The 144179-nt window shown below is 36.5% G+C and overlaps 1 pseudogene; it reads left to right on the forward strand.

The window, feature by feature from the left end:
* The first annotated feature begins 58926 nt into the window (after positions 1-58926).
* Positions 58927-59025, forward strand: LOC132280388 (small nucleolar RNA R71; annotated as a pseudogene).
* The last annotated feature ends 85154 nt before the right edge of the window (positions 59026-144179 follow it).

Here is a 144179-nt window from a genome sequence, read left to right on the forward strand (position 1 = left end):
ATATATCAAAGTGTCAAAACATCAATTACAACACTAATCCCTCAATAATACACAAGATTAAGATATAGAAAGCATGCTTGGGGCTAACTCTAGCCCCAAGAGGATGTCTAGCCACTCATGGTGAGAATGCTCCAACCCTCAAGGGCTAACTCCATGGAAGAGGTTTGCTCCTTGTTGATGAAGATCTCCAATGGTGTCTCTAGCCTCCTCCTCCTCTAAACTTCCTCTCCAAGAGATGATATAAAAAATATATGTTTTTTTCTTTCAAAAAGCAATCCTTATCCTTATATATGTAGGTCAAAATGACACTTAAAATGAGCTGGGGTCGTGCACACAATATTCCCTAATGATTGGATAAAGGACAACTTTCAATAAAATGGAATTTTAACTTTTTTGCATTGGAGGAAGTTCGATCGATCAAAAGTAAGTGAGATCGATTGAAATTAGGTTGGATCGATCCAACTGGCTGAGCTTTTTGGAAAAAGACAAATCTGAGATATTTATAGGAAATATTTATGGGAAAAGGACAAAAGCGGTTAGTGGGTGATACAGCTGTGGATAGGATCAATCATTTGGATAAGGACAAAGGTGTTCGATCGATCGAAGAATGATGTTGGATCGATCGAACTTTTGGACTTAAGTGCTTTGGGTCAAGGCTTGGATCTATCTTGAAGTGCTGAGATCGATCAATGTTCGATCGATCAAACCTTGAACTTGGATTGATCGAACTTGCTGCTTTGCTTCATTTTGTTTCTTTCTTTCTCCACTTTGCTCCTTTCTTTGTTTAATCTCAGAATTGCTTCAATTAAGCTCTTATTTGGCAGAGTTAGCTTATTTTTGGGATAGGTGCCTGAAAATGGAAATAATACGAAATCAATCTAAAACGGCAAAGTAAGATAGATAAAGGTACTAGAATGCCTAAGCTTAAGGGGTTTAAATACGCACTTTTCAGTGCTTATCATCCCTCCTGAGTCTCTTTACGGAAGTCCGTAAGGGTGCCATCCATGGTTTCAACTTGCAACTGAATGGTATCAAGACGGGTGCTAAGAGAGTCGAACTTGGCACGGGACACAGCATGTGGTGGTGGCGCAACAGGTGCGGGAGCAGCCAGTGCAGGAGCAAAAGGGATGGCTGGACCTCCCCAATCAAACACACTGCCAATGCAGGCTTGACGAGAGGTCTTAAGCTGGACGGTGTTCGACCTCTAAGAACCAATGTCAAAAAGAAAAACCTCAGTGCTCTTTTCTTCTCCGCGGGGGACCTTGAACTGCTTATTCTTGATAAGCTTGGTGACCAAGTATGAAAAAGGAAGTGCCCAAGTGAGGGCATTATCCGACTGAGTCACAAAAAAATCATTGTAGACTTTGAGCAGCTGGTCCCAGATGAGCTGCGGGACGCAAAACCAATGCTCCTTCTCAGTGGCATAAAGGGTGTGCATAAAAACCCTTTACGCTCAGAATGTTTAGGCACGGGAAGGACATTTTTGGCAATGACGGAGTCCACGAACCAGAGCCAGCACGAAAGATAAGACTTATTCGTGCTTGCTTTTCGATTGCCGGTATAATGGTCGTGACAAATTTCCTCGACAATGTCTGACAATTGCAGACGAACTGGAGGATCAACGTACAGAGGCAGGCCCGCCTCATCCATCGGAGATGCCAATGGACAATCCAAAGCCGTGGCAAGGTCATAAATGTTGAATTCCAATTATGCGCCATTAATGGTGGTCTTAATGATGTCCGGGTCCGTAAATGAATAAAACATGTTGGAATAGAACTGGCGGACTATGCGAGGATAGAAATAGCTAGCGCAAGGCTTGAATAGAGATTTTAAGCCACGGTCCATCAATTCTTTGACCGCCCAAGCCTTTTCTGGATTTTCGTCAAAGCCGTCTTTGATGACAAAATTTATGCTTTTAGTATCTATTTTGCTTTTTTGTAGTACTATTTGGATTTATTTTGGGTCGCTGTTGGCGTTACTTTGGTTCTTATTTTGAACTCATAACTGCAATTGTGTTGCTATTTTGCATGAACACTTCATTTTTAGTTAAATAAATTGTAGTTGTTTAGTTTTATCTCTGTCAGGATTTATATAATGCTTGTTATGCATAGATGTGTTTTGACAGATTTTTAGAATTAAGTTTGGGGGCGTTACTTCTGGAATTCGCATGGTGGTCTGTTTACACCGCCACTGATTTTTCCTCCACTTGGTATTATTGCTTTTTGTACCCTCATTTTTCAATTCCAATTCCATTCTTCGTCTTCTCACATTGAGGACAATGTGACATTCAAGTTTGGGGGTACATTATTGCATTTTTGGTATTACATTATTATTGCATTTTTTTTTGCATGCCCTAATTGTTCATGTAAAGTAATAAAAATCATTTTTTTGGAAAGCAATGATAGAGTAATCTTGGAACTTGTTGGAGATTGAAGTATATGTTTAATACTTTGTGTATAGAGGCAAATGATAGTTTTGAAAATAAAGAAAAATCTGAAATGATCAGGTTGATTCAAATCGGTTTGTATAAATGCTTTAATTAGATTTTCGTCGGATTTCATACTCTTCTATGTTTCACACTGCACAGATGCACACCGGAAACTTAATGGTAAGGCATACAACCTGATATACCTTGACCATGACTCAATTAATTTGAATTAATGACCCCAATGAATGGATATCTTCGGCATTGTTTTTTTTTTTTTTTAAAATAATAATAAATAAATAAATAAATTTGAAAAAAATAAATAAAGATAATGACTATTTTAAGTTCGTAGCCTTGCTAACTCGAGTTGTTAAGCCCTTGGAGTGTCCTTACACTTAGCACCCTAAAGTCATCCGGTTTGGGAGTTGCTGGCCTAACACTTGCTACATGGGTTAGTTAGAAAGCTTAAGGGACTCAGGCATTGCACGGTCATTCACAAAAATAAAAATAAATAAATATGGTTTGTTGGAGTTTGTAGCCTTGCCAACTCGAGTTATTAAGCCCTTGGAATGTCTTTACACTTAGCACCCTAAAGCCATCCAATTTGGGTGTTACTGGCCTAACATTTGCTACATGGGTCGGTTAGAAAGCTTCAGGGACTTCGACATTGCACGACCATAATATGTATCTTAAAAAAAAAAAAAAGAAGAAGTGTATTTTGAATAAATTATGTCTTAGAGACCTCATTTAAAAGGGAAATTCAATGATTTGAAGACTTGTGTTTTGAAATTGGAAAAAGAAGGTAAAAGCCACATATTGGGAATCCGGTTCACTTTCATTGAAGTTAGAGTTGATTTTTATTAAAGAGATGACAATTGAAGTATTTATATAGACTATGATGTTAATGCATGAGAATTGAAATGTATTTCGCCATTGTGTTATATCAAGGCTTCATATACACAAGGTAGTCTGCAAAATGATTCCGTCTCCAATACTCCGTCTGTTCCAAGTTGCTAATGAGTTGTGTGTGTATTTTCTTGCACCATGATTGATGTATGTTGATAGCATTTCAAATGTTGTCATTTTGTTAAGATCCTCATTTTTGGTTTTGCTATGGGACTAGCAAAATGTAAGTTTGGGGGTGTGATAAGTGCCGAATATTGCATATTCAAGTACCCTTATTTGCATTAGTTAAGTCCATTAGTTGATCATATTGTATATTTTAGCTTTATTTGCGTGTTTTTGTTTACTTTCAGGTTGGTTCCCTAAAGATAGTTAAAAGTGCGTCTTTGTTGAGTTATTGAAGAATTAGAGAATGCCGTTGCCGGGGGCCTTCATTTTGGCCAAACTAGTGATCCATTCTATAAAGCACGGACACGGATACAGGACATGGGTACGACACGACACGGATACGGCGACACGGCAAATTTAAAAAAAATAGGACACGGACACGGCAGGGATAAGCCTATAAAATTATATATATATATATATATAATTATATATTCAAAATATAATTATTAGAATCTTGTACAGATAAATAAAACAACAACAAAGAACAAAATCAATTTCAATAATTTCATCTCAGTTATAAGAAAAATATGGACAAGACAAAACAGAAAATAAATGAAAAATAAAGTTGATCCAAATTCCAAACGAAGATGTGCAGAAGAGACATAGCTATAATGAACTAAATATGTATATGAATAAACATATATACTTTCTGTCTTTCACAAAGTTTTATTCATGTAACTTAAATATATATATATATATATCTTGTTCATGAAGAGATAATTGAAGAAGAGGAGAAACTGAGAGGAGTGAGAGAAAATAAATTTTGTCTCACAGAAGTGTCGGACCGTGTGTCCGAGCCTCGGACACGCGTGTCCAATAAAAAATAATATTTGAACACTTTACAGAAGTGTCGGATACGTGTCCGAGCCTCAGACACGGGTGTCGGTGTCCGAAAAGTATCCGACACGGGTACGGGGCCCCTGAGAGGAGTGTCCGTGCTTCATAGGATCCCTTGAATTCATGGTTACCCCTCCAAAAAGTGCTAAGAGCAATGATCATGTCATCGGGCCGTGCTGAATCCAATTCAAGAAGTATTTCAGGTCCAAGGTTGCAGCATTGCGGGCGTCTGCACGGAGCTGTATGCGGGCGTCCGCCGATTGAGGCAGAATGCTTTGATTTTCGCGGGGCCCCGCCGTGCCTCGCGGGCCCCCGCCAAGTGTCGCGGCTAGCCATCTTGACAATGCGTGGGCGCCAGCCTTGCGCTGCGGGCACCCGTCAATCTGCAGACAAGTGGGCGTGAGCTGCATTGTTTCATCCAATGCTATCCCCTTGAGCCAATGTCTGGTTCTGCATTCTTCTAGGGATGATAAGCCACGAAAATGGAGTGGTTGGATGGCTATGGTGGATAATTAGAGGCTTGATACATTGTATTGGGACATATCTCACATTGGAGGATATTTTTAGAGAGAGAAATATTGTTCTAGAGGGTTTTTGGGTTGGAGCTGGTCTTAGGTGCGAAAATAGAGGGTGAGTTCACTTCAACCTCCTCCTCCTTTGCATCCATGGGTAACTAACTCCCTTTCTAGGGAGGTGATGAAGCCCTTCTTTGTAAGCATGTTCTAGTTTTGATTTTATTTTGGGGAATGATGTATATATGTGGTAGTTTCACAATCTAGAGCACTCATCTTGATGTAATGAACCTAATTTTATATAAATGATCATGTTGAATCTATTATCTTGTCTTAGATTGTATGTTCTCGTGGTTGTATGGCTTACATTTTCATGGTGATAATGAAAATGAGATTGTGGAATGGTTTTAATGGCATGGTGTTTGAGAAACTTGATAGTCCATGGCTTAGGTCTTTCCTTTGATAGTCTATTCTTGATTTTTAACTTCATGTGCTTGTATCATTTGATTGAAGGCTTGATAATCTCTAGCTTAGTGAGTATGTCTAAGGCTACACCCTAGTTTATGTAGTTCAAGCATGTAAACCTTTGATAGGTTATTCTTGCCTCTTGATTTCATGAATTTCTTGAAGATAATGTAGCAACCATGTGTTGCTACATATCATGGCCACTTATATATGTTGTTTTCCCAAGTAAATCATATTCTAGCATGTTTATATGGTAGGTAGTGGATTCATTTCCCTAGTCCTTTCTACCTAAGTTTCACTCCTTTTAATCTCCTTCAATTTACTGTTTTATGCATTTTTAATTCCAAGTCACCTAGTGACAAATCAAACAAAAACTCTTTACCTCCTTCATCAAACTAAGTGATTTTAAAGACCTTAGTTGCCATAAACTAGCAATCCTTGTGGTTTGACTTACCCGAACAATAGCCCTATTTTACAATGATTTGTGCTATTGTAAATGGTTGATTGTTATTGAGATCATCGTTCGAACATCACTCTGCATGCTCAATGTAAATATTAGTCCGAGAACACTTTCAATGTTTTGTAATTATCAAAATCATTAGATGGTCTTTGAATGACCTTTAAGGTCAATAATTTTTCCCTTTTTGATGATGACAAAACATTGATGTGTTCATAAACAAGTGGGATAACCATTTAATATATCTTTAATGCAAATTTGGAATTTCTCCCCCTGTCATGATGCATAGAATGAATATAGCTTTAATATGCATATTTTATAATAAAGACACATCTGCATTGAAGATAATTCATGTTCATTTAAACAGTTTTGCACATAACACATCATTCATTTTTCTCCCCCTTTGACATCTCAAAAAGGTAAGGGGAGGCACAGAAAAAGAGAAATATCAACATAAAGTAACCTAACAACAAAAGGGATAAAACAACCAAATCAATCAATAATCTCCACAGCGGGGTCACGACCCTTAGGAGGTGGAGGTGGGGGAGGAAGTGTAGCATCGGACTTCTTGCGCTGTTCTGGAAACACAAACCCTGGAGGAATGATCTGAATGCACTCAGCTACCAATCTTAGAAAGTCCTTCATAATTTTAGCATTTGCATTGTGGATGGCCAGGCGGCGATCAATAAGATCATAAGTCTCCATAGCTCGCTGAATAACGACGTTTAAGTCAGACGATTGATCATATGAACGAGTGATGAGCGACATCCCAATGCTATCAGCTCTAGTCTCAGGAGCTGTGACTCGGTCAGCCAAGGATCGGATAGTTGCCATGGTCTCGGTGTGCTGGTCATGAAGGAACTGAGTGACATCAGGAGGAACAGAATGCAGATTTTGGGGCTCTACAGGGTCCTCGGGAAAGAAGTCATCGAGATGAGCAACGTCGAATGGATTATTCTGAAAGGGATTAACCTCTGGTGGAGGAGGAGCAACTGCAGGTGCAGGGGCTGCAGGAAGTCTTTCCCAAATGCCATTGACTTTGTGACAATCCATATTCTTCAAGATTTTCAGAGAGAGCTTGTCTTTTCTAGATAGATCCTTCTTGGTAAATTCTAAATCAAGAGGGATATGAAAGTGTTTGAAAATCCGAGTGAGGACCATCCCATAAGGCAGGGTGGCAAGTTTGACAGCTTTGTCAGGCACGGAAGGAGTGTCATCCAGATCAGCACGAAATTGGAGAATGTGCTTAAAAATGTTGTATCCTATATTTAGCTTCTTCCCAATTGTGATACACCAGATTAGGAAGAGATCAAGGTGAGACACATGAGTTTTGCCACTGCCCTGAGGAGTGATGCAATAGAACAAGACATTATGGATGAGTCTGGCTTCAAATGTAAAGTCAGAGGTGGTGAGGGGAAATGCCTTGATGCAAAAGAAATTCTGAATAAGATGCATAACTGCCATCATCTCACTGTACCAATCTACCTCAATTTCGGATCTGTGAGCATAGATTTTCTTGCCTTTATTTTCAAGACCCATAATTGAATTTAGGGTTTTGTAGTTGAATTTGATGTTCACCCATTTGACATTGGAGTGAAGATAGCCATTTCAGAAAGTGAGATGAGTGTAGAAAACTTGAATAAGAGTGGGGTAGTAAGGTTCCTCAATTCCGATGAAGGAATCCTATCCCATGGCTTGAAATTTTTCATAGAATGACAGGTTTTCCCTTCTGCAAAAATTGGCTTCAAAGATCCTACCTTGAGCAATGCCTCTATTGCGAAATTGATTGTTGAATAAGGATTCCATCTCCTTTGAGAGATAAAAAGCAGCGAGAACAGGAGCATTAGTTTGAGAAGTAACTTCTTGAGATCCAGTTCTCTTTCTCTTTCTTAGTTGAGTTACTGGAGAGGCTGGATTGTATTCTTCTCCTGATAAAGAAGATTCTTCGATGAAAAAGGAGGAGGAGGTTTGAGAAGTTCCTCTACCAGAACTGCTACGGCCACTGTGACCACCTCGGATGGGGGTATTCTTGGGACGAAGACTACCACCTCGAACACGAACTATGGTGGATAGATTGAGGCTTGAGGAAAAAGATGATGAAGTGATTGAGTAGAAAGAAGGATGTACTCGAGTAGGACACTTGAAAGTGACTTGGGTTTTTATAGAGAAAGAACAACTAACCGGTTAGGAGGTGAGAAGTACTCGAGTACTTCAGATCTAAATCTTAAGTAACCGGTTAGAACCCTCTTGGTAACCATTTAGATGAGTTAAAGGATTTAAGTTTTAAATGTATGTAATCGGTTTAAAAGTAGTATCTGATCGGTTAGTTCAGATTAACCGGTTAGATTGTGTTAACTAAACGGTTAGAAGATTTATTTCTTAGAAATTTATAAGGTCAAGTAACTGGTTAGAAGAGTTTAAGTAACTAGTTCGAAGAGCAACAATTTTAAGATGATGTTACTGGACTTAGTATATCCTACCGGTTAGGAAGAATTTGGTAACCGGTTAGAAGACTTACCACAGTGAGATCAGATTTCAGAGATGTTTGCCATTCCCAATTCTCTTCGAATTGCAAGAAAGCTATCTTTTTGAATAGGTTTAGTAAAGATGTCGGCTCATTGTTTATCAAAATTGACAAAAACGAGTTCAATATCTCCTTTTGAGATATGATCCCAAAGAAAATGGTAACGGATTTCTATATGCTTGGTTCGTGAATGCTGAATGGGATTTTTGGAAATGCAAATTGCACTTGTATTGTCGCATTTAATTGGAATGTGGTCAAAGAAAATACCATAGTCTTCAAGTTACTGTTTAATGTAAAGAACTTGAGCACAACTACTTTTAGCAGCAACATATTCGGCTTCTGCCATGGATAGAGCAATGGAGTTTTGTTTCTTACATGACCACGAGACAAAAGAATGACCAAGAAAATGACAAGTGCCACTAGTACTTTTTCTATCAATTTTGCACCCGGCAAAGTCGGCATCCGAATAGCTTATGAGATCGAAGGAGGTATGACTAGGAAACTATAGACCTAAATTAATAGTGCCACATAGATAACGAAAAATTCTTTTAACGGCACATAGGTATGATTCTTTAGGACAAGATTGGAATCTAGCACATAAGCATATGCTAAACATTATATCCAGTCTACTTGTAGTCAAATACAGAAGACTACCAATCATACCTCTATACTTTTTGATATCCACATCTTTGCCTTTCTCATCTTTATTAAGTTTTAAAGATGAACTCATGGGAGTTTTGGCATGTTTGACTTCCTCCAAGCCAAATTTCTTTAGCAAATTTTTAACATACTTGGATTGACAAATAAAAATGCCATCAAGAGCTCGTTTGATTTGCAACCCTAGAAAGAATGTAAGTTCACCCATCATGCTCATTTTTCAAACTCGTTTTGCATGCTAGAGGTGAACTTTTCACAAAGCACACTATTGGATGATCCAAAAATAATATCAACATATATTTGAATAATCAATAGGTTTCCATCAATGGTTTCAGTAAAAAGAGTGTCGTCAATTTTTCCTCTATTAAAACCATTTTCAAGTAGAAATCCACTTAGTCTTTCGTACCAAGCTCTTGGAGCTTGTTTTAGACCATACAGTGCTTTTGATAATCTGTAAACATGGTTAGGATAATCACGGCTTTCAAATCCCAGTGGTTGTTCCACATGCACTTCTTCCTCAATAAAACCATTTAAGAAAGCACTTTTTCCATCCATTTGATATAACTTAAAGTTTTTATGAGAAGCAAATGCAAGAAGCATTCTAATGGCTTCAAGCCTAGCTACGAGAGCAAAGGTTTCATCATAGTCAATTCCCTCTTCTTGATTATATCCTTGAGCAACAAGTCTAGCCTTGTTTCTCACGATTGTTCCCAATTCATCCTTTTTGTTCCTAAATACCCATTTTGTGCCAATGATAGGCTTATTTTTAGGTCTAGGGACCAATTACCAAACTTTATTTCTTTCAAATTGGTTAAGTTCTTCTTACATAGCCATAATCCGAGACTCATCATTTTCAGCTTCGTGAATATTTTTTGGTTCAAGTTGGGAAACAAAGGCCACATAATTGCATATGTTACTAATTTAAGATCTTGTACTTACTCCTTTGGATGGATCACCAATAATTTGATTTATTGAATGATTAGGCACTTGCTTCCAATCCTCAGGAAGCGTGTCTTTATGAGAATGACTTTCTTTTGAATCATATTTGGAGAGATCTTCAAAAGATGGATTGTTTATTTTAAGATTCTCAATGCTTTTTTCAATCTTTATTACATCCTCATGATCATCCAATGAACATCTAGGAGGGGGTAAAGATGATTCATCAAATACAACATGTATAGACTCGACAACCACAAGTGTTCTTTTGTTGAACACTCTAAATGCTTTATTACGAGAAGAATAACCTAGAAAAATTCCTTCATCTGATTTAGGTTCAAATTCCCCTAGATTATCTTTGTCATTTAGCACGAAACATTTACATCCGAAAACTTTAAAATAACCAATGTTTGGCTTCCTTTTGTTCAAAGTTCATAAGGAGTTTTGTTGAGGAGTTTTCTAATAATGACTCTATTTATGACATAGCATAAGGTGCTAACAGCTTCGGCCTAAAGAGATCTAGGAGAGACATATTCTTTTTTTCAACAACTCCATTTTGTTGAGGAGTTCTAGGAGCCGAAAGATTATGATTGTATCTATTTTCTTCATAAAATCTTTCAACATCTTGGTTTTCAAATTCTCTACCTCTATCGCTTCTAATGGTTTTAATTTTGCATTCCTTTTCGTTTTCAACTCTTTTACAAAATTTAGAGAAAATTGTATGAGTCTCATTTTTGTGTGAAAGGAAAAATACCTAAGTGAATCTAGAGTAATCATCAACAATGACAAATGCATAGAGTTTTCTACCAAGACTAGCTACTCTCTCCGGACCAAATAAGTCCATATGAATTAATTTAAGTGGTCTTGTCATCGTTATGTCCTTTTTCCTATTGAATGATGGCTTGATTTGCTTGCCTTTTTGACATGCACTACAAGTTTTATTTTTGGTGAAATTAGTCTTTAGGGAGCCTTTGACTAACTCATTCTTAGATAACTTTGAAATTAGATCCATGCTAGCATGACCCAACCTTCTATGCCACAACCAACTATTTTCATTTGAAGATACAAAGACACTTAACATCTTGATCATGTAATTCACATAAAAGCAAATTATAAACATTTCCATTTCTAAGAGCATGAAACACTTCACTATTATCCTTTTTAACAATGCATTTATCCGATTTAAAAAGCACATCATATCCTTTATCACATAGTTGGCTAATGCTAAGTAAGTTATGTTTTAAGCCTTTGACAAGTAACACATCATCAATAGATAGGGAAGAAGATATACCAATAGATCCAATGCTAATGACCTTGCCTTTTGAGTTGTCTCCAAACGTGACGCTTCCTCCTTTATGAGGCTTGATAGAAAGAAATTTTGATCGATCTCCCATCATATGTCTTGAGAATCCACTATCAAGGAACCATTTGTCCTTAGATGAAGATAAAGTCTTCAAGCAAACCTACAAAAAAAATTTAAGTAATCTTCTTTTGGTACCCACATTTTCTTGGGTCCATGGGAGTTAGGAAGAGGTATATATGTTCCTTTATTAGCCCAAATTTCTTTTGTCATGAATAGCCTAATAGGACAATGATTAATCTTATATCCTAGCCTTTTATAATAATTGCATTTTGGACATTGAGAGGAATTTTTAACAAAGTAGTCGTTCAAAGGTTTTCTCTTTTTCATCAAACAAGAATCTATGTTGTGAGGATCATAACCAAGCCCATCCTTAGCATAAGCATTTCTTTGCTTACCAAGCATAAGACTTAAATTCTTTCTACCTTTTGTGAACTTGGCTAAAGTCTTAATTTGATCTTCAATTTTGACTTTCAAGGGCTCATTTTCGGAGACTAAATGAATAGATACCAATTCTTTAGCTAACTTAAATTCTTTTTCCTTTTTTAATGCTTCATTTATTAGAAGAGATTTTTCAAGCTTTTGAGAGATAATATATTTTTCTCTTTTAAGACTAGCACACTTTTGAACCATCTTGCCTAATTCATCATGTAATTCTTTAAAAACGTCAAACAAGTAATTGTGAGCATCAACTAATTCATCATAAGTAGTTTCTAAATCAAATGAGTCATGGTTAGAGTTTACCACAACTTCATTGGCCATGAGACAAAGATTGATTAATTCATTTAGTTCATCATTACTTCCGGATTCATTTGAATCATCATCCTCCCATGTAGCACGCATGGCTTGGGCTTTCTTTTTTCGTTCCTTTTCATTTTTGTTTGCATAACAATCCAATTTTAAGTGCCCCGGCTTTCCACAATGAAAACAAGTAGGTGCTTCTCTTTTTCCTTGCTCACTTGTCAAACCATTTCTTTTGAGGTTGTTGCTCTTTTGGTACTTTTTCATTTAAAGGACTCTTTTCACGGTTTTGGTGATGAGTGCAATTTCTTCTCCTTCTTCATTATCAAGAGCTTTCTCAACTTCAACCTCTTTGGTAGTGGCTTGAAGAGCTAGATCTTTCTTGTGAGTTTCCTTGTTGTCATCTCCATCATTTATCTCTAGCTCATATGCCATCAAGGAACCAATGAGTTAATCAATAAGAAGTGTGTTGAGATTTTTAGCTTCTTGGATAACAGTCTTCTTTGTTTCCCAATTCTTAGGCAAAGACCTAAGAATTTTTCTCACATTTTCGGATGATGTATATGACTTTCCAAGAGCCTTCAAAGGATTGATAATTTTAATAAACCGAGAATATATTTCACTAATTGTTTCTTTGTTGTTAATGGTAAATAATTTATATTTATGGACGAGCATATTTATTTTAGATTCCTTAACATGACTAGTGCCAACATATGTAATTTCAAGTTTGTCCCAAATCTTTTTGGCCATTTCACAATCCGAAACTCTATTGAATTCGTTTTTGCTTAGAGCACAATAGAGATTTGTGATAGCTGTGACGTTACATTGAATAAGCTTACGCTCATTTTGGGTCCACTCATCATCGGTTTTTGGAACTTTTTCACCATCAACAACTTTGGTTGGAATATGATCACCTTGTTCGATGGCTTTCTAAGCATCAATATCTAGGCCTCTTAGAAATGCTCTCATTTTGATTTTCCAATAGTTATAATCATTTTCATCAAACCAAGGAGGTCTATTGTTAGATTGACCTTCTTGATGAAAGTTGGCTATGATCGTTCTTTAAGATGATTAGATCTTTAACTAGAGATTAGGAACTGATACCAATTATTAGACACTAGTTGACTCTAGAGCGGGGGTGAATAGAGTCAATGGCTAATTTTTCAAATTTTAACTACTAATTAACAATTATGTAATAATCAATTAAAGTAGATAAATAATTCAAAGCATAAATGTAAGAGAGATAGGGATAAGAAATTGCAAACAATGACTCAGAGATTTTAGTAAGGTTCGGAAACTCCTACTCCTCGGCTCAAGATCCCTCTTAAGACTTTCCAATCCACTAGAGCTTCTCCTTAATAGTAGAGATCAAACCTTCACATGAAGCAAGCCTTTACTTCTCTTTCTTGCTAGGAGAACACCCTTCCCCTAGGCTTCTTTTGGGTCACACCAACCCTTACAAGTTTGTAGTGAAGTTTGAAATTGAAATACAAGATTGAATCTCTCTTAAGATAGATATACAAATGTAAGCTCACAAGGCTAGAGTAATAAATGAATCAAATGAAGCTTAAGTCTAATATGATTGAATGAATAATTACTAGAGTAAATGCCCTTGAATAATATTTCAAATATTCTCTCAACCACACCCTTACCTTCTTCAACGCTTGATCTTATATATAGTGAAGAGGTAAATGAGATGCATTAATTGCTCAAATATGACTGTTGGAGTTGAGCAGCATTAAATGACTGAGTAACCGTTGGAACAATTTATACTGAGGTTCAGATCTATCTTAAGTCCTTTAAAGCACTCGAGAGAATGAGATTGGATCTGTTGACCTTAAAGATTTCATCCAATGATAATCTAGGTGTTTTGATGATAACAAACCATTAATAGTGTTTAAGGACTAATGTTTACATTGAGTGTTATATAGATTATTTATATTCAAAGAATGACCTCAATGAAACACTAAAGATTGTTCAAAGTATTCCATTATTCAAGATCATATCAAGGAAAGAAATGGATACAATGAAGACATGAAGTTGTAAGGAACCAAATGCAAAGTCCATCTAAAGATAACATGGATTACAATGAGGAAGAAAGCAACTCAAAGGAAGAAAGAAAGCAAGACTACCTCAAAGCTTAAATGATCATGGATAAAGCATGTAGAAAGGGTAAATAGGATGGTGAGTGTTTAGGATTCAATGTCAAAGTATTTATGAATCCATTTGAAGCTCATCTCTATAGGATCATGCATATCATTACATCATTCATAAGTTCCTATGACCATTAGTAATAGACTATGAACTTTATTACATATATTTGACATATGAAATCTTTGTTAAGAATGAGTTAGTTCAAGCTTGCATAAGCTTTAAAAGAACTTATCACTTAAGCTAGAAATGATAGAACCATGCATATAAATTATATGATTTATTTTTGTCTCTAGAAAGTAAAGGTAAAGGCATTGAACTTACTCTTTCATCTTTAAAGCCTTTGTTACCATGATTTGGTAAATGACTCTAGGACACAATGCACTTGAAATTTATCATCTTCATATGTCTTTAGACTCTTAGAAACAGGTCTTGAACTAAATTGAACCATTTATCAAAGTCCTAGGTGCTAAAAATGTTATAACTATTTTTTTAGTTGGAATTTTAAAGTAAGGCTAGTGGCATTGGAAAGCTGAATTCGATCCCTTGAGTTTAGACTTAAATTTCACCTAAAAAGGATTTAAATTGAGTGAGATATAACCATCACAAGATGCCTGATTCTGGTCTGTGAAATTTATGACCAGGTTGCACTAAAATGGCCATAACTATTTCTAAGGTTAGAATTTTTGAGCAAGGCTGATGGCATTAGAAAGTTGACTTCAAGTCAATGAATTTAGACTTAAATTTCACCTCATTTGGAGTTAAATGGATTGAGTTATTTCCATTTGAAGTTCTGCCTAGCAATAGAGCTGACTCCGTTCAAGTAGAGCCGGCTCTTGACATTCTAGTAGCCAATTTTTTCACGAAAAACACCAATTCCCAGGTAGAGAACAGGCTCCCAAGTTGGGGAGCAGGCTCTCAAAGGTAGGGAGCCGGCTCCATGCCATGGAGAGCCGGCTCTCAAAGCTAAGGGAGCTTGCTCCCTTCAAGACAGAGTAGGCTCTGCTCTTGTGATCTATGTCCAACGGCTCTTTTATTTAAAATTCTTGCTATCCACCTTTTAGATTATTATTCAACTCTTAAATCCTCTTTAAATAGCAAGGGAATGTCTAGAGAAAATGACACCATTTTGAGAGACATTATATTACATTGCAAAGAAAGCTTTTGTTCCCATCTTCTCTTCTTCTCTCTCATTTCATTTTTCTATAAATCTTGAGAGATTGATCTAAGGATTCAAAGGGCTTTTGCTCTAGCTCTAATCCTCAAAGAGCTTTTGCTCAATTCTACACTTGAGAGATCTTATTGAGTTCATAAGAGCCTTTGTTCTTCATTTAAATCATCTTCTCTCATTCATATATTTTATAGAGTATTGAGCTTCATTTATATTCAAATTTTCTCTAGTTGTGAGCCTTGATTTGCATATCGATCTTTGAGAGATATATTTTTATGCAACAAATTTGATATTCATTTGTAAGGGATGGTATAGACTAAGGAAGAAGAAGCAAGCTAGCTTCAGTTTTTAAGGGTTGGTGTGACCCAAAAGAAGACTAAGAGAGGTTGTTCTCTTAGCAAGGTGAAGCAAGGAGTTGCTTTTTATAAAAGTTTGCTCTCCACCCGTAAAGAGGTGCACTAGTGGATTGGAAAGTCTCAAGAGGAGTCTTGAGCCGAGGAGTAGGAGTTTCTAAACCTCGCTAAAATCGCCGAGTCATTTTTTGCAATTTCTCTTCTTTTATGTCTTTTATAATTGTGCTATTAATTGTTTACTTTAATTATTGCTTAATTGCTTAAGTTGTTGATTAGAAATTATAAATCTATAAATTGTGAAAATTGGCCATTGACTCTATTCACCCCCCCTCTAGAGTCAATTCTTGGGTAATAATTGGTATCAGAGCCTAAACTCTATTAAAGGACTTAACCATCTTGGAGTACGATCATGGCCAACCATGGTAGTATCACACACTTAGAAAGACATTCCAATGATAAACCTCCTTGTTTTGATGGAAATGATTATATTTATTGGAAAATTAGAATGAAGGCCTTCTTAAAAAGTATTGATATTGATTTATGGAAAATTGTAGAAAATGGTGGTCATATCCCAATCGAAGTTATTGAAGGGAATGAAATTCCTAAATTAAAAAGTGAATTGGATGAAAATGATTATAGATTAATTCAATGTAATGCTTTAGCCATATGTTATCTTTATTGTGTATTGAGTAAAAATGAGTTCAATAAAATTATCTTTTGTAAAACGGCTAAAGAAAATTGAGACTTACTTGAATTAGCCTATGTTGGGTCAATTTATGGTAACGAATTATATATGCATATGCTTATTGATAAAAATGTATCTTCTAATATAAATGAAAATGAATCAATTAGTAAGATGCACTTTAGTTCTACTAACATTACTAATCATTTGAATGTTATTGGTAGAACTAACTCATCGACTTATAGTGAAGAAAGTGATGCAATGCAAAAGAAGAATATAGCTCTCTAAACTTCTTGTAAAGAAGCAAGTAACATAAAAGAGTTGGTTAATCTTTATCTCATGGCTAATGAAGATGAGGTAAATTCTAATCATGAATCTTTTGATTTATAAACTTCCTATAATGAATTAGTTGATGAGCATAATGATTTGCATAATGCATTTTAATAGTTATATGGTGTGCTAGAAACAATGCTTGTGAAATGTGCTTCGTTTAAAAAGGAAAACCATGATCTCTCTCAAAGACATGAAAAAGTTCAAATGGAAAATGACTTTTTGAAAAAGGAAAATCATTATCTTGTGCAAGAATTAGAAAGATTCAAATTGAAAATGAATCATTGAAAAATGAAATGAAATGTGTATTTTCAAAAGAGTCGTCATCAATTGATCTTGTTTTCGAAAATGAGTCTCTAAAGAAAATCATTGATGATTAAAATGACATTTTAACAAAGTTTATTGAAGAAAAAGAGAACTTGAGTATTATGCTTGGTAATCAAAGAAGTGTCTTTTTCAAAAATGAGATAGGGTATGATCCTCATATTAAAGATGCATGCTTGTTGAGAAGAAGAAAGCCTTTGTATGATCACTTTGTCAACAGTGGTACCCAATCCTCTAAATGCCATTATTGTAAAATATTAGGACATGAGATTCATGATTGTCCATTCTGAAAGAAGTTGAGGTTAAAGAAGATTTGGGTTCTAAAAGGAACTTATGTTCCATTGCCTAACTCATATAGACCCAAGAAAATTAGGGTAACAAAAGGAGAATTTGTAACCTTTCCTTATAGGGTTACTTGATAGCATCTCCCTTATTCAAGGATTACGAAGGAAACAATATACCTTGATGCAACTCCAAGGGCAAGGTAATTGGTAAAACTCCATATAATCTTTCCATGTTATGAATTGCTTGATTATTTGTTTTATGGTTTGTTGAAATCATTCATATATTGTAGAAATTTTCTTTTATTGTAATGCAAGTATTCCTCAATTATGCAAATTGCTTTTAGTGCTTGATTTTCAAAGATTGCAAAATTATTTTTCATGCATTACATTCATATGAATTATATTAGGAATGATACATCTTAAAAAAGAAGAAATTTTTTTTTTTGAAAAAGGGACTTTACTTTCCAATAAGCTAACATTCCTTATAAATGTAAATTTGTCTATGGAAATAATTGCATCTTCTTCCAAATTGTTGAATCCGTAAGGATTTCTAAAAAGGGGCACTTTATTCATTTTTGCCCACCTTGGAGAAATCTCATTGTAAAATTTGATCATGGATAATGCACATGGAATTACACTATGATCCATATATGAAATTATGCTTTCCACTTAATTATTACTTATTTCATATTGGTTCATTGGGTTTAATGTAACCATAAGCATAGTTATTCCTTGAATTGACAAATGCACTAGCAAGATATATCCACTAAAATTGCAAATTTATTTTGAAGCATGTTAATTAAAAGGAGTACCACATTTGTACCTCGTATTGAATTTATGCTAACTTATATGGACCCTAAAAGAATTGGGTACTAAGAATGCCACTTGAGTATGCTTTATAGGTTTAAAATCCTCTTCACTCAAGAACAAGTGGATTCTTAAAAATGGATTATTAAAGCTTATAAAGAGAAATCAAGTCGTGATTTTCTCTTGCTAACAAAAGGATGAAGGATGCACTGCATTGAGAAACTATGCAAAAGCTAATGGAATTACTTGCTTCGGTAAATATTCCCTTCTTCGTCACAAATGTGCTTTTAATTGATAAGCTTAAATGTGACTTAATCATGCTATGTGATAAGGACTATATTATCATTTCTATATCTAGTCAATGTATAATTAATGGCGATCTTGACATGAATGCTACTTGTTGCTAAAAATGTCTAAGGTGTAAATTTTAATAATCTACATGAAAGTAATTTGTAAAGACATATTGTTGACACCTATTGCTACTAATTTAAAGTTAATCAAATCCATTAAAGTAGCTTCATCTAAGACAATCATTTATGTGCTTTTGTGATTTTAATTTTTATATCTACATTTTATTTGTATCACTTATTACATATATGAAATGAGGCTATTGAACTTGAAAGTGTTTTGTTGGACTTAACAAAATGAGAAATCAAATAAGTCCTTAATTGAAAATCTCAAGGAGTAAAACTCCATGAAAAGCCATCTCATGAAATCTAAGAGTGAGAGTTTATAATGTCTTCCTAAGAGTGGATGAATAGTTCACCTTCATTATTTTGATCCTTCATTGGTGAACATTCTCTATGTGCTTATTATTGGAACTAATTTTTTTTTATAGCTACAGTATTAACTAGGCTAGACAATTCTCAAGGGTTAATCCAAGAAGAAGAAATTAAATATATGACTTTGTGCACGTATGACTTGAATTAAAGCAATAAGAATGCTACATGTTTTTGCATGAAATAATTTTTATCAAGTGCATGACTTATTGACTTCATATCTAAAAAGTCTTTTAAGGAAAAATCACTCGGACTTGAAATGCATAAATTTAGAACTAGATGTTTAAAATTATCAATAGGCTTATGTTGTTAAAAATTAGTTCCTAGAGCTCTTTTTAAAAGGCTTTGTGATTTTCTCTTGAACAATGGTTTTTGACAAAATTAATTTATATATCTCTCATTAGTTTCAAAACCATCATTGACATTATGTTGATTGCACTTACATGGATGATCTTGTCTTTAAATCAACATTTAAGTTTTGTATAAAGAAGTTTACCTCAAGCATGCAAAATAAATTGAAATTAGCATGATAAGTAAACTTGATTTCTTCTAAGAATCAAAACACCTTAAGTGTTATGAAAGTTAAATTTATTATCTTTATTTGTCACTTTAGTCTAGGAAATATGTCATTCAAAGAACACTGTAATGACCTGGTCATTTTAATTTCTTTCCCTTTCTTCAAATTTTGCGGATAATTTTTTTTCATTATCTTTTCCTTTTCGGGTTTGATTTCCCTCCTCTTAGTGTCATCTCGATTGCTCGAAAATGGTTTATGAGACTCTTTCCTTTGGATTGACAACTTCCTTTAAGGACCGAGTCATTTCCATATTTTTTTGTTTTTTGACACTATTCATTTTTTCGACTTTTTATTATTTCGTCCTCTTCTCATTTTTCACTTTTACTTGCATAACCTCATTTTTTATGCTCGGATTTGATTCTGGTTTTGCATATGTCCATGATATTTAAATTCCATGACATCTACACTTTTACTTTTGTAGAAATGCATATTAAATGCTTACTTTCTTTGTAAAAACCATGAAAACAAGACTTTTTGTAATTATCCATAACTTGTGGGGTTTTTGGGTAATTAAGTAAAGTAATTATTTTTCGTCTTAGGGACCATTTTGCAAATTAATTTAGAAGATATTTTCAAAAAAGACCTTTTTGTAATTTTTAAAAAATGTGACAAGTGTCACATTCCTATGGTACCACTTGTTGATTTTGTGATGGAACCACTTGGAGGCTTAATCTCATGACATATGGAGGGTGGAGATTTATCCACTTGTTGACCTAGGATTGGACCACTAGTTGGCTTGGATGGTTGACAAGTGTAGGCTTAGGATTAATTATAGAAAGGAACCTTAGGATGATGACAAGTGTAGGCTCACAATTAGTCTTGCATTTTGTGTGTGTGTTGACCATGGTGTAGGTTCACCTAGTGAGTCGAGGACCTCTAAATCCTCCACTCACATTTCATCTTTTTCATTTTCACATTATCCTACACATAAGAACCCTAGACTTCATTGAAGAAAGCTTAAAACCTTAAGCTTTGACTTTAAATTTTGAGGCCCTTCCACTCACCTTAGATCATTGACCTTGGAATACTTTTTGTTTCTCTCCTCTTCTTCTACAAAACCCTTATTTGGTTTTCCAGTTTTAAGCTTGCTTCCCTTGGATTCAAGAGGAACAATCCTCTTGTGAGGTAGGGGCTGTTATCATTTATCTTCCAAGTGATTTTAGTTGTTCCTATAGTGATATCTAAGTTATATGCATGTCTTGTATTGAAATAAGAAATAAATGACTAATGCTAACTTGTATGAAATTCACTTTAGACTTGATAAATGGCATGACCATGACTTGATCTGTAATGACCCGGTCATTTTTCTTCCTTTTTTTTTTTTTTTTTCTCAGATTTTTACGGATATTTTTTTTCCGTTGTCCTTTCCTTTTTGTGTTCGGTTTTTCATCACTTGATGTCGTCTCGAGTGCTCTGGAATGATTTTCGAGACTCTTTTCCTTGGATTGACGACCTCCTTTGGGGATTGTGTCATTTCTATATTTTATTTTTTCGAACACTATTCACATTTTGTCTTTTTCTCGTTTATCCTTTTTCCTAGCACAACCTCACTTTTTGTGCTCGGATTTGATTTCAGTTTTGCATGCGTTCATGATATTTGATTTCCATGATAGTGGTATTTTTACTTTTCTAGAAAAGCACGTTAATTGCTTACTTCTTTCATAAAGGGACATTAATGCATACTTTAGTGTAATTATCCTTAACTTGTGGAGTTTTAGTGTAATTAAATAAAGTAATTATTTTTCATCTTGGGGACCATTTTGCAATTAAACTTGGAAGATATTTTCAAAAAGGACCTTTTTGCAATTTTTAAAAAGTGTGACAAGTGTCACACTCTCATTGGTCCACTTGTTGACATTTGTGTGGAAACACTTTGATGCATTGGATGATGACATTTGGAGGGTGAGGATTCACCCACTTGTTGGCCTAGGATTGATGCACTTGTTGGCTTGGATGGTTGACAAGTGTAGGTGTGGGATAAAGCCTAAGAAGGAGCCATAGATTGGTGACAAGTGTAGGGCCACAATTTAGTCTTGCAAATATCTTTGAGCCACTTTGGGATTATGGTTTTAAAGGAGGGTTTTTGTGCAATTGATCATGATGTGTGTGTTGACTATGGTGTAAGATCACATAGTGAGTGGAGGATTTCTATTTCCTCCACTCACACTTCATTCATTGTTTTCATTTCCTTTCTCACCAAAAACCCTAGCCTCCATGGATGGAGCTTGAAGCCTTAAGCCTTGATCTTGATTTTTGAGGGTCTTCCACTCACCTTAGATCATTAACCTTGGGAGACAAAAGTTTCCTCTCATCTTCCTATTCATAACCCTTGAAGGGTTTACCATTTTGTGTTGATTTGCCTTGGATTCAAGAGAAACAATCCTCTTGTGAGGTAGGGGATGTTTTAGGGTTATATTTTGTTTATTGCATGCTATTGATGCTAATATGAGTTGTATGCATGTCTTTTGCTAATTTGAGAAATTATGATTTATCATAGCTTGCATGTAACTCATTTTAAACTTATTAAATGGCATGGCCATGAGTTGATCTTTGATATATATTGACTTGGGATGATTTAGATGAGTTTTCAAATCTAGAGATTTAATGGATTTAATTTGATTTAAATTCTAGTAAATTGTATTTTACTTGTATTCCATTTTAGACTAGAGATATGGTATGACCATGATTTAGTTCTTGTTATATATTAATTTAGGATCATTTGAACAACTTTTAAAATCTAGAGATTTAATTAAAATTGAATTAATTAAAATCTACATGATGATGTCTTGTTTATTTTGCTCTTTTGATTTGATATATGTATTGAGCATGCTAGGTTGTTTAACATAGATTAATTTGAGGTTGTTTGGGATAGATTTGAAATTTAGAGACTTTCCATGATTAGGTTGAAAATCTCTTAAAATGCAGTGTTCTAATTACCTTGTGAGCATGCTACTAATTTGAAGTATATTTAGTACTTGTGGCCTCTTAAAATGGTATTTAGACTTAACATGATATAGAATATCATTGATTAGTAAAACTTGTTTAAATGTATCTTGTGTAGGTATATAGCTTATCTAGAATATTACAATTGTTTACCTTGGAAACTAGTTACTAAATTGAAGCTTATTTAGTATTTGTGGCTTAGGATGGTAATGTGACTCAATTGTTGTAAAATATTCTTCCTTTGTGTATAAATTTCATATTGAGGACTTGACATGTCATATGCTATTTAGACTTGAATTCTAGGACATGGTTTGTGTGGAATCAACCTTACTTGTGTATGCAATGTGGTAACTTGCATTTGATTTTGTATAAGTTTTGAACTTATTGGTTTTGGAAAGCTTGTGAGGACATATATTATGTGATGGCTAGGGTTTGGCTCTCTTACAGAGACAAATGTCTTCTAAGTCATAAGTGCGCACTAGGTAGTATCTTGTGGGTCGTAATTACCCGAAAATACTTACTTGGTCTAGCGACCGCATGTCCTAGTCTTTCCACTATTTGTTGTTTTTGCATTTAATTTCAAGTTGTTAATTATGGATTACTTGTAGCTTGAGAATTGATGCTTGTTTGGGACAATTGAATACTATTTAGTATACTTGAACTTGTATACTTGCTCCGTGACTTTGACTTTCATTTAGTATACTTGTGACATGTATACTTGTCTTATGTGCATTTTGTTGAGCTTAATATACTTATGTTCGTATACTTGATTTATGAGATTTTCATATAAAATGTATACTTGGGTAATATGCTTAGACATTGTGTGACTTGTCTTAACATGGTTAGTATACTTGGAAATGTATGCTTCTATATCGTGTATCATGTTTTAATACGGTTTAGTGTACTTGAGCATGTATACTTGGATGCCGTTGTTTGCTTTAACTTGCATGGGTAGCTTAGGATGCTCCCCGAGTCTCACTTGATATAGAGGTTAGGTGGCATGAGTCCCTTTAACATGTTTCACCATAAGGTGATATAATTGTAAAATGCCAGGTCGATGCATGCTCATTTCCTATGAGTAGCTTTATGTTACTCACTCCCACGATACTGGGGCATATTTCAGGTACAAGAATTAAAGTTGAGACTCCCATTATGCTTGGATGACTTGTGGACTTGAAGATTTCCATTTTGTGAAGATTGGCTTGAAATCCCTTTATAGCTTTATATGTCAAAATGTGTATATTTGATTCCATTAATGTAATGTGTATGTAAGTACACTCTTTACAATGTATTTGACATGTATGAGATGAGGCCAAGAGCCATTAACATGAAAAACTACAAGCATGTTCTCTTTAAAACTCAAGTATTGCCATTGTAGCTTATTTGTGAGAAATGGAGGCTTTGTATGCTAAAACTTGTTAATGGAATGTAAAGAGGCTTTAGGCCATGTTGGTGCATCTATTTTATCATATTGCATGCACTTGCATACTCACTTTGGCAAACAATACCTTCCTTGATGAAACAAAAACTCTAAGTAGCATTTTTAGGGAGTTTTACCCTATTCTGTTTCCGGGGCATTTCGGGTATTTTACAATGTGTTTTTTTCATTTTTCCTCACAATTCACGTAGAAAACCCAATTTTGAGGGGGGTTTCTTCTTTGTATTTTTCCAGAAAACATCATCTTGGCCCTCAAAAATCAATATTTTTCCGAAAAATCCTTACTGCCAGGTTTTGCAAAATTTTAGTACAAATGTAGTTGGTATTATTCATCGACTTTTTTTTGAAAATCATCATGACCGATCCGAAACTTCTGGAGGTCTTGTGGGTGTATTTTAAGATTGCATTTTCAATTTAGGCAATTTAAAAACCTCCCGAAGCCCTATTTCCAAAACTTGGGCAGTAGCTCGGATTATTTTTTTCCTCTTGACCTGATTTTTCTTGGGGGCATTCTGGGCATTTTAGAATGCATTTTATTTATTTATTTATTTCCGTCCGCAATCGGGGCAGGAAACTTCATTTTAGGGGGGGTTTTTTCTTTAAGTTTTTCTAGAAAAGTCCGTTTAGATGCCCGTTTTTACTCTCAGTTGCAGTAGTAGTGGGTTGACGGTACTATAGTTGTCACGGCCTTCGTCGGGTCGCCGCAACGTCGATTTTGTTTTTGACCTTTCTCCCTCATCTGGACTCCAAATCAAGTGAATTTTTTTTTAAAATTGATTAATTTTTCATTTTCTATCCAACGGTGTACTCGGTTGCACCCAGATATTTCTAAATAATTACCAGTTTACCCTTTTAGCTTTATTGCTCGTTTTTCTTTGTTTTGTCGTTTCTCCTTCGTCCGGAATCCGAATAAGGAAATTCTTGAGTCCTTCATGATTAGTTTTTCATTGTTTTCCCAGTGGTGTGCTCGATAGCACTTGAATCCATTTTTTTGTAAAATGACCATTTTGCCCCTAGGTTCCTTTTTGTCAGTTTTTGAAACGACACTTCCGCATTTGTTTTCCTTTGGGTTCCATGACCTCATTGAAGGTCACATTGGTGTCTTAGAGATGCATTCTATCTCTAGAGACCGTTGTTTCACCTTTCGCTTCCGCATTTCGGATCTGTTATTGGGTCATCTTTTGGTCATCACTGACGCACCGGGTTCACAAAACTTGGGCCGTCACATGATCTTTGTTGTGTATTAATTTGGCATGATTTAAATGAGCTTTTAAATCTAGAGGATTAATTGATTTATGTTGATTTAAATTCAAATTAATTATACCATGTTTGTAATTTATTTGTGACTTGATATAAAGCATGGCCATGAATTCTTCCTTATCATATATTAAATTTGGATCATTTGATTAAGGATTACAACTTTTATTTAATATTTTTCTTTAGTGAAAGTTTAATTCACATGGTTTTATCAAACATGACATCAAGTTGTAATGTGGTATTTAAATAGGCCTTGGCATATTCTCTAACATATGTTAATTTGAGGGCATTTGGAATTGTTTAAAAATTTAGAGGGAATTAATTAATTAGTTTGATTAATTTTGTTTTAAGTGTTTTAATCACTTAACTTGTCATTTGATGTTATATATGTGATGACCATTATATGTCCTTCAATATATATTAAATTGAGGTTATTTGGGATTAACTTGGAATTTAGAGAATTTAACTATTTATGTTTAATTAAATTCTATTTTATTACTCAATGGATTTAATTGCATTTTGAAAGTTGTTTTTATATTTAAATCATGGATTTGGATTTGGTGTAAGTTCACTTGATTACTTTTGAGCATTGGATAACATAGTTGTTACTTTTATATTCATGAGAATATGTTTTTCCTTATTGAATATATTGTTGCTATGTGTAAGGAATTGCACACTTTGTATTTAACATCTTTCATGCCATAATAGTTATAGATTTTGAGCATGTATTATATAAATTTCCAAAATTGGATTGTGCTTGGTAAATAGTTGATATCTTGTATATACATATTGAAATATATACGTTGTTGCACAATTTGTTGATTTTGGAAACTTGGGGATGTCGTTGTTTGGCTACGGCTAGGACTTGGTTCTAGTATGGGGGATTGTCCCTCTATATAGTCTAGTGCGCACATAGGGAGGTTACCCATGGGCTAGAAACCCTAAAGTAACCATATTGTCGGTTTGATCCGGCGTGACGTCCAAGTATCCACTTTGGTTTGATTTCGCATTTAAATTCCAAGTTGTTAACTTTGTGAAATTACATCCCATTGAATCATGTTGAAAGTTCTATTGTCACTTGATAGCATGAATTAAATGGTATTAGATTGTAACTTGGTACAAAGATAAGCCCATGCATTCCCTACGAGTAAACATGTTTACTCACCCCTAAGTTAATGGGTGTTTTGCAGGTAAAGAAGCCTTAGTGTGGGATGCACAATATTCTTAAGACTTACTAGAGTTCTTAAAGTATTTTGATGACATAGAATATGCATATGTTAGCATATCTTGTCCTACTTTTGCTTACTTTGATAAAACTTGTACTTATTGTCTAAGTTATGTAATGTTCACTTAAGTGTACCTTTTGACACTCTTAGAATGTGGTTGTAATGAGGCCAATGGCCAAAGACACTTATGTGAAATGTATGCTAACTTTGAACTTCATTGTTGCCTATGGAAGATATGTGGATTAATGCATTGAAGGGTTCTATTTTGCATATGACATGCCATGAGGCCATAGGCCATTGCAACACATCTATTTTATCACATTACATATGCTTGCATGCTCACTTTGGCAAACAACAACATCCTTGATGAAACAAAGACTCTAAGTAGCATTTTTAGGGAGTTTTACCCTATTCTGTTCCAGGGGCATTTCGGGTATTTCAAAATGCGTTTTTTTCATTTTTCCTTGATTGTCATGTAGAAAACTCAATTTTGAGGGGGGTTTCTTCTTTATGTTTTTCTAGAAAATGCCATCTTTGCCCTCAAAAATCTATTTTTTTCAGTAAACTCATTGCTGCCAGGTTTTTGCCGACTTTAGTGCAAATGTACTTGGTACTATTCATCGATTTTTTTTTAAAAAGCGTGACGACTGATCCAAAACTTCTGGGGGTTTTGTGGGTGTATTTTAAGATTGAATTTTCAATTTAGGCAATTTAAAAACCTTCCGAAGCCCCATTTCCTTTCTTTGGGCAGTAGCTTGGAATGATTTTGGACTTCTAGACCTGATTTTCTTGAGGGTATTTTGGACATTTTATAATGCATTTTTTTGGTTTCCGTTTGTAAGTTAGGTAGAAAACTTGATTTTAGGGGGGGTTTCTTCTTTGAGTTTTTCCAAAAAAGTTCGTTTAGATACCCGTTTTTACTCTCAGTTGCAGCAGTAATGGGTTGACGGCACTGTAGCTGTCACGACCTTCGTCGGGTCGCCGCGACGTCGATTTTGTTTTTGACCTTTCTCCCTCATCCGGACTCCAAATCAAGTGAATTTTTTTTTTAAATTGATTAATTTTTCATTCTCTATCCAAAGGTGTGCTCGGTTACACCTAGATATTTCTGTATAATTATCAATTTATCCTTTTAGCTTTATTGCTCGTTTTTCTTTGTTTTGTCGTTTCTCCTTCGTCCGGAATCCGAATAATTAAATTCTTGAGTTCATCATGATTAGTTTTTCATTGTCTTTCCAGTGGTGTGCTCGATAGCACTTGAATCCATTTTTTACAAAATGACCATTTTGCCCCTAGGTTCTTTTTTGTCCGTTTTTGAAACGACACTTCCGCATTTGTTTTCCTTTGGGTTCCATGACCTCATTGAGGGTCACATTGGTGTCTTAGAGATGCATTATATCTTTAGAGACCGTTGTTTCACCTTTCGCTTCCGCATTTCGGATCCGTTATCGGGTCATCTTTTGGTCATCATTGACGCACTGGGTTTACAAAACTTAGGCTGTCACAAACACTATGTTCTAGCTTAGATGACTAATGTGATATAACAAGTACTATTTTATTTCATGAATCCATTTTTAGTACTTTAGAATTTCATTTGATGTTTCTACATCACTTCTTAAAAGAATGTGTATAAAAGAGATAGTTAGCTTATCCACATAAAGAATCATGTAGCCAATTTCTTATCACATATCTTAAAGAAGATATTTTGGTATCTAGACCTTAATTTATATATCCGTGTTTTTGCATTTTAGAACTTCATGAGATGCGTTGACGTCACCTATTGAGATATATAAATAAGAGAAATATTGAGCTTATCCACATGGAAAATCATGTAGCCAATTATCTTTAATCATATATTTATCAAAGAATATATACGTTTGCATTATTAGGAGTTCATTTCGAATGACTAAGAGTGGTGCCACTACTTACATATGATATATGTTTTTCATATCATATATATTTTTAAAAATCATTTTGACCACTCTATCATATATTGATTTGCATATATTTATAAAAGAATATTTTTTGGTATTAAGGCCTTATTATTGAATTTTATTTTATTTTATTTATTTTATTTTTATTTTTTATTTTAGCCATACTTGCTCCTATGTGTGATAATTTCACTCTCTCTAACTTCTCATGCTCCAATCCCTAGCTATTTAATCACTTATAAATTGAAATAACATGTAATTTAAGATGATTACTCCTTGAGCGTATTAAATTTTTTGTGTGAAAAATGAGATGTGTTAGTATCATGAGATATATTATGCACATATTTGCATTTGCAAATCTTGGTTAAAACATCTCACACATGTTTTCTTGATTTACTAACTTTGGGAAACCCATGAACTTCAAATGATCCGTCTTATCATATCCATTAATGAATTAAGGGTTTTTGAGTATAACTTACTTCATGATATATCTTAAAGCATACTTTACCCATCATTGTTTCATTGTTCCATTAGTTGGATAAACCATTGAATGATATATGATGTAAATGGAAGCATGTTGATAGGGGAAGATTATTGATAATCTTTTATGAATATTTATTGTATGACTTGTTATGCTTAATTGACTTATTTTGGAAATTGTCAAGTATGCTACAAAATGACTTTTTGGTCACTATATTCGTTCTTATGAGCTTTCATTCCTATGATGCAATTTCCCTTCTTCTTGAAAATATTAAATGGGAAAAATATTAGGATTGAAGCACACTTAAATTCCTAAATTTGCCTCTCCAAAGGCTTTCGCATTTTGGCTTATTCTAATCCATGCTTCATTTTTAATTTTTTTTTGGTTACGCCTTATTATGCATACTTTTGTATACTTCTTTCTTTTGAGTTTATGTTTCATTCTTGGTTTATATCTTATGCGTACTTTTGTATATGACATAAACCTTAATTATCTATTGAACTCATGCTATCATGAAATTGGCTTCTTATGATATAAATTCTTATATGTTTCATTCTAAAGCATATTATAGTCATTAATACTATATTGTCATTTCTTGATTATAACTACTTCACTATGCTACATAATCTATGCTAAATGAAGTTGCTTAGGCCTCCCACCTTTTTGAGATGACAAAGGGGGAGAAATATGTGTGGTGTGATTTAAATGCTTCTCATTGCGCTTACATGTCAAATGAATGATATATATCTTTTAATGGAAGTATGTCGATAGGAGGAGATTTTATAGAAATCTCTTAGAGCTTAAAATGATCTTAAATGCATGTAAATGTCGAAAATGAATGTAAAATGTACAAGCATACTATTTTATGACAATATGTTCATTATATGCACTTTGATAGGGGGAGCATTTTTCAAATGCTACTCCACTTGCTTATGAACACATCAATGTTTTGTCATCATCAAAAAGGGGGAGATTGTTGGCCTTAAAGATTTCATCCAATGACAATCTAGGTGTTTTGATGATAACAAACCATTAATAGTGTTTAAGGACTAATGTTTACATTAAGTGTTATATAGATTATTCACATTTAAAGAATGACCTCAATGAAACACTAAAGATTATTCAAAGTATTCCATTATTCAAGATCATATCTAGGAAAGAAATGGATACAATGAAGACATGAAGTTGCAAGGAACCAAATGCAAAGTCCATCTAAAGATAACTTGGACTACAATGAGCAAGAAGGCAACTCAAAGGAAGAAAGAAAACAAGACTACCTCAAAGCATAAACGATCATGGACAAAGCATGTACAAAGGGGTAGATAGGATGGTAAGTGTTTAGGATTCAATGTCAAAGTATTTATGAATCCATTTGAAGCTCATCTCTTTAGGATCATGCATATCATTACATCATTCATAAGTTCCTATGACCATTAGCAATAGACTATGAACTTCATTACATATATTTGACATATGAAATCTTTGCTAAGAATGAGTTAGTTCAAGCTTGCATAAGCTTTGAAAGAACTCATCATTTAAGCTACAAATGATAGAACCATGCATATAAATTATATGATTTATTTTGGTCTCTAGAAAGTAAAGTTAAACGCATTGAACTTACTCTTTCATCTTTAAAGTCCTTGTTACCATGATTTGATAAATGACTCTAGGACACAATGCACTTGAAATTTATCATCTTCATATGTCCCTAGACTCTTAGAGATAGGTCTTGAACTAAATTGGATCATTCATCAAATCCTAGGTGCAAGAAAGATGGATATCTCATAAGAAGTAATTTTCAGCCCAAAAAATTTCCAGACCAGCCTGTACTAAAAATGTTATAACTATTTTTGTAGTTGGAATTTTTAAGTAAAGCTAGCGGCATTGGAAAACTGACTTCGATCCCTGAGTTTAGACTCAAATTTCACCTAAAAAGGATTTGAATTGAGTGAGATATAACCATCACAAGATGCCTGATTCTGGTTTGCGAAATTTCTGACTAGGTTGCACTAAAATGGCCATAACTATTTCTGTGGTTGGAATATTTGAGTAAGGCTAATGGTATTAGCAAGCTGACTTAAAGTCAATGAATTTAGACTTAAATTTCACCTCATTTGGAGTTAAATGGACTGAGTTTTGTCTATTTGAAGTTTTGCCCAACAATGGAGTTGACTCCATTCAAGTAGAGCCGGTTCTTGACATTCCATTAGCCATTGTTTCACAAAAAATACCGACTCCAAGGTAGAGAGCAGGCTCCCAAGTTGGGGAGGACGCTCTCAGAGGCAGGGAGTCAGCTCCATGCGATGGAGAGCCGGCTATCAGAGCTAAGGGAGCTTGCTCCCTTCAAGACAGAGTAGGCTCTACTCTTGTGATCTATGTCCAACGGCTCTTTTATTTAAAATTCGTGCTGTCCACCTTTTGCATCATTATTCAACTTCTAAATCCTTTATAAATAGCAAGGGAATGTCTAGAGAAAATTACACCATTTTAAGAGATATTATATTACTTTGCAAAGAAAGTTTTTGTTCTCATCTTCTCTTCTTCTCTCTCATTTCATTCTTCTATAAATCTTGAGAGATTCAACTAAGGATTCAAAGGGCTTTTGCTCTAGTTCTAATCCTCAAAGAGCTTTTGCTCTATTCTACACTTGAGAGATCTTATTGAGTTCATAAGAGCCTTTTTTCTTCATTTAAATCATCTTCTCTCATTCATATATTTTATAGAGTATTGAGCTTCATTTATATTCATATTTACTCTAGTTGTGAGCCTTGATTTGTATATCTATTTTTGAGAGATATATTTGTATGCAACAAATTTGATATTCATTTGTAAGGGATGGTATGGCTCAAAGAAGAAAAAGTAAGCTAACTTCAATTTATTAGAGTTGGTGTGACCCAAAGGAAGACTAAGAGAGGTTGTTCTCTTAGCAAGGTGAAGCAAGAAGTTGCTTCTTGTAAAGGTGTGCTCTCCACCTATAAGGAGGTGCACTAGTGGATTGGGAAGTCTCAAGAGGAGTCTTGAGCCGAGGAGTAGGAGTTTCCGAACCTCGCTAAAATTGTCGAGTCATTGTTTGCAATTTCTCTTCCCTTATCTCTTTTACAATTGTGCTATTAATTGTTTACTTTAATTATTGCATAATTGCTTAAGTTAGAGTCAATTTTTAGGTAACAATTGGTATCAGAGCCTAAACTCTATTAAAGGACTTAACCATCTTAGAGTACGATCATGGCCAACCATGGTAGTATCACACTTTTAGAAGGACACCCCAATGATAAACCTCCTTATTTTGATTAAAATGATTATATTTATTGGAAAATTAGAATGAGGGTCTTCTTAAAAAGTATTGATATTGATTTAAGGAAAGTTGTAGAAAATGGTGGTCATATCCCAACCAAAGTTATTGAATTGATTTATGGAAAGTTGTAAAAAATGGTGGTCATATCCCAACCAAAGTTATTGAATTGATTTATGGAAAGTTGTAAAAATGGTGGTCATATCCCAACCAAAGTTATTAAAGGGAATGAAATTCCTAAATTAAAAAGTGAATTAGATGAAAATGATCATAGATTAATTCAATATAATGCTTTAGCCATATGTTATCTTTATTGTGCATTGAGAAAAAATGAGTTTAATAAAATTATCTTTTGTAAAATGGCTAAAGAAATTTGAGACTTGCTTGAATTAGCCTATGTTGGATCAATTCATGGTAAAGAATTATATATGCATATGCTTATTGATAAAAATGTATCTTCTAGCATAAATGAAAATGAATCAATTAGCGAGATGCACTCTAGTTCTACTAACATTACTAATCATTTGAATGTTATTAGTAGAACTAACTCATCCACTTATAGTGAAGAAAGTGACGCAATGCAAAAGAAGAATATAGCTCTCCAAGCTTCTTGTAAAGAAGCAAGTAACATCAAAGAGTTGGTTAATCTTTGTCTCATGGCCAATGAAGATGAGGTAAATTCTAATCATGAATCTTTTGATTTATAAACTTCCTATAATGAATTAATTGATGAGCATAATGATTTGCATAATACATTTAAACAGTTACATGGTGTGCTAGAAATAATACTTGTGAAATGTGCTTCGTTTAAAAAGGAAAACCATGATCTCTCTCAAAGACATGAAAAAGTTCAAATGGAAAATGACTCTTTGAAAAAGGAAAATCATTATCTTTTGCAAGAATTAGAAAAGATTCAAATAAAAAATGAGTAATTGAAAAATGAAATGAAATGTGTATTTTCAAAAGAGTCGTCATCAATTGATTTTGTTTTCGAAAATGAGTCTCTAAAGAAAATCATTAATGATTAAAATGACATTTTAGCAAAGTTTATTAAAGAAAAAGAGAAATTGAGTATTATGCTTGGTAATCAAAGAAGTGTCTTTTTCAAAAATGAGATAGGGTATGATCCTCATATTAAAGATACATGCTTGTTGAGAAGAAGAAAGCCTTTGTATGATCACTTTGTCAAGAGTGGTACCCAATCTTCTAAATGCCATTATTGTAAAAGATTAGGACATGAGATTCATGATTGGCCATTCAAAAAGAAGTTGAGGTCAAAGAAGATTTAGGTTCCAAAAGGAACTTATATTCCATTGCCTAACTCATATGGACCCAAGAAAATTTGGATACCAAAAGGAGAATTTGTAACCTTTCCTTATAGGGTTATTTGATAGCATCTTCCTCATTCAAGGATTACGAAAGAAGCAATACACCTTGGTACAACTCCAAGGGCAAGGTAATTGGTAAAACTCCATTCAATCTTTTCATGTTATGAATTACTTGATTATTTGTTTTATGGTTTGTTGAAATCAGTCATATATTGTGGAAATTTTCTTTTATTGCAATGCAAGTATTCATCAATTATGCAAACTATTTTTAGTGCATAATTTTCAAAGATTAAAAAATTAATTTTCATGCATTACATTCATATGAATTACTTGTGAATTATATTCGGAATGATATATCTTAAATAAGAAGAATTTTTTTTTTTGAAAATGGGACTTCACCTTCCAATGAGCTAACATTCCTTATAAATGTAAATTTGTCTATGGAAATAAGTGCGTCTTCTTCCAAATTGTTGAATCCTTAAGGATTTCTAAAAAGGGGCACTTTATTCATTTTTGCCCACCTTGGAGAAATCTCATTGTATAATTTGATCATGGATAACGCACATGGAATTACACTATGATCTATATATGAAATTATGTTTTCCACTTAATTATTACTTATTTCATATTGGTTCATTGAGTTGAATGTAACCATAAGCGTAGTTATTCTTTGAATTGACAAATGCACTAGTATGCTATATCCACTAAAATTGCAAATTTAATTTGAAGCATGTTAATTAAAAAGAGTATCACATTTGTACCTCGTATTGAATTTATGCTAACTTATATGGACCCTAAAAGAATTGGGTACCAAGAATGCCACTTGAGTATGCTTTATAGGTTTAAAATCCTCTTCACTCAAGAACAAGTGGATTCTCAAAAATGGATTACCAAAGCTCATAAAGAAAAATCAAGTCAAGATTTTCTCTTGCTAACAAAAGGATGACGGATGCACTACATTGAGAAACCATGCAAAACCTAATGGAATTACTTGCTTCTGTAAATATTCCCTTATTCATCACAAATGTGCTTTTAATTGATAAGCTTAAATGTGACTTAATCGTGCTATGTGATAAGGACTATATTATCACTTCTATATATAGTCAATGCATAATTAATGGCGATCTTGACATGAATGCTACTTGTTGCTAAAAATGTCTAAGGTGTAGATTTTAATAATCTATATGAAAGTAATTTGTTAAGACATATTGTTGACACCTATTGCTACTAATTTAAAGTTAATCAAATCCATTAAAGTAGCTTCGTCTGGACAATCATTTATGTGCTTTTGTGATTTTAATTGTTATATCTATATTTTTTTTTGTATCACTTATTACATATACGAAATAAGGTTATTGAACTTGAAAAATATTTAGTTGGACTTAACAAAATGAGAAATCAAATAAGTCCTCAATTGAAAATCTCAAGGAGTAAAACTCCATGAAAAGCCATCTCATGAAATCTAAGAGTGAGAGTTTATAATGCCTTCCTAAGAGTGGAAGAATAGTTCACCTTCATTATTTTGATCCATCATTGGTGAACATTCTCTTTGTGCTTATTATTGGACTAATTTTTTTTTTTGTTGTAGCTATAGTATTAACTAGGCTAGACTATTCTCAAGGGTTAATCCAAAAAGAAGAAATTAAATATATGACTTTGTGCACATATGACTTGAATTAAAGTAATAAGAATGCTACATGTTTTTGCATGAAATGATTTTTATCAAATGCATGACTTATTGATTTCATATCTAAAAAGTTTTTTAAGGAAAAATCATCCGGACTTGAAATGCATAAATTTTGAACTAGATATTTAAAATTCTCAATAGCCTTATGTTGTTAAAAATTAGCTCCTAGAGCTCTTTTTAAAAAGCTTTGTGATTTTCTCTTGAACAATGGTTTTTGACAAAATTAATTTATATATCTCTCATTAGTTTCAAAACCATCATTGACATTATGTTGGTTGCACTTACATAGATGATCTTGTCTTTAAATCAACATTTATGTTTTGTACAAAGAAGTTTACCTCAAGCATGCAAAATAAATTGAAATTAGCATGATAAGTAAACTTGATTTCTTCTAAGGATCAAAACACCTTAAGTGTCATGAAAGTTAAATTTCTTATCTTTATTTGTCACTTTAGTCTTGAGAATATGTCATTCAAAGAACACTATATTCTAGCTTAGATGACTAATGTGATATTACAAGTATTATTTTATTTCATTCATCCATTTTTAGTACTTTAGAATTTCATGTGATGTTTCTACATCACTTCTTAAAAGAATGTGTATAAAAGAGATAGTTTGCTTGTCCACATGAAGAATCATGTAGCTAATTTCTTATCACATCTCTTAAAGAAGATATTTTGGTATCTAGACCTTAATTTATATATCCGTGTTTTTGCACTTTAGAACTTCATGAGATGCGTTGACATCACCTATTTAGATATTTGAATAAGAGAAATATTGAGCTCATCCAAATGGAAAATCATGTATCCAATTATCTTTAATCATATATATATCAAAGAATATATACTTTTGCATAATTAAGAGCTCATTTCAAATGACTAAGAGTGGTGCCACTACTTATATATGATATATGTTTTTCATATCATATATATTTTTAAAAATTATTTTGATCACTCTGTCATATATTAATTTGCATATCTTTATAAAAGAAGATCTTTTGGTATTAAGGCCTTATTATTGATTTTTTTGGACACACTTGCTCCTATGCGTGATAATTTCACTCTCTCTAACTTCTTATGCTCCAATCCCTAGCTATTTAATCATTTCTAAAATTAAATAACATGTAATTTAAGATTATTACTCCTTGAGCGTATTAAATTTTTTATGAGAAAAATGAGATGTGTTAGTATCATGAGATATACTATGCACATACTTGCATTTGCAAATCTTGGTTATAAAATAACATGATTTGTTAACTTTGGGAAACCCATGAACTTCAAATGATCTATCTTATCATATCCATTAATGAATTAAGGGTTTTTAAGTATAACTTACTTCATGATATATCTTAAAGCATACTTTACCCATCATTGCTTCATTGTTCCATTAGTTGGATAAACCATTGAATGATATATGATGTAAATGGAAACATGTTGATAGGGGGAGATTATTGATAATCTCTTATGAATGTTTATTGCATGACTTGTTATGCTTAATTGACTTATTTTGGAAATTGTCAAGCATGCTACAAAATGACTTTTTGGTCATTATATTCTTTCCTATGAGCTTTCATGACTATGATGCAATTTCCTTTCTTCTTGAAAATATTAAATGGGAAAAATATTAGGATTGAAGCACACTTAAATTCCTAGATTTGCCTCTCCAAAGGTTTTCACCTTTTGGCTTATTCTAATCCATGCTTCATTTTTAAATTTTTTTTTTTGGTTACGCCTTATTATGCATACTTTTGTATATTTCTTTCTTTTGAGTTTATGTTTCATTCTTGGTTTATATCTTATATATACTTCTGTATATGACATAAGCCTTAATTATCTATTGAACTCATGCTATCATGAAATTGGCTTTTTATGATATAAATGCTTATATGTTTCATTCCAAAGCATATTATAGTCATTAATACTATATTGTCATTTCTTGATTGATGAGCACTGAGAAGTGCGCATTTAAACCCCTTAAGCTTATGTATTCTAGAACCTTTATCTATCTTATTTTCCCGCTTTAGATTGATTTTGTATTATTTCTATTTTCAGGTATTTATCCCCAAAATAAGCTAACTCAGCTAAATAAGAGCATAATTGAAGCAATCTTGAGAAGAATCAAAGAAAGGAGCAAAGTGGGAGCAAAAGGAAGCAAGTGGTGAAAATTCAGCAAGTTCGATCGATCGAAAGTTCATCGATCTTAGCATTCTAAGATGGATCCAAGCTCTTTTGTCCTTATCCAAAGATCCCACAAAGTTTGATCGATCCAACTTTCTTCCGATCGATCGAAAAGATTCCATCTTATCCACTTGTACTACCCTACCTACCACATTTATCTCTTTCCCAAAAATATCTTTAAAATATCTCAGATTTATTTTTATCCAAAAAGGCACAGCCATAGAGGATCGATCCAGCTTAAATTCAATAGATCTTAGCCATGTTCGATCAATCTCACCACAAGTTCGATCAATCGAACTTCCCAAATCCTGAGAAAATTCAAATTCCAGCTCATTAAAAGTTGTCTCATATCCAATCATTGGAAGGAATATTGGTGTACGAGCCCAGCTCATTTGGGGTGATTTTTAACCTTACCTATATAAGGAATATGAGCCACTTTTTGAGAGATACTTGAGAGTAGATAGAGACACAATTTCCATATTCTTAGTGAAGAAGAAAAGAGAGGAGGAGGCTAGAGACACAAGCATGGAGTTCTTCCATCAACCAAGAAGAGGAGCAATCTCTACCATGGAGTTAGCCCTTGAGGGTTGGAGGACATCATCCATGAGTGGCTAGACATCCTCTATCCCTAAGCATGCTTTCTATATCTTGATTTATGTATTTTTGAGGGGATTTGTATTGTGATACATGTTTTGACCCTTTTATATATATAAATCTTGTTTATTCAATGATTTGTGTGGTTCAATGCTTCCAATTGATCATTTCATTCTATCTATATGTGTATGTATGCTAGAATAGATGTTCACGTGTTTGTCTCTATTTCTTGTGTTATTGATGCATGTCTATGTGTATTAATGCTATAGATCTCGAGATTGTCAAGACATAGTGCTTAATGGAATGCTCTTGTGGTTTATTTGATGGTTTATACTTTTTTCTTGATGGATTGTGCCTCTCCCTTAGTTTACTTAGTTTAATTTCATGTCATTAGCTTAATTGTAGTGTAGTTGTAGTTTAGATGTTAAATGGGAGGACAATCTATGCTTGTTGTTTGATGTTCCATACTTATGAAAGCAAGTAGCACATATCTCTAACATTGTGATGTGTTTGGATTGTGAGCTTAAAGAAATGATTAATGGCTTAGTTTGATATATGTGCTATCCACCATGTTGCTTAGATAATATATGCTTAATTTGTCATCCATGCTTGTTGAAACAACCACACACACACACTATGTTGCAATACATGTTTTCCCAACTCATTAATCATTCATTAAGGGTGTAAAAAAGCTATGCATAGTGGTGACCTCTAAACCCCAAGATCTCTATCTTATTTTCTCTCCATTACATTTAATTGCCTACTTTAGTTTAAATTGCATCTTAATGTAATTCAATCACCAACCAATCTTTTGATCACTCGACCTACTAACCCTAATCTCGATTCCATAACCTAGTACGACCCACCAATCCCTTGGGATGATCCCTACTTACCCTAACAATATTTTTAGTGAAAGGTAGTAGTGGCAATTTCTAAATGTAAAACTTGGCCACATTCATCATACCTCTACACCATTATCTTTTGGTGTACAAACTTTGGGTTTGGGTTGACGACACACCAAGTTTTTGGCGCCGTTGCTGGGGATTGATTGAAGGCAATGTCGTATTTGTGGAATCAATTAGGAATTAGTACTTTTTTGATCGTGTCTTTACTTTGTTTTAATTTTGATTACTTATTGTGTTGGTTCTTGTTTGACTAGGTGCATTGAAAAGAAGGTGAGCAAAGGAGTATTTCAAGCATGGAGCTAAGCAAAACAAAGGAAAAAGGCAAAATTCTAAAAATTTGCAAGGCTAAAAATTGAAAATGAATTAAAGTGCTAAATGACCCTTTGTGATCTCTTTCTTAACTCAACCTCTAGTTAAATCGTCGGCCCACGTGGAGGCTTGTATTTCAATTCTTAGATAAGTCATGAGCCCACGTGGAGGCAATTTACTTTTCTTTGTATATTGTTGATAGCATGGGAGTATGGGAACATTGTATGTGGAGGAAGTTTATTGATTGTTGATTTATTGCGAAGGTGAAGTGTTTGCTCATTACTTGTTGCTTGTTGTGTTTTGTTGTGCATACATGGTTGTAGATCATTGAAAACTACTCTTGTCCCTCTAAATTTTCAATTTGAATCCGTTATTCGAAACCCTAGGGGAAGAGGAAGTTCTAGTCAATCCATTTCATCAATGAAAGGACATAATAAGGACCATGTGGAGGACCTTGGTCACATAGACCAACAAGGCATCCTCCACCCAAATGTGCATCATGATAACATGCAAGTACCATTAGGCATGCCGAGGCCATTTGTTCACCCATCACAACAACAAGGCCAAGTTCCATTAGGAATGCCAAGGCTAATCTATGTTCCACTACCTCCCATCATTCAAGGCAATCAAGGTGCCCATGTTGCACCTCAAATTGCTAATCTTCCCCTAGCTTTAAGAGATCACTATGTGCCTAATGAATATAATGCACCCACATGCATTCAATTGCCACCATTTAGAGCACACTACTATGAGATCAAACCAGAAACCATTTAAATGCTTCCTAACTATCATTGACTTCCAAGTGAAGAACCTTACAAACATTTGGATGAGTTTCTTGAAGTATGTTCCACTGTGAGATACACGGACATGCTGGAAGAGGTCTTAAGGCTTAAAATTTTTCCATTCACCCTTAAAGACAAGGCAAAATATTGGTTTAACAATCTTAGGCCTTTTTCAATAACTTCTTGGGCAGAAATGCAACAAGAGTTCTTGAAGAAGTACTAGCCGGTTTCTAAGACCAATGCCATGAGAACCTCAATTCGAGAGTTTTCACACGGGGATGGGGAAACGTTTAATGAGGCATGGGCAAGATTCAAAGAATTGCTTAGGAAGTGTCCACATCATGACATGCCCAAATGGCAATTAGTTCAATATTTCTTTAAAAGTTTATCGGATAATTACAAGGGCATGGTTGATGCTTCCATAGGTGGCTCTTACATTGATAGGAATGAGGATGACGTGTGGCATCTTTATGATAGCATGAGTGAGAATTCTTTGCATCAAACTTTATCTTCCAAGAATGGTAGGAATTCAAGTGGAAGGAAGAGTGTTAACTTATATCAAGTCAACCATTCCAATGAAATAGCCGCCGAGATGAAATCCTTATCTCAAAGGTTTGATCAATACTTGATCAACCAAAACTCGGCAAATCAAGTATCTTCCATCTCTAACCATTCCCATTATGCATCCAATGAGACATGTATGACCTGTTCAAGTGTTCTACATTCTACTTCCAATTGTCCCCATGGACATGTGCAAAGTAAGCATCATGAACAAGTCAATGCAACTTTTGTTAATCAAGGGAACAATCCTTATGGCAATCATTATAATCCTAGTTGGAGGAATCACCCGAATTTTTCTTGGAGAAACCAAGGGGAAGGCTCAAACCCTCCCTAAGGTGGTTTCCAAGAGAAATATGTACCACCTCCAATGCAAAGCCAAGGTTCCCAAAGATATAGACCATTTTAATCACAAGGAAATCAATTTTCTAATTCTCATTTTCCTAATCAACCATCATATTCGTAAGGAAATGCTAGGAGTCCCGCTTTTGAAGAGAAAGTTTTGACCGCTCTAAGCACTCTAGAAGCGAACACTCAGTTGCTTCATTCTCATTCTCAATCCATTGCTAAGCTAGAAACCCAAGTAGGGCAAATAGCTAGTACTTTAAATGCTAGAGAGGAAGGGAAAATGCTTTTAAATGCCCCACAAAAGCAATAATGTGTTGTGGAGACTCATTCTTCATTGGAAGGTTACACAATAGAGCATGTCAATGCTGTGACTACCTTAAGAAGTGGGAAAATTGTGGACAACCAAGTGGGTATGTCCAATGAAGAGAGTGAACCGGTGTAACCACAAGTTGACACCCGTCCCGTTTCATATTCTATTCCTCCTTCATTGCATATGCATGATCTTTCAAATGAGAATATCTTGAAAAGGGATTTGAAAGGTGATTTTGAAAAGATAAATTTGCAAAATGATTTCAAAACTTCTTGTGTTGAAGAGACTTCAAAGAAAATATCTAAAAAGGTTTTTGAGCCAAGAGCTCCATTCCCAAATGCCTTAAAGGATCCATTTCAATTGACAAGCAAAAGGCCAAAACAAATGAAATTATGGATGTGTTTAGGCAAGTGAAAGTTAATCTTCCACTTTTGGATGCAATCAAGCAAATTCTGGCTTATGCCAAGTTTTTGAAAGACTTATGCACCTAAATGAGGAAGAACAAAAGCCAATCACCTAGGAAAGTGGTCTTAACCGAGCAAGTAAGTCAATTTTGCAGCATAACACTCTTCTGAAGTTTAAGGACCCCGGTTCACCTACCATTTCATGCATCATTGGAGATCAATCATTAATCGGGCTCTTCTTGACTTAGGAGGAAGTGTTAATCTTCTTCTATACTTGGTATATGTCAAATTAGGCTTAGGAGACTTGAAACTGACGTCGGTGGTTTTGTAACTTGCCGACTGATCCATCAAAAAGCCTAGGGGTATCATTGAGGACGTATGGATTAAGACTGATAAATTTTTCTTCCCCGTTGATTTCGTTGTCATTGACACGGAACCGGTCCTGAATCCTAAGAGCCAAATTCCTATTATCCTTGGCCGTCCTTTCTTAGCAACTGCGAATGCCAACATTAATTGCAGGATGGGGATAATGAAGATTTCATTTGGCTACATGAAGGTGAAGTTGAATATCTTCAATTTGACCCCCAATTCATTTGACAAGCATCAGAAAGTTAATATTGTGGAGAAATGTCATAACCTTAAATGTGAAGGAATTGAGTCTTTGTGCAAAACCAACATTCCAAAAAGTTCAACTTCAACCCTGCATTCTAAGAAAATTGTTTCAAATTCTTGCTTTGAAAGGGCATGGAAGCCCAAAGATTGTTTTGACCAAGGACCGAAAACTTCTTTTGAGCTTAATCCAACAAGTTCCTTAAAGAACCATTTGTTGGGTGGAGTTCAAAGCACTTATCACCCCATCAAGGAGGGGATGCACTATAAGATGTTTGATCCGGGCTAAAAGAGCCCAACGTTTTGCTAGAGACGTTAAAGACTAGCAAGGTATTTCGTAGGGTATCAAAACCCTATTCCTCCCTCATTTCTATCTTTAATTTCATTTCTTGTGAAGTCTAGATATTTGGTTTAGGTTCATTTCCATTGCTAGGAACTGTGATTAGGATTGCATGTGACGACCCTGGTTTTTAGGCCAGCGTGTCCTATGATGAACCGAAGATTGACCCGATAACGGATCCGATATGAGGAAGCGAAAACAGAAAACAAGACTCTAAGAAGTCAAAGTGACCTTCCATGAGGTCGTGGAACTCAATGAGAACTGATGCGGGAGCAAAAGATCAAAAATATGACAAATAAGCCCTCAGGGGCAAAATAGTCATTTATAAAAAATGTGGATTCGGGTGCCATCGAGTACACCACTAGAAAGACAACAAAAAAATAGTCAGGATGGACTCAAGAATCGCATGATTCGGAGTCTGGACGAAGGAGAAACGGCCTGACGAAGAAAAATGAGCACTTAAGGCTAAAAGGGTAAATTGGTAATTATCCAAGAAGATCTGGGTGCAACCAAGTACACCGTTGGAAAGACAGCAAAAAATTAGTCAGGTTCAAAAAAAATTTCACTCGATTTGGAGTCCGGACGAGGGAGAAACGAGAGTTTGAAGTTGAGACGTCGCGGCAGCCCGACGAAAGCCATGGCGCACACGGCGCCCATGCACGAGCCCACCGGTGCCCATGCCGGCGCCCAATGGCATGCACCAGCTGACAGCAAGAAAAAAAAGTGAGGTTCCAGAACTGAGGCTTGAAACGGAGGCCGAAACGAATTTTTCTGGAAAAACACGAAGAAGAAACCCCCCCTAAAATCGAGTTTTCAACCCGACCACATAGACGGAATTGAAAAAAACTCACTGTGAAATCTCCAAAAAGCCCCTAGATCAGAACTGAACAAGAGGGTTAAAAGTTGCTACAGTGACTGTTTGTAACTGAGAGCAAAAACGGGTTAGAAGATGAATTTTTCTGGAAAAACACAAAGAAGAAACCTCCCTCAAAATTGAATTTTCTATGTGACTCCTGAGAGAATTAAAAAAAAAATGCAATGTAGAATGCCCGAAATGCCCCTCCATGAAATCTGGTCATGGAGGTCCAAAAAGCTGCTAAAAAAAAAAAACAAAAAGCTGAACTTTACGATCGATTTCCGGCACCAAGATGACATTTTCTGGAAAAACACAAAAAAGAAACCCCCCCTAAAATCACGTTTTCTAAGTGATCATGAGGAGATTGGAATTTATTTCCTGAAGGAAAACCCCAAAGTACCCCTAAACCAGATTATGCAAAAAAAATGCAAAAATGAATCCCTAGGAGGCTCAAATTGCCAAGGAAGAGGTTTTTCCCGGAAACGATCATGCACGCAAAAGTAAATGGTGATTTTAAGCGCACGGGAATGGTCCACAGCTCCCAAAAATGGCCGAGTCAAAATCTGACCCCCCAACGGCCAAAAAGGCGAAAATGAACTTGAAATGGAAAATATGGAAACCAAAATTAGGAAATAGTTTCAAATGACTGTTTGGCCCTTGGCCACACTTCATACAAGATAAATGAGACCTAGTGGAGGTGCCGGAACACACTTTGCACCACCCGATTTGAAAATAAACCCTTAAAGACTTGGATTCTACTATTTTAGCCCAAAATGCAATATGTGAACTAAAATGCAAAAATGAACACTAAATGGTGTTTGGCCCTTGGCCACACCTCATACATGATTATAGAATCGCTATGAAAAAGAAAGAGTGGAATTCCCATGCCCAATGCAAAAGTTATGAAGAAAAGACTTGTGAATTTTCAATGTTTTCATAATAACTGTGAAAGTAAAGTGCATAGAATACATAATACATGTTATTAGCCACCGGCCTCATCTTATACATGTTGAATACAATGAAAAGAGTGTACTTATGCACACTTTACATACATAGAATCAAAGAATACAAGTTTTGTCATGAGAAGCTACTAATCATCCAAGGCAATGAAACCTTCAAGTCTTGAGTCCTGTACCTGAAATATGCCCCAGTAACGTAGGGGTGAGCAACATAAAGCTACTCGTAGGAGATGAGCATACATCGATCTAGCATTTTATAATTTTATCACCTTAAGGTGAAACATGTCAGAGGGCTCATGCCACCCAATGTCTATGTCACAATGAGACTCAGGGAGCATCCTAAGCTACCCTAGAGTAATAATCAACAAGAATCATGATACTTAAACACGTATGAAACGAATCAAGATTTAGATAATTCAAAGAACATGACAAGAAGGATGCTTGAATACAAGTTAACAAGAATTACATTATCAATGCAATTAGGCAAAGTTTGGAATAATCTATACAGCACGACAAGGAGTTACTAGAATACAAGTTCACATTGTCAAGGCACTTTACATGATTGGAACATACTATTTAACATGACAAGAAGTATATTCAGATATAAGTTAGCAAGAATTACATTATAAATGCAATTGGCATGATTGGAGCATTTCACATGCACGAAAAGTTTAAATCTTCAAAGAATAGCAACTTGAAATTTAAAGAGTGAAATCAAACAATGTGGAAACTTGGATATCACCCGAATTAAAACCGTACTCTTGGGATCACTTTAGGGTTACTAACCCAAGGGTCCCTTCCCCAATTCTTGGGATCACTTTAGGGATTATCAACCCAAGGGTACCTTCCCCTATTCTTGATTGATATCCCAAGTTCCAAAATCAACAAGTTGTGCAAGTCAAGATTGTATCAAATACAATAAATACATTAATCACGTTTCATGCATAACCAAGATTTTGGAACACGCAAGTCATGCTCCTAGTTCATCAACTATCATGGCATGCGAGATGACAAGAAATCATAGTATGCAACTATATAGACAACATCCAAGATATATAGCATATGGAGTTCATTGAAGTAAATATACCACAAGTATAAGATACATAATTCAATTACTTTCTAAGCAACATATGAGTAATTAAATCATTCCAAGACAAGTGTGCATGTTCATTAAGTACATTAATGAAACCTAGATACAAGGGGTCATGATTAAATCGATGGAAGCATAAAAAGGAAAATTTAATCAACCTAAGGGATTAAATTATCACGATTATGAGGCAAGTCCAAATGTTCTATGAACAAGGTGTGTCAAGGATCAGATCAAGGTCAAGTTCAATGTAAAGTTACAAGTCCATTTCATGCAAGACATAACCATGTGAATTAAGTTCCATACAAAGGAAGTAAATGAATATAAGTTTCAAACTTATCCGATTATCCTCAATTTGATACATGTGAAGGAATTTGTCACGAAAAGCATGAATTCCAAGTTAGAAACTTAATCAAGACCAATGAGCTATTGAATGGATTTTAATTATTACACTTAAATTAAAATCTCTAAGTTTTGAAATTCATCCAAATGATCTCAAATTTAAATATGCTATACAACATACCCTGACATGATTTAAAAACACGACACAAGTGAATTCCATGCAATGAATGGCCATGAGCATTAAACTTTAATACTAAAAAAATAATAAATGATAGATTTCAAAACCTAACCAAATATTCGAGATTTAATATATGTGAAACCATATAGCATGTATATCAAGAATGTCAAGTCGGAATTCTAATGGGGTGAATAGTACACCCGGAATAAATTAATTAATCTAATTAATTAAATATTACTAGATTTCAAAACTTCTCCGATTACTCTCAATTTAATCTATGTTGAAGAGCATGCTAGGGCCTAATATAATATGCTAACACACATCGATTTCAAGCTAGTTAAGGCCACATGAATTAATATTTTATTCTAGTAAAATATTAAATAAAATCTTCGTTACTTGTCCAATTTCTCTCAATTTAATATATGTTAATCAACATATCAAGGGGTAATATTATATCATGCCACATGATTAAACAAAACTATGGACAACCGGGAAAATTAAATCATTCACAAGAAAATTAAATAATAAAATATCTAGGTTTCATATTTAAGCATGTAAACAAGTTGTATAAGCATCAATAGCATGTTATATAACAATAATTAAACCTATAACACCCCTTACCTCAATTTGAGATGAAAACCTCAAAGGCCCACCGAAAAAAAAGTGTTCCGAATCCGCCGAAACCGAAGGGTTTTGACGGGGACAACACGATCTACATGAATTCGAAGGAAGCCCCATGAAAATCACAACTTGACCTCAAACCCAAACTCAAGAAATGGTCAAAAATGAATTCTAATAAGGGGGAATGGTAGAACACGTCAAGGGGAACAAAAACCATGAAGGCCGAAGATTTTTTACTTAGGAAAAGTAAATCAAAGGAGGAGAGAGAAGGTGGCAGCTCTATGGGCATCCATGGCTGCTTCAGGTCATGCAAGGACAGCGGGGAAGATGAAAAATAAAATATTTCACCCCCCTTTTATAGAAATCTCAAAAAGTGCCCCGAACGGGCCCCGCCGGGTCCGGAAAAGTGGAATTTGAGCAAACGCGCTCAAATGGCAAAACTCCATGAACAAAAAAGATTTAAAATGAGAAAATATGGACAAAGGAAGAAACGGCATCAGAACTGAGTCCCGAGCAGAAAGTTATGCCCCGAACAAGTTCGACGGCAACCGGGTCCAAAAACTCTGAAACTGGAGAAAAACGACCAGAAGGAAATTCTATGAATTTATGAGTCAACGAAAAGTGAAAATGAATCCCGTACAAGGATCCAGGCTCCAGACGAGATATTTTGTAATAACTTTCGTTAATTGCACAATGGCCTCTATAAAAAGGGTTAACTACTAAACTGCCCCAGAATGAAAATATCTTCCAAAAGATATTTTCTTAGATACCCTTGAAATAAAATATTTTCAAAAGATATTTACGAAAACTACCCCAAGAAAAGAAAAAGATTCTGAAGAATTGTGCATCCACGCCCCTATGGACACCGGGAGCAACCAGAGTACTTTCTTGCAAAAGTGAAGATATGTATTTCAAGGAAACCACTTAAGATGAAGGAACGTGAAGTCAAGAACCAACTCCGAGCATGAGAAGTGAGGCTGTGCCAACAATGTGACAAACAGGGAAAAGACAGAACAGGGAAAAAGACGAAACAGGGAAAAGAACGAAAGGCGCATAGTGTCCGAAAAGTGAAAATACGAAAATGACTCGATCCTCAAAGGAAGTTGTCAATTCACATGAAAGAGTCTCAGAAACCAATTTCGAGCACTCGAGATGACACTAAGCGACACGAAACACAGCTCAAAAAAGAAAATTAAGCGAAAAAAATTCATTCATAAAATTTCAAGAAAAAGGAAAGGGAGGCAAATGACCGGGTCATTACATTGTATGTACTTTCATGTTGAAAATGAGCATTTTGCATAAGTTCGATCGATCGAACTTCTCACCTGTATCCACCTACATCCAAATCGCCCCCTGTCCCATCGATCGAGAAAAACCTGCATATTTCAGCTCTCTGTCCCATCGATCGAAGACTTTCCTAGATCGATCTGAAGTTCTTCGATCGATCCAACTTCACCATTGGATCGATTTGCAGTGTCCAACACTTAGAAAAAATTTTGAACCCAAAAATCTGCATATTTTTGCTATCTGTCAGATCGATCGAACATTTAGTTTAGATCGATCGAACATTTTGGAATTCATTGCTTTGACTCTATTTTGACTTTCAAAATTTAAACTTAAAAAAAAAAAAAAAAAAATTTCAAAAGCTTCAAAAATAATTTGTCTTTTAGTGAGGAGAGATTGATCACAGTTTGATCAATCTGATATTTCAGTTGGATCGATCGAACTCGTATAAATTTTTTTAAAAAAATCAAATCTAGGGTTGTTAGATCGATACCACAGATCGATCTAACACCCTCTCTTTCTTCCCTTCGCCGCTGCACAACCGATCTTCTCCATATTTGGTGAGACTCCGGTGGCCATCCCAAGCGTCGATCCTCTCTCTTCCATCATAGATCTCATTCGCATCTCACTCTTTCGCATCTCAACTTCCTTTTCGGTTTATAGGTGAGATCCGAACCCCTCTTGTGTTTCAAGAATCCATGCTTTAAATGTTAGATCTATGTTGTTTTGATGATGCATTTCGCCATTGATGAAGCTTCCAATCTCTTTGAATACATGTATATATATATGGTTTTATATGTTTTTAATTTTTGATTTGATTTCGGGGGTCACGGGCCGAATCAAGTGACCAATGTTGATGCTTGGTCGTGTAGATGGTCCCACGACCATGTTCGTGAAGGCCCCGTGCCATCCACATCACAGATCTATGACTTTTTGAGTTTCACCTCACAGTTCGATCGATCGAACTTTTTCTCCGATCGATCTGTAACAGATCGATCTCACTTATTCTCGATCGATCAAACTTGCATCGATCTCTCATTTTTGTGATTGATCAAACTTCACAGATATGCTTCACACATTTCACACACCATCTCTTGTGTTTCATGCTATCTCATACATGCCCAATGCCTGTGTTTTTCACATTGGATGCATTCCATACTTATACTGTCTAGCATGCTTCACATCATGTCACTCATTCCTTGTCATTTACATAGATTCATGTTCCTTATCTGTTTTGTTTATCTTATTTGACATATATAATTCTATCAATTGTGCTTTAATTCTTTATACCGGCACTAACTTCCATTTTGTAAGTTTTCTTTTTTATTTTGCAGGCCATGGCTAGGGTAAAGACTGTTGCTCGTGGACACTATCACCGCCGTGCCAGGCGGAGTTTGGACGACGAAGCAGGTCCATCTCACACCTTGGACCCCATTCAGGAGGAGCTAGTAGAGCCCACTCCACCTCAGTCTCCATCTGACAGTCGACTACAGTCTTCAGCCAAGGCATCTTCTTCACAGGCTGACACTGAGGCTGAGCACATACCATCTCCATCACCACCGCCAGCTTAGCCAGCCCAGCACTTAGACTGGCCATTGTCGAGATACTCACACCTTCGAGTGGTGCATTAGTCTGTCTTTGACATAGACTACTTCTCCCGGTCTGTTCTTACTAGAGCAGCATATGACGATATAGACCGGAGGGGCATCTCTGCCATACTAGCCCCTGTCACATACCTAGTGTACCCGAGGTTGGTCTGGATGTTCTTCCAGAACCTCTGACCTGCCCCGAGTAACCTGGCAGAGCTGCAGACTACCATCGACGGCTGCCTTATCAGTATCACAGTGGACACTCTTTCCAGGTCTTGCCTTTGTCCACACGTCTACCCTCCCGATCTCCAAGATACCTATCCTACTCTATGGAGGCCCACATATGCATACATGGCCGTTGCACTCACAGGTTACTATGCCGGTGGCGAGATTTTCGCCACCCGGACTTATCTACCAGATGACCTGTGGTTTTTCGATTCGGTGCTATACCGAAATGTTTTCATGGCCGGCCATAAGATATAGAGGCGCGGCGATTTTCTGACAGCTTTATATGCCTTCTATATAGGGCACTGGATATCCATTCATGCGCTCATCTGGAGCGTTATGATGAAGCTGTATGTTGACCATATCAACAAGGCCAAGCCCAAAAGGGCTAAACATCTCCCATTCGGCCATCTCATCACACAGATTTTGAGAGACCAGCGTTATCTCTTCCATTCTGAGCCACCGGAGCGTATTGAGTCTAGGGCCTGTTCATTCAAGAAGAAGGATTGGGATAAAAGCTACCAGGCTCTTATCAAGAGCCTACAGGATGACACTGTAGAGGCAGCTGAGGAGTTAGAGAGAGAGGAGATGGAGCAGGTAGCAGCAGCAGCGCAGGCGGTGGACGATATACCATTCGATCCACCTACCATGTATATGGATATTGACTTAGAGCATCTCCCAGAAGACCAAGAGCATCACTCTCTGGCTGGGTCGCCCATTCAGGATGAGGAGCAGGCTCAGGATTATCATTCTCCAGCTCCAGCGGTACCTGAGGCTCCAGCACAAACACCCAGCTATGGAGAGCGCATCCAAGCTTTGGAGGATGCCGTAGTCTCTATCAGAGTAGACACTGTCTTTATCCGAGCTGACATTACTTCACTCCGTACAGATGTCATAGCTACATTACGTGATCTATCCAGAGACATCCGCGGAGCATGCCTTGCTCATCCTACCTCCTCTTCATGATTTCCATATCTTCTTACTCCTCTTATACTGTTATATTATTTTTGCGGCCAGTTTGTTTGCCTTAATATCTCACTGGATGTACTGTACTTTATTCTATTTTTCTATTTTATCCATGATCTTTTGGATGTCATATTTGTGTATTGATATATCTATCTGTGATTGACTCTGGTGGGTGGACTCGTCGCTACTACACCACAAGCTTAGAGAGTGTGCAATTAAGGCGAGGGCCAAGTTTTACATTTATAAAAGCCACTACTACCTTCACTAAAAATATAGTTAGGGTGAGTAGGGATCGTCCCAAGGGATTGGAGTCGTACTTGGTTGTGGAATCGCTATTAGGGTTAGTAGATCGAGTGATCAAACAAATAGTTGGTTGGTTGATTAAACTAGAGAGCAAATTAAACTAAATAATTGAATGCGATAAAGAGTAAGTAAGAGAGAGAGAGATCTTGGGGTTTAGAGGTCACCACCAAGCAATGCATTTCTACACCCTTAACAAGTGACTAATGAGGGTAATGTGTGTTGCAATATTGATGTGTGTGTGTGTTTGGTTGATTCAATTAGTAAGGGTGACCAATTAAGCATACATTGTCTAATCAACATGTGAAAAACATAATATATCTAGCAATTAAGTATATATTGTCTAAATAGCATGTGAAAAGCACAACATATCTAGCAAGTCATTAATCCTTTCATTAAGCTCACAAGCCAAATGCACCACAAGGTTAGAGATATATGCTACTTGCATTCAAAAGTATGGTACATCAAACAACAAGCATGGATTATCCTCTCATCTAACAACTATGCTACCACTACACTACAATTAAGGTAATGACATGAAATTAAACTAATTAAGCTAAGGGAGAGGCATAATCCATCAAGAAATGAGCATGTACCATCTAGAAAATCACAAGAGCATTCATTTAAGCACAATGTTTTGACAATCTCTAGATCTATAGCATTAATACACATAGACATGCATCAATAACACAAGAAATAGAGACAAACACATGAACATCTATTCTAGCATTTATAGACATATGGACAAAATGAAATGATCAATTGAAAGCATTAAACCACATAAATCATTGAATAAACAAGATATATATATATATATATATATATATAAAAGTGCCAAAACATATATTACAACACTAATCCCTCAATAAGACACAAAATCAAGATGTAGAAAGCATGCTTGGGGCTAACTCTAGCCCCAAGAGGATGTCTAGCCACTCATGGTAGTGCTTCTCTAACCCTCAAGGACTAACTCCATGGTAGAGATTTGCTCCTTGGATGATGAAGAGTCTCCAATGGTGTCTCTAGCCTCCTCCTCCTCTAAGCTTCCTCTCCAAGAGATGATATGATATGATATTAGTTCCTCCTTTGTAAAAAACAATCCTTTTCCTTATATAGGTAGGTCAAATGACACCCAAAAATGAGCTGGGGTCGTGCACACAATATTCCCTAATAATTAGATAAAGGACAACTTTCAATGAGTTGGAAATTTAACTTTTTCATACTGGAGGAAGTTCGATCGATCGAACCTTGGACTTGGATCGATCGAACTTTGCTGAGATCCATCGAACTTAGGCTGGATCGATCTTCATTGGTGGCGCTTTTTGGATAAAGACAAATTTGAGATATTTTGAAGATATTTTTAGGAAAAGGACAAAAGTGATTGGTAGGATGGTACAACTAGATAAGATCAATCATTTGGATAAGGACAAAGTAGTTCAATCAATCGAAGAATGATGTTGGATCGATCGAACTTTTGAGATCTTTGAAAATGTCATCATGGCTTTGATCCATCTTGAAGTGCTGAGATCGATCATGTTAGATCGATTGAACTTTGATCTGAGATCAATCGAAGATGTTGATTTCCACCTTTTTCTTCCTTTTGCTTCCACTTGGCTTATTCCTTTGATTTATCCCAGAATTGCTTCATTTCTGCTCTTATTTAGATGAGTTAGCTTATTTTCGGGATAAGTGCCTGAAAATGGAAATAATATGAAATCAATCTAAAATGGTAAAGTAAGACAGATAAAGGTACTAGAATGCCTAAGCTTAAGGGGTTTAAATACACACTTTTCAGCGCTCATCATAACCCCAAACTTAAAAATTGCTAGTCCCTAGCAATGAATTAAAAAGTAAATGAATGAAATAAACAACTATACAACTATGAACTAGAAAACAAGAAATGGATAATGCCACTTTCGTAGGGAACACGATTGCACTTAGCACATGCAACAAGCCTTTTAAACCCCTAGGTTACCCCTAGTGGATGAGTGAAGTCTCGTGAAGGTTTCCAGAAATGGTACCCACAAACATTAAGCTCATTCTTTCAAAAGATGTACCAATATTGCAAACAAGCATTAAGAGAAAACTACCTCAAGTATGCAATGTTTCAAACATTTCCGAGCAATCTCCCAAAATTTCAACATTAAGCAAACAAGTATGGTCCTTCACACATCAAGAAAATGATCATGCAAATTAAAACAACTCTAGAATCCTTTTGAGTGGACTGGCATCAAATGTGTTGCTATCTTAGCCAACTAAATAATTAACCACATCCTTACCCTCAAACTAGTACACAAATCTAGTACCAATCATCAAGACAAAAAGTGGACCTTTTATTAAAGCTTTATTGTTCTAGGTGCGCTTATTCTTTTCACTCGATATATATATATATATATATATATATATAGGATCAAAGATGGAAGCATGGTGCAATGTATTGATCTATTAAGCTTTCTAGTGATTCATGAGGTCGAGCGTTAGGTCAATGGCTCCCAAACCAGACGACTTTAGGGCACTAGGTGTTTAAACACCCCTAAGACTTACAAGCTCAAATCAACTAGGCTACAAATCAAGACAACCTCCATCTAATCATTTCCCACTTCTCACCATTCTATTTGGGAGAAGTCCTCACTTTTTATTGCTTTTGCTTTTGCTCTTTTTTTTTTTTGAATAAGCAAGTTCAATTATTAACCTAGAGTTTGGTCCCTCCACCTTTTGGCGTGAGAAGTTCAGTACTTGATGAGGCTAGAATCCCGGCTACTTAGTGAAAAGGGGTTGTTATCCACCTTTATCAAGAATGAAAGTTTTCAATGCACTACTAGTCCAATTGGGATATAACCAATTCAATAATCAACAAAGCATGTAACCCACAAATGAATGCTAGTGTGCACCGGTGCTAGTGTAGAATCCTAGAATGAATCTCAAAATAATCACAAAATCAAGATGATGTGGACCACAAGTGCAAGCAAAATATCAATCTTTCGAAAAATTTACTCCTAAATGGCTTCCATAAGGCATACAAGGAGTATTGGACTCTCAAGTCAAGCAATTTTTAAATTTTAAGCAATATAGTCCTCAAAAGATCAAAATCATAGCTAGATATAGACCAATCATAGAAAATCTCTCAAGTACACAAGTTATGCTCAAAATTGTGAAGTTTAAAGCTAACACTGTAAAGTACACCATTACCCCCAAACTTAAACGGCGCAATGTCCTCAATGTGCAAAGAGAACAAAAGGAAAGAGTATACTGGTGCAATTAAAACATAGAATGATCGGGACTGAAGTATCCAAAGTGGGTGGCGTGGCCCTCCCAAACTTGGGATTAACTGTGGTCCTGAAATTTGGCACTTGGATAAACTCATCAGATAACAAAAAGGGATAATCAATGCATACTGGACATACAAGTGTAAATGAAATAAAACAGTGAGAGGGGTATAAGGGTGGTCCTGAAAATCTGGTAGCACTCTCTCACTGAAGTCACTGTGATGTACCTGATGGAGTCAAACATACAGAGATAAGAATATAACATATGACATCCATAACAAAAGCATATATAAGGAAAATAAAGTACTGGATACATCAAAAGATCAAAGTCAACAGATCGGCTGTAAATCATATACAGTGAGGAAAATGAAGTATAGAGCACAGAGGTGTAATATAAAAAGATAGAAGAACTGGAAGTCTCAGGTGGAGGAGGCAAGTCGGGCAGGGCGAGCTTCGCGAATATCGCGAGATAAGTCTAGGAGTGCAGTCATGACATCCGTGCGGAATGTAGCAAAATCAGCTCAGTGGGCTACAGCATCGACTCGAATGGCAGCAGTATCAGCTCGGATAGCAACCACTGCATCCTCAAGAGCCTGAAGATGCTCTCCAATGCCGGGGGTTTGACTAGGAGCCTCAGGTATGGATGAGTCAGAAGAAAGCTCCTGAGTCTGCTCCTGCTCATGTACTGGCGACCTAGCTAGAGAGTGCTACTCTATGTCATCTGCAGGTCACTCCAAATCGATGTCTATATGCTCGGCAGCTGGACCGACTGGTACATCGTCCACTACGGGATCTGTTGCTGCTTCTTGAGTTGCTGCCTCAGCCTCTGCCTCCTCAGTCTCTAGCTCATTTGCAGCCACTACTGCGTAATCCTGCAGTCTAGTAATGATATCATTATAGCTCTTATCCCAGTCTTTCTTCAAGAAGTGACAGGAACCTCTCTCAGGGTGCTCCCGAGGATGAATAGGGTAGCGTTGGTCAATCAAAATCTGGGTGATGAGGTGGCCAAAAGGGAGAGACTTAGCCTTTCTGGGCTTTTCCTTGCTGATAAACTCGTCAAATAGCTTCCTCATCATGCTCCAGATGAGCACGGGAATAGATACCTAGTGGCCTGTGTAGAATGCGTAGAGGGTTGTCAAATAGTCTCATCGCCGTTGGATCTTGTGCCCGACTATATATATATTCCGAAAAAGAATGAAATCGAAGAACCATAGGTTATCTGGAAGGAATGTGCGGGTGGCGAAAGTCTCGCCATCGGCATGGTGACCTGTAAGAAATACTGCCATGTCGGCATAAGAAGGCCTGTATAGCCTCAGATATAGCTCTTGTAGCTCCGGAGGGCATTTGTGTGGACAATGGCAAGAGCAGGCTAGTGAGTCCACAGTGATAGTGATCTGATGGCCATCTATAGTAGTGACCAGTTCTGCTGTGGTACGCGGGGAAGGTCGGAGGTTCTGGAAGAACAACCGTACCAGCCGCGGGTAGACTGGCTCTGTAACTGGGGCAAGAATAGTTGCAAGGCCCCTCTGAATAATGTCATGGTAAGTTGATCAGGTCAACACTGATCTAGAGAAGAAGTCTGTGTCGAACACCAACTCATGGTCCACTGCCATATGTGTATATCTAGGCGCGGGCCTATCACGCTCCTGAGCTGGCTGGCGTGGTGGAGATGGTACTGGTGAATGCTCAGCTCCAGCATGTGATGGAGATGGTGATGGTGTAAATGCAAGCTGAGCTGCAGAGGCGGATGGAATATGAGCATCCTCAGCCTCATGAGCAGGTGACTGAGGTGGAGTAGGCTGTACTGGCTCCTCCTGTGCATAAGAGGGCTCTGCTGCCTCCTCTATCCTCGGTCTGATATGGCGCTGAGGCCCGTGTTGCCCTTTGGCAATAGTTTTGCGCTTAGTCATAGCCTGAAAAATAATTTAAAAACTTGCAAGGGGAGTTAGTACCAGAATTAAAAATTGAAAGCACAAAATAGAAACATGCAGGTCAAATAAGATAGACAAAATATATAGATGACATGAATCTATGTAAGTGACAGGGTATGAGACATGCTAAACAATGTATGTATGAAATGCATCCAATGTGGAATATCACAGACATTGGGTATATATGAGATAACATGAACATAAGGCATGATGAATGAAATGTGTGTATGAGATCTGTGAAGTTCGATTGATCGTAAAAAGGTTTGAGATCAATCTCAAAACTTTGATCGATCTGAGATATGAGTTCGATCGATCTCTCAAGATCGATCTGAGATTGAAGTTCGATCGATCGAACTGTGTGAAGGTGAAAACTTAAAGGTCACAGATCTATGACTTTGGAAGCATGGGGGCCACATGAACAAGGTCGTGGGCCCATCAACACAACAAGTCAATGAATTCTAGCCACATTACAAAGCCTATACTCCCATAATCAATTTCAAAATAAAAAATATAAAAACATATATACACATATATACAAACATATATACAAACATGCTTCAAGCTCATCAATGGTGGATTTCATCATTATTCATCCTAGATCTAGCATGTAGGCAACATATATTATCAAATTAAAGCTTGAAATGACAAAGTGTGGTTCGGATCTCACCTCTAGTCGCGAGAGAAGAGGAGAGGAAGATGGTGATGCAAATCCGAGAGGAGAGAGAGAAAATCAAAGGTTGGAACTCGCCGGAGGCTCGCCGGAAATGGAAAGGTTGATTGGGGTTCACGGTGACGATGAGGGAAGCAAGGGTTAGGGTAGGGAGTTGTTGGATCGATCTTTGTAATCGATCTCACAACTCTCGGTTTTATTTTTAAAAACATTTCCCTATTAGTTCGATCGATCGAACTGAGATTTTAGGTCGATCGAACTTTGATGAACTCTCCTCAAAATATTTTTTTTGAAATTTTTGAAATTTTTGAAAAATGAAAAATTAAAATTAAAAATTAGAATTAAAATTAAAAAAAAATTGTAAAATAAAATAAAATATTTTTGGATTTTTTTTTTTTTGAATTTTTGAAAAATAAAATAAAATAAAAAATAAAAAATAAAATTAAAATTAAAAAATAGAAAATATTTTTGAATTTTTGGAAAATAAAATAAAATAAAAATATTTTTGGATTTTTGAAAATTAAAAAGTCAAATAAAGTCAAACAAGGGTCAAAATAGAGAAGTGAAGAACTGAGATCGATCTGAACAAAATGTTCAATCGATCAAACAGAGGGCAAAAATATGCAGGTTTTTGGTTCAAAAATTTGGCTAAGTGTTGGAACTTGAAGATCGATCGAACTTTGAAGTTGGATCGATCGAAGAACTTCAGATCGATCTTGGAATGTTTTCGATCGATGAGACAGAGAGCTGAATATGCAGGTTGATGCAGGCTCAAAATTTTTCTAAGTGTTAGATCATGAGATTGATCAAACTTTGAAGTTGGATCGATCGAAAGTCTCCTGATCGATCTAAGAATAAGTTCGAACGATAGGACAGAGAGGTGATTTAGATGCAGGTGGAAGTTTGATCGATCGAACTCTCATTTGAGATTGATCGAACTTATGCAAAATGCTCAATCACAACATAAAAATCATGCAATCCTAATCAAAGTTCCTATCAATACGTATAAACCAAAAACAAGTATCTAGACTTCGCAAGAAATGAAATTTAAGATAGAAATGAGGGAGGGATAGGGTTTTGACACCCTACGAAATGTCGTTGCTAGTCTTTAACGTCTCTAGCAAGACGTTGGGCTCTTTTAGCCCGGATCAAAAATCTTGTAATGCATCCCCTCCTTGTTGGGGTGATAGATGCTTTGAACTCCACCCAATAAATGGGGCTTGGAAGAACTTGTTGGATTAAGCTCAAACGAAACTTTTGTTCCCTTGTCAATGCAAGAACAATCTTTGGGCTTCCATGCCCTTTCAAAGCAAGAATTTGAAACAACACTTTTAGAATGCAAGGTTGAAGATGATCCTTTTGAAGTTTTGGTCTTACACAAAAGCTCACTTCCTTGACATTGAAGATCATGACATTTGTCTACAACATTAACCTCTTCTTCATATTTGTCAAATGAATTGGGTGTGGGATTAAAGATATTCAACTTCATCTTTATGTGGCCAAATGAGATCTTCATTATCCCCGTCCTATAATTGATGTTGGCATTAGCGGTTGCCAAGAAAGGACGGCCAAAGCATTCAAAACTTTTTCTTCAAAGGCGGGACTTCTAGTATTTCCTTAGGAATAAGATTGGTTGGGAAAATGAGAATTAGCAAATTGATTCCCTTGTGATTGATAAGGTCTATAACCTTGGGATCCTTAGTTTTGAAGTGGAGGTGGAATGTACTTCCCTTGAAAACCGCCTTGGGAAGGGTTTGAGCCCTCTCTTTTGTTTTTCCAAGAGAAATTCGGATGATTCCTCCAACTTAGATTATAGTGTGTACCATAAGAATTGTTCCCTTGGTTCACAAAAGCTGCATTGACTTGTTCATTAGGGTCATTTTGCACTTGTCCATGAAGACAATAAGAAGTAGAATGAAGAACACTAGAACAAGTCATACATGTTTCATTTGATACATGATGAGAATGGTTAGGGAAGGAAGATACTTGGTTCGCCGAGTTTTGGTTTATCAAGAATTGATCAAACCTTTGAGATAAGGACTTCATTTTGGCGGCTATTTCATTTGAATGGTCGACTTGATGTAAGGCAACACTCTTCCTACCTTGTGAATTTTTACCATTCTTGGATGATAATGTTCTATGTAAAGAATTTTCACTCATGCTCTCATAAAGACGCCACACATCATCCTCATGCCTATCAATGTATGAGCCACCCATGGAAGTATCAACCATGCCTTTGTAATTGTCCGATAAGCTCTCAAAGAAATATTGAACTAATTGCCATTTGGGCATGTCATGATGTGGACACTTCCTAAGAAATTCATTGAAGCATTCCCATGCCTCATGAAACGTTTCTCCATCCCCATGTGAAAATTCTTGAATTGAGGTTCTCATCGCATTGGTCTTAGAAACCGGAAAGTACTTCTTCAAGAACTTTTGTTGCATTTCTGCCCAAGAAGTGATTGAAAAAGGCCTAAGATTGTTAAACCAATACTTTGCCTTGTCTTTTAAGGTGAATGGAAAAAGTTTGAGTCTTAAAACCTCTTCCGGCATGTCCGTATATTTTACGGTGGAACATACTTCAAGAAACTCATCCAAATGCTTGTAAGGTTCTTCACTTGGAAGTCCATGATAGTTAGGAAGCATTTGAATGGTTTGTGGCTTAATTTCATAGTGATGTGCTCTAAATGGTGGCAATTGAATGCATGTGGGTGCATTATATTCATTAGGCACATAGTGATCTCTTAAAGCAAGTGAATGATTAACAATTTGAGGTGCAACGTGGGCACCTTGATTTTGATTTCCTTGAATGATGGGAGGTTGCGGAGCATACATTGGCCTTGGCATTCCAAATGGAACTTGGCCTTGTTGTTATTATGGTCGGTGAATGAATGGCCTAGGTATGCCTAATGGTGCTTGAATGTTCTCATGATGCACATTTGGATGAAGGATACCTTGTTGGTCTATATGACCAAGGTCCTCTACATTCTCTTCATTATGTCCTTCCATTGATGTAATGGATCGGGTAGAACTAGAACTTCCTCTTCCTCTAGGATTTCTAATTATGGATTCAAGATGCAAATCAAGAGGGACAAGAGTTGGTCTTAGTGATCTACGACCATGCATGCACAATGTGAAAACATATAAACACAATGAATGAAGAAACACTTCAACTTCACAACAATTTCAATGAAACTTCCTCCACAAACACTTAACCCATACTCCTATGCTTTAACAACAATGATGCAAAGAACAATTAAGAAACAAGCCTCCACGCAGGCCGACGATTTAACTAAGGGATTGAGTAAGAAAAAGCTCACAAAGGTCCTTTAGCACTTCAACTCCAAATTTATAGCTTAGCTTAGCAATTTTTTTTTAAATTTTTTTAGCATTTTTCCTTGCTTGCTTAGCTCCTTTGCTTGGATGCTCCTTTGCTTGGCTCCTAGCTCAATGCTCCTTGTCAAAGATGAATAAACACAATAAGTAATCTAAAGAAAAATAAAAACAAAGTAAAGACACGATCAAAAGAGTACTAATTCCTAAAGAATTCCACTGATACGACGTTGCCTAATCCCCGGCAACGGCGCCAAAGACTTGGTGGGTGGACTCATCGCTACAACACAACAAGCTTAGAGAGTGTGCAATTAAGGCGAGGGCTAAGTTTTACATTTATAAAAGCCACTACTACCTTCACTAAAAATATAGTTAGGGTGAGTAGGGATCATCCCAAGGGATTGGAGTCGTACTTGGTTGTGCAATCACTATTAGGGTTAGTAGGTCGAGTGATCAAACAAATAGTTGGTTGGTTGATTAAACTAGAGAGCAAATTAAACTAAATAATTGAATATGATAAAGAGTAAGTAAGAGAGAGAGAGATCTTGGGGTTTAGAGGTCACTACCAAGCAATGCTTTTCTACACCCTTAATAAGTGACTAATGAGGGTAATGTGTGTTGCAATATTGATGTGTGTGTGTGTTTGGTTAATTCAATTAGCAAGGGTCACCAATTAAGTATACATTATCTAATCAACATGTGAAAAGTACAATATATCTAGCAATTAAGTATATATTGTCTAAATAGCATGTGAAAAGCATAACATATCTAGCAAGTCATTAATCCTTTCATTAAGCTCACAAGCCAAATACACCACAAGGTTAGAGACATATGCTACTTGCATTCAAAAGTATGGAACATCAAACAACAAGCATGGATTGTCCTCTCATCTAACAACTATGCTACCACTACACTACAATTAAGCTGATGACATGAAATTAAACTAATTAAGCTAAGGGAGAGGCACAATCCATCAAGAAATGAGCATGGACCATCTAGAAAATCACAAGAGCATTCCTTTAAGCACAATGTTTTGACAATCTCTAGATCTATAACATTAATACACATAGACATGCATCAATAACACAAGAAATAGAGACAAACACATGAACATCTATTCTTGCATACATAGACATATTGATAGAATGAAATGATCAATTGGAAGCATTAAACCACATAAATCATTGAATAAACAAGATCTATATATATAAAAGTACCAAAACATGTATTACAACACTAATCCCTCAATAATACACAAAATTAAGATGTAGAAAGCATACTTGGGGCTAACTTTAGCCCCAAGAGGATGTCTAGCCACTCATGGTAGTGCTTCTCCAACCCTCAAGGGCTAACTCCATGGTAGAGATTTGCTCCTTAGATGATGAAGAGTCTCCAATGGTGTCTCTAGCCTCCTTATCCTCTAAGCTTCCTCTCTAAGAGATGATATGATATGATATTAGCTCCTCCTTTGTATAAAGCAATCCTTATTCTTATATAGGTAGGTCAAATGACACCCAAAAATGAGCTGGGGTCGTGCACATAATATTCCCTAATAATTGGATAAAGGACAACTTTCAATGAGCTGAAAATTTAACTTTTTCGCACTGGAGGAAGTTCGATCGATCAAACCTTGGACTTGGATCGATCGAACTTTGCTGAGATCCATCGAACTTAGGCTGGATCGATTTTCATTGGTGGCGCTTTTTGGATAAAGACAAATCTAAGATATTTTGAAGATATTTTTGGGAAAAGGACAAAAGTGGTTGGTAGGGTGGTGCAACTAGATAAGACCAATCATTTGGATAAGGACAAAGCAGCTTGATCGATCGAAGAATGATGTTGGATCGATCGAACTTTTGAGATCTCTGAAAATGTTATCATGGCTCTGATCTATCTTGAAGTGCTAAGATTGATCATGTTGGATCGATCGAACTTTGATCTAAGATCGATTGAAGATGTTGATTTTCACATTTTTCTTCTTTTTGCTTCCACTTGGCTCCTTCCTTGGATTTTTCCCTGAATTGCTTCATTTATGCTCTTATTTGGCTGAGTTAGCTTATTTTCGAGATAAGTGCCTGAAAATGGTAATAATACGAAATCAATCTAAAACGGTAAAGTAAGATAGATAAAGGTACTAGAATGCTTAAGCTTAAGGGGTTTAAATATGCACTTTTCAGCGCTCATCAGACTCCATCAGGTGCATCCTAGTGACTTCACTGAGAGAGAGTACTACCCAAAATTTTCAGGACCACCCTTATACCTCTCTCTATTTTTAGTTGCTATCTCATTTACACTTGCATGTCCATTGTGCACTGTTATTATCCCTTTTGTTATCTAATGAGTTTTATCCAGGTGCCAAATTTTCAGGACCACAGTTAATCCTAAGTTTGGGGGGGTTATGCTACCTACTTTGGATACTTCTGTCCCAATTATTCTTTGCTATAGTTGCACTGGTATACTCTTTTCTTTCGTTCTCTTTGCACATTGAGGACACTGTGTCATTTAAGTTTGGGGGTAATAGTGTGATTTGTAGTGTTTGCTTTAAATTCAAAATTTTTAGCATGACTTGTGTATTTGAGAGATTTTCTATGATTGGTTCATAACTAGTTATGATTTTGATCTTTTGAGGACTATATTGCTTAAAATTTAAAAATTTCTTGACTTGAGAGTCCAATACTCCTTGTATGCCTTATGGATGCCATTTAGGAGTAAATTTCTTGAAAGATTGATATCTTGCTTGCATTTGTGGTCCACATCAGCCTGATTTTGTGATTGTTTTGAGATTTACTCTAGGATTCTACATTAGCACAGGCGCACACTAGCATTCATTTGTGGGGTACATGCTTTGTTGATTATTGAATTGATTATATCCCAATTGGGCTAGTAGTGCATTGAAAGCTTTCATTCTTGATAAAGGTGGATAATAACCCCTTTTCACTAAGTAGCTGGGATTCTAGCCTCATCAAGCACTGAACTTCTCACACCGAAAGGTGGAGGGCCCAAACTCTAGGTTAATAATTGAGCTTGCTTAAAAAAAAAAAAATAAATAAATTTGCAAAAGCAAAAAAAAAGTGAGGACTTCTCCCAAAAGGTGAGAAGTGGGAAATGATTAGATGGAGGTTGTCTTGATTTGTAGCCTAATTGATGATTTGAGCTTGTAAGTCCTTAGGGGTGTTTGAACACCTAGTGCCCTTGTAATGATCCGGAAATTTCCTTCCTTTCTTTTTCGAAAATTCTTTTTTTCGTCTTTTACCTCTTTCGTCCTGTGGTCATTTTTTTTCGTTTTTCCTTGCATAACCTCACATTTTGTGCTCGGATTTTATTCCGGCTTTGCATACATCCATTATATTTCATTTCCATGACATCTACATTTACACTTTTGTAGAAAACCATGTTAAATGCTTACTTCTCTTGAAAAAGGGCTTAAAAACAAGACTTTTTGTAATTATCCATAACTTGAGGGGTTTTTGGGTAATTAAGTAAATTAATTATTTTTCGTCTTAGGGACCATTTAACAATTTAATTTGAAAGATATTTTCAAAAAGGACTTTTTTGCAATTTTTGAAAATGTGACAAGTGTCACTTTCCTAAGGTGCCATTTGTTGATTTTGTAGTCAAGTCACTTGGAGGATTAATCCTTTGACACATGGAGGGTGGAGATTCAACCATTTGTTGGTTTAGGGTTGGAACACATGTTAGCATGGATGGTTGACAAGTGTAAGCTCAATATTTGATCTTGGAAGCTCACTTATATTCATTACAAGTGTAGGCTTCACAATTAGTCTTGGAAGTGTGTGTGTGAGAGGTAGTGCAAGAGCACCTAGTGAGTGGAGATCCCCACCACTTTTACTTAAGGTTTTCTAATACATTTTAATTGATTCACCACCTTTCTTCCAAGAACCTTAAGAAATCTCCATTGAGGCTAAGCTTGAATTAAAGCTTTGAGCTTCATTTTCATAACCTTCCACTCATCTTAGATTCTTGAACTTGGAATACAATAGTACCCTCTCACTCTCCTCTATATAAAACCTAGCTTGGTTTTCCATTTTGAGCTTGTTGCATAGGATTATAGAGATTCTATTCTCTATTGAGGTAGGGGGTGTTATAGTTTATCATTCAAGTGATTTAATTGTTCTTATAGTGATATCCATGTTGTATGAATGTCTTGTAAGGAAATAAGAAATAAATGAATTAATTGATTTAAATTGATTTAAATTTTACTTAATTATAACATGCTTGAATTCCATTTTGACTTGATATATGGCATGTCCATGAGTTACTACTTGTCATATGTTTAATTGGAATCATTTAGATAACTCTTGAAATCTAGAGAAATTACTTAATTATTTTAATTAATTTCTATCTTATTGTTCTAATGATTTAGTCATTCAATTCATGGATCTTATTGTGTTTTATCACATATCATGACTAGTTGCTCTACTTGTTGATTTTGGAAACTTTGGATATTATCAAGAACATGACTTGGCTAGGACTTGGTTCTAGTACGGGAGATAGAGAACTCCTTACATTATAGTGCGCACTAGGGGAAAGGTACCCATGGGTTAATAGCCCTAAAGTGATCTCAAGAGTACGGTTTTAATCCGGGCAATATCCAAGTATCCACCTTGGTTTGATTTTGCATTTAAATTCTAAGTTGTTAACTTTGTGAATTTACATCTCATTATGCTATGTTAAAAGTTTTAATGTCACTTTAATAGCATGGTTTAAATTGTATTGAATTGCAAACCTTGTATAAAGATAAACCTATGCATTCCCTACGAGTAAACTTGTTTACTCACCCCAAAGTTACCGGGTGTTTTTTAGGTAAAGAAGCAATATTGTGGGATGCGCAACAATCATAGACTTGCTAGACTTCTTGGAGTATTTTTGCTATGTTAAAATATGCACATGTTAGCATATCTTGTTCCATTTTACTTAGTATGACAAAATATGTATTTGTTGTCTAAACTATGTAATGTACACTTAAGTGTACCTTTTGATACTTATTTTGTATGTGTAATATGTGGCCAAGAGCCAATTTACATTTAGATTCACCTTTATGCATTATTCATGGAAAATTGCTTTTAAAGGGGATAAATGAAAAACCTAAGGTTTTAAGTATCATTTTTGCATTAGGAGGTATTTTTAGGTTATGAGATTTCATTTGAGGTCCATTTACTTTATTCGAGGTGTGGCCAAGGGCCAAACACCTTTCCAAATTTTGCATATGCTCTTAGTCTCCATAATTTATGTTTTTAGACAAAATCTTATGAAATGGAGGTTTATAGGGTTACTTTTTGCATTAAGTGTTTACGGAGGTTGTGAACCATTGGCGCATGTCTAACTAGATGTAATACGTTTGCGTGCAAGCTCACTTGGGCACAATTCACACCATTTCATGAAATGAACTTCCTTTGGACACTTTTTAACATTTTAATTGCAAATCTGATGTGAGGGCATTTTAGGGATTTTATGTTGACAAATAAATTCCGGTCCTAACATGGTTAAGTAAAAAATGTCATTTTAGGGCGGGTTTCTTGATGGACTTTTTCAAGAAAATGTCGTCTTGGTCACGAAAATCGCATTCCAAACTCATTTTCTGCAATTTTACTGTTCCTGCTGCATTTTACCCATTCTGTTCATGTTGAACCTGTTCAAGAAATGAGGAACAGGTTCAAGTGTCATTTTTGGTCCAGCATGGGTATACCGTCCATGTTGAACCTGTTCAAGAAATGTTGAACAGGTTCAAGTCTTCCAAAACCTGTTTACGGGTTCAACCTTGGCCTTCCAACTTCAATCTAACGTAACTTCTTCGTTTCAGCTCCGAATTGGTCCGTTCTCGAGTCTAAATTGACCGTGTCGAAACAAGATTTCCAATGGTAGCAATTAGAGCTTCAAATTCCATTTTTACCTCAAGATATTAAAGTTTAAGTGAGGTAGTGTTAGGATTCGGTTTGAACCGGAAGGGGGTCGTTCTTTCCTTGACTTTAAGTTTTAATATCTTCTTCATCCGAACTGCGAATCAAGTCATTCTTGGGTCCATCCTCGTTAATTTTTCATTTTCTTTGCAATGGTGTGTACGGTGGTACCCATTTCAGTCTTAAAAGACCATTTTGCCCCTAGGTTCATTTTTGCCAGTTTTTGAGACGTCGCTTCCGCATTTGTTTTCTATGGATTCTGTGACCTCATTGAGAGTCACATTGGTGTCTTATAGACATGTTGTATCTCTAGAGACCTTTGTTCACTTTTTGTTTCCACATTTCAGATCCGTTAACGGGTCATCTTTTGGTCATCACTAACGCACCGGGTTTATAAAACTTGGGTCGTTACAAATGGTATCAAAGCTCCTAGGTTCGAAAACCTTAGGATGATGGGTTTTGGGTGCATATCATACTTTTGTTGATGTACTTTGATTTATTCATATGCCTTGATAACATGTTTCAGTATTATAACATGTCTATGTGCTTACGGGTTTAAGTACTTAGAAGATTTCAGTATCTGTTTAACATGTTGTATGTGCTTACCTACTTTAGCATGACTATATGTCACATACATTGACATGCCTATTGTTACGTGCATTCATAGCGTGAGTTGCATTCAGTCATAATAACTTGTGTTATTATTGATCTCTTTCGTTGCATACATTTAGCATCATGGTTGGCACGCATGGAGAGTCTTCGCATCAGGGTGTTGAGGAATAGGTGGATGACACCGAGTTTACAAGGGGTCCTGGAAGGCCTAGGATTCCAGTTCATGGCACGGTTCCTAATCCATCACGAGCGCCGACTTATGAAGAGCAGATTACACAAGGAGTGGCTCTGGGGATGTTAGAGTCCATTCAGCAGATGTTTCGTCAGCATATTGCGGGGATGCAGATTCTGGTACCGGCACCAGCACTGGCACTAGTTGCTAATGAGGCATTGGATTACTTCATAAAGTTACAAAGGGTTAAGATCGACCAGTTTGCAGGGAGTGTGGATCCGCTTGCTTCAGAGGCATGGCTAGATCTCATGGTACGCAAGCTTGATAGCATGGTAGTACCTATAGACTGATTGAGGATCTCCTTGACAACCTCTATGTTCATATGAGATGCTGATATCTGGTGGAGGTCTATGACCAATGTCCACAATATTTAGTTGATGACTTGGAACGAGTTCAGAGGTTTGTTCTTCGAGCGCTTCTTTCCTAGGGCTATGAGGCGGGAGATGAGGATACAGTTCACAGGTCTTTATCAGGGCACTATGAGTGTCATTGAGTATGAGACATGATTTACTTCTCTCTCTCGTTATGCCGAGGATATGGTGGCGACAAATGAGGCCAGGGCAATGAAATTTCAGGATGGACTACATCTTGACATTAGGCCACGGGTCTCAATACTTGATTTGAGGACTTACAGAGAGGTAGTCCAGAGGGCAATGCTAGCTGAGGTAGAGGAACGAGATCAGTTACGGATCAGGGGTTCACATAAGCAGCCTCGTAGTGACACTCCGTCATCTTTCAGGAATCAGTGGACAGGGGTTCACACAAGCAGCCTCGCAGTGACACTCCATCATCTTTCGGGAATCAGTGGAAGAAGGCTAAGGCCGGGGACAGTTCACGCACTCAGGGACAGTTACAGTAGGCTCGGTCTGCACCCACAGTTCCTGTATCTTCAGGATCAGCCCGAGGAGTGATTTGTCACCATTGTCAGCAGCCGGGGCATATCAAGCCTCGCTGCCCACAGCTTTAGCCACAAAATAGTCAATCACAGGCTAGTAAGCCTACAGCTTCGACGAAGGGGTTTCAGGGGACTTGTAACTATCACAAGCAACCTGGTCACATGAGGAGGGATTGCCCTCATCCACAGAGCAGAACATAGGGTGACACTGGTTCACAAGCCACACCAGCGCATTCTGTAGTGGTTTAGTCGGGTTTCAGGGTGCCTCAGGCACCACAGCCAGTGGTGCCGCCAGTTAGTTCTTATCCGGATAGAGGTTCTACGCCTACTGCTTCTGGACATCAGTCGGGCCACCAGGGCAGTTCTCAGCAGTTAGGGGCTCAGGGACGAGCTTATGCATTGCCATAGGCCGATACCTCAGCAGGGACTTCTACAGTTTGAGGTATCTTTCCAATTTTCAGTTCTTGGGCTAGAGTTCTTGTTGACATTGGTGCATCACATTCATTTATCTCTGCTGCATTTGCACATTCTTTCAGTCTGGAGGTCACACAGTGGGATGGTTTCCTTTGTGTTGACACACCAGTTGGGGGTCCAGTGTTTTTAGACAATGTTTGTCAAGGTTGTACTATCGAGATAGCTGGGCAGACTTTAAAGTTCGATTTTGTCGTTTTCAACATGACAGGCTTTGACGTCATTCTCGGGATAGACTGGTTGTCTTTCTTTCGTGCCACGATTGATTGCTTCTGTGGGTGAGTGTCTATTTGCACTCCCATGGGAGATCGTTTTCACTTTGTGGGAGATCGGAGCGATTCCCACTCGATGATGATTTTTAGTATTGGTGACTGGAGTCGCCACAGGTCCTACTTGGCTAGTTTGCTAGTCGATGAGGATAGTTGTTTGGGCTGTGTTCTTCTGGCAGTTGTTAAGGATTTTGTTAATGTCTTTCTAGAGGAGCTAACAGAGTTACCTCATCTTCGGGAAGTTGTCTTTGCCATCGACGTCATTCCCGGTACAGCGCCCATCTCTATGGCACCGCCGTATGGCACCAGCAGAGCTTGATGAGCTTAAAGCTCAATTGGATGATTTGAAAGCTAAAGGCTTTATTCGTCCTAGTGCTTAATCTTGGGGAACACCGGTTCTTTTTGTGAAGAAGAAGGATTGGTCCTTGAGACTTTGCATTGATTATCACAAGCTGAACCACGTCACAATCAAGAATAGGTATCCTTTGCCTATGATTGATGACTTGTTTGATCATTTGAAGGGAGCGACATGCTTTTCGAAGATTGATCTGAGATTGGGTTACTATCAGTTGAGGGTTAAGGATGAGGATGTATCCAAGACTGCTTTTCGCACACAGTATGGCTATTATGAGTTTCTGGTGATGCCATTTGGGTTGACCAATGCTCCAGCAGCTTTCATGGAGTTGATGAACCGTGTATTCAATGACCATCTTGATTAGTTCGTTGTGGTCTTTGTTGACGACATTCTTGTATACTCAGCTTCGATAGAAGAACATGAGTATCACTTGAGGACAGTATTGCAGATCCTTAGGAATAATCAATTGTATGCCAAGTTCGAGAAATGCGAATTTTGGCTATCGGAGGTGAAATTCCTTGGACACGTCATGTCAGGAGGCGGTGCTACAGTAGATCCGTCAAAGTTTGAAGCGGTGATGGATTGGGAACGTCCGAAGACAGTTTTTGAGATTCGGAGTTTTCTTGGCCTAGCTGGCTACTACCAGAGATTTGTTTGGGATTTCTTTTGTTTAGCGGCACCTATGACTTGACTTACCCGCAAGGAGGTCATGGTCGTATGGAACGAGGCTTGTGAGTTTGCTTTTCAGGAGTTGAAGGTTATATTGACATCGACTCCGGTTTTGAACGTAGTTTGGGTTATGTGATTTTTTGTGATGCTTCGTGAGAAGGCTTAGGGTGTGTCTTGATGCAGACAGAGCGGGTAGTTGCTTACGGGTCTTGACAGTTAAAGACTTATGAGTTGAACTACCTTACACACGATTTGGAGTTAGCAGCAGTTATCTTTGCCCTGAAGGGGTGGAGACACTAGTTGTACGGGAGAAGTTTGAAGTTTTCTCTGATCACAAGAGTCTCAAGTATCTCTTTTCTCAGAAGGATTTGAACTTGAGACAGCACAGATAGGTTGAGTTTATGGAGGACTATGACTTTGAGTTATAGTACCATCCAGGTAAGGCCAATGTGGTGGCCGATGCATTGAGTAGGAAGTCACGAGGGACTCTTGCCAGCATTTCCATTCACAGATGGAAGATGTTAGAAGAGCTTGCAGACCTTGGTTTATAGTCTTACGAGGACACTTCATCGGCTATTTTGTTTAGCCTTGTGGCTCAACTGGCTCTTGTTGGCAGAGTTATTGAGGCACAGTTGGAGGATGAGGAGATGAAGGCCATCCATATTCGGATTTCAGGTGGCGAGAATGTAGAGGGTTGGACCTTACATTAAGATGGTGGCCTCAGGTACAAGGGGATGATGTTTATTCCTTTGTCTTGTGGTGAAGACGTTTTTCTAGATTTTCACCACTCTCGACTTGCAGTTCATCCTGGTGGTATGAAGATGTATCATAATCGACAGTTTTGGTGGCAGGGCATGAAACGAGATGTCTCATAGTTTGTGGCTCGATGCCTTACTTGTTAGCAAGTGAAGGCAGAGCATCAGCGACCGGCAGGATTGTTGCAACCATTACCAGTAGCTGAGTGGAAATGGGAGCATATCTCTATGGATTTTGTAACAGGACTTCCAAGGTCTTAGGCAGGAAATGATGCCGTTTGGGTCATAGTTGACAGGTTGACTAAGACGGCTCACTTTTTGCCCATGGTAGTGACAGACAATGCAGAGAAATTGAGTGGACTGTATGTGAGACAGATTGTCAAGCTTCACGGGGTTCCTGTATCCATTGTTTCGGATAGGGATCCGCGGTTCACGTTTCACTTTTGGTAGAGTTTTCAGGAGGCTCTTAACACGGGGCTTCATTTCAGTACGGCATTCCATCCTCAGACTGATGGTCAGTTAGAGTGCACCATTCAGATATTAGAGGATATGCTACGGGCTTGTATCTTGGATTTCGGTGGTAGTTGGGAGGACAACTTACCTTTGGTTGAGTTTGCCTACAACAACAGTTACCACGCCAGTATTGGCATGGCACCTTTTGATGCGTTGTATGGCAGGCCTTGCAGATCTCCAGTTTGTTGGACCGAGGTCGGTGATACCATTGCCTTAGGTCCTGACATTGTCATTGAGACTACAGAGAAAATCAAGTTGATCCAGCAGCGGTTGGTTACCGCATAGAGTAGACAGCAGAGTTACGCTGATAGGAGGAGACGATTCCTGTCTTTTAAGGTAGGAGACCATGTCTTTCTCAAGATTTCTCCACGAAAGGGACTTTTGAGATTTCGACAGACTGGCAAGTTGTCTCCTAGGTTCATTGGGCCATTTGAGATTTTGAAACGCGTCGGTGAGGTTGCTTATCGTTTAGCGATGCCGCCAGACCTGGATAGGGTCCACGATGTCTTTCTTGTCTCCATGCTGAGGAAGTACAAACCGGATCCATCACACGTCTTACGGTGGACAAATGTTGTTATTGATGAAGACGTGACCTATGAGGAAGGTCCAGTCCAGATTCTTGATTTACGGGAACAGGTCTTGCGGACCAAGACCATTCCATTGGTTAAGGTCTTGTGGAGACACCACGGCGTTGAAGAGGTTACCTAGGAGCTCGAACAGGCGGTTCGCTCTCGGTATCCCCACTTGTTCTCTCTTTCAGGTACGATTCGATTTCGGGGACGAAATCCCTTTTAAGGAGGGTAGATTGTAATGACCCGGAAATTTCCTTCCTTCCTTTTTCGGAAATTCTTTTTTTGTCTTTTCCCTATTTCGTCCTGTAGTCATTTTTTTTCGTTTTTCCTTGCATGACCTCACATTTTGTGCTCGGATTTGATTCCGGCTTTGCATACATCCATTATATTTCATTTCCATGATATCTACAATTACACTTTTGTAGAAAACCATGTTAAATGCTTACTTCTCTTGTAAAGGGCTTAAAACAAGACTTTTTGTAATTATCCATAACTTGAGGGGTTTTTGGGTAGTTAAGTAAAGTAATTATTTTTCGTCTTAGGGACCATTTAACAATTTAATTTGGAAGATATTTTCAAAAAGGACTTCTTTGCAATTTCTTAAAATGTGACAAGTGTCACTTTCCTAAGGTGCCATTTGTTGATTTTGTAGTGAAGCCACTTGGAGGATTAATCCTTTGACATATGGAGGGTGGACATTCAACTATTTGTTGGTTTAGGGTTGGAACACATGTTAGCATGGATGGTTGACAAGTGTAGGCTCAATATTTGATCTTGGAAGCTCACTTAGATTCATTACAAGTGTAGGCTTCACAATTAGTCTTGGAAGTGTGTGTGTGAGAGGTAGTGCAAGAGCGCCTAGTGAGTGGAGATCCCCACCACTTTTACTTAAGGTTTCCTAATACATTTTAATTGATTCACCACCTTTCTTCCAAGAACCTTAAGAAATCTCCATTGAAGCTAAGCTTGAATTAAAGCTTTGAGCTTCGTTTTGATAACCTTCCACTCACCTTAGAATCTTGAACTTGGAATATAATAGTACCCTCTCACTCTCCTCTATATAAAACCTGGCTTGGTTTTCCATTTTGAGCTTGTTGCATATGATTATAGAGATTCTATTCTCTATTGAGGTAGGGGGTGTTATAGTCTATCATTCAAGTGATTTAATTGTTCTTATAGTGATATCCATGTTGTATGAATGTCTTGTAAGGAAATATGAAATAAATGAATTAATTGATTTAAATTCTACTTAATTGTACCATGCTTGAATTCCATTTTTGACTTGATATATGGCATGTCCATGAGTTACTACTTGTCATATGTTTAATTGGGATCATTTGGACAACTCTCGAAATCTAGAGAAATTACTTAATTAGTTTAATTAATTTCTATCTTATTGTTCTAATGATTTAGTCATTCAATTCATGGATCTTGTTGTGTTTTTTCACATATCATGACTAGTTGCTCTACTTGTTGATTTTAGAAACTTGGGATATATCAAGAATATGACTTGGCTAGGACTTGGTTCTAGTACGGGAGATAGAGAGCTCCTTACATTATAGTGCGTACTAGGGGAAAGCTACCCATGGGTAATAGCCCTAAAGTGATCTCAAGAGTACGGTTTTAATCCGGGCAATATCCAAGTATCCACCTCAGTTTGATTTCGCATTTAAATTCCAAGTTGTTAACTTTGTGAATTTATATCTCATTATGCTATGTTAAAAGTTTTAATCTCACTTTAATAGCATGGTTTAAATTGTATTGAATTGCAAACCTTGTATAAAGATAAACCTATGCATTCCCTACGAGTAAACTTGTTTACTCACCCCAAAGTTACCGGGTGTTTTTCAGGTAAAGAAGCAATATTGTGGGATGCGCAACAATCATAGAATTGCTAGACTTCTTGGAGTATTTTTGCTATGTTAAAATATGGACATGTTAGCATATCTTGTTCCATTTTGCTTAGTATGACAAAATATGTATTTATTGTCTAAACTATGTACCTTTTGATACTTATTTTGTATGTGTAATATGTGGCCAAGAGCCAATTTACATTTAGATTCACCTTTATGCATTATTCATGGAAAATTGCTTTTAAAGGGGACAAATGAAAAACCTAAGGTTTTTAAGTATCATTTTTGCATTGGGAGGTATTTTTAGGTTATGAGATTTCATTTGAGGTCCATTTACTTTATTTGAGGTGTGGCCAAGGGCCAAACACCTTTCCAAATTTTGCATATGCTCTTAGTCTCCATAATTTATATTTTTAGACAAAATCTTATGAAATGGTGGTTTGGAGGGTCTTTTTTTGCATTGAGTGTTTACGGAGGTCATGAACCATTGGCACATGTCTAAATAGATGTAATACATTTGCGTGCATGCTCACTTGGGCACAATTCACACCATTTCATGAAATGAACTTCCTTTGGACACTTTTTAACATTTTAATTGCAAATCTGATGTGAGGGCATTTTGGGGATTTTACGTTGACAAATAAATTCCAGTCTTGACATGGTTATGTAGAAAATGTCATTTTAGGGGGGGTTTCTTCGTGGACTTTTTCAAGAAAACGTTGTCTTGGTTACGAAAATCGCATTCCAAAATCATTTTCTACAATTTTATTGTTCCTGTTGCATTTTACCCATTCTGTTCATGTTGAACCTGTTCAAGAAATGAGGAACAGGTTCAAGGGTCATTTTTGGTCCAGCATGGGCATACTATCCATGTTGAACCTGTTCAAGAAATGTTGAACAGGTTCAAGTCTTCCAGAACCTGTTTGCGGGTTCAGCCTTGGCCTTCCAACTTCAATCTAACGTAACTTCTTCGTTTCAGCACCGAATTGGTCCGTTCTCGAATCTAAATTAACTGCGTCGAAACAAGCTTTCCAATGGTACCAATTAGAGCTTCAGATTCCATTTGTACCTCAAGAATTAGAGTTTAAGTGAGGTAGTGTTAGGATTCGGTTTGAACCGGAAGGGGGTCTTTCTTTCCTTGACTTCAAGTTTTAATATCGTCTTCGTCTGGACTCTGAATCAAGTCATTCTTGAGTCCATCCTTGTTAATTTTTTGTTATCTTTGCAATGGTGTGTACGGTGGTACCCATTTCAATCTTAAAAGACCATTTTGCCCCTAGGTTCATTTTTGCCAGTTTTTGACACGTCGCTTCCGCATTTGTTTTTTATGGATTCCGTGACCTCATTGAGAGTCACATTGGTGTCTTATAGACATGTTGTATCTCTAGAGACCTTTGTTCACTTTTTGTTTCCACATTTCAGATCTGTTAACGGGTCATCTTTTGGTCATCACTGACGCACCGGGTTTACAAAACTAGGGTCGTTACAGCCCTAAAGCCATCTGGTTTGGGAGTCATTGACCTAATGCTCGACCTCATAAATCACTAGAAAGCTTAATAGATCAACACATTGCACCATGCTTCCATCTTTGATCCTATAAAAAAAAAAAAAAAAAAAAATCGAGTGAAAAGAATAAGCGCACCTAGAACAATAAAGCTTTAATAAACGGTCCACTCTTTGTCTTGATGATCGGTACTAGATTTGTGTGCTAGTTTGAGGGTAAGGATGTGATCATTTCTTTAGTTGGCTTTGATAGCAATATATTTAATGCCGGTCCACTCAAAAAGGATTCTAGAGTTGTTTTGATTTTCATGATCATTTTCTTGATGTGTGGAGGACCATACTTGTTTGTTTGATGTTGAAATTTTGGGAGATTGCTCGGAAATATTTGAAAAATTGCATACTTGTGGTAGTTTTCTCTCAATGCTTGTTTGTAATATTGGTGCCTCTTTTGAAAGAATGAGCTTAATGTTTGTGAGTATCATTTCTAGAAACCCTCATGAGACTTCACTCATCCACTAGGGGTAACCTAGGGGTTTAAAAGGCTTATTGCATATGCTAAATGTAATTGTGTTCCCTACGAAAGTGGCGTTATTCATTTATTGCTTTCTAGTTCATAGTTGTATAGTTGTTCATTTCATTCCTTTACTTTCTAGTTTATTGCTAGGGACTACCAATAATTAAGTTTGGGGGTGTGATGAGCGCTAAAAAGTGCACATTTAAACCCCTTAAGCTTAGGTATTATAGAACCTTTATCTATCTTATTTTTCCACTTTAGATTGATTTTGTATTATTTCCATTTTTAGGTACTTATCTCCAAAATAAGCTAACTCAGCGAAATAAGAGCATAATTGAAGCAATTTTGAGAAAAATCAAAGAAAGGAGCAAAGTGGGAGCAAAAGGAAGCAAGTGGTGGAAATTCAGCAAGTTCGATCGATCTCAGCAAATATTCGATTGATCAAAAGTTCATCGATCTCAGCATTCCAAGATGGATCCAAGCTCTTTTGTCCTTCGCCAAAGATCCCACAAAGTTTAATCGATCCAACTTTCTTCCGATTGATCGAAAAGATTCCATCTTATCCACTTGTATCACCCTGCCTACCACATTTGTCTCTTTCCCAAAAATATCTACAAAATATCTCAGATTTGTTTTTATCCAAAAAGGCGCCGCCATAGAGGATTGATCTAGCTTAAATTCGATAGATTTCAGTCATGTTCGATCGATCTCACCACAAGTTTGATCAATCAAACTTCCCAAATCCTGAGAAAATCCAAATTTCAGCTCATTAAAAGTTGTCTTATATCTAATCATTGGAAGGAATATTGGTGTACGAGCCCAGCTCATTTGGGGTGATTTTTAACCTACTTATATAAGGAATATGAGCCACTTTTTGAGAGATACTTGAGAGTAGATCGAGACACAATTTCCATATTCTTAGTGAAGAAGAAAAGAGAGGAGGAGGCTAGAGACACAAGCTTGGAGTTCTTCCATCAACCAAGAAGAGGAGCAATCTCTACCATGGAGTAAGCCCTTGAGGGTTGGAGGACATCATCCATGAGTGGCTAGACATCCTCTTGGAGATAGAGTTAGCCCTAAGCATGCTTTCTACATCTTGATTTATATATTTTTGAGGGGATTTGTATTGTGATAAATTTTTGACACTTTTATATATATAAATCTTGTTTATTCAATGATTTGTGTGATTTAATGCTTCCAATTGATCATTTCATTCTATCCATATGTCTATGTATGCTAGAATAGATATTCATGTGTTTGTCTCTATTTCTTGTGTTATTGATGCATGTCTATGTGTATTAATGCTATAGATCTAGAGATTGTCAAGACATAGTGCTTAATGGAATGCTCTTGTGGTTTATTTGATGGTTCATACTCATTTCTTGATGAATTGTGCCTCTCCCTTAGTTTACTTAGTTTAATTTCATGTCATTAGCTTAATTGTAGTGTAGTTGTAGTTTAGATGTTAAATGGGAGGACAATCCATGCTTGTTGTTTGATGTTCCATACTTATGAAAGCAAGTACCACATATCTTTAACCTTGTGATATGTTTGGATTGTGAGCTTAAAGAAAGGATTAATGGCTTAGTTTGATATATTGTGCTATCCACCATGTTGCTTAGACAATATATGCTTAATTTATCATCCATACTTGTTAAAACAACCACACACACACACTATGTTTCAATATATGTTTTCACCCTCATTAATCATTCATTAAGGGTGTAGAAAAGCTATGCTTGGTGGTGACCTCTAAACCCCAAGATCTCTCTCTTATTTTCTCTCCATTACATTTAATTGCCTACTTTAGTTTAAATTGCATCTTAGTGTAATTCAACCACCAACCAATCTTTTGATCACTCGACCTACTAACCCTAATCTTGATTCCACAACCTAGTACGACCCACCAATCCCTTGGGATGATCCCTACTTGCCCTAACTATATTTTTAGTGAAAGGTAGTAGTTGCAATTTCTAAATGTAAAACTTGGCCACATTCATCATAGCTCTACATCATTATCTTTTGGTGCACAAACTTTGGGTTTGGGTTAATGACACACCATTGATTATAACTACTTCACTATGATACATAATCTATGCTAAATGAAGTTGCTTAGGCCTCCCACCTTTTTGAGATGACAAAGGGGGAGAAATATATGTGATGTGATTCAAATGTTTTTCATTGCACTTACATGTCAAATGAATGATATATATCTTTTAATGGAAGTATGTCGACAGGGGGAGATTTTATAGAAATCTCTTAGAGCTTAAAATGATCTTAAATGCATGTAAATGTCGAAAATGAATGTAAAATGTCCAAGCATGCTATTTTATGACAATATGTACATTATATGCACTTTGATAGGGGGAACATTTTGCAAATGCCACCCCACTTGTTTATGAACACATCAATGTTTTGTCATCATCAAAAAGGGGGAGATTGTTGACCTTAAAGATTTCATCCAATGATAATCTAGGTGTTTTGATGATAACAAACCATTAATAGTGTTTAAGGACTAATGTTTACATTGAGTGTTATATACATTATTCACATTCAAAGAATGACCTCAATGAAACACTAAAGATTATTCAAAGTATTCCATTATTTAAGATCATATCAAGAAAAGAAATGAATACAATGAAGATATAAAGTTGCCAGGAACCAAATGCAAAGCCCATCTAAAGATAACTTGGACTACAATGAGCAATAAGGCAGCTCAAAGGAAGAAAGAAAGCAAGACTACCTCAAAGCCTAAATGATCATGGATAAAGCATGTAGAAAGGGGTAGATAGGATGGTGAGTGTTTAGGATTCAATGTCAAAGTATTTATGAATCCATTTGAAGCTCATCTCTATAGGATCATGCATATCATTACATCATTCATAAGTTCCTATGACCATTAGCAATAGACTATGAACTTCATTACATATATTTGACATATGAAATCTTTGCTAAGAATGAGTTAGTTCAAGCTTCCATAAGCTTTGAAAGAACTCATCACTTAAGCTACAAATGATAGAACCATGCATATAAATTATATGATTTATTTTGGTGTCTAGAAAGTAAAGGTAAAGGCATTGAACTTACTCTTTCATCTTTAAAGCCTTTGTTACCATGATTTGGTAAATGACTCTAGGAAACAATGCACTTGAAATTTATCATCTTCATATGTCTCTAGACTCTTAGAAATAGGTCTTGAACTAAATTGAACCATTCATCAAAGTCCTAGGTGCTAAAAAGATGGATATCTCATAAGAAGTAATTTTCAGCCCCAAAAATATCCAGACCAGCCTGTACTAAAAATGTTTTAACTATTTTTATAGTTTGAATTTTTAAGTAAGGCAGTGGAATTGGAAAGCTGACTTCGAGCCCTTGAGTTTAGACTCAAATTTCACCTAAAAAGGATTTGAATTTAGTAAGATATAACCATCACAAGATGCCTGATTCTAATCTGTGAAATTTCTGACCAGGTTGCACTAAAACGGTCATAACTATTTCTGTGGTTGGAATTTTTGAGCAAGGCTGAGGCATGAGAAAGCTGACTTCAAGTTAATGAATTTAGACTTAAATTTCACCTCATTTGGAGTTAAATGGACTAAGTTATGTCCATTTGAAGTTCTGCCTAGCAATAGAGCCGACTCCATTCAAGTAGAGCCGGCTCTTGACATTCCTGTAGCCATTGTTCCATGAAAAATACCAATTCCCAGGTAGAAAGCAGGCTTCTAAGTTAGGGAGCAAGCTCTCAGAGGTAAGTAGCCGGCTCCATGCCAAGGAAAGCCGGCTCTCAGAGCTAAGGGAGCTTGCTCCCTTTAAGATAGAGCAGGCTCTGCTCTTGTGATCTGTGTCCAACGGCTCTTTTATTTAAAATTCGTGCTGTCCACCTTTTGCATCATTATTCAACTTCTAAATCCTTTATAAATAGCAAGGGAATGTCTAGAGAAAATTACACCATTTTAAAAGATATTATATTACTTTGCAAAGAAAGCTTTTGTTCTCATCTTCTCTTCTTCTCTCTCATTTCATTCTTCTATAAATCTTGAGAGATTCAACTAAGGATTCAAAGGGCTTTTGCTCTAGTTCTAATCCTCAAAGAGCTTTTGCTCTATTCTAGACTTGAGAGATCTTATTGAGTTCATAAGAGCCTTTGTTCTTCATTTAAATCATCTTCTCTCATTCATATATTTTATAGAGTATTGAGCTTCATTTATATTCATATTTACTCTAGTTGTGAACCTTGATTTGCATATCTATCTTTCAGAGATATATTTATATGCAACAAATTTGATATTCATTTGTAAGGGATGGTATGGCCTAAGGAAGAAGAAGCAAGCTAGCTTCAATTTGTAAGGGTTGGTGTGACCTGTAATACCCCTAGTTTTCAAAAGGATATAATTGGTATTTAATTTTTATTTTGTTGAATTTTAGGTGCTTACGTGGCTATGCGCTGTGATGGTTTCACGATATATGTGAAAATGAATTAAATGTTTAATTTTGTGAATGCTTAAGTGTTTTGTTTTCGTTAAGTGTTGAATTATTATTTGATATTTGATTTTTGTGTGTATTTTATTTTATTTTATTTTTATTTTAAAAGGATGGATTTGGATAGTAGTGAAAGACCAACAGTAGGTCTCATGGACTACTTGAATAGAGGTTGGAGATGGGTATGAGTAATTCCCATATATGGTTGGTTGTATATATATACACTTGAGTATATACATATTGGAGAATATAGATTATTATTATTATTATTCGTTATTTATCTTAATGATAATAATGGTAATTTTATGTTACTAGGTTATGTATATATTAATGAGAAATTATACGTATATAATTGGATAATACGTATAGGGCAATATATGTATACGTAATTGTATTTTATTTTATTTTCTTTTCTTTTCAGCCAACTTAGTTTTGGGTAGGGATTGGGGTTTGGTTTAAACCTATATATATTTGTAGTCTTGTCTACCTTACGGTTCATAAACCTTATTCACACCACCTTATAGACGTGAGTGGTAACAGAGGAGTAAGAGAAAGAACAGAGAGGAAAGAAGAGAAATCCTGTTATCGGAGAGAGGGTTTGGGCAAAATAATTAGGCTGAACTGAGAAGGGGTATTGGATGCTTGCTCGTGGGTTAAACCTAGGACAACAAAGGAGTTAATGACAATCAGAGGTCGCCGGAAAGTCTAGACAGAGGATGGTTAAAGGTTTCAATTCAAAACCTAGAGCCAAGTCTTTATTCTTTTTCCCTTAAACCTGTGTTCTGTGCATGCCTAGGTAGACTCTAGGGGTTTAATCAATGCTAAAACATATCTGTGATGCATGTTTAAACTGGAATTTGCTTCATTGTATTAAGCTATTTTGAAAATTCTTAAACCGTTTAATTGTATCCTTCTGTATATGTTGTTAAACCTTGTTTAATTGAGATTGTTGATGCATGTTGATGTCTTTAAAATAATCTGGGACATTGAATGAACATTAGAACAAGTGCTTAAAAGATTACAGAGGGCCTGGGAATTGCCAGAGGCGAGGAAGACGAAGTAGATACGCGAAACGGCTTCAGGAAGTAAGAAAGCAGACTCCTAAAAGGAGGGAGCCGGCTCAATCATCAATGGAGCTGGCTCCAAGGAGAATGGAGCCAGCTCCTAGCTGCATAGAACAGGCTCCCAAAGTTAAAGAGCCAGCTCCCATGCCAATGGAGCAGGCTCTCACCTAAAATTGCGTATTGTTGGGTTTTAAGGCGTTGTTTAGATTGTGTAGGGTGTTTCAACTTTGTTTAAACTATTTTAAATGATGTATATGATTCTTATAGACCTGTAAAAGATAGGGAAATAATAATTCATAAATGGATTAAGGGATGGACAGTGTAAAATTAGGAAAAAAAAATCCTACATGTTGCACTTTGGTTGTTAATCAACTTACACATTGGAACTTGGAGTTTCGTTTATATGCGATTCAATATTGATTAATCATATTTAAACAAAGTTTTAAGTATAGTGAATTACTTGAAATTAACTATGCTTGGTTTGGATTAAATCGGTATTTAATTTGTGATTAATTGCATCAATTATGATACTGTTTGGAGGATTAAATGCTTAGACTTATTTCATCCATCTAAAGGACTGCAAAAGGATTTTTAAATCTTATATTGGATGCATAATTTGGTTATACACATGTTAGACTTTATTTATGCTAATTTTGGAGTATGATTGATGAGTTACTTATTCCTGCTTTGTCAATTATACGGATTTGTGTTTTGTATGCGCCGGTATGGGATGGTGGCATACTAGGGATGGATTATTTAAAAATACTAAGTCCTACCTATTTGGAAATAATTTGGATTAACTATAAAAGTTAAGTCCTACTTATATATGTGCATATGCATCGGTATGGGACGATGACATATTAGGGATGGCTTAGTTCAAAACACTAAGACCTACCTATTCTAGGGACGGATTAGTTCAAATACTAAGTCCTACCTAATCTGGACTGAGGTATGGATTAACCATAAATGTTAAGTCCAACTCATTCTTGTGTCATGTCAATAAAATAATTAAATGACCTACTTTGGTTTCTGGATGGATTGTTATACATATATCAGGCCACTATACCAGACGGATAATATTTTGTATTAGGAGTATACGGACTTTATATATTTATGTTATGGTGCCATAGTATGAGCTTGAGTCTCAGGACCATGGTTAGGGTGCGCATATCACCTAGGATGGATAACTGGACAATAGTTGTTGTTCCCTGGTAGGTCTAGGTACATTTGACTACGTTATGTGCGATTTGCATGGTATCTCTACTCAGGTTGAGACAGACCTATTGGACTAGTGAGCGTCCTATAGTGTGTACTTATACATATGTAAACTATTCTAGTTATTGTTGAGCTATCTAGGATGTATCTGTGTATCGGGTTTCTGTATAGATCGTAGTAGGATAGGACTTGCATGTGGGCCTGACCCACTCTCTTATTTTTCAGGTGCTCGTCAGTTCCAGGGTTAAAGCTTGGTCATGCAAAGCAGATACAGACACTCATTCCTCCGACTACGTAGGATTATTTTCCATGTTTAGCTTGAGATTTTATTTCAGTTGTTTCAGTTTCAGTTTGGGATATTATTAGGGGTCCGCAGGATGAATTCCCGAGTTATATTTATATTGGAAGTTTGGATGTACCAGAATGGTTCTTATTAATAAAAATTTATTCTGAGGAGTTCATTATTGGATTATCGTTTTAGTTTTCTTTCAGCAATTTTATTTATTCATAGTTATCTTAATTGTAATTTGTGTTTGATTATTGCCTAATTGATTTGATATCCTCGGGTAATTGGGCGTGGGCTTGGATAACCCGCATCCGAAAATCTGGGGGTATCACAGTTGGTATCAGAGCACTCCAGGTTCAAGTGTCCTTAGGAGTGTCTTTCATTATAGGACTTCCGCGTTGAGTCTCTTAAAACTTAGAGCCATATTAGGATTCGTTGTACTCTATTTACGGTTCGTTAGGAGGAGCTGATGTCAATTATATTCTGTAGTTAAAGAATGGTTGACACTGGGAGGAGGAATGGGTTCAAGGCGAAAGTAATAAAAACCCAAAGGAGTAAAGGAGTATGTTGTCAAGTTTTTTTTGCCAGAAGCAGAACTTGGGATCGAAGGTTTAGTTCTGGAGTTGGCATTACTTAGGAAGTATAAGCCAAGGAAGGATTAAGGTGTAGGTGTTAGGTCACCGTATATCGGGGCCAACACAACTTCAGTTGTTCTAAAAAAGGAGACAATTAAAGAGTAGGAGTACGAAGAGGATTCTAAGGGAGGATATTGCAGCGTATCCAAGAAAGAGGATACTACATTTTTAAGATGAAGGATCACACAAGGGTGACCTTATTCACTAGTAGTATAGTGAATGATACTAGTAAAGTTGGTGTGAACCAATTTGCATATAGTTAAATTTTTATATCATTTCTAAGGGAGATAGATAAAAAAGTACTCTTCGGGAGTTTGGGAATCGGATGGAGTTCTTATCAGAACGAAGCAATGATTTTATATCACGTTTCGGAGATTATGGGGATTAGGTTGTGACGTTCTAAGTTGCTTTATAAAGCCATATTAGACGGTTTGTATTCCGCGTATAAGGAGGAAGAGGGTCAAGTCTTTGGTTTTTGCTTAGGCAAACGAATGTTGCTTTTAAGCTATATTGAACAGATAGGTTTCGAGGTTGGATGATTACCTACGAAACTATAAAAGGAGATTTTGTGAAACAATTTTGCAAGTTGAGTTCAAATGAGGTTTTCTTGTCTAGAATGGATGATATCTGAAGTAGAACTATATTTTTGTTTTATTGTGTGTATCATACATGTTTCATTTTTCATTAGTTATTTAGGATTTAGAATATGGTTTAGTTAGGAACACAAATATGTGATTAGCCAACTACTGTTTAATAACATGGAGTACTAGCGCTATGTGCGCTAGGATTGTGAGCATGTGGTTATAGGATTTGGTAGAAATACATAATTCTAGCCAATTTATTTGACCTGGACATGCGTCATTATGGGGTGTTATTTGGGATGGGATAGTTAAACCATCGATACGAGTCAAATAATCTAGTACAATTAGTTTGACGTACTTTACATTAGGTTTGGGATTTGTATCTTTTTATAATGCCTAGATAATGGTGGTTGTTGATACTTTGGTATTCATGAGGTTGTGGTAAATAAAGACTACTGTAACACTATGATGGTTTATCATAGGTGTCGGAGGTGCAGAACATCTTCTTGGAAATTTCAGAAGGTTGTTTCCAAGACGGAAAGAGGATGTAGTACTCGGTTAAGTACTTATTGGAATGACGCTTATTAAGGATAGTAGGTTGATTAAATCTTTATTAGTCTATTCTTAAGCAAGAATTTTATTCAGGAGGGTGTATTATTGGAAGGAGTTGCCAGGGTTGCATATCAAGGAGGGAACAAAGTCTCTTTATTTGTATAAGTAATATGGAAATTTTTATTTTATTTTATTTATTATTTATTTATTTATTTTATATAGGCCATATGTCGCGACTATTAACTGTTGCTAGGGAATTGATGACTGTATGAAGGGAAAAAAAAAAAAAGTTTCATATTCATTTAAAGTGAGACAAAGAGTCAAATTGGCACTTATTTATATTAAAGAAGTAGGGTGTGTCAAAGACAAGATGGTGAGACCAATCACCTATAATAAGGAAGAGGTACATGGTGTGTGTGGAAAAGTCATAGCTAGTTGGCTAGCAATGAAAAGAATTACCGGTTGATTTTTATTATTGGTAAGTTTATCACTGATTAGTGATGCATGGATTTAGTTGCAGGGTTAGCTTTTGTCGAAGCTCCAATTTAAACAATGGGTGCAGATGAAAGCTAGTGGTACCAAATTAGGTGGTACTTTCTGTAGACAAATGGGAAGGCGGATGTAAGGACTGAGGTTCACAACTCTTAGTTCTTTATTCATTTTGGTGGAACCAAATGCTTCACGGTATGAAGTAGATGAGTGGAAGATAGGCAGGGGGAGGGACAAAATGATTTTGTTTCCCAATCTAATATTTATTAGATAATCGAGATGGACCAGTAGACATCACTAGAACCTTGCAGTCATTTTCTATACTAAAGTGGAAATGATAGAGCATTTTCACGGATTTAGTTGAGGGATTGCTGACTTTACAAGAGGGTTAGGATTCTGGTTGGGATACTGGTTGATTTCTAAATGAAATCAGCTCAATTTGTGGTTATTTCGAACTGGTAGGACATCAGTTCATATGAATAGAGTGGATTACGAGATGACTTAGATACATCAAGTTGTTTAAATTCTTAACTCTTTATATTCTGTGTTCGCTTTAAAATACTTTAATTGTTTGATATTCCCCTCGGGTTTGGGCTTGGGCCTGATTAACCCGGGTCTCAGATCCGAGGGGTATCACAAGGAGCAAAGTTGGAAAGAAGCCAAGAAAATTGCATCAGAGGAACTTTGATCGATCGAAGGGAAGTCTCGATCGATCTAAATGAAGGTGGTGCTAGCTCAGCAAAGTGGATAAGGCTCGAAGATATTTTTGATGCCACGTCAGCTTCGATTGATCGAAGCTAAGTGTTTGATCGATCGAAAATCTTCAATTGATCGAAATGCCTACTGGCAGTAAGCTGTCTAATTCCTGAGCGCGCCAATTTCTACCTACCGTGCATAGCTGCGAATTTCCTCCAATCAGAGGCTATTATTCTGACTTAATCCTTACTCAAAGGAGTGTGTAATTGATTTATTGAACATCATTGTAGTAGATATTAGATATTATTATTACAAAATAAAGAATATATAGTTTTTCTCTCTAGAATTAGGGTTTTGAAGAAGAAAGCAAGGATAAAGATGATGATGCCAACCTCCAAGCTAGCCCTTGAGGGTTCTATGTCCACTTCAATGAGTGGCTAAATCTTTCTCTTGGGGCTAGAGATAGCCCCTAGGCTTGCTTCTCAAACCTAGCTTTTGTGTATTTTTGGGGATTTTAGTTGTAACAGATGTTTTGACCATGAATAAATATAGATCTTGTGATTTCTACTTGATTTGTATGGATTAATGCTTTCAATTGATCATTTAGCTCTAGTCATATGTTTATGTATGCTAGAATTGATGTTCATGTTTTTATCTCTAGATTTAATGAATTTGATGCATGTCTATGTGTATTGATGATGTTAATCTAGTGATGGTCAAGGCATGGTGCTTAATGGAACACTTTTATGATTTATTTGATGGTTCACACTTGTTTCTTGATGGATTGTATTACATCTTTAGTTTAATTAGTTTAATTTCATGTCTTTAGCCTAGTTGTAGTGTAGATGCTTTAATTTCTTAGGTAAGTGAACAATCCATTCTTGTTTCTTGATGTTCCATACTTTTGAATGCAAAGAGTGTATATCTTTAGATATTTGTGTATGCATTAATTGTGGTTTAATTGAATGGAATCTTGGTCTCATTGATAGGTTGTGCTATTCATTAAAATTGGTTAGACAATCTATACTTATTTGACATTCATGCTTAGCTTCAATTGATGTCACACATATACACACAAAATTACAATTTAAATTTCCCCATTAATGTGGTGACTCTATGCCCCAAGACCTCTCTCCTATATCTTTTTCCTAATTTCTAGATTGTTCTCTTCTTACTTGCATTAATCTTTAATTGCATTATAGCTTAAGTAATCAATCACCAAACAATCTTTGATCATTCGACCTACTAATCCGACATTAATTTTCATCATAAATACACCTCCAATTCCCTTGGGACGATCCCTACTCACCCTAACTATATTTTTAGTTAAAAGTGGTATTGGCATTTCATAAATTTAAACTTGGCCACACTTTTGCAATTTGGTGCATTGACATGACTAGACCACACCAAGTAATATCTAAGGTCAATGGATAGAGACTAAAACCTTACATAGAGGGTTGTATGCAGAGAGGCACAGTGGAGACCGTAGAACTTCATGATCCTATTTACTTAGACTAGAGAGGTTACTTATTGTTGAGCTAGCAATGGTAAACTTAGCACTGTTGTCGAGCTATCAACGTTAAACTTAGCATTTGTATGTTATACTATAGTTTTGTGTGTTTTTTATTTTTCTTTTCTTATTTGATTTTCATTTTATTTTCTAGAATTTTCTTTTATTTTCTAGGTTTTTAGTTTACTTTAAGTATTTTTGTTTCTGCTTTTAGCTTAGGATAAATTTAGTTTAGTTAGAAAAATAATTAAAAAAAAAAAATTTGTTCCAATGACTCGAGCAATAGCTTTTCGACTCGAGCCCAAGCTCTCAGAGAGCTCTAGCACAATGCCATGTCCTCGAGCTATTTGGCATCGCTAACTTTAGGGTTTTAGGGACAATAGCTCGAGCCCAAATCTTTCGGTTCAAGCCTTGTGTTTTAAAATTGTTAGAAAACCCTCATGCCGAGCTTCATTTCACCATTTCCCCTCCTTCCCACAACAATATCTGAGCCTTCTCTTTCATCTAGTCTCTCTAATATCTTCACCATCATAATCATCATCATCCCAAGCATCTAATTAACCTCAAGGTAAGTCTAAATCTCCTATTTTCAGTTGTATATAGATATATATACGTGTATATATATATATATGTATAGTGTATATATATAGCTCAGTTTTATTCACAATCTCTTCTAAATTGTTCTAAATTTTTTAAATAATGATCTAAAGCCTAAATCTAACTTCCAAACACCTACAAATTTGTAGATATTCTGGATTGAAATTTGGTTCGACGAACATAGATTTGGGGTATTTTTTTATGATTTTGGTTGAAATTTATTGAAGTTTGGGGGTTATGTAGACGTGTATTGACACAAGGTGTGACTGCCCTCTTTTTTCAAGCCAGTGCGTCCTATGATGAACCGAAGATTGACCTAATAACGAATCTGAATGTGGAAGCAAAAACAGAAAACAAGACTCTAAGAAGTCAAAGTGACCTTCCACGAGGTCGTGGAACTAATTGAGAACTGATGTGGAAGCAAAAGATCGAAAATATGACAAATAAGCCCCTAGGGGCAAAATGGTAATTTTCTAAAAATATGAATCAAGATGGACTCAAGAATCGCATGATTCGGAGTCCGGACGAAGGAGAAACGGCATAACGAAGAAAAACGAGCACTTAAGGCAAAAGGGTAAACTGGTAATTATTCAGGAAGATTCGGGTGCAACCGAGCACACCGTTGGAAAGACAACAAAAAATTAGTCAAGTTTAAAAAAAAAAGTTCACTAGATTTGGAGTCCGGACGAGGGAGAAATGAGGGTTTGAAGTTGAGACGTCGCGGCATGTAACGACCCTGGTTTTTAGGCCAGCGTGTCCTGTGATGAACCGAAGATTGACCCGATAATGGATCCAGATGCAAAAGTAAGAAACAAGACTCTAAGAAGTCAAAGTGACCTTCCATGAGGTCGTGCAACTCAATAAGAACTGACGCGGAAGCAAAAGATCAGAAAAATAACAATTAAGCCCCTAGGGGCAAAATGGTCATTTCTGAAACTATGGATTCGGGTGCCACCGAGCTCACCGCTGGAAAGACAATGAAAAACTAATGAAGGTGGACTCAAGAATCACATGATTTGGGGTCCGGTTGAAGAAGATATGAAACTCTATAGTTTCATAAAATCAAACTTTTGGGTTTTTGAAATCAATGCGGCAAGGGTACTTTACATGGGTTGAAATGGTCCTTTCAGACCAAACAAAATGCAACTGAACATACCATTAGATAGACCAGGAAAAATTAATGAATCTAGACTCAAGAATCACTTGATTTGAAGTCCGGACGAAGAAGATATGAAACGTCAAAGTTTCAAAAAAACCAACTTTTGGGTTTAAAAACAGTGCGGCATGGGTATTTGACAAGGGGTAAAATGGTCTTTTCAGATAGAATTAGATGCAACCATGCATGCCGTTCGATAGACAAGCAAAAGTTAATAAACTTAGACTCAAAAATTACTTGATTTGGAGTCCGGATGATGAAGATATGAAGTCTCAAAGTTTCAAAAAAATAGACTCACTTTCCGGGTCAAAAATCTAGGCATGAATAGTGTTGTAATAGCAAGCCATATTTGATTTTTTTTTTTTTTTTTTCCAGAACTGAGACTATGAACGGACCCTTAAATGAGTTTTTCTGGAAAAACACGAAAAGAAGAAACTTCCCTTAAAATCACGTTTTCTACCTGAAATAGTGAAAGAAACCAAAAAAAACATGATGAAAGTCCCTAAAATGCCCCTTGAACAGCATAGGTCAAGATGGACCCAAAAAGCTGCTACATGAGTTTTTTCATAATCTGCCCACAACAGAGAGCAAAAACGGGCTAGAAGATAAATTTTTCTAGAAAAACACAAAGAAGAAATCCCCCTCAAAATTGAGTTCTCTACGTGATTTGCGAGAGAATTAAAAAAAAAAAGCAATGTAGAATGCCCGAAATGCCCCTCCATGAAATCTGGTCATGGAGGTCCAAAAAGCTGCTAAAAAAAACAGAAAACTGAACTTTGCGATCGATTTCCGGCACCAAGACGACATTTTCTGGAAAAACACGAAAAAGAAACCCCCAGTAAAATTATGTTTTCTAAACGACCATATGAAAAGAAGAAAATAAAACTGATGTGAAAGGTCCAGAATGCCCCTAAGTCAGATTATGCAAAAAAATGCGATATGAATTCACAAGAGGCTCAAATCACCAAGGATGAGGTTTTACTCAGAAACGACCATGCACGAAAATGTAACTTACCTTTTAGGAAGTGCTACAATGGTCCATGACTTAAAAATACCACTGATGCAAAATCCGACCCCCCAACTAGCAAAAAGGCAAAAATGGAACTTGGAATGAAAACTCGGAATCCAAAAATACAAAATGGGGTCAAATGACAGTTTGGCCCTTGGCCACACTTCAAACATGATTTATAAGACCCTATGAAAGAATGAAAATGGAATTCCCACACCCAATGCAACCATGGTGAGACAATGACTTGGCGTTTTTCAATATTTTCCTAATATTTCAAGAAGTTAGAAGTTACAAAAAATTCAATATACATGTCAATGGCCTCCGACCTCATCTCATACATGTTGAATACATTGAAAGGAGTGCACTTAAGTACACATTACATACGTGGAATCAAAGAATACAAATTTTACATATAAGTCTACAAAATGACATTTCATGCTAACATTTGCATGAAATGGAAACTTGAAACTACACGACATCCAAGGAATGCTAAGCACCAAGTCTTCTTACCTGAAATATGCCCCAGTAACATAGGGGTGAGCAACATAAAGCTACTCGTAGGAGATGAGCATGCATCGACCTAGCATTTTACAATTTTATCACCTTAAGGTGAAACATGTCAAAAGGGCTCATCCCACCTAACGTCTATGTCAAAGTGAGACTCAGGGCGCATACTAAGCTATCATAGAGCATAAGCAACAAGAATCATGATACATATACACATATGAAACAAGGCAAGTTTGGGATAATCCAAAGAACACGATAAGAAAGATACTTGAATACAGATCAACATGACAAGTTTACCATCTTCCATGAATCATACTATCTATGCAATTGAACAAGGTTAGGGACAATCCATACAACACGACACGAAAACAATGGAATATAAGGATCACATTATCAATGCAATTTACATGATTGGAATTAAACCAATTAACACGATGAGAATTATACACGGAATCAAGAACAAGACATAATATCTATGCAAGTATACAAGGATGGAACATTCCATATAACATGATAATAAGTATGCTCGGACATATGTTAACAAGAATTACATTATCGATGCAATTAACATGACAAGGAGTGTACTTGAAATCACGAATGGGGCATAATATCTATGCAATGAAACAAGATTGGAGTATTTCATATAATACGACAAGTTTAAATCTTCAAGGAATAGCAATTTGAAATTTAAAGAGTGAAATCAACCAATGTGGAAACTCGGATATTGCCCGGATTAAAACCGTACTCTTGAGATCACTTTAGGGCTACTAACCCATGGGTACCTTTCCCCTAGTGCGCACTATAGTTGTAAGAGGGCATTCCCCCATACTAGAACCAAGTCCTAGCCATGACAATTGTTGATTGATATCCCAAGTCCCAAAATCAACAAGTTGTGCAAGTCAAGATTGTATCAAATACAAGAAATACATTAACCACGTTTCATGTACAACCAAGATTTTGGAACATACAAGTCATGCCCTAAGTACTCAACTATGATGGCATGTGCAATGTCAAGAAATCATAGTATGTATCTATATACATTATAACCAAGGTACATAGCATAAGGATTCTATTGAAGTAGATATACCACAAGTATAAGATACATGATTCGAGTACTCACTAAGCAACACATGTGTAAGTAAACTATTCCAAGACAAATGAGCAAGTTCATTAAATACATTAATGTAACCAAGCTACAAGGGATCACGATGCTTGATAAAAGGTACAAGTTCTTGAAATGCAAGTCAAATTCACAATCTTAATAAGAATTCAATAACAAGGCATGATTAACTCGATGGAAGCATACAAGGGAATTTAATCTACTTAAGGGATTAAATTATCAAGGTTACAAGGCAAGTCAAGGATCATGTCATGGACGAATTTAATGTCAAATTACAAGTTCATTGCATACAAGACACCACCATGTGAGTTAAATATGTTATACAATATACCAAGACATGATTTAAAAACACGGCACACGTGAATTCCATGCAATGAATGGCCATGAGCATTAAACTTTAATACTAGAAAAATAATAAATGATAAATTTCAAAACCTAACCAAATATTCTAGATTTAATATATGCGAAACCATATAGCATGCATACCAAGAATGTCAAGTCGGAATTCCAATGGGGTGAATAGTACACCCGGAATAAATTAATTAATCAAATTAATTAAATATTACTAGATTTCAAAATAATTTCAATTTCTCTCAATTTAATCTATGTTGAAGAGCATGCTAGGGCCTAATACAATATACTAAAACATATTGATTTCAAGCTAGTTAAGGCCATGTGAATTAATCTTTCACCTAAGATAAATATTAAATAAAAGCTTTAGTACTTATTTAAATGCTCTAATTTTAATACACGACAATGAGCATATCATGGGGCAATATAATATCATGCTACATATTTAAACCAAGTCACGAGCAACCGGAAAAATTAGATCCCGTACAAGAAAAATAAATAATAAAATCGCTAGATTTTATATTTAATCATGCAACAAGTAGTATAAGCATCACAAGCATTCTATATAACAAGAATTTAAACCTAGAACATCCCCTACCTCAATTTGAAATGAAAATCTCAAATCCCCACCGAAACGAAAGTGCTCCGAATCCGACGATACCGAGAGGTTTTGTCGGGGACAACACTGTGAACAAGAATCCGCTAGAAGCCCCATGAAAATCTCAACTTGACTCCAAACCTAAACTCGAAAAATCGTCGGAAATGGATTCTAAGAAGGGCATAAGATGTGCGGCGTCAAGACAAGCATTAAACGTTAAGGCCGAAGACTTTTCATCAAAGAAAAGTGAACCAAAAGAGGAGAGAGAAGATGGCAGCCATGGAAGGCTGTGGGATCTGGTCTAGAACACGTGGGGAAGAAGAGGAAAATTATGTTTTAATTTTTCAAACCCCCTATTTATAGAAAATCACAAAAAGTGCCCCGAAAGGGTCCCGCCGGGTCTGGAAAAGTGAATTTTGAGCAGAAGCGCTCATACGGAAAAACTCCATGAACAAAAAAGATTGAAAATGAGAAAATATGAACAACAGAAGAAACGGCGTAAAAAACTGAGTTCCGAGCAGAAAGTTATGCCCCGAACAAATTCGGCGGCAATCGGGTCCAGAAACTCTAAAACTGGAGAAAAATGACCAGAACGGAATTCTAAGAGTCCACAACTCGATGAAATGTGAAAATGAATCCTATATGAGGATCCAGGCTCCAGACAAGATATTTTGCAATAACTTTCATTAATTACACAATGGCCCCTACAGAAGGGTCAACCGCGAAACTGCCCCAGAATGAAAATATCTTCCAAAAGATATTTTCTTAAATACCCCTAAAATAAAATATCTTTAAAAGATATTTACGAAAAACACCCCAAGAAATGAAAAAGATTCTAAAGAATTGTGCATCCATGCCCCTATGGGCACTGAGAGCAACCAGAGTACTTTCTTACAAAAGTAAAGATACGTATTTCGAGGAAACCACTCAAGATGAAGGCACATGAAGTTAAAAACCAACTTCGAGCATGAGAATTGAGGTTGTGCCAAAAACTGCAAATGGAGATAAGACAAAATAGGGAAAAGGACGAAATAACACATAGTGTCTGAAAGTGAAAATGCAGAAATGACTCGGTCCTCAAAGGAAGTTGTCAATTCACATGAAAGAGTCTCAGAAACTAATTTTGAGCACTCGAGATGACACTAAGTGACACGAAACATAGCTCAGATTAGAAAATTAAACGAAAAAAAATTATCCGTAAAATTTCAGGAAAAAAGGAAAGGAAGGCAAATGACCGGGTCGTTACATGGCAGCCCAACGAAGGCCATGGTGCACCCGGCGCCCATGTGTGAGCCCACCGGTGCCCCATGTGGCACCCAATGGCATGCACATGCTGACAGCAAGAGAAAAAAAAATGAGTTTCCAAAACAAAGGCTTGAAACGGAGGTCGAAACGAGTTTTTCTGGAAAAACACAAAGAAGAAACCCCCCCTTCCCCCAAAATTGAGTTTTCTACCCTACAACATGGAAGGAAACAAAAAAAACTCACTGCAAAATCCCCAAAATGCCCCTAGATCAGAACTGGACAAGAGGGCAAAAAGCTGCTACAGTGACTATCCACATCTGAGATAAAAAACGGGTTACAAAACGAATTTTTCTGGAAAAACATGAAAAAGAAACCCCTCCCGAAATCAAATTTTCTACCCGGCAACACAAAGAAAAAGAAAAAAACTCATTGTAAAATGGCCAAAATGCACCTCCAAGAAATCAGATCAAGAGGGCTAAAAAGCTGCTAAAATGCAAAACAGAGAGCTGAACTTCACGAAGGATTTTCGGTACCAAGACGACATTTTCTGGGAAAATGTAAAGGAGAAACCCCCCCTAAAATCACGTTTTCTAAGTGACTATGTGAAGACCGGAATCATTTCTTGAAGCAAAACCCCAAAATTCCCTAAAATGAGATTATGTAATAAAAATGTAAAATGAGTCCATAAGAGGCTCAAATCACCAAGGATAAGGTTTTTCTTGAAAACGATCATGCACGTAAATGTAACTTACCCATCAGGACGTGCTACAATGGTCCATGGCTTAAAAATATCGCCGATGCAAAATTCGACCCCCCCCACGGCCAAAAAGGCAAAAATGAACTAGAAATGGGAAATTTGAAAACTAAAATTAACAAATGATTTCAAATTGCTGTTTGGCCCTTGGCCACACTTCATGCATATTAAATAGGTCCTAATGAATGTGCTCGTGCATACTTTACATCACCCGATTTGGAAATGAACCCTTAAAGGCTCGGATTTTACTATTTTAGCTCAAAATGCAAAGTATGAAACTAAAATGCAAAAATGAAAACAAAATGGTGATTGCCCCTTGGCCACACCTCATACATATTAAATGAATGCTAGATAATGAATTTCATACCCGATGCACACTCCGGTGCAAAAATGTCATGCTAAAACCCTAATTTCTCATATATTCTCATTAAAGGCAAGATTTCAACATTTATGAATATACATGAATTTCAAATATGGTTTGGCCCTTGGCCTCATATCATATACATAAAATGAGAATAAAAAAATGTGCTTAGGCACATATTACAAGTTTAGAATCAAATTTACACATTTGACAAATGGCTTTTCAAGCCAACCTTTACAAGAATGAAACCTTCAAGTCCACATATCATCCAAGCATAACGAGAATCTCGTCCTTGATTCCTGCACCGGAAAAATGTGCTCACTACGTGGGTGAGTAACATAAAACTACTCATAAGAAATGAGCATGCATTGACCTAACGTTTTACAAAGTTATTACATTAACTTATAACAATTCAAATGGGTCATGCCACCTAACGTCTATGTCAAAGGTGAGACTTAGGGAGCATCCTAAGCTATTTTAAAACATTTCTAGCATAAATCACATCATTCATATAATTCAAACAACATTGAAGCATGATATACAAAGCAATAAGATATAGATCTTTAAAGCCATTGACTTGAAATCTAAAATGCGAAAACAACTAAAGTGGGTCATGCCACCTAACGTCTATGTTCTAAATGAATCTATAGGATCATTCCTAAGTTGCATTTGAACAATATAGCATAGATATACTTAACAACATCAAAAACCTGTAATGATTCATTAGAAATCATAATGCCTGAATGTACTTAACAACATCAAAACCTATAATGATTCATTAGAAATCATAATGCCTGAAAGTACTTAACAACATCAAAAACCTATAATGATTCATTGGAAATCATAATGCCTGAATGTACTTAACAACATCAAAACCTGCAATGATTCATTAGAAATCATAATGCCTGAATGTACTTAACAACATTAAATCACCAATAACCAAAACCACAAGTCACAATTAAACATTGGTTGCTAACTTGGAATTGAATGCAAAATCAAGTAGTGGAAGACTTGGACATCAAATCCTGGATAAAGCCAAGACCTATGGTTATTCCGGGCATTAACCCGCTGCGAATACCACCCTAAGTGCGTACTATAAATGGGGAGAACTCATATTTCCCGCACTAGAGCCAAACTCTAGCCATGTCTCTGTAACAATATCCCAAGTGACTCCAAAATAAATAAGTTAACAACTTATATACGAAATATATAGAAACCACGAAACTGCATTCCATCTACAATTAGATTGTAGCCACACAGCTCATGCTCTAAATCCATAACTACTATAGGATGACAAATATCAAAATCTTCAGAGTGTGATTTGTTACGCGCTATAATAACATCACATGTCGAATTTTCAGTGTGCGATTCGTTACATGTTATAACAATATAATTCAATATTAAAAACATAAACTGAAGAATCTACTACAAGTCCAAAATCATGATTTATATATACAATCAATGTTAAACACATGATTAATCATTAACGCAATAGAAACGAAAATTAATTATATAACCTAATTAATTTCTCTAAGTTTCAAATCTCAATTAAATGACCCCTAATTAACACATGTTAAACAACATAGCATGGTCATTACATATACCACATCAAAAACTTAATTGGGTCATTGAAACAATAAAGTGGAATTTAATTAAATCATGATAATTAAATCCCTAACTTCTAAAGCAACTTCAAACGGTTCTAATTTAATATATGCTAGTATACAAGTCCTAGTCATCACAATTATCGAGTTAAAAACTCAATTAAGCCAATGGAACCTTTAAATAGATTTTAATTAATTCTTTTAATTAAAATCTCTTGATTTTCAAACTTATTCAAATGCTCTCCAATAAAAGTATGTTAAAGAACTTTTTAAGACTCAATTTAAAAGTATATCATAAGTTAATTTCATGCAAGGTACGTCCACAAGAATTAAACTTTTACCAAAGATAATTATTAAATAAAAAATACAATTCTTATTCAATTAATCCCAATTTAATATATGTTAGCAAACATATTAATGCCTAATTTATCATCATGCCACAATTCAATTCTAAGCTATATACATCCTTGTAAATTAAATCTTATATAAAGAAATAAATATTACTAATTTTCTAGATTTGATACAAGGCATGCAAATAAGTTGTATAATCATGAAAAACAATTAATACAATGCATACATAATCCTAAAACATCCCCTACCTCAATTTGAGATGGAAATCTCAAAAGCTACCAAAATGAAATGGCTCCGAATCATACTTCAGGGTTTTGTCGGGGACAACGCCATGAACATTAAACTCCAAAGAGGACCTACCAAAATCTTAACTTGACCTCAAGCCCGAACTCAAAAATTGGTCAAAAACGGGTTCTAATAAGGGGAAAAGATGCGCGTAGTCAAGACAAACACAAAACGCAAAGGCACTATGACTTTTTAACAAAGAGAAGAAGGTTTAATTGAAAGAAAAAGGGTGGCAGCCCCTCTTGGGCTGCCATGGGAGTGGTCGTGCATGAAGAGGGGAGAAGAAAAAAATTGAAATGTCTCACCCCCTTTTATAGGAAAACCCTAAAAGTGCCCCGAACGGGCCTTGCTGGGTCCGAAAAAGTAAAATTTGAGCAGACGTGTTCAAACGACAAAACTCCATGAATAAAAAAGAACCAAAATGAGAAAATATGAACAATAGAAGAAACGGCATCAAAAACCGAGTAGAGAGATATGCCCTAAACAAGTTCGATGACAACCAGTGCCAGAAACCCTGAAACTGGAGAAAAACAACCAAAAGGGAATTCTAAGAGTATGCGACTCGACGAAAAGTGAAAATGAATCCTGTACGAGGATCCAGGCTCAAAATAAGGCATTGAGCAATAACTTTAACTAATTGCACAATAGCTCCTCCAAAAAGTGAAAACTACACTAATGGCCCGAATGATAATATCTTCTGAAAATATTTTCTTAAAAATCCCTAAAATAAAATATCTTCAAAAGATATTTATGAAAAATACCCCAAGAAAAGAAAAAGATTCTGAAAAACTATGCATCCACGCCCCTATGGACATCGGGAGCAACCAGAGTACTTTAGTGCAAAAGTAAAGATACGTATTTCGTGGAAACCACTTAAAATGAAGATACTAGAAGTCAAAAATCAACTCTAAACACAAAAAGTGAGGTTATGCCAACAAAGTGACAAACGGGGAAAAGACAAAATAGGGAAAAGGACGAAAAATGTAGGAATGACTCGGTCCTTAAAGGAAGTTGTCAATCCAGGGGAAAGAGTCTCAAAAACTATTTTCGAGCACTCGAGATGACACTAAGTGACGAGAAACCAAACACAGAATAGAAAAGACAACGGAAAAAATTTATCCGTAAAATTTGAGGAAAAAAGAAAGGAAGAAAATGACCGGGTCATTACATAAGGAAAAGTTGGGTGTTGATTTGGTACATTTTGGGGTTGATTTGGAGGATTTTGATTTGGCCTCACAAACCCAGAAAGCTCGAGCTTTTCTTTATTTGGCCTGAGTTATTTCTTGCAGAAAGCTCGAGCCTTTCCACTTTTCGCTCGAGCCATACGGTACATAAGGCTCGACCCATAGATTTTAGGCTCGAGCCGTTTGGTACAGATTTGGATTATTTGGGTTGTTTAGGCTTAGTTGCTTGTATGTTGTTGTAGAGAGCCCGCTTGTGAGCTTAGGGGGGGGGGGGGGAGGTTGAGATTACTACTTTGAGGCCGGGGTTGAGACTATTTGATTGGGGAGCTATTTTAACAGATTTTATATGGCGATGGCCCGAAGACCAAGGTAGAAAGTTGTGAGGACTCTGGCTAAGGCATTAGTAGATGCATGGCGATTCAGTTCTATCCATCCGGAGATAAATTTTGTCTTTGCTGACTTTGAGAGACACCGGCATACATGCTGGGCAGTTGGGGCCCTACAAGCTCATCAGCTATCTAGTTTTCTTAGGCACCCTGCAGCTGTAGCTTATCTACCGCTAGTGCGAGAGTTCTACGTGACTTTAGTTCCTTATGCCGGCGATGATGCCGATGATGCTGAGCCTTATTTCATAGCCGCTGTCCTGGGCAGAGATCTGACAGTGGACTACGCAGCTATAGCAGCAGCTATGGGCTGCCATCACCAGCCTCCAGTGGCCCTTCAAGAGCAGTTTACACCAGTGCCCCCTGGGCAGACCAGGGTAGATATGGTTCGTATTATGGCTCAGGGGAGACATGTAGATACTCTGGAGGCTATTTGAAAGTCGCAACTCTTGCGTAGATTTTGGTTTTTAGATACGGTCCCAGTGACCAAGACCCGCCCTATCGAACACAAGATAGTACATCGTGCGGAGATGGTAGAGGCCCTCTATACATTCCACACGAGTTATTGGGTATCCATTCCCAGGCTTGTATTTTTGCAGATGAAATAACTTTGGGATGAGATGGAAGATACTAGACGCCTTCCTGCACACCTACTCTTATTTCCCTGCCTCATTACCTATCTGATTGAGATCGAAGGGATACAGGTGCCTCAGAATGAGGCATCTATGCTGATATTCCTTATTTTTTGCTCCCTGCAGTGGAGTAACATATGGGGCCACATGCCCAAGGTGAGGCACAGTGAGTGGGGCTTAAACGATATGATCCGCGAGGAGCGACGGAGAGTCACCACGGAGGCTAGGGGAGAGAAGTATGTAATTGATGGACTGCCTTTTCCACCTGCTAGAGCTGAGATACCAGCTGGCCATGCAGTGGAAGCAGTTGTTGATGGTTTAGATCCTTTAGCAGATGGAGATAATGGTGATAGTGATAGCTCGGAGGAGGATATGGATGCCTCCGACGACCAAGCACAGAGGCAGAGAGAGCCAGACCATATAGCACAGCCTGGGAGTTCTTCTCAGGCTATGATTCTTGAGCTATGTGCCGTTGTAGCACAGTTACAGGATAGTCAAATAGAGTTGAGGATGGAGTTGCAAGACTCCAGAGCTGAGACAGAAGAAGCACGCACTGCACACTCACAGGCATTAGAGACTATTCAACACCTGTTAGTTACACAACAGTCCACTTTGGACAAGCTCTTATGCCGCACTGCTTCTACCTCTACTGACGCTCTTCCATCTGCAGATTAGCTGATTAGGGCTATTTCCGTTTTATTTTTTATATATAGGCAGACTTTTCTTGACTAGGGCATTATTTTTTATGTATTTCATTTCATATGTTGTATATTTGCCCTAAGTCTTTTGTTCGAAGCATTGTACTGGTTATCATTGATATATATACATGTTTTCTGCCTATTTTGCCCTTGTGTTGATATTCTTATCATATTTGTTACTGTTTGATGATATATATATATGTTTTTACTCCATATACTTGATACTCTGATGTGTGTTTGAGTGTGATTATTTTGCAAGGTACTAAAGACCAAGTTTGGGGGTGAATGTCCTACTTTGCCTTTGTGAGATTCAAATTTGTAAATCTTTATTGGTTCAGTGGAGTACGGTAATATCTTTCTAAGTCTACTTTGTTTTCACATATTGAGGACAATGTACACATAAAGTTTGGGGGTAAGGTAGTGACCTTTTAAAATTTTATTGAGAATGTGATATGATATGCACAAGAGGATGCATTTTAACTGTTTAAGCATGAGTTTGAGTCTGTTATGGTGTTATGATGTCCATATGCAGTCTGATGTTGGTTAAAGATGACTTGTATGCCAAATTCATGTTAAATGGGAATTTTTGAAATTTTTTTATATCAGTTGGTGGCCTGTGGTCTATTGTGTCAAGATAATTATTGTTTGATGATTTTGATCTCTAAGATGCTTCACCTTGCACATGTTCACACTTGCATGCATTTTGTGGGGTATAAACTTGAAGTCATGTTCTGTTTTGTGTTTAACTGAGATGAGCATGTAAATTTGATTATTTTGAGAACCAACGTATATAAAAAAAAAAAGAAAATAAAAAAAAAAGAAAGAAAAATGGTATGTTGCAAAGAGCTATTTCACTAATGTGAAAGAGACAAATGAAAAGAAAAACAAAAAAATAAAAAAACAAAGGGTCAAGTTTAGGTCTGTAGCCTAGATTACTTGAGCAATTAAGTAATGCCCTAAAACCAACGGGTTTGGGAGTCATTGGCTGAAAACTCGTTATACAAGTGATTTGAGAGCTTAAGTGTAACGACCCGGGTTTTGATTCAACCTGGTATGTCAGTGATGAACCGAAGATTGACCCGATAACGGATCCAGATGCGGAAGCAAGAAATAAAATGACGGTCTCTCAAGGCACTACACACCTCTAAGACACTTTGATGACCTTCATGAGGTCATGGAACTCAATGAGAACAGACGTGGCAAAAGACACACCAAAGTCTTAGGAGATACAGACCATCTCTTAGACGTAAAAGTGACCTTCCATGAAGTCACGGAACCCAAGGAAATAACCGAAAGCGGAAACTAGGATAAAAGGGTCAATTAGCGCCCTATGGCACCAATGACACCCAAGGGAACAAGATCTAGTTCAAACTAGACCACGTACACCATTAAATGGCTTAACAAGATAAACTAGGTCAAGTGGGAACGAACGAAACGAAGTTAACCTGTCTGGGCAACAAACCAAATAAGACCCACAAGACAGCTCCATTTCGGTTGACCGAAATGGAGCATCGGTTTGCTGAAATGAGCCAAGAAAAGAAGGGAAGTTAAAAGGAGCTTCGGTCGACCGAAATAGGGAACTGGTCGACCGAACTGGGTCCAAACCATGAAAATGGCTACTGGAATGGAACTTTTACGGTTCAAATGAAACCACAAAGGGAATCGGTCGACCGAACTAGCATTTCGGTCGACTAAAATGGCTTGAAAATGTGCATATGAACCTGTTATGCACCAAAAATGAAGAAAGGATCCTAAGTCTTATTTGAAACCCCTATGGCATGATCAATTTACATTATATGCTAATGTGTGATGATGTGAACATACACGCAAGTGTAATATGACATTTTAAAGATGCTACAATGGCCTACTGCCCCATTATATTTCATTTACAAGATTTGACATGCCAAACCTTAAAGTTAAGAAAAATTACGTTTTTATACAAAAGGTGGCTCCAAATGAGTACAAGTGCAAATATAAACATGCTTAGCCCTTGGCCTCATGTCATACATGTAGAATACAATGAAAAGGGTATACTTATGTACATATTACACAAATGAAATCAAAGAATAGAAGTTTGATACAAAAGGCTACAACAATGGCACTTTATGCTAACATTTGTATGAAATGGAAACTCGAAGCTACAAGCCATCCCAATGAATGACAAGTATCACGAACCAAGTCTTCGTACCTGAATAAATCCCCCAGTAACTTCGGGGTGAGTAAACAAGTTTACTCGTAGAGAATGAGTATGCATCGACTCGATTTCTTTTAGATTTTTAGGTTATCATGAAACAGTTCGAAAGGGTCATACCACCTAACATCTACGTTAGGATAAGACTCAGGGAGCATCCTAAGCTACTATAGAGTAAAAGCAACAAAAATCATGATACATCTACATAAATGAAACAAGTCAAGATTGGGATAATCCAAGGAACACGACAAGAAGGATGCTTGAACATAGATTTACATGAATTGAATTATCAATACAGTTAAACAAGGGTTGGAATAATCTACACAACACGACAAGGAGGTACTAGAAAACAAAGATCAAATTGTCAAGGCAATTTACATGATTGGAACATTCTAATTTAACAAGACAAGAAGTATACATGGATATAAATTAATAAGAATTACATTATCAATGCAATTAACATGATTGGAGCATTCCAATTAACACGATAGGTGTAATATACGAAATCAAGAACAAGGCATAATATCTATGTAATTAAACAAGGATAGAACATTCCATGAAACACGAAAGAGTTACATATGAATCAAGAACAAGGCATAATATTTATGCAATTAAACAAGGATAGAACATTCCATGAAACACGAAAGAGTTACACATGAATCAAGAACAAGGCATAATATCTATGCAAGTAAACAAGATTGGAGCATTTCACATACACGACAAGTTTAAATCTTCAAGGAATAGTAACTTGAAATTTAAAGAGTGAAATCAACCAATGTGGAAAACTCGGATATCGCTCGGATTAAAACCGTACTTTTGAGATCACTTTAGGGCTACTAACCCATGGGTACCTTTCCCCTAGTGCGCACTATAGTGTAGGAGGACATTCCCCCGTACTAGAACCAAGTCCTAGCCATGTCAATTCTTGATTGATATCCCAAGTCCCAAAATCAACAAGTTGTGCAAACCAATGATAGTATCAAAATACAAGAAATGCATTAACCACGTTTCATGCACAACCAAGATTTTGGAACATACAAGTCATGCCCTAAGTTCATCAACTATAATGGCATGTGAAATGTTAAGAAATCGTAGTATGCATCAGTATAGATTAGAATCAAGATATGTATAGCACATAGAATCCATTGAAGGAAAAATACCACAAGTATAAGATACATGATTCAAGTAATTACTAAACAATACATGAGTAATTAAATCATTCCAAGACAAATGTGCATGTTCATTAAGTACATTAATGAAACCTAGATACAAGGAGTCACGATGCTTGATAAAAAGATGAAGGTATATGAAATACAAGTCCGATTCTTAAGATTAACAAGGATTCAAAATCAAGGCATGATTAACTCGATAGAAGCATAAAAGGAAACTTAATCTACTTAAGGATTAAATTATCAAGATTACAAGGCAAGTCCAACTATTCCACGAACAAGGCATGTCAAAGGTCACGTCAAGGACAAGTTTAATATCAAGTTACAAGTTCATTTCATACAAGACACGATCATGTGAATCAAGTTCCATACAAAGGAAATAATTATATATAAGTTTCAAAACTTATCCGATTATTCTCAAATTTATACATATGAGGAAACTTATTAAGGAAATCATGAATACAAGGCTAGAACCTTAATCAAGTACAAGGGACCATTGAATGGATTTTAATTAACTAATTTAATTAAAATCTCTAGATTTTGAAACTCATCTAAATGATCTCAAATTAATATGTGTTATACAACATGTCAAGACTAGATTTAAGGGCACGATACGAGTACATTCCATGCAATATACGGCCATGAGTATTAAACCTTAATACTAGAAAAATAATAAATGAAAAGTTTCAAAACTTAATCAAATATTCTGGATTTAATATATGTGGAAATACATAGCATGCACATCAAGAATATCAAGTCGGAACTTAAATGGAGTGAATAGTACGCATGGAATAAATTAATTAACCAATTAATTAAATATTCTCTAGATTTTAAAACACCTCCGATTACTCTCAAATTCACTTATGTTGAAGAGCATGCTAGGGCCTAATATAATATGCTAACACACATTGATTTCAAGCTAGTTAAGGCCACATGATTTAATCTTTCACTTAAGATAAATATTAAATAAAAACTTCGTTACTTGTTCAAATACTCTAAATTTAATATATGTCAATCAACATATCATGGTGTAATATAATGTCATGCCACAAGTATAAAACATGCTATAACCTACCAGGAAAATTAAATCTCATACTAGAAAATAAATAATTAAAAATTCTAGATTTGATATCCAAGCATGTAAATGAGTTGTATATGCATCAATAACATGCAATATAACAAGAATTTAAATTATAACACCCCCTACCTCAATTTGAGATGAAAACCTCAAAGGCCCACCGAAATAAAAGTGCTCTGAATCCGACGATACCGAAGGGTTTTGTCAGGGACAACACGATAAACAAGAATCCGAAGCAAGACCCATGAAAATCACAACTTGACTTCAAACACAAACTCAAGAAATGGTCAAAAATGGATTCTAATAAGGGGGAAAGGTAAAGCACGTCGAGGGGAACAATAAACGTGAAGGCCGAAGACTTTTCACTTAGGAAATCAAGTGGAGGAGAAGAAGAAAAGGTGGTAGCCCAAGGAGCTCCCATGGCTGCCGGCCAACAAGGGGAGGAAGATGATCAAAATTTGACTTTTCTTCTTTAAGTCCCCTATTTATAGAAAATCTCAAAAAGTGTCCCGAAAGGGCCCCGCCGGGTCTGGAAAAGTGGATTTTGAGCAAACGTGCTCAAATGGCAAAACTCCATCAACAAAAAAGATTCAAAATGAGAAAATATGAACAACGGATGAAATAGCGTCAAAAATTGAGTCCCGAGCAGAGAGATATGCCCCGAACAAGTTCGGCGGCAACAGGGGTCAGAAACTCTGAAACTGGAGAAAAATGACTAGAACGAAATTCTAAGAGTACACGACTCGATGAAATGTGAAAATGAATCCTGTATGAGGATCCAGGCTCCAGACAAGGTATTTTTGCAATAACTTTTGTTAATTGCACAATGGCCTCTCCAAAAAGTGAAAACTGCACAACTGCCCCAGAATGAAAATATCTTCCAAAAATATTTTCTTAAAAACCCCTGAAATAAAATATCTTCAAAAGATATTTACGAAAAACACCCCAAGAAAGGAAAATAATTCCAAAGAACTATGCATCCATGACCCTATGGACACCGGGAGCAACTAGAATACTTTCTTGCAAAAGTAAAGATACGTATTTCGTGGAAACCACTTAGAATAAAGGGACGTGAAGTCAAAAACTAACTCTGAGCGCGAAAAGTGAGGTTGTGCCAAAAATTGACAAATGGAGAAAAGACAGAAAAAGGGAAAAGGACGAAAAGTGAATAGTATCCGAAAAGTGAAAATGTGGAAATGACTCGATCCTCAAAGGAAGTTGTCAATCTGAATGAAAGAGTCTCAGAAACCATTTTCGAGCACTCGAGATGACACTAAATGACGAGAAACTGAACTCAGAGAAGAAAATCAAAAGGAAAAAATTTGTCCGTAAAATTTCAGGAAAAAGGAAAGGGAGGAAAATGATTGGGTCATTACATTAAGAGACCCAAGCATTGCACAAAGAACCCAGTTTGAAGGAAAAAAAATGAGTGATGAATGAAAAAAAAACATACCTATTAAAAGAAAAAAAAATACCCTAGGGATTGGAATTTGAAAAGTTTACTTATGAATTGAGAGATATCATAGAATAGAAATGAGTATGGATAGTAAGCCACGTGTTTAAAACTGTAGGTTCACCTCTACAAAGGATTTTGGGAATTGAAATTGTTGAATAAGTGATAAAACTGACATATGGGGACCATGGTTATTAATCTGAGATTGAAAGTTTAAAATTTTTCCTGATTGATATAGTGTGTTATACTTGTTGTATTTGACTGATTGATGCATTGCTGGGACGTTATGATATGAAAAGGTTTGCATGAGCTTATTGTGCACGTAAGGCACTATTTGAGATATTTATGGGTACCATTATTGGAAACCCTCACATGACTACAACTCGTCCACTAGGGGTAACCTAGGGGGTTTAAAGGCTTGTTGCATAAGCTAAATGTAACTGTGATTCTCATGAAAGCGGTTTTTTAGTTCTGTATTGCTAAGGGACTAGCCATATGTAAGTTTGGGGGTGTGATAAGCACTGAATATTGCATTTTCAAGCCCTTAAATATATGTATGTTAGGACCTAAAGTGATACTTCTATCCACTGTTAGACTGATTTGTGTTTATTTCGTGTTTGTAGGTACTTTCCTAAAGAAACGGTTAAAACTTGGACTTTAAGATGAAAAGATTGATATCAAAGCTTATAGAATCGTTGCCGATCATCTGAAGCAAACTTGAAGTCAAAATGGTGAATTTTGGAGAAGTTCAAGTGCCACAGCTTGAGCCTAAGTCCATTGGCTCGAGCACAAAAGCAAGAAGCAGGAAATTCCACTAAGGTAGAATAGGTCGAGCTGAGATCCTAGGGCTCGAGCTGAACCTCAAAGTGCTCGAGCCTTTACCAAAAAGCTCAAGCATAAAGTGCGTCGGAATATAAAAAGGTGCTTCAGAAAATCCATGTTGCCAGGGCCTCGAGCCAACACTATAGAGCACGAGCCAAGATCAAATAGCTCAGGCCTTTTGCCAAAAAGCTCGAGCTAGAGACCCAAGGCTCGAGCACCATGAAGAAGGGATTGAGCACTGTTAAAGAAGAAATCCAAAAATATTCTAAATGTTGATGAAAAAGAAGCTTTGGAAAAGATTTGAAGAAATTTAGCTAAGTATAGAAGTTGGGCTCGAGCACCCTTCCAAATAGCTTGAGCCATTGCACAAATAGCTCAAGTTGAAGCTTCTAGGCTCGAGCCATTGATGATAAGTCAGAACTTTAAGTTACGGGATTTGTTCTAATTATGTCATATTTCATCCTAGATGGGCCCAGATGACCCCAGAAGACCTAAAAGCCCATCTAACCCTTATTGGAAGTTAATTCTTCTATAAAAGGAGGCACAAGGCCATTGAAAAACTGTCTCTATTCGTTCTAAATTCTCTTGATTCTCTCTTGTTTTAGTGGTGGCTTTTAGGGTTTCTATAGTATTAAAGGTGAAGATCCTAAGAAGAGAAATGCAGTCCATGTTGATGAAGACCACAACAACACAGATGATATCTTGCGTCATTATGAGTAGCTAATTCCTCTCTTAGGGCATTGATGTAGCCTAATCTAAGTATTATGGTTTGATTGTTCTAATTTTGAGAATTTAATGATTTATATATTTTAATTGCACAATTATGAGCAATTAAGTAATATCAATTGGTGTTTTAAAGAAATAATATTTTTTGAATAATTAATACATTGTCTTAGATTTAATTATTCTTTAATTATTCTCAACCTATTCTTAATGTACGAGATGGCGGCATAAAAGCTTCTCGACATTAAGAATAGTGATCATGCAATGGTGTTCCAATGCTTTTCATGAATAAATATTTTCATAGGCTATGCTTAGAAAAGACGAGTTATACTGCAAAATTAGTTAGAAATAGGTAGGTGGATAGTTTGTGCTAACCGAAGATAGGTTATTGTTAGTTAAAATTCATGAAATATCTTTCTTTAAAACTGAATTAAATGAATGTTATTAAGTTTAATTCATATGATATATAAATTGTTGAAATCCTAAGGTTGAATGGTTTACCATAATACGAAGTTAGTGGTGAAGTCAATCCCTAAGATTCTCTCTCTCTGATCTCTTTACCTTAATTTAGTTTAATTTTATTTTTATATTCGTAACAAACAACCAATCAAAAGATCTTTTATCTTTGAATCAAAATTGGATTAATTGGACATTACAGTAAAACACTCATCTCTCTGTGGGATCGACACCCTTAATATAGCCCTATTCTATAAGGATTTGTGTTATTGCGAATGCTATATTTTGGCACACATCAAATATCTATTCCATCCCAACCAGCCCAGGTGATACTACCTCGAACGTCATGCACACAAGACTCGTGACCTCAGTCATAGTAATCCACTGACTCATCAGAAGAATGATGTGCCTATATGGCAACACCAACCTCATTGGCTCTAAAAGACTAAACAGTCCACAGTCACCTCGACCGATGCATAACCCCATCGCGTATTTGACAACACACGATAAGCAACTCATACTCTCTAATCCACATTCGGATCACACTTTTAACCATTTTACTCATCAATAATAAGGCATCACGACATAACACCTTTACTACCATACTTTCCAAATGACAACTCGAACCTTTCATCCCATCGGATCAACAGGCTCCTACCAAACAATCTCCCTTTAAACATCCCTGAGATGACACAAACACAGTGCGAGAGTATTCCTCACTCTCAACACTCCCTGCAGCGACCACTAACCCATTACAAGGAAAAAGAATCCCTATGTGGCAACGTCATGCCAATAAATCCCAAAAAGGGAAAATGAGCACCCAAACCATAGTGCTCAATGTCCAACTATCTCCTTAAAACCAACTATAGTAACAATCAGTCACTAATACTTAGCTGGTTACTCGAACCAATCTTCATAAGGCAATTTTTATACTCAGCCAAAGAAACCTCATGCCCTAGCATCGACACCATTACCTTTTCTCTTTCACCATTCCTTAGAACACCCTTATCCCCGACGAAAAGTCAAATGGGGCTACTTGTTATGTCTACGAGATCACTAATAAGCGCTGAAAAGTGCGCATTTAAACCCCTTAACCTCTTATTTTCCTGTTTTAGGCTAATTTCATGTTATTCCCCTTTTCAGGCACTTATCCCCAAAATAAGTCAATTTAGCTGAATTAGAGCATTAAATGAAGCAATCTCAAGGCTAGCGGAAGAAAGGAGCAAAGTGGAAGCAAAGTGGTGAAAAAGTCTTCTCTGATCGATCGGACCAAGCTATGATCGATCGCACTCCGATCGTTCCAACCATGCCATGATGGATTGAACCCCTTGTCCTTATCCTTAGGAAAATTTCCTATTCGATCGATCCAACCTTTCCTTCAATCGATCGACCCTTTTAATCTTATCCTCACCTACCGCTTTTGTCCTTTTCCCATAAATATCTCAGCCTTTGTCCTTATCTAAATAAATGTGCTGCCTTACTTCGATCGATCATAGCAACCATGCCATGATGGATCGAACCCCTTGTCCTTATCCTCAGGAAAATTTCCTATTCGATCGATCCAACCTTTCCTTCAATCGATCGAACCTTTTGATCTTATCCTCACCTACCACTTTTGTCATTTTTCTCATAAATATCTCAGCCTTTGTCTTTATCTAAATAAATGCACCACCTTACTTTGATCAATCATAGCAACCATGTGATTGATTGAACTACATCAAATTACGTGCAAAATAGATTTCAAGCTGAATTGAAGGTGTGCTCGTGGTGCAATCATTTGGAGGTCCTAGTGCACAAGGTCTGACCATTGGGTGTGACATTTGAGCTATCTATATAAGGAATTTGGCTAATTTTAGCAAAGGGGGTTGGTTAGTAAGAGTAAGAAAAAGGGACTTGGCTAGAGATTAGAGAGAGAAACATATAATTTGGGAAAGTTCTTCCACTCATCTAGGGTTTCTACCAAGAACACAAAGGAGGAGGATGAATTCTACCATGGAGATAGGCCTTGAGGGTTGGATGACAACATCAATGAGTGGCTAAACCATTCTCTTGGGGCTAGAGATAACCCTAAGCATGCCTCTTAGACTTTGATGCTTTGTAATAAAAGGGGATTTGTGTTGTAATGTTTGTCTTGACATCTTATATATATATATAAATTATGTTTTTACATGATTTATGTAGTTGAATACTTCCAATTGATCATTTAATTCTATTCATATGTCTACATATGCTAGAATGGATGTTCATGTGTTTATCTCTAGATTTTGCGACATTGATGCATGTCTATGTGTGTTGATATTATGAATCTAGTGATGGTCAAGGAATGGTGCTTAAATGGATTACTCTTGTGGTTTATTTAATGGTTCATACTTATTTTTTGATGGATTGTGCCACCTCCTTAGTTTAATTAGTTTAATTTTCATGTCACTAGTTTAGTTGTAGTGTAATTGCCTTACTTTCTTAAATAGGTAGACAATCCATTCTTGGTGTTTAATGTTCTATGCGTATGAATGCAAGTGGTTTATTTCTCTAATTTGTTGAGTGTGCATTAATTGTGGGCTTATCGAAGGATTAATGGTTTAATTTGATATGTTGTGCTATTCATTAGATTGACTAGACAATGTATACTTACTTAGCCATCCATGTTAATATTTCAATTAATGGCACACACTTTGATTTACAACACACAACCCCCCTAATCCATCAAATATTGAATGTCTAGGAAGGTAATGCTTAGTAGTGAACTCTATAACCCAAGACTTCCCTCTTATATTCTCTACACCTCATTTGTTTTAGTTGTTTTACAATGCATTTCTTTAGTTTAAACTGTAATATAATTCAACCAACAAATCCTCTTTTGATCATTCGACCGACTAATCCCATATTGATTCCAAAGTACAGTTCATTTCACTTGGGACGATCCCTACTTACTCTAGCTACATTAATATTTAGTAGTGGTAGTGGCATTCTATAAATTCAAACTTGGCCACACTACACACTTTTGTGCAACTAGGTATTGACCACACCAAGTTTTGGCGCCATTGCCGGGGAATTGGCAATGCCGTATTTTAGAACCAATTACAAATTAGTACTCCTTTGATCTTGTTTTATTTTACTTTACTTTATTTACTTATTATGTTTGTTCTTGATTGGCTAGGTCCATTTAGCCATGGGAAGTGAAGCAAGCTAAATGAAGCAAAAGCATAAAAAGCTAAAAAAAAAAAAATTAAAAAGCAAAGCAAGGTGAAGAAAAATTGAAAAATAATTTGAAGTTTCTTAAGGACCCTTTGTGAGCTTTTCTAACTCTTTCTCTAGTTAAATCGTTGACCCGCTTGGAGGCAAGTTTTATTTTCTTAGATAGATCGTCGGCCCGCATGGAGGCAATTTATTTTCTTGCATATTGTTCAAAGCATGGGAGTATGGGATCAATGTATGTGGAGGTTTGTTGTTAATTGACTTGTAGCGGAGGATAAGTGTTTGCTACTTACTTGCTAGTTGTTGTTTGTTTTGATTGTGCATGCATGGTCGTAGGTCGTTGAATCCTACTCTTGTCCCATTAAATTTATATCTTGAATCAATTGTTTGTAATCCTAGGGGAAGGGGTAATTCTAGTCACTCCATTCCATCAATGGAGGAACGTAATGAAGACCATATGAAGGACCGTGGTCACATCGACCAACAAGGCATTCTTCACCCTAATGTGCATCAATATCATGATAACATTCAAGTACCATTAGGCATGCCAAGACCTTTCATTCCACAATAACAAGGCCAAGTTCTAATGGGAATATCTCTGCTAATTTTTGTTCCACCACCACCTCCCATTGTTCAAGTAAGTGGGAAATGATTAGATGGAGGTTGTTTTGATTTGTAGCCTAGTCAATTTGAGCTTGTAAGTCCTTAGGGGTGTTTTAACACCTAATGCCCTAAAGCCATTCGGTTTGGGAGTCATTGACCTAACACTCGACCTCATGGATTGCTAGAAAGCTTAATAGATCAACACATTGCGCTATACTTCCATCTTTGATCCTTAGGGTTAGGAAAAAAAAAAACTTTTAATTTTAAATTTTCAAAAATTTAAAAATTTTTAAAAATATTTTGTCATTTTGTGGGTTCGATCGATCCAAGACACTTCATGAACAATCGAACTTCGATTGATCCAATGGACCTCGTGATTGATCGCATATGTCAGACACAGTTTTTAAAAATAGACCTAAAGGGTCACTTGGATCGTTCACGTTGAACGTTCCAAGCTCTCTCTCTCTCTCTCCTTTTTACTGTTCTGGCCATCTTCCCCACCTCCGGTGAGCTTCCGGTGATCTTCAAACTCCAGATCTCGATCTTGTATCTCCTTCTCCCTCTCGGTTCTCCCCTTCTCTCCATTTTTGGTATGTTAGTTTTTCATTTTTCATTTTTTTTTTTTCCATTTTAGATCATTTTGATGTTGACCTTGCTTCATATGCTTCGTTTCAATGCTTCAATGATGATTTTATTTCCATTTTTGAGTTTGCAAGCTTGTGTATATATGTGTATATATATGGATATATATATTTTCGGGGGTCACGTGCCGTTTTAAGTGACTAAATTTGCATTGTTGAGGTGTCTAAGGGGTCACGAGCCTTAAAGTGACCATTGGGATTTGCCTATTGCCTTCCACATCACAAATGGGTGAATTTTCATTTCTCAGCAGGTTCGGTCGAGCACATCAGTGCCCTGATCGATCAAGATTACGATCGATCCAATACATGTCATAATCGATCCAATATGGATCGATCACATTTTTCTATGGTCGTTCAAACTTCACTGTTTTGTATATTTATTCTCCTATACCCTTTCCTGTGTTTCATACTATTATATCTATGTCCTATGCCTGTGTTTTCCACTTTGGTTGCATTCTGTATGTGCCATACCTAGCAAGTTTCACACTTTTTGCTCAGTCACTGCATATACTTAGCTGCATTACCACTTTCATAGATAGGTTCATGTGTTCTATTCTGTGTTGTCTATCTTCATATGACAAGCATGAGTCTATCTTTTAAGCTTTCAATTCTGTATCTTATATATCATTCCTTATTACTGACTACAATTGCAAGTGTGTTTCTTTTTGCAGGCCATAACTAGGTTCAAGACCGCGGCGAAATGGACTTATGACCACCAAGTGAGGCCCCGGACTAAGGAGCCAGCTCTTTCTCAACCAGAGCACCATTCTTCTTCTTCTGCAGAGGGTGAGCCCAAGCCACCTCTAGCACCTGCACTCATGCCACCACCGGCCCAGCCTGCTATTGACAGGGAGGAGGTCACTCAGAAGTTTGAGCGACTCTCAGTTTCTCATGAGTCCATATTTGATAAGGAGGCTTTTGCAAAGGCTGCCATGACCAAGTGGTCGTATGACGAGATCTATTGTTGACGCCTTTCTCCTATTTTGGCTCACGTGACCAACCCAATATACCCAAGGCTTGTTCGGTTGTTCTACCAGAACCTTAAACCAGCTCCGAGTAACCTAGCAGAGCTTCGGACTACCATTGATGGGCATCTCATCCGCATTACTGTCGAGACACTAGCAACAACTTCTCAGTGACCCCATACATGTCCTCCGGGGATTAATTACCCGACTCTGCATAGGCCATCATATACAGAGATGGCTACAGCTCTTCATGGCACCACCACTGCCCGTGATACTTATGCCATTTGGATTTACATGCCAGACTGGATGTGGTTCTTTGATTCGGTTTTATACCGAAATGTTTACTTGTTTGGGCACGAGACCCAGCAGGGAGACTTTCTTGCGGCTTTATATGCCATTGATACAAGGCATTGGTTTTCAGTTCCTACACTTATCTGGAGTGTCATGATGAAGCTATATGATGAGTATATCAGCAAGAGTGACCCGCAATGGGCCAAGTTCCTCCCATATGCACATTTGATTACGCAACTCCTCTAGGATCAGCACTACCCATTAGATCCACAGGAAATCGTTGAATCTGGAGCTTGCCATTTTTGATGGGCTGACTGGTCAAAGAGCTACAATGCTCTTTGCAAGAGCCTAGCAGGGGAGGCCACTTAGGCAACGGAGGATCTTGAGGCTGAAGAGGAGGCAACGACAGCAGCAACAACACCGGCAGCAAAGAGAGCTAACATGGATATTGACTTGGAGTAGGAGCCTCCACTGGGGTCACCACATCCTTTCCAGGAGCAGCGCCATCATTCCCAGAGCTAGGATGAGCATCAATCTTCTGATGCCTCCAGATTGCATCCTCGGGATGACCCAGTCATTTCTGACACTCAGGCTCAGCCAGACGGCTTAAGGGAGCGTATCCGGATATTAGAGGATGCAGTCCTCTCCCTCAGAGCAGATGTGACCATTCTTCGCACGGATGTCATGACAACGCTACAAGACAATTTTAGACATATCCGGGGTCCACACCCTGCCAGACCGTCTTCTTCTTCCTGACCTCTCTCTCTTTATCTCATTTATACTCATAATTTTCAGACTGATACTTTAATACTATTATTACATTTTTGCCGCCAGTCTGTTGGCCTGCTTATTGTGATGTACATTATACTATTTTTATTCTTAGATATTATGGATGTTTTGATCTTATATTGATATATCTATTGATGATTGACTCCATTATCAAGTGTATTATAGTGACTTCAATGAGAAAGTGCTGCCCACATTTTTCAAGACCATCATTATCTTTCCTCTCTCTCTTTCATTTACTATCCCACTTGCACTTATATACCCACTGTGCACCATTATTATCCCATTTGTTATTTAATGAGATTTTATTCTAGTGCCATCTTTTTCCGGACCATAGTTAATTCCAAGTTTGGGGGAATTATACCAACCACTTTGGATACTTGTGTTCTGCCCATTCATCGCCATAGTTGTACTAGTATACTCTTTCCTCTTTCTTTTGTTCTCTTTGCACATTGAGGACCTTATGCCATTTAAGTTTGGGGGTAATATGTGTTCTTTGCATTTAATTCAAGATTTTGAGCATGACTTGTGTATTTAAGGGATTTTCTATGATTGGTCCATGTTAGTTATGATTTTGATCTTTTGAGGACTATATTGCTTATAATTTAAAAATTGTTTGACTTGAGAGTCCAATACTCTTTGTATGCCTTGAGAATGCCATTTAGGAGTAAATTTTTTGAAAGATTGATATCTTGCTTGCATTTATGGTCCACATCATCTTGATTTTGTAATTGTTTTGAGATTCACTCTAGGATTCTACACTAGCATAGGGGCACACTAGCATTTATTTATGGGGTACATGCTTTGTTGATTACTGATTTGGTTATATCCAATTGAGCTAGTAGTGCATTGAAAACTTTCATTCTTGATAAAGGTGGATAATAAACCCTTTTCATTAAGTAGCTGGGATTCTAGCCTCATCAAGCACTGAATTTCTCGCACCGAAAGGTGGAGGGCCCAAACTCTAGGTTAAAAAATAAAATAAAAAAAGGGTTGTAAAAGCAATAAAAAAAAGTAAGGACTTCTCCCAAAAGGTGAGAAGTGGGAAATGATTAGATGGAGGTTGTTTTGATTTGTAACCTAATCGATTTGAGCTTGTAAGTCCTTAGGGATATTTTAACACCTAATGCCCTAAAGTCGTCCGGTTTGGGAGTCATTGACCTAATGCTCGACCTCATAGATTGCTAGAAAGCTTAATAGATCAACACATTGCATTATGCTTCCATCTTTGATCCTTAGGGTTAGAAAAAAAAAAAAAAATTTTAAGTGAAAAGAATAAGTGCACTTAGTTTCATAAAGCTTTAATAAAAGGTCTATTCTTTGTCTTGATGATCGGTATTAAATTTGTGTACTAGTTTGAGGCCGGATGTGATCATTTCTTTAGTTGGCTTAGATAGCAACATATTTGATGCCGGTTCACTTAAAATGGATTCTAGAGTTGTTTTAATTTGCATGATCATTGTTTTGATGTGTAGAGGACCATACTTGCTTGCTTGATGTTGAAATTTTAGGAGATTGCATGGAAATGGTTGAAAAATTGCATACTTGAGACAATTTTCTCCCAATGCTTGTTTGAAATATTGGTGCCACTTTAGTGAGAAAGAGCTTAATGTTTGTGGGTATCATTTTTGGAAACCGTAACGAGACTTCACTCATCTACTAGGGGTAACCTAAGGGTTTAAAAGGCTTATTGCATCTACTAAATGCAATCGTGTTCCCTACGAAAGTGGCGTTATCCTTTTATTGCTTTCTAGTTCATTTTTGTATAGTTGTTGGTTTCTTGTTTTTCCTTGTAGTTTATTGTTTGGAACTAGCAATATTTAAGTTTGGGGGTATGATAAGTGTTGAAAAGTGCACATTTAAACCCCTTAAGCTTGAATGTTTTAGGACCTTTATCTATCTTATTTTTCCGTTTTAGTCTAATTTCATGTTTTTCAGGCACTTATCCCCAAACTAAGTCAATTCAGCTGAATTAGAGCATTAAAAGAAGTAATCTCAAGCCTACTGGAAGAAAGGAGCAAAGTCGAAGCAAAGTGGTGAAAAAGTCTTCTCTGATCGATCGGACCAAGCTATGATCGATCGCACTCCGATCGTTCCAACCATGCCATGATGGATCGAACCCCTTGTCCTTATCCTCAGGAAAATTTCCTATTCGATTGATCCAACCTTTCCTTCGATCGATCCAACCTTTTGATCTTATCCTCACCTACCACTTTTGTTATTTTTCCCATAAATATCTTAGCCTTTGTCCTTATCCAAATAAATGTGCCGCCTTACTTCAATCGATCATAGCAACCATGCGATCAATCAAATTGCCTTAAATTACGTGCAAAATAGATTTCAAGCTGAATTAAAAGTGTGCTCGTGGTGCAATCATTTGGAGGTCTTAGTGCACGAGGTCTAACCATTGGGTGTGACATTTGAGCTACCTATATAAGGAATTTGGCTAATTTTAGCAAAGGGGGTTGGTTAGTAAGAGTAAGAAAAAGGGACTTGGCTAGAGATTAGAGAGAGAAATATACAATTTGGGAAAGTTCTTCCACTCATCTAGGGTTTCTACCAAGAACACGAAGGAGGAGGATGACTTCTACCATGGAGATAGCCCTTGAGGGTTGGATGACAACATCAATGAGTGGCTAAACCATTCTCTTGGGGCTAGAGATAACCCTAAGCATGCCTCTTAGACTTTGATGCTTTGTAATAAAAGGGGATTTGTGTTGTAATGTTTGTCTTGACATCTTATATATATATAAATCATGTTTCTACATGATTTGTGTAGTTGAATACTTTCAATTGATCATTTAATTCTATTCATATGTCTACATATGCTAGAATGGATGTTCATGTGTTTATCTCTACATTTTGTGACATTGATACATGTCTATGTGTGTTGATATTATGAATCTAGTGATGGTCAAGGCATGGTGCTTAAATAGATTACTCTTGTGGTTTATTTGATGGTTTATACTTATTTCTTGATGGATTGTGCCACCTCTTTAGTTTAATTAGTTTAATTTTCATGTCACTAGTTTAGTTGTAGTGTAATTGCCTTACTTTCTTAGATAGGTGGACAATCTATTCTATTGTTTGATGTTCCATGCTTATGAATGCAAGTGGTTTATTTCTCTAATTTGTTGAGTATGCATTAATTGTGGGCTTATAGAAGGATTAATGGCTCAATTTGATGTCTTGTGCTATTCACTAGATTGACTAGACAATGTATGCTTACTTAGCCATCCATGTTAATATTTCAATTAATGGCACACACTTTGATTTACAACACACAACCCCCCTAATCCATCAAATATTGAATGTCTAAGAAAGTAATGCTTAGTGGTGAACTTTATAACCCAAGACTCCCCTCTTATTTTCTCTACACCTCATTTGTTTTAGTTGTTTTACATTGCATTTCTTTAGTTTAAACTATCGTATAATTCAACCAACAAACTCTCTTTTGATCATTCGACCTACTAATCCAACATTGATTCTAAAGTACCGTTCATTTCCCTTGGGACGATCCCTCTTTACTCTAGCTACATTAATAGTTAGTAGTGGTAGTGGCATTCTATAAATTCAAACTTAGCCACACTATACACTTTTATGCAACTAGGTATTGACCACACCAATCACCCTCATCCCAAATCACTCCAATCGATAATCTATCCTTTTGGATCCTCAACAACGAGTACTACGCCTGATACTCTAGACACAACCGGAATACAACTCCAATTCACAACTTTAAAATTCTAAAACATAATTCACGTGGTAACATAGTACTTACAATCCACCACCTTATTCAAGAACAACCAAACATCTCAAAAAATAAAGAAAAATCCGAGATATTACATCTAGCTTCCTTCTAGATTTTGTTTATGAAAAGGTGAGATTTGATCAAGGCTATAGTTAGAGAACTTGTAGAACCTAGCAAGGGGAACGTTTTGACATCTGTTGTGCATCATTTTAGTGGGATTTCGAGTGTGGATTTAATGGCTTTGATTTCTTCATTTAAGGCAAGTAACTTTAAATTACAATATCTTTTGATGAGAACTGAATATTGCATATTCGAGCCCCTAAATACGCATATGTTAAGACCTAAAGTCATACTTCTATTAAGTTTTATACTGATTTATGTTTATTTCATGTTTTTAGGTGATTTCCTCAAGAAATGGTTAAAACTGAGGTTTTATGATAAACGACCGACATTGAAGATTACATAGTCGTTGTCGGTCCTCTAAAGCAAATTTGGAGACGAAATAGTGATTTTGGAGAAATGCAAGTATCAAGGCTAAAGCCTATATTTTCATGGCTCAAGCACAAATCCAACTAAAGCAAGAAAATTAATTAAATTAAAAGGGCTCGAGCCTAGAACTTAAGGCTTGAGCATAAACTCAAGGTGCTCGAGCCCTTATAAAAGTGATTGAGCCAAAACTGCCTCGAAATGCCAAAAGACGCTTTGGAAAGTCCAAAGTTGCTAGATCTCAAGCCTTTATCAAAAAGCTTGAGCCTTTGTCAAAAGGCTCAAACCCAATACCCCAAGGCTCGAGCCTCTGGAAACACTGATCGAGCACATGACATAGTGATCGAGCACCATGAAGTTCATCCCCAAAATATTCTAAGTGTTGATGAAAAAGACGCTTCAGAAATTATTTAAAGAAAATTAACTAAGTGTTAAAGTTCTACTCGAGCCCTATCTTAAGAGGCTCGAGCCTAATCCAAAAGCTTTAAGCCATTTCTTCCAAGCTTGAGCCCTTGCTGTTTAGTCAGACTTTTTGGATGCGGGATTTGTCTCAATTAAGTCATCTTTCATCCTAGATAGGCTCAAATCACCCCAAAAGACCTAAATGCCGTTCAACCTTATTAGAAGTTAATTCTTATATAAAAGAAGGCATAAGGCCACATATCTCATATCTCTTTTCCTACTTATTATTCTCTAAATTGGTGGCAGCTTTTAGGGTTTCAAAGGTGAAGATCCTAAGAGGAGAATTATAGTCCGTGACAATGAAGACCATGAAAATACAGATGATATCTAGTGTCATCATGAGTATCTAATTCTTTTCTTAAGGCATTGTTGTAGCCCGAATTCAAGTATTATGGTTTGATCATTCTAAATTTTGGGATTTATGTATTTTTATATCTTAATTGCATAATTATGAGCAAATGATTACAGATTAATTGGTGTTTTCATGAAATAAAGATTTTTGAATAATTAATACCTTGTTATAGATTTAATTGTTCTTAAATTGTTCTCAACCTATTCTTATTGTAAGGAACTGGTGGATGCTTATCAGACATAAGAATAGAGATTACGCAATGGTGTTTTAACATTTTTATGAATGAATGTTTTCATAATCTATGCCTAAGGAAGACGAGTTATACTGCAACATAAGTTAGAAGTAGGTAGGTTGATAATTTGTGCCAACCGAAGATAGGTTATAGTTAGTTGAAGTTCACGGAACATCTTTCTTTAAACCCGAATTAAATGAATGTTATTGAGTTTAATTCATCTGATACATAAATTTTGAAATCCCAAGGTTGAATGGTTGACCATAATATGAGATTCGTGGTGAAGTCATTCCCTAAGACTTTCTCTCTCTTGATCTTATCCTTAATTTAGTTTACTTTTATTTTTATATTCGTGACATACAATCAAACAAATTAATCTTTTTCCTTGAATCAAAATAATATTAATTGGATGCTTAAATAAACTACGGCAGTCTCTTTATGGTTTGACACCCTTAAAATAGTCTTATTCTGCGAAGATTCATGCTATTGCGAGTGGTTATAATTTGGTACACATCAATTTTTGGCACCGTTGCCAGGGAGACTATGTAACGGTCTATTGAGTTTACAATTAGTTTTTTTTTTCTGACTCTTAGTTTTAGGACTTTCTTATATCTCACCTTATTCTTTTTTCTTTTCAAGTGCAGAATCTAGCAGCGAGGGCAAAGACGCTTAAGGAACGTAAGCTTCAGTTTTTTGGATCTTTTGTAAGTTCTTGTTGTTTTCTTTACTTGGAATTTTTCTTTTTGTTACTACTCGTGCAATTTGAGTTAGTACATGTTAGGTCATCATTCTCAATCAGAACCAATAATTGTGTATGACCCTGAAATAGAGAACACTCTGAATCAAATTAGAAGACTTAAAAAGAATTCAAATTTATTAGGAAATTCCTCTATAAATAATATGGTTGATGATAATGTAGAACCAAATAGGGCACATGTGACACAAGCACATGTTCTTCCACCACAACTATAATTGAGGGATCACTTCATTCCCACTTCATATACATCCCCTTCGTGTTTTCAATTTCCAAATTCTGATGCAACCCATTTTGAGATCAAGCCTGCTATGATCCAAATGCTTCCTATATTCCATGGGTTTGCAATAGAGGATCCCTATAAGCACTTGGATGTGTTCTTGGAATTATATTCAACTACCAAGTTGTCTACTCTTTCAGATGACGCATTTAGGATGCTACTTTTTCAATTTTCTCTCAAGGACAAAGCAAAAACCTAGTTGCATGCTCTTCCACCTAATTCTATATCTACATGGGACATGTTACAATAGGAATTCTTGAAAAAAGTACTATACTGTGGGTAAAACCACACAAATGAGAAGAGAGATCATGACGTTCTCCCAAATCTTGGGTGAACAACTCCATGATTCATGGGAAATGTATAATGATCTTCTAAGAAAGTTTCCACACCATAATATTGCTAAATGGCACTTAATGTAGATTTTTATGATGGTTTTTCTGATTCACATGGGAACATGGTTAATCCCTCTAACAATGGAGCTTTTCTTTATAAGAGTGTAGCTAATGCTTGGGAACTATTTGAGGCCCTAAGTGAAAACTCCATGCGACATGCTTCTTCCTCTACGTCTAGGTCTAATCCTGGAATCCATAAGGTTGAAAAACTTTTTGAGGTTAAAAAATCTAGTGACTTAGCTACTCAAATAGAAGCGTTGAACCGTAAGTTTGACTAAGTCTTGTCTTCTGGCTATGTTTCTGTTGCTAATCCACCTGTTTCCTTGCCAAACGAAGTGTGTTCAATCTGTACTAATACATCCCAATTTGCTGATACTTGCCCCATGGTGGGACAATCATCTGAGATCCTTCAGGAATAAGTAAATACAGCATTATCCAGACCAGCCTATAATTTATATTCTTCGATTTATAATCCTGGTTGGTGAGATAATCCGAATCTATCATGGAGGAATCATAGCCAAGGGTCTGCTGTTCCATAATCTCAGGGATAGTATCAAAATCTATCCAATCCTTCGATCCAAAATAATTCTTTCAATCAATCTTCCATCTATCGTCCACCTTAGTTTCGGAATCAATCTACTCAAGCTACTAATCCTAATCCTCTTTCTAAGTATTTGCCAGGGTTTGAAGAACAAGTGTTAAATTCACTTGAAGAGCTTAAATCTCATACCTAACTTCTTCACTCCCATTCTGTTGATCCCCTGTTTGATCAAGAGGTTTTGCACTTTCAATGTCAAGAGTATACCATACATCCTCAGCATTACTATTGCAGAGGGCTGCCAAGGGATATTAAAGGTTCATGAGTTACAGGGGTATTATAGCCTTTTTACATATGTGTAACCTTTAATAGAACTTGTTGGGAATAGTACATTGTATCACAAGTCCTAATTTCAAGAGTTGCATATATTTATACAAGTTGCAGCAAAGTTTTCTGATGTATCCATTAAAGGGCATTTCTATAATTCTGCCAATGGTCTCGAGGTATCTTGGTCAATCCACAATATTGAGACAATGTGAGATTCACTACAGGTGGTCATTGTATAAAATAACTTATATTCATTGATAATTCTCAGTATTTCTCTAATGTACAAAATGTGACAGCCAAGGGGTATTTGTGAGAGTTTATATATGAAATATGTTGCAAGAATATACCACTGCCATGTGGCATTGTGGTCCTGCAGAGAGAAGGTTGTATAGTAAATTCATTGGCTAATGGAGGATTGATCTTATCCTCACTAGGGTTTCATTAAGGTGTATAAAGGTGCTGTTATAGCCTTTCAGCTGAGGTGCCCTTTTGTGTGAAAAAGAAAGGTCTGCAACTACTGTGAGAGGTTTTATTCAAGAGCTGAGAGTGAACAATATTTTCTGAGGAATTTCATGATGTTTAAGCTTAAATAATTCTCAGAAATTGCCTAAAGAAGTGCACAGCTGCAGTGAAGAGTGGCTGGGATGGTTCAGTGTTGTTGTGGTCATGTCTTGAGCTTGAACAAGTGTAAAGCAAATGTATTTGGGTGGCTTACAACTGTTAAAGGTGATTAAAATCAAATATAGGGGCTGGTATTGATTTTCACATCTCAAACCTCCAATATAACTTGTTTTTCTGATTTACACTTTTGAACTGAGCTTATCATGTTATACTCTTGCTAAAAATTGATTAAAAATCATCCAAGCATGATTGTGTTGATATTTAGAAGTTGTTAAAGTTTAGTCTTATAAAAAATTTGGCTAGTTCTTGTTTTGGACTTGTAAACCTCACCAAATAGTGTTTTGAGCTTTAAAAGGCCTACTGTGTGTGCTAAGAATGCAATACCTATGTGTATTTGCTGGTTTCTTCATGTGAGCATATCTAAATTGATATTATATGAATGAGGGAACCAAATGCCGAGCTATGCTACTGCAGAATTACATTTTGGTCCCTATGAACAATGCTGCTACTGAATCTACTAGTGAAGCTTATTTTGAACTATTATTTGATATTTAAATGCTATAAACTGAGATGTGATGATTTTAGCAAGTGTATTAAGATGAGTGTAATCTGTGAGAACTAAATTCAAGGAGCCCTTCTACAAAATTACGAAAATACCCTCAAAACCTAAAATCATAGTAGCAGAAAAATAAACCTGCTGTAAACATTTATTTTGCTGTTTTATACGCTGCTATGTTGTATCCTTATATGCTTGCTGTATCCTAACTTCAGACCTAGTCTAATTCATCAATGTTAAGCTGTGGAAGCTTTTGGTTTCTGAGAATTTGAATTATATTAAGGATATGTTTGGTATATGTTGAAAGTTGTGGTTTTATCATTAAAGAGGCTGCTGTGAGCTTATTCAATTCTATACCTTGCCTGTTAATTTGACTTAATCATCTAAGCAAGTTTATTTGGCCTATTGAAGACTGGGGGAGTGAAGTTTGAGTTTATTGTCAAGCTAGTTTACAGTTTTACCCCTTGAAGCTACAAAGCTAGGGTTTATTGAGGTTAAGGTTGTTTAAGTGTTTGCATTGCGCTACCTTGCTTGTTTATCTATCTTTATCAATTGAACAAGTGTACTTTAGTGATATACAGCTGTGGGAGCCATTCACAGGCCTGAACAGAAGCTATATTATGAAGTTACTTCTTTACCCTTGCTATTAGGGTTTTGTTCTATTGTGCACAACTACTTGTTTACCTTGCTGAGTTTATTGAGGAAGAAACCTATGCAAGTGTTATTTGGCTATACAGAGCTGTGAAAGTCCATTGTAGGCCATTCTTGGAGTTAAATTATGAAGTTACTTCATTACCCTTGACTTTAAGGTTTTTGCCTTATGAGAGCTGTTTGTATTTTACCTTGCTTATCTACTTTTGTAAATCATTCAAGCAAGTGCATTTGATTGATTCAAGGCTATTGGAACCTAGTTTGGTCATCAAGTGAAGCTGCATTGTGTTTTGACAGTTTTATCCTCCTTGTTGTAGAGAAGTGAAGCTAGGGTTTCTTGTATTTCATACTTAGAGCTAAGAATCCACTCTTATCTTGTGTTGTAGCTTAAGTATTCTATATTTGGTGTGTTAACACCTCTATTTATTGTTGATTAAGCTATTAAGAGCTTTAGTGTCCAAGCAAAGGGGCTGTGGACTGGGAAGTGCATGTGTGCATATTGTTGAAGCTTATGTGTGTGTAGAGGGAGTGAAGGTCAGAGTCCTAGTGAGTACAAGGTGGTTGGAAAGTGGGGCAGCTGAGTGAGTAACTACTTGCATGCAACAAGTGAAGATGGTGAGCTAGAGAGTGTGGATTGGTTGTGAAAGCTACTGTCTATTCATGTACAAGAGTTTGTGCAGTGAGTGAGATAACTGAGTGTTGATGTGTCTATATTTCTCTTGCAATCATACGATATTGTGTTGGATATAACCCTATGCAAAGAGGATGTCGAACCCACATGGAGAAGAGATTTGTATTCCAGTTTTTAACTTCGTTTATGGTTTATAGGTAACTTGTTTGGAAAGTTTGTTGGTTGTCACGGTTTAACAAACTAGAATTAAAACAAAATATTAAATTATTAAATAATCAGAGAGAGAGTCTTAGGGCTTTGATTTCACCACAACCATCATGTTATGGTTAATTATACTAACTCTAGGAATTTAAATATGAAATTTTCCAAAAGAATTGAACTCAATAACATTCGTTCAATTTGGAGTTAAAGAAAGATGTTTTACAAGATTAGCTAACTATAACCTATCTGCGGTTAGCATAGACTATTCTCCTACCTACTTGACCTACTGTACGTATAACCACCTTTCCTAAGCATAGATTATGAAAACGTTCTTTTGTAAAATACGTTGGAATACCATTATATGACCTCTATTCTTGTGTCCTGCAGGGCTCTGTCAAATACCGTACAAAAAGGTAGGTTGAGAATAGAAAACAAACTATTACATCTAAGATAAGGTAGTAACAGTTTATAATCTATTAAAGCATAAAAAATCCACTTGAGTTATCTTAAGTGCTCATAGTCATATAATCAAGAAAACATCACAAATTAAAGTAAAATCCAGAGTTGAAACAATCAAACCATAATACAAAGTTAAGTTACATCAGTGCCCTAAGAAAGGATTTAGCTACTCATGACAAGGTTGGATATCATCTGTGTTGAGTTCATCTCCATCGTCACGGACGGCTCCTCTCTTCTCAGGATCTTCACTTCTAAGGTTGTAGAAACCCTAAAAGCCACCACACCTTCAGTCTTCTGAATAATCACTGTAAAAGAGATTGAAATTTTGAACCTCTTCTATCAAGGCTTACGCCTTCTTTTATAGAAAAAAATATGTATTTGGTGGGCTTTTAGGTCTTCTGGCCCAACTGGGATGAGATATGGCTGGTAGAGAGAGGAATCCCGTAGCTTCTAGTCTAACATGTCATGCAATGCTCAAGCTCTAAGAACGGATACTCAAGCTTTAGGCCTTATGCTCGAGCTTCAGGGACAAATGCTCGAGCTTCTCTTGATAGATACTCAAGTATCAGTGAATGGTGCTCGATCATCACATTGACACTTGGCCAATTTTCTTCAACTATTTTTCGAAGCATCTTTTTCTTCAACACTTAGAATATTTTTAGGATTGAACTCCTTTAACATTGCTCGATCCAAGCTTCATGGGCTCGAGCACTAGGTACCATGCTCGAGCATCAGGGGCTCATTACTCGAGCATCAATAGATGATGCTCGATCCTCTGTGGATAGTGCTCGATCATGGGGCTAATGTACGAGACCTGGAGCAGAGCCTTTTCATTTAAAATCAACTCATTAATTTCTAACACATCATGCTCGAGCTTCATGGTAAAGGCTCGAGCACCCTTGCAGTAAGGCTTGAGCATCTTTGCAGTAAGGCCCGAGCATCAAGGTACTGATGCTCGAGCATTTGGCCTTGTTGACTTTTCTTCTTTTCCTTGTTGTAGTGCTCGAGCCTCAACACTTGGGCTCAAGCTCTAAGACTTGAATTGCTTCAAACATCACCAATTAAACTCTCGGCTTGCTCTGAACGACCGGCAACGGCTTCGTAAGCATCGATATCATCATAAAGTCCCGGTTTTAATCATCTTTCTATGAAAGTACCTACAAACATATATTAAACATAAATTAGTCTAACTATAGATAGAAGTATCACTTTAGGCCTTAACTTATACGTAATTAGGGGTTTTAATATGCATATATTTAGTCACACCCCCAAACTTACATATTGCTAGTCCCTTAGCAATACAGAACTAAAAAGCCACTTTCGTGGGAATCACAGTTGCATTTAGCTTATGCAACAAACCTTTAAACCCCTAGGTTACCCCTAGTGGATGAGTTATAGTCTCGTGAGGTTTTCTAGTGAAGAAACCCACAAACTTCTCAAATCAGTGCCTTAATTGCACGGTAAGCTCATTCAAGCCTATTTTTAAGTCCTATTATCCCCTGCAGTTCATTAATCAGTCAAATACAGCAAGCATACCAATCATGTAATCAGAAAAACTTTCAACTTCCAATCTCAATTAAGCAACCATTGTCCCCACATATTAGCTCAATCATTTATTCAACAATTTTAATCTCTAAAGATGCTTTTTGAAAGTGATCCTACAATTCATCGTGTGGCTTACTGTCCATACTTGTATTTATTCCTTGTTATTCCTAAATTCACAAGCAGACTCTTCAAATTCCAATTCCCAAGGCATTTTTATTATATTTTTTATTCAGGTATGCATTTTTTCAAAAAGGATACTTGTGTAATGTCCAGGTTTATTAAGCTTTCTAAATTACCCTTATAGCGAATTTTCAGGCAATTACTCCCAGACCAGATGGTCTTAGGGCATTAAGTGTCAAAACACCCCCAAGGACTTAATTATTCAACTAATCTAAGCAACCTAAACCCCTTATGTAATAAGCTTTCAGCCAATGACTCCTAGACCAGACGATTTTAGGGCATTAGGTGTCAAAACACACCCCTATAGACTTAATCACTCAAGCAATCTAAGTACAAACCTGAACTTGATCCTTTTCTACTTTTCTTTCTTTCTTTTGTCCATCATATAAATTTTTATTTTTCATTCACATTGGTGAAGATTTTTTTCTTTGTTGAATACATACCAATTTTTCTATATATATATATATTTTTTTTTTCTTTTATGCCTCGGTCATCAAAACTATCAAATCGACCTGATCATCTCAGTCTAACTCAAAACAAAATAAGACTTCCAATTTCTACCCCACATACTTCATGCAAGTATGAATATTGTGCAAAGTTTAGCATCTCAGAGATTAGCATCATTAAACAACAATTATCCTAACAGAGTGAACCACATGCCACAAACTGATTTTAAAAAGTTTCAAGGACTCCTTTTCACAGTAATTTAGCATATAAACCATTTCTAACCAACTTTAGACTGCAAACGAAGTATATAACCATCGACAGACTCAAACACATGTTTATATCAGCAAATCATATCCTTGTGTCAGCAAAAATTTCCAGAATTTCAAAAAATTTCAAGAATTCAATAGCCTTACCCCCAAACTTAGAATGCACATTATCCTCAATGTGTGAGAACAAAAGAGAGTTAGACAGATATTACCAAATAAGTAGACCAGCAAAGATAGGACAAAATAATGCATAGGTGAGTAAAAATGAATTTCCAGTATCTCCTCTTTTAACATAGTGGTTCCTCAAAACCAGCCAAGGTTGCTGTTAGTCAAATCACCCCCAAACTTAATCTGTAGTATCTATACATCATATAATAAAAAAGCATGTATATATATCATATAGAAATACTTAGGATAGTTATACATCATATAGAAAATAAATACAGCTAAAAAGAACTACTCTAGTCAATAAAAATACAGAAAGACTTAGGATAGCTATACATCATATAGAAAATAAATACAGCTAAAAAGAACTACCCTAGTTAATAAAAATACAGAAAAGTCCTAAGAACTAATTTGTAGGTGGTGGTGGTGGATCTGAAGAAGTAGCTGGAGCGGACAAAGCGCGGCGAAGTAGCCCTCTAATATGCTCTGCTACGCAGCTAGTATCTGCTGTAGCACTGTCTGACCATCTTGTAGTTCGGCCACCTTGGCCTGTAAAGCTCTAATCTCAGCCTGAGAAGAACTCTCAGGCTGGGCTGCAGGAGCGGGTCTCCTCCTCACCTCGGGCCTAGAATCGGAGAGATACACCTCCTCATCCGTAGCCTCCTCATCATCATCAGCATTATCATCATCGTTCACCACTGCCATCACCACATCAGCAGGGTCAGTAGAAAAAATAGTAGGCGGGTGTGGATAAGGTGGAAAATGCAGCACATAAGGCACACCCCTCACCTCGGCGTCCCTACGCCGTCGATCCTCGCGGATCTTATCGTTAACACCCTACTCCAGCTTCCTTGCCTTGGGCATATGCCCAAAGACGTTGTTCCACTGCGTAAAACAGTACTGGGGGAAGATGGTCATAGAAGCCTCATTCAGTAGTAAAGGAACCCCCGCCATCTCCATCAGGCGTGTGACTAGCCTAGGAAAGTGAATATGATGAATAGGAGGGCGTCGAGCCTCTCCTATCTCATCATATAACCAATGAAGCTGTACCAGAACTAATTGGGGGATAGACACCCAGTAGCCGACGTGGAATGCGTAGATCACATCCACCATCTCAAGACATCGGACTATCTTGTGTCCGATAGGGCGAGTATTGGCCACAAGGACTGTATCTAAGAACCAGATGGAAGCTGTGACTTCTAGATCATCTCCATGGTGGTGGACCAGCGGCCCTGGCCCAAATCATAAACCATATCCTCTCGGGTCGTGCCTGGGGAAATTGGTGAAAATCTGTCCATAAGAACGGCTGGGCACCTATAATGGCAGCCCATAGCTGCAGTAATAGTATCACAACTCACTGTCAGTTGTACACCCTTGACAATGGCTATGAAGTGGTCCTTCTCATCATCCTCCTCGTCTCTAGCATGGAACTGCAAGGAGCAGTAGAAAGCTCGCACTATCTTGGGGTAGGAAATCTACACTGGAAGCCTAAAGAACCTAGAAAGCTAGCGAGCTTGCAGGGCCTCCACTACCTAGAAGGTATCACGGTGGTGCTGGAAATCCTCTATAACAAAATCTGTCTCATCACAGATCTTGCTATACCACCATGAATCATCAACGCCATCGCCGGCGTCCGAACAACTCGCTGCCTCAGCCGTCTCGGCATCTCTATACTCTAATATCACTGTCCCAGTAAAAATCTCAAGAATGTATCTCAAAGCTCAAGCTTGAAGTACTGATGCTCGAGCCTGGTTTAGCTAATGCTCAAGCTTTATGTCTAGATGCTCGAGCCTGCTACAACCAAATACTCGAGCCTCAATCTGAAGGCTCGAACTTCTGGGTTTCCAATCGAAGCTAATCACCCTCAACTCTCTTCTAAAATCATTCCAAATCACAGCAACACTACCCCAATACTCCTTTATAATCTCTCCACAACCCCACAACTTCGTATATTTGCTCAACACACCTCAAATCAACCAAACTTGTGTTCGTCAAATCCAAGTGAGATTTAGGATTTCTCTTTAGGACAATCGAAGACGGAGATAATGTAGATGAAGAAAATGAAAAGATTTGAGAGAATTGAGAGCGTTTGGGGATGAAAGAAAGCAAAGGCACGAGGGTTGCATCTGTTGCTCGAGGGTTTCTTTTATTTTAGAGTACAGATGCTCGAGCATCAAGTGGGATGCTCGAGCATGACCATCGAAAACCCTAGATCTTATGATAATGGAAAGCTCAAGTTTAAGGTACAGATGCTCGAGCTCGTAGCTGCTAATGCTCGAGCAACAACTTATATGCTCGAGCATTGTAACAAATTTTTAGATTTTTGGATTTAAAAATTTTTATTTTCTTTTTTCATTTTATTGAAACCGAAACTATCCTAATACCAAGATAAAGACTAAAATAAACCTAAAACCTAAAAAAGAAAATAACTAAATCAAAAATTTTAAATAACAAAATAAAAATTAAAATAAACTACAGTACAACATATAAATGCTAAGTTTAATGTCGATAACTCGACAGCATGCTAAGTTTAATGTTGATGGCTTGATGAAAACTTGATTTCTCTAGTCCAAGTAAATAGGATCATGAAGTTCCACTGCCTCAACTGTGCCTCTCTGCACACTACCCTCTATGTAGGGTTTAAGTCTCTGTCCATTGACTTGGGACAACTGTCAAGTCTTACAATCTTGTATTTCTATTGCACCGTAAGGTGTAGCAGAAATAACCATGTATGGACCATCCCAACGTGACTTTAACTTTCCAGGGAAAAGTTTTAGCCGTGTATTAAGCAACCAAATTTTCTACCCTGACTCAAAAGTCTTACGCAAGATATACTCGTCATGAAATACCTTGGTCCTTGATTTATAAACTTTACCACTCTCATAAGCATCATTACGTAATTCCACAAGCTTAGTTAAATGTAGCTTCCTGTTAGAACCAGCAGATGTAATATCAAAATTAAGCTTTTTTACTGCCCAGAAAGCTTTGTGTTCTAACTCAACAGGAAGATGGCACCCTTTACTATAGACTAAACGGTAAGGTGACATACTAATCGGAGTCTTATAAGCAGTACGGTAAGCCTACAAAGCATCATTTAGTCTATAAGACCAATCTTTGCGATCTGGCTTAACCGTTTTCTCAAGAATTCTCTTAATTTCACGATTAGATACCTCTACATGGCCACTTTTTTTGGGGATGATAGGTAGAAGCGATTTTATGGGTGATGGAGTATCTTTTGACTAAGGTACAGAAATACCTATTACAAAAATGTGCACCACTATCACTGATGATAGCTCGTGGCATACCAAACCGACTAAAAATGTTCGTTTGAATGAACTCAACCACGATTGTATGATCGGCGGTTTTAGTAGCTACTACTTTAACCCATTTAGATACATAGTCAATAGCCACAAGAATGTATTCATTTTTATTGGATAGAATAAAAGGACCCATGAAATCAATACCCCAAACATCAAAGACATCAATGACTAAGATTGGAGTTAAGTTCATCATATTTCTTCTAGAAATCGATCCTAGCTACTGACATCTAAGGCATGATTTACAAAATAAATATGCATCCCGAAAGAGTGAAGGTCAAAAAAAATCACACTGAAGAATTTTAACTACAGTTTTCTTTCCACTGAAATGACCTCCACAAGCCAAACTATGACAGAAGGTCAGAATACTATGAAACTCACTCTCAGGAACACATCTAAGAATGATTTGATCAGCGCAGTATTTGAATAGCTGAGGATCTTCCCAGTAGTATATCCTTATCTGGGAAAAGAATTTATCTTTCTCATAGACCAAGATAAGGGAATTTTGCCTATTGCTGTAACGACCCGGTCATTTGCCTTCCGTTCCTTTTTCCTGAAATTTTACGAATGAATTTTTTTCGTTTAATTTTCTTTTCTGAGCTCTGTTTCGTGTCGCTTAGTGTCATCTCGAGTGCTCAGAATTGGTTTCTGAGACTCTTTCATGTGAATTGACAACTTCCTTTGAGGACCGAGTCATTTTCGCATTTTTCGTTATTCGGACACTATGCGCTATTTCGTCATTTCCCTATTCTGTCATTTTCCCTATTTTGTCTTATCTCCGTTTGTCAGTTTTTGGCACAACCTCACTTCTCATGCTTGGAGTTGGTTTTTGACTTCACGTGCCTTCATCTTGAGTGGTTTTCTCGAAATACGTATCTTTACTTTTGCAAGAAAGTACTCTGGTTGCTCCCGGTGTCCACAAGGGCATAGATGCACAATTCTTCAGAATCATTTTCATTTCTTGGGGTATTTTTCATAAATATCTTTTGAAGTTATTTTATTTTAGGGGCATCTAAGAAAATATCTTTTGGAAGATATTTTCATTCTAGGGCAATTTCTTAGTTAACCCTTTTTGTAGGGGCCATTGTACAATTAACAAAAATTATCGCAAAATGTCACGTCTGGAGCCTGGATCCTTGTACGGGATTCATTTTCACATTTTGTTGAGTCATGGACTCTTATAATTTCCTTCTGGTCGTTTTCCCCAGTTTTAGGGATTTCTGGCCCTAGTTGCCGCCGAACTTGTTTGGGGTATATCTCTCTGCACGGGACTCCATTTTTGATGCCGTTTCTTCCGTTGTTCACATTTTCTCATTTTAAATCTTTTTTGTTCATTGAGTTTTGCCGTTTGAGCGCGTTTGCTCAAAAATCTACTTTTTCGGACCCGGCGGGACCCTTTCGGGGCAGTTTTTGAGACTTACTATAAATAGAACACTTAAAGAAGAAAAATCAGATTTTGGTCATCTTCCCCACCTCTCTTGGCCGGATCTCCTAGCAGCCATGGCTACCACTTTCTCTCTCCTCCTTTGGTCCATTTTTCCTTGGTAGAAATCCTTCGGCCTTAGCATTTATTGCTTCCCTTGACGTGCTCTACCTTTTGCCCTTATTAGAAACCCTTTCTGACCAAATTTTGAGTTCGGGATTGAGGTCAAATTTGGAGTTTCATGGGGCTTCTTGGGGATTCATATAGATCGTGTTGTCCCCAACAAAACCTAGGAGTTTCGTCGGATTCGGAGCCGTTTCAATTCGGTGGGGATTTGGGATTTTCATCTCAAATTGAGGTAGGAGATGTTATAGGTTTAATTATTGTTATATAACATGCTATTGATGCTTATAAAACTTGATTGCATGCTTAAATATGAAATCTAGAGATTTTATTATTTAATTTTCTTGTATTGGATTTAATTTTCCCGGATGCTTTTGACTTGTTTTAAACATGTAGCATGGTAATATAATGCTCTATAGTATGGTCATTGACATATATTAAATTAAGGGAATTTGAACATGTATTAAAGATTTTATTTAATATTCATCTTGAACAAAATATTAAATCATGTGGCCTTAACTAGCTCAAAATCAATATGTGTTAGTATATTAAATTAGGCCTTAGCATGCTCTCCAACATAGTTGAATTTGAAAGTAATTGGAGGTGTTTTGAAAATTAGTAATTATTAATTAATTTAATTAATTAATTTGCCCCGAGTGCACTATTCACTCTATTTGAATTCCGACTTGATATTCTTGACTTACATGCCATATAGCTTCACATATAATTGATTTAGAATATTCGGTTAGGTTTTCAAACCATTCATTTAATTAAATTCCTTGTTTAAGATTTAATCCTCATGGTGATATACAACTTGGAATTGAATTGTGGCATGCTAGAAAATTAATCTTAGGTATAGTTCTTCACATATATTAAATTGGGTATAATTGCATGAGAATTGCAACTTTTAATTTATATTTAACTTTAGTGAAAGTTTAATTCACATGGTCATAAGTTGAATGAAATAAACTTGTAATGTGATATTACATTAGTCCTTGGCATGTTCTCTAAGATATGTTAAATTGAGAGCATTTGGTTAGGTTTGAAAATCTAGGGATTTTAATTAAATGAAATAATTAAAATCTATTTAATGGTCCCCTTAGCTTAGTTAAGTTTTTAACTTGATAATTGTATTGATCATGACTTGTTTACGAGCATATATTAATTTGGGATTATTAGAAGCTGTTTTAGAACCTTGGGATTTAAATTAGCATGATTTAATTAAAGTTCTACCTTATTGTTCTAACAACCTAATTGAGTTTTAAAATGGATATAGGTGATGACCTTGCCATGTCCTTTAACATGTGTTAAATTGAGGTTAATTGGAATTGAATCAGAATCTATAGAATTTAGTTGTGTTTATCTATTTAAATTCTATCAATTTGCTCCATGATCTATTTGTGTTTTAGAAGTGGTTTCTATATTCAAATCATAGACTTAGACTTGTTGTATATTCATTTGGTTATGCTGTGAACATTGGATAACATAGTTGTTATGTTTGTACTCATGAGAATATGTTTTCCTTATTAAATATATTGTTGCCTTGTGTAATGATTTGTACAATTTGTATTTAACATCTATCATGCATAGCGTGTAACGAATCGCACACTGAAGATTCGACATTCATCATATCACATTAGTTGTGGATTTAGAGCATGTATTGTATAGGTTTCCAAATTTGGTTGTGCTTAGTAGATAGTTGATTATCTTGCATATTCCTGTTCATATATGCGGTGTTGCACAACTTGTTGATTTTGGAAACTTGGGGATGTCGTTGTTTGACTATGGCTAGGATGTGGTTCTAGTACGGGGGATAGTCCCTCTATATAGTCTAGTGCGCACATAGGGAGGTTACCCATAGGCTAGTAACCCTAAAGTAACTATGTTGTCGGTCTGATCCGGCGTGACGTCCGGGTATCCACTTTGTTTGATTTCACATTTCATTTTTAAGTTGATAACTAGATGATGTTGTAACTTGTTGTTCCTTATATTTCGTTCCATTTTAAGTTAAATGATGTTAACTTTGCGAAATTGTGCTTTATGCGTTGTATTAGAAGTTCTAATAGTGGTAAAATTGCATGGATATTGAAAATTATGTTTTGACGTTCTAACAAAGCCTAGGATTGATCCTATTAATTCATTTAGAACTTAGACGTTAGGTGGCATGAACCACTACTGTTATTTTGTGCTTTAGATTCTAAGTTGATGGCTTTAAGAACTTATACCTTGTTGCATTGTATAACATGCTCTTTTGTTGTTGAATTGCATGGATAATGTGATTCTTGTTAACTTGTATTCAAATATGCTTTTGTCATGTTGTATGGATTACTCTAGACCTAGTTCAATTCTATTGAAAATGTAATTCATGTTAATCTATGCTCAAACATTCTTCTTGTTGTGTTCTTTGGATTATCCCAACAATGATTCATTTCATACACGTATGTATATCATGATTCTTGTTGCTTAGACTCTAAGGTAGCTTAGGATGTTCCCCGAGTCTCACTTGGACACAGACATTAGGTGACATGAGCCCCTTTAACAAGTTTCACCTTAAGGTGATAAATTTATAAAATGCTAGGTTGATGCATCATGCTCATCTCCTACGAGTAGCTTTATGTTACTCACCCCTACGATACTGGGGCATATTTTAGGTACGAAGACTTGGTTCGTGACGCCTAGCATTCCTTGGATGTCGTGTAGCTTTCAAGTTTCCATTTCATGCGAATGTTAGCATGAAATATCATTTTGTAGACTATGTCAAAATATGTATATTTGATTCCATGTATGTAATGTGTACTTAAGTACACTCCTTTCAATGTATTTGATATGCATGAGATGAGGCCGGAGGCCAATGACCATTATATTGTATTCTATGTATTTTTTAACTTCATGAAATATTGTGAAAATCTTGAAAAATCACAAGTCATTGCTTCACCATGGTTGCATCGGGTGTGGGAATTCCATTTTCATTCTTTCATAGGGTCTCATTAATCTTGTATGAAGTGTGGCCAGGGGCTAAACGGTCAATTGACTCCATTTTGTATTTTTGGATTCCATGTTTTCCATTCCAAGTCCATTTTTGCCTTTTTGCCCGTTGGGGGGTTGGATTTTGCATCGGCTATGTTTTTAAGCCATGGACCATTGTAGCGCGTCTAAATAGGTAAGTTACGTTTGCATGCATAGTCGTTTCCAGGCAAAACCTCATCGTTTGTGTTTTGAGCCTCCAACGGACTCATTTTGCGTTTTTGTTGCATATTCTGACCTAGGGGTATTCTAGACTTTTCAATTCAGTTTTTTTTTTTTTTCCCTCTTTTAGCATGGTTTAATAGAAAACATGATTTTAGGAGAGGTTTCTTTTTCGTGTTTTGCCCCTTCTTCTTCCGTAAGCCATATCTTCTTCATCCGGACTCCGAATCTAGCAATTTTTGAGTCTAAGTTCATTGATTTTTCGTTCTCTTTCCAATGGTGTGCTCGGTGTTACCCACTTTTAAGCTAGAAATGACGCTTTTTCCCCTAGGTTCAATCTTGTTCGTTTTTTAAACGTTGCTTCCCCATTTGATTCCTTTGGGTTTCGTGACCTCGTTGAGGGTCGTAATGGTGTCTTAGAGCCTTGTTGTATCTCTAGAGACCGTTGTTTTGTCTTTTGTTTCTGCATTTCGAATCCGTTATCGGGTCATTTTTTGGTTCATTGCTGACGCACCGGGTTGAAAAACTTGGGCCGTCACAGGTGGTATCAGAGCATCCGGGTTCGGATACCTTGGACGACGGTTTTTGGGTGCATATCATGCTCATGATGTTTTGCTTTGATATGTCATTTGTATCTTGATAACATGCCTTGTTTGATAACATGTCTTGTATGATAACATGTTAACATGCTTAAATGTTGTGAGACGCCTATTATTATTGTTACGCATGCTTTCGGTGTATATGTGCTTCCTGATAACATGGTCTAGGTTAGTATCATGTCTTGGTGTGACATCATATTTGTGTGCTTGTGTTAGCATGACTGTATGCGATGTATGTCAGCATACCTTACGTTTTTCATTCACGTGTATTGATAACATATTTTAAGTTGACAACATGTCTGTTTGTTAGTACCATGTACTTACATGCTTCTTGATAACATATTTTAAGTTGACAACATGTCTGTTTGCTTATGTGACAACTTGTTTAGAAGCATACTTTGGCTGTCTTAGTATATGATATATACTTGTTTACCTTAGCACATGGTACCTGTTTGTCATCTTAACATGTGGTATATGCTTGTCTACCTGAATATATTGTATACGCTTGTTCATTTTGACATGATTATATGCAGCATATCATCATACCTTATGTCCTTCTCCTATATACTCTGACATGTTCTATGTAATTCTTACTACTTGCGTGAGTAGATAGTCTGTTGCTATGTTGTATGCTAGCTGTTCCCTTTTATGTTTGGTTTTGGCATTGTCTCTTAAGATCTGTCGTATCCATTGGATGCGCTTTTGTTTTGCGAGTTTTTTCCTTGGATAGGAGAAACTCATTCTCTAAGGACCCATGTCGGGAACCTGCTTGTCTTTTTTTTTCTTAGTCGGGTGTTTCGAGACATTAGTTTGTTTTATTGGTACGAGTAAGACTTATGTGAGTGTAGAATCGCAATTCTTGTCTGGTGGAGTGAGACGTGGGCCAGGGAGGCACCGTTTTATTTCTTTTTCCTTCGTGGCTTCTAGATCTAAGGCCTTAAGCGTAATGGTGCCAGTGTCATTGTTGTCAGAGTTTTGGGATTAGCTACCCTAACTCTCGTAGATGCCTGGTTCCCGTGGTGCTTTTGGTAATGATCATTTTCGACATTGATGTCATTTGTATCAATAGTTATCTCAGAGTTGACCTGGTTTGGGGCATGTTATGGACTAGTGCCTTATACTATCATGCTACCTTGCTGACGAGTAAGTGTGGGCGAGCTCTGGTCACTGTTCGTATTGCCTTGTCACTCTCTTCTTCTATCATGTTTCAACGTTTTGTTGTCTTGATTCTCTCGGTAGTTGACGTTGAGTTAACGTGTCGATTCGTATGAGGTGTTGTCTTAGTTCATGGTTTCGCGTTTCTTCAGTTGATCTTTAGACTTCAGGATTTGTCCTTCAGTGCGTTGTGAGCTGTCCTTTGATTTGACCTTTTGTTCGGTCATTATTCTGTTCTTTCTAGTATGTTCCTAATTTCGGGGACGAAATTCCTTTAAGGAGGGTAGGTTGTAATGACCCGGTCATTTGCCTTCCTTTGATTTTTCCTGAAATTTTAGGAATGAATTTTTTTCGTTTAATTTTCTTTTCTGAGCTCTGTTTCGTGTCGCTTAGTGTCATCTCGAGTGCTCAGAAGTGGTTTATGAGACTCTTTCATGTGAATTGACAACTTCCTTTGAGGACCGAGTCATTTTCGCATTTTTCGTTTTTCGGACACTATGCGCTATTTCGTCTTTTCCCTATTCTGTCATTTTCCCTATTTTGTCTTATATCCGTTTGTCAGTTTTTGCCACAACCTCATTTCTCATGCTCGGAGTTGGTTTTTGACTTCGCGTGCCTTCATCCAAAGTGGTTTTCTCGAAATACGTATATTTACTTTTGCAAGAAAGTACTCTGGTTGCTCCCGGTGTCCACAGGGGCATAGATGCACAATTCTTCAGAATCTTTTTCATTTCTTGGGGTGTTTTTCGTAAATATCTTTTGAAGATATTTTATTTCAGGGGCATTTAAGAAAATATCTTTTGGAAGATATTTTCATTCTGGGGCAATTTCGCAGTTAACCCTTTTTGCATGGGCCATTGTTTAATTAATGAAAGTTATAGCAAAATGTCTTGTCTGGAGCCTAGATCCTCGTACGGGATTCATTTTCACATTTCGTCGAGTCATGGACTCTTAGAATTTCCTTCTGGTCGTTTTCCCCAATTTTAGGGATTTTTGGCCGCGGTTGCTGCCAAACTTGTTTGGGGAATATCTCTCTGCATGGGACTCGATTTTTGATGCTGTTTCTTCCGTTGTTTATATTTTCTAATTTTGAATCTTTTTTTGTTCACGAAGTTTTGCCGTTTGAGCTCGTTTGCTAAAAAATCCACTTTTCCGGACTTGGCGGGGCCCTTTCGGGGCAATTTTTGAGACTTACTATAAATTGAACACTTAAAGAAGAAAAATTAGATTTTAATCATCTTCCCCACCTCTCTTGGCCGGATCTCCTAGCAGCCATGGCTGCCACTTTTTATCTCCTCCTTTGGTCCACTTTTCCTTGGTAGAAATCCTTCGGCCTTAGCATTTATTGCTTCCCTCGATGTGCTCTACCATTTGCCCTTATTAGTAACCATTTCTGACCAAATTTCGAGTTTGGGATTGTGGTCAAGTTTGGATTTTCAAGGGGCTTCTTGGGGATTCATATAGATTGTGTGGTCCCTGACAAAACTTAGGAGTTTCGTCGGATTCGGAGTCGTTTCAATTCTGCGGGGATTTGGGATTTTCATCTCAAATTGATGAAGGATGTGTTATAGGTTTAATTCTTGTTATATAACATGCTATTGATGCTTATAAAACTTGATTGCATGCTTAAATATGAAATCTAGAGATTTTATTATTTAATTTTCTTGTGTTGGATTTGATTTTCTCGGTTGCTTATGACTTGTTTTAAACATGTAGCATGGTAATACAATGCTCTATAGTATAGTCATTGACATATATTAAATTGAGGGAATTTGAACAACTATTAAAGATTTTATTTAATATTTATCTTGAATAAAATATTAAATCATGTGGTCTTAACTAGCTCAAAATCAATATGTGTTAGCATATTAAATTGGGCCTTAGCATGCTCTCCAACATAGTTGAATTTGAAAGTAATTGGAGGTGTTTTGCAAATTAGTAATTATTAATTAATTTAATTAATTAATTTGCCCCGAGTGCACTATTCCCTCTATTTGAATTCCGACTTGATATTCTTGACTTACATGTCATGTAGCTTCACATATATTTGATTTAGAATATTCGGTTAGGTTTTCAAACCATTCATTTAATTAAATTCCTTGTTTAAGATTTAATCCTCATGGTGATATACAACTTGGAATTGAATTGTGGCATGCTAAAAAATTAATCTTAGGTATAGTTGTTCACATATATTAAATTAGGATTAATTGCATGAGAATTGCAACTTTTAATTTATATTTAACTTTAGTGAAAGTTTAGTTCACATGGTCGTAAGTTGAATGAAATAAACTTGTAATATGATATTACATTAGTCCTTGGCATGTTCTCTAAGATATGTTAAATTGAGAGCATTTGGTTAAGTTTGAAAATCTAGGGATTTTAATTAAATGAATTAATTAAAATCTATTTAGTGGTCCCCTTAACTTAATTAAGTTTTTAACTTGATAATTGTATTGACATGACTTGTTTACTAGTATATATTAATTTGGGACAATTAGAAGTTGTTTTAGAACCTTGGGATTTAAATTAGCATGATTTAATTAAAGTTCTACCTTGTTGTTCTAACAACCTAATCGAGTTTTAGAATAAATATAGGTGATGACCTTGCCATGTCCTTTAACATGTGTTAAATTGAGGTTAATTGGAATTGAATCGAAATCTATAGAATTTAATTGTGTTTATCTATTTAAATTCTATCAATTTGCTCCATGATCTATTTGTGTTTTAGAAGTGGTTTCTATATTCTAATCATAGACTTAGACTTGTTGTATATTCATTTGGTTATGCTTTGAACATTGGATAACATAGTTGTTATGTTTGTACTAATTAGAATATATTTTCCTTGTTGAATATATTGTTGCCTTGTGTAATGATTTGCACAATTCGTATTTAACATCTTTCATGCATAGCATGTAACGAATCGCACACTGAAGATTCGACATGCATCATATCATAATAGTTATGGATTTAGAGCATGTATTGTATAGGTTTCCAAATTTGGTTGTGCTTTGTAGATGGTTGATTATCTTGCATATTACTATTGATATATGCGTTGTTGCACAACTTGTTGATTTTGGAAACTTGGGGATGTCGTTGTTTAACTATGGCTAAGACGTGGTTCTAGTACGGGGGATAGTCCATCTATATAGTCTTGTGCGCACATATGGAGGTTACCCATGGGCTAGTAACCCTAAAGTAACTATGTTGTCGGTCTGATCCGGCGTGACGTCTGAGTATCCACTTTGTTTGATTTCACATTTCATTTTTAAGTTGATAACTAGATGATGTTGTAACTTGTTGTTCCTTATTTGTCGTTCCATTTTAAGTTACTTGATGTTAACTTTGCGAAATTGTGCTTTATGCGTTGTATTGGAAGTTCCAATATTTGTTAAATTGCATCGATATTGAAAATTGTGTTTTGACATTCTAACAATGCTTAAGATTGATCCTATTAATTCATTTAGAACTTAGACGTTAGGTGGCATGAACCACTACTGTTATTTTGTACTTTAGATTCTGAGTTGATAGCTTTGAGAATTTATACCTTGTTGCATTGTATAACATGCACTTTTGTTGTTGAATTGCATAGATAATGTGATTCTTGTTAACTTATATTCAAATATGTTTTTGTCATGTTGTATGGATTATTCTAGACCTAGTTCAATTGTATTGAAAATGCAATTCATGTTAATCTATGCTCAAGCATTCTTTTTATCGTGTTCTTTAGATTATCCCAACCATGATTCATTTCATACACGTATGTATATCATGATTCTTGTTGCTTAGACTCTAAGGTAGCTTAGGATGCTCCCCGAGTCTCACTTGGACATAGACATTAGGTGGCATGAGCCCCTTTAACATGTTTCACCTTAAGGTGATAAATTTGTAAAATGCTAGGTCGATGCATGCTCATCTCCTACGAGTAGCTTTATGTTACTCACCCCTACGATACTGGGGCATATTTCAGGTACGAAGACTTGGTTCATGATGCCTAGCATTCCTTGGATGTCGTGTAGCTTTCAAGTTTCCATTTCATGCGAATGTTAGCATGAAATGTCATTTTGTAGACTTATATGTCAAAATATGTATATTTGATTCCATGTATGTCATGTGTACTTAAGTACACTCCTTTCAATGTATTTGATATGTATGAGATGAGGCCAGAGACTAATGACCATTATATTGTATTCTATGTACTTTTTAACTTCATGAAATATTGTGAAAATCTTAAAAAATCGCAAGTCATTACGTCACCATGGTTGCATCGGGTGTGGGAATTCCATTTTCATTCTTTCATAGGGTCTCACTAATCTTATATGAAGTGTGGCCAAGGGCCAAACGGTCAATTGACTCCATTTTGTATTTTTTTATTCCTTGTTTTCCATTCCAAGTCCATTTTTGCCTTTTTGCCCGTTGGGGGGTCGAATTTTGCATCGGCTATGTTTTTAAGCCATGGACCATTGTAGCGCATCTAATTAGGTAAGTTACGTTTGCGTGCATAGTCGTTTCTGGGCAAAACCTCATCGCTTGTGTTTTGAGCCTCCAACGGACTCATTTTGCGTTTTTGTTGCATATTCTGACCTAGGGGTATTCTAGACTTTTTGATTCATTTTTTTTCCCTCTTTCAACGTGGTTTAATAGAAAACATGATTTTAGGGGAGGTTTCTTTTTTGTGTTTTTCCAGAAAATGTCGTCTTGGCATCAGCAATTGCTTACGAAGTTCAGCTCTCAGTTTTTCAATTTAGTAGCTTTTTGGACCTCCATGACCGGATTTCATGGAGGGGCATTTTGGGAATTTTACAGAGAGTATTTTTCTATTTTCCTTCAGATTCACGTAGAAAACTCAATTTTGAGGGGGGTTTCTTCCTTGTGTTTGTCCAGAAATTATCATTTAGGCCCTCAAATTTCTATTTTTTCTAGAAAAACCCCTGTTGCCAGGTTTTTGGGTTGCACTTTTACTGCCCTTTCACATCTAAACGTTTAGATGGGGTCTCATAATCGATTACATGAGTGTGGGCAGCATTTTTGTCACTGTTTTTGGCCTTCTAACCGGTTAGATAGGCCATCTTACCAGTTAGATAGGCCATCTAACTGGTTAGATGTTCTTGGGTTTGCTATTTTTGACCGTTTTGCCCCTTCTTCTTCCGTAAGCCATATCTTCTTCATCCGGACTCCGAATCAAGCAATTTTTGAGTCTAAGTTCATTGATTTTTTGTTTTCTTTCCAATGGTGTGCTAGGTGGAAGCCACTTTTAAGCTAGAAATGACGATTTTGCCCCTAGGTTCAATCTTGTTCGTTTTTTAAACGTTGCTTCCCCATTTGATTCCTTCGGGTTCTGTGACCTCGTTGAGGGTCATAATGGTGTCTTAGAGCCATGTTGTATCTCTAGAGACCGTTGTGCAATTTTTTTTCCTCCGCACTTCGGATCCGTTATCGAGTCATGTTTCGGTTCATTGCTGACGCACCAAGTTGAAAAACTTGGGCCGTCACAGGTGGTATCAGAGTGTCCTAGTTTGAATACCTTGGATGACTGGTTTTGGGTGCATATCATGCTCATGTTGTTTTGCTTTGATATGTCATTTGTATCTTGATAACATGCCTTGTTTGATAACATGTCTTGTATGATAACATGTTAACATGCTTAAATGTTGTGAGACGCCTATTATTATTGTTACGCATGCTTTTGGTGTATATGTGCTTCCTGATAACATGGTCTAGGTTAGTATCATGTCTTGGTGTGACATCATGTTTGTGTGCTTGTGTTAGCATGACTGTATGTGATGTATGTTGGCATACCTTACGTTTTTCATTCACGTGTATTGTCGTAGCATGTACTTACATGCTTCTTGATAACATATTTTGAGTTGACAACATGTCTGTTCGCTTATGTGGTAACTTGTTTAGAAGCATACTTTGACTGTCTTAGTATATGATATATACTTATTTACCTTAGCACATGGTACCTGTTTGTTATCTTAACATGTGGTATATGCTTGTCTAGCTGAATATATTGTATACGCTTGTTCATTTTGACATGATTATATACAACATATCATCATACCTTATGTCCATCTCCTATATACTCTGACATGTTCTATGTGATTCTTACTACTTACGTGAGTAGATAGTCTGTTGCTATGTTGTATGCTAGTTATTCCCTTTTATGTCTGGTTTTGGCATTGTCTCTTAAGATCTGTCGTATCCATGGGATGCGCTTTTGTTTTACGAGTTTTTTCCTTGGATAGGAGAAATTCATTCTGTAAGGACCCATGTCGGGAACTTGCTTGTCTTTTTTTTGCTTAGTCGGGTGTTTCGAGACCTTAGTCTGTTTTGTAGGTGTGAGTAAGACTCATATGAGTGTAGAATCATAATTCTTGTCTGGTGGAGTGAGACGTGGGCCAAGGAGGCACCGTTTCATTTCCTTTTTTTTCGTGGCTTCTAGATCTAAGGCCTTGAGCGTAATGGTGCCAGTGTCATTGTTGTCAGAGTTTTGGGATTAGCTACCCCAACTCTCGCATATGCCTGGTTCCCATGGTGCTTTTGGTAATGATCATTTTTGACATTGATGTCATCTGTATCAATATTTTTCTCAGAGTTGACCTGGTTTGGGGCACGTTATGGACTAGTGCCTTATACTGTCATGCTACCTTGCTGACGAGTAAGTATGGGCGAGTTCTGGTCACTATTCATACTGCCTTGTCACTCTCTTCTTCTATCATGTTTCAACATCTTGTTGTCTTGGGATTCTCTCGGTAGTTGACGTTGAGTTAACGTGCCGATTCGTATGAGGTGTTATCTCAGTTCATGGTTTTGCGTTCCTTTAGTTGATCTTTAGACTTCAGGATTTGTCCTTCAGTGCGTTGTGAGCTATCCTTTGATTTCACATTTTGTTCGGTCATTATTCTGTTCTTTTTGGTATGTTCCTAATTTTGGGGACTAAATTCCTTTAAGGAGGGTAGGTTGTAACGACCCGGTCATTTGCCTTCCTTTCCTTTTTCCTGAAATTTTAGGAATAAATTTTTTTCGTTTAATTTTCTTTTCTGAGTTCTGTTTCGTGTTGCTTAGTGTCATCTCGAGTGCTCAGAATTGGTTTCTGAGACTCTTTCATGTGAATTGACAACTTCCTTTGAGGACCGAGTCATTTTCTCATTTTTCGTTTTTCGGACACTATGCGCTATTTCGTCTTTTCCCTATTCTGTCATTTTCCTTATTTCGTCTTATCTTCGTTTGTCAGTTTTTGCCACAACCTCACTTCTCATGCCCGG

Source organism: Cornus florida, unplaced genomic scaffold (assembly GCF_030987335.1).
Source record: "Cornus florida cultivar Cherokee Brave unplaced genomic scaffold, ASM3098733v1 CherokeeBrave_3.0.0_Hap2_Chr10, whole genome shotgun sequence".
NCBI lineage: Eukaryota > Viridiplantae > Streptophyta > Magnoliopsida > Cornales > Cornaceae > Cornus > Cornus florida.